General features: G+C 46.6%; 2 protein-coding genes across 5 annotated transcripts; one reads left to right on the top strand and one right to left on the bottom strand.

The window, feature by feature from the left end:
• Positions 1-23,088: 23,088 nt before the first annotated feature.
• On the top strand, positions 23,089-51,073 carry TCEA2 (transcription elongation factor A2). 2 transcript variants are annotated; one of them, XM_073607416.1, is made up of 10 exons: positions 23,089-23,322; positions 28,740-28,802; positions 29,257-29,362; positions 32,734-32,797; positions 32,926-33,059; positions 35,036-35,092; positions 38,662-38,816; positions 40,694-40,840; positions 43,078-43,149; positions 50,758-51,073. In XM_073607416.1, exons 1-10 carry the CDS (start codon positions 23,248-23,250, stop codon positions 50,764-50,766), a joined length of 882 nt encoding a protein of 293 aa, XP_073463517.1. In that variant the 5' UTR covers positions 23,089-23,247; the 3' UTR covers positions 50,767-51,073. The 2 variants fall into 2 exon arrangements, with proteins under 2 accessions (XP_073463517.1, XP_073463518.1); XM_073607417.1 differs by lacking the exon at positions 23,089-23,322 and adding an exon at positions 23,407-23,442.
• A 13,745-nt stretch (positions 51,074-64,818) lies between these two features.
• RGS19 (regulator of G protein signaling 19) lies at positions 64,819-119,653 on the bottom strand. 3 transcript variants are annotated; one of them, XM_073607423.1, is made up of 6 exons: positions 119,244-119,384; positions 103,588-103,774; positions 76,252-76,370; positions 72,438-72,512; positions 69,509-69,743; positions 64,819-66,246 (listed from the first exon to the last, which is right to left on the bottom strand). In XM_073607423.1, the coding sequence occupies exons 3-6, from the start codon at positions 76,338-76,340 to the stop codon at positions 66,058-66,060; spliced, it is 588 nt and encodes a 195-aa protein (XP_073463524.1). In that variant the 5' UTR covers positions 76,341-76,370; positions 103,588-103,774; positions 119,244-119,384; the 3' UTR covers positions 64,819-66,057. The 3 variants fall into 3 exon arrangements, with proteins under 3 accessions (XP_073463524.1, XP_073463523.1, XP_073463525.1); XM_073607422.1 differs by lacking the exon at positions 103,588-103,774 and having other exon boundaries at positions 119,244-119,653; XM_073607424.1 differs by lacking the exons at positions 103,588-103,774; positions 119,244-119,384 and adding an exon at positions 80,381-80,399.
• Between the last annotated feature and the right edge of the window lie 21,780 nt (positions 119,654-141,433).

The following is a 141,433-nucleotide window of genomic DNA, read 5'->3' on the forward strand; positions in this document are numbered from 1 at the left end:
AAAGGAGGAGGTCTAGCAGTGATTTTCAAATCGCACCTGGGGTTCACCAAACCAAACTTACAGAACTCAGTGCCTTTCATGGAAACACTCTCACTGCATCTTCAAACAACACCTCAAGACACCATTCACATACTACTATGCTACAGACCACCAGGACCAAAGACCAATCTCCTCACACCGCTCACTGAATTCTTCTCAATGCACACCTTGAAAACCAAAAACCTTCTGGTACTTGGGGATTTCAATCTGTGGGCAAACTCCGCCCAAGACCCTATTGCAACCGCCTGCGTTAACCAAATGGAAGAACTTGGCCTGCAACAACTGATAAATGCTCCTACGCATGGTTCAGGACACACTTTAGATCTCATCTTCAAACAGAATATGGACATCGACGTATTGAACAACACCCCACTACCATGGACGGACCACCATGCTATCAAATTTAAAATCACCACTAACACCACCCTCCAAAAACAGAAACGGGCAATAGCAACACACTGGAATAGATCTCAGAAGAAACTACACTCTGAACTCTTCAAAACTACATTGTCGAGCAAAATTCTTCTGCTAAACCCAAACCTCTCAACGGAACAAACACTCAACTCCCTAAACAATGTTTTACTACAAACAGCAGACTCCGTGGCGCCAAAACGCAGAACACCCGTCCGCACAAAAAACTCGAGTTGGTTTAATGGCACTCTCACCCTACTCAAGCAAGAACGCAGAAGAGCTGAGAGAACTTGGAGAAGAAATCCCACCAAGGAAAACCATGCTAACTACAAAGCACTCACGGTGAAATACCACAAGGCAATCTTCAAAGCCAAAAAAGAACATTTTGCAGACACCATCTCATCCGCCTTAAACCGCCCACGGGAACTTTTCAAAATAGTTGCTCAATCAATGAACCCGACCTGCCTAGAACCCCCTGAAAACGATACTCAAGAATTCTGCAATGAGTTATCAGATTTCTTCATCGACAAAATCGACAACATTCGGAAAGCAATTCATCAGAAAATAACAACCAACCTCACCCAACCAATGCAAAAAGAGGATATCGACACGAACATCACTCAACCACCGAAGTTCTTTTTGTCCCCAATCACCACGGACACGACTAAAAACATCATCGGAAGCCTTCGCGACAGCACATCACCGAACGACATCATCCCCACCAAATTGTTCAAAGAATGTTCCGACATCCTGGCCCCCACCCTAACACATCTCATAAATCAATCATTCAAAGAAGGGACTGTGCCAACCTCCCTCAAGCAAGGCATCGTCAAACCCCTGCTAAAGAAACCTAATCTCGACCCTAAAGACCCTAACTGCCGCAGACCAATAACAAGCCTCAACACCATCTCCAAGATTATAGAGAAAGCAGTAGTACAGCAGCTACAACACCACCTGGAGACACACCACCTCCTGGACCCTCTGCAATCAGGCTTCCGCCCAGGCCATGGCACAGAAACAGCACTTCTCAAAATATGGGACGACGCCCTCGAAGCAGCAGATGACGGGGAACCGAGTCTCCTGGTACTGTTAGACCTCAGCGCAGCATTCGATACAGTGGACCACAATACTTTACTTGTCCGCCTCTCAGAAGTTGCAGGAGCCACAGATTCTGCCCTAAAATGGTTTACATCCTTCTTAGAGAATCGCTCTCAGACAGTGAAACTGGGAACATTCACCTCGGAATCTCGGGCAGTCTCCTGTGGAGTCCCTCAGGGCTCACCCTTGTCACCAGTGCTATTTAACATCTACATCCGCCCGCTTCTCAATATCATCAGGAAAACGGACCTCTGCTTCCACTCATACGCAGACGACACCCAACTCTACCTTCGCATTAATGGACAAAAAGATCATCATCAGCAACTACAGAAATGCCTCACTTTAATCAATGACTGGATGACCGCTAGCTCCCTCAAACTTAACGAATCAAAAACAGAACTTCTTCTCCTGCAAGCCAACAAAAATTCCAAAATTAAGACTCCGTGGACACCACCCTCCATCCTCGGACAGACCATCTCCCCCAGCACCAAAGTCAAGAGTCTCGGAGTCATCTTTGACTCAGGAATGACAATGGATGCACAAATAGGATCGGTGGTGAGCGGATCCCACCACCTCCTCCGCCTGCTTCGCAGACTCATCCCCTTCATCCCAGAAGAGGACAAAGCGGCAGTTGTGGGAACGATCATCAATTCCCGACTCGACTATGCAAATTCCCTCTACGTAGGTCTACCCCAATATCAGCTTGCGCGCTTGCAACTCATGCAAAATACGGCGGCAAGACTGTTAACAGGAAAAAAGCCCTGGGAATCCATCTCCCCATCCCTAAAAAGCCTACATTGGCTAACTGTGAAGAATCGGATCATATTCAAGACCCTCTGCCTCACCCATAAATGCATACAAGGAAACGCTCCGCAATATCTCCGGGAAAAAATAAAACACTACACACCGAATCGCAGTCTTCGATCAGCTAACCAAAACCTCCTCCTCATTCCCAAATACCGCTACAAAGCAAAGGGAGAACGTAGATTTGCAGTCCAAGGACCTCGACTATGGAATGCTCTCCCAACCAACCTCCGCATGGAAGAAAACCACCAGGCTTTCAGGAAAAAACTAAAGACCTTCCTTTTCTAGAAGCTGGCTACAGAGAACACATCTAGCGCCTTGAGGCGATTCAGTTCGCAATTGCAGCGCTTTACAAATCATTCATTCATTCATTCATTCACCAATGATGGGGAACCATTCATCCCACTGACACCAGTGATGGGGCACTATTCCTCCCACAGATACCAACGATGGAGCACCATTCCTGCTACAGACACTGATGAGGGGGCACCATTCCTTTAATAGACATCAACAATAGGGCACTATTCCTACCTTGAATACTAACAACGGGGCACTATTCCTTCCACTGGTACCAACAATAGGGCACTATTCCTACCAATAAACCTAATGATGGGAGGCTGCTTGCTCTCACCAACACCACAGCGTTTTCTAATCCCACTGGCCACAGTCTGGCCCCATTAAAGCCTCAAGGACAGTAAACCGGCCCTTTGTTCAGAAAGTTTGGAGATCCCTGGTCTTTTAGGTGTTTTACTGTTGAAGAAAAGATGGATGGGGTATAGAGCAGTATCGCTCTATCTATGCAGTCTTTATGCAGAAATAAATACGGATTATAGAGACTTATTCCTTATTTTTTTTTTCCTTAGCAACTATCCCAGGCAGGAACACTACTGGTTTATCCGATCAGGAGGGTACAGCACACAATCACAAGAACTCTGAAGTCAGGTAGGTACTCACAAGATCACAGGATCACTGGGTGCCTCCTTCCAGTATCCACCAGAAACTCATCAGTGAGCCCTCAAGACCAAGTTCTCAGTGAGTGACCATATCCAAAAGGGAGTTGAATAAATAGGCCCTCCAGCTCTGTCTTTATGAATAGCTGTTGGGAGCAGGATAACGGCTGCAGGTTGGGGTAGCCAGGCGGGTGGATTGCCTCCAACAGGGTGAAGAAGAGGAGACCCTGCTGCTCTAAAACTCAGACTATCTATAGGCCTCTCCAGCCACCTTCTGGGCACACCTCCCCAGGGATTGGCTGGAGCACATTAAATATTCAGGCTGGGATTTGGTTTGCCGAAACTCTCTGTGTTCCAGAAGCCTCTCCTAGTTCCTTTGAATATGATGCTGAGATCATAGACGCTCTGGAATCATTAACTGAAGAAGATAGCTCATTGAGCCTCTTCACACAGCACCTTGCCATCTCTCCCCTTATAGTCCATTCATCCTTAAGGCCAAAATCTATTTTTTATTCTGCCCAATCAAAAGGTCCCTATCTTGAGAGCTTTTATAGAGTGGTTTACGCAGATTTTCTTAAGCTTTGCCAGACATCCTCCACGGTGTCATCTAGTAAATTTCATCTCTCTGCCTCTGAGACTAATGCCGCGTACACACGGTCGGACTTTTCGTCTACAAAAGTCCAACGGACACCGACGGACTAAAGCTGGCTGGTAATCCGTTCGTGTGTGGGCTTCTCCGGACTTTCAGCAGACTTTTTCAGCCTCAAATCCGACGGACTTTAGATTTGAAACATGCTTCAAATCTTTACATCGTAACTACGACGGACCCGAAATCCGCTCGTCTGTGTGCTAGTCCGACGGACAAAAACCCATGCTAGGGCAGCTATTGGCTACTGGCTATGAACTTCCTTATTTTAGTCCGGTGTACGTCATCACGTACGAATCCGTCGGACTTTTGTGTGGTCGTGTGTAGGCAAGTCCGTTCCTTAGAAAGTCTGCTGCAAGTCCGCCGAAAGTCCACCGGAAGTCTGTCGGACAGGCTGTCGGACTTTTGTAGACGAAAAGTCCGACCGGAAGTCTGTCGGACAGGCTGTCGGACTTTTGTAGACGAAAAGTCCGACGCGGCATAAAGCATTAGGTTCTCTGATACATACGGCAGACATTATCATAAACAGACAGAACTGACTATATCCTAGAAGCTCACAGACTCCTTTCCAATGGGGCCACTTATAAAAAACTCAAAAAGGACCCGACTTCGGATTTTTCTCATGAAGTTGATGTCTTGGTCAAATCAGTGTTTGACAAAGGTGTCATCCACAAAACAGAAGCCTCTTTCTTCCGCAAAGACTTCTACCAGATCCCATATTTCTACCACCTGCCCAAAATCCATAAAAATTCGACATCTCCTCCTGGCAGACCCATTGTGGCAGCTATAGACAGTGTGACTACTGGTTTCAGCCAATACATTGACCAATATCTGCAACCTCTGGTCCATCAACTACAATCCTACATTCAAGATGGTTCCCATCTCTTGGAACTCCTCTCACCATATAAATGGGAATCTTCCTATGTATGGTTATCTCTAGATGTCAACTCCCTCTACACATTCATTCCTCACCAATTTGGCCTACTAGCTCTTGAATTCGTCCTTGCCCAATACCCACTCATTAATCCCAGACAAGCTGCTTTCATTTTGGAAGCTACGCAATTTTACCTTACCCATAATTATTTTTGTTTCAATGGTGATTTTTACCTGCAGGTACAGGGAACCGCCATAGGAGCCAATTTTGCTCCATCATATGCACACTTAGCCATGGGTTATTGGGAAAATAACCACATTTGGCGACACAATCCTTATAGTTTTTTTCGGACGATATATCAACGATATAATCGTCATCTGGGATGGCCCTCCTGATCTCATTACTTTCTTTTGTAGATCATTGCAATTGAAAGGTTTCAATTGCAATGATCTACAAAAGAAAGTAATGAGATCAGGAGGGCCATCCCAGATGACGATTATCCTTGACAAAGGAGCGCGGCTACCGTACCATTCGTAGCGAGCACGCTCAGAAAAGCGTCGCATACTAGTGACGTCCTCATCCTGTGCCACGCTGTTTTGCTGTCCGAGCCTCGTTCTGGTGCCTACACCGCACGGCCGTTCCCCATCCTCGCGGTCACCGGACCGGATTATCAAGCTGCAGCGCTGCCTCCCACCGGCTCTGACGACCCACCGCCCTTATCCTCCCTAGGACCTGATGTGCTGCCCTTTGCCAGCAAGAAGCGGGCTTTCTGTGACTTGTAGTCGTCCCATCTGCTCAGCCCAGAGATGCACTCAACTTTACTATCTTCCACGTGAGTGCATATTGTTTTTATACTAAAGTGTTTATGATACATACTCAGAGGCGCCCCTCTCCTTGTCTTTCCAGAAGCCTCTGGAAGGCAGGGGAGAGCAATCAAACCTGTAGCCAATGAGAACCAGAACAGCCAAAAGCAATCATCAACTGCTCCACTGACTACAGAGGAGCCAAAAAAGAACTGAATTTTCCTGATATACTAGCAACCTAACTAGGAGGGTGCTACACAGGAAATAGAAGCAGGCTATAGCCGGAGGCTATTGTAACCTGACTCGTTAACGTGGAGTCATCTTTCCGTTTGTGGCTAGCCTCAGGGCCTGTGTCCACAGGCTTTTGTTTGGTTTGAGCAGGTTTGCATTCCCATACAAGCCTAAGGGAATGCAGGACAAATGCAGGTCAGAGGCACCTGTCAATGCATTCTGAATGATCCCAGAAGCTTCCAAAGCCCATCAACATAGGCCTGTATGATCCCAATGGGATGGTGCAAAATATGTCGTTCTGATGGAAGCATTATAGATTTTTTTTAAAAGGAGCACACGAATTGGGTAGCTAGATTATGATTTTTAGATTGCAATTGATCTCTTGAAATGGCATTTAAAGTAGAACTATAGGGAAAAGTTGTTTTTCTTTTTCATTTTGGATAGAGTAAGGGAAGGTTATAACCTCTGTCATTTTTTTTTTTTCGCCATCTTTACCCCATTGGGGAGAGTTCCCTTAACTTCCTGTTCCATAGTAAAAACAGGAAGTGAGAGGAAATCCCTGAAAATTTGAGGAATTCCTTAGGGACCCCCAGGTCACCAGAACTAGTGTCCCCATTGGAAGATTCCCCCTCTATTATTTTTCTTGGGACAACCCAAAATTTGGGATTTTCTTTTACTTTCACTTTCAACGATAATGGTAAACAGGACAAACAGAGAGGGTGAATCTCCTTAACGGGGACACAGACAGAAATAAAACCTGGCAGGTGTTCTAATCCCTCTCCACGTTATCCAAAACACAAAAGAAGTTTTGCCTTTAGTTAAACTTTAAATGTGTAACAAAGCTGCACCCTGCTTTGTGTACTGGTCCAAATCATTTGGTGGAGGGGGGATTATGGTGTGGGGTTGTTTTTCAGGGGTTGGGTTTGGCCCCTTAGTTCCAGTGAAGGGAACTCTTAAGGCGTCAGCATACCAAGACATTTTGGACAATTTCATGCTCCCAACTTTGTGGGAACAGTTTGGGGATGGCCTCTTCCTGTTCCAACATGACTGTTCACCAGTGCACAAAGCAAGGTTTATAAAGATATGAATGAGCGAGTTTGAGGTGGAGGAACTTGACTGGCCTGCACAGAGTCCTGACCTCAACCCAATAGAACACCTTTGGGATGAATTAGAGTGGAGACTGTGGGACAGGGCTTCTCGTCCAACATCAGTGCCTGACCTCACAAATGCGCTTCTGGAAGAATGGTCAAACATTCCCATAGACACACTCCTAAACCTTGTGGACAGCCTTCCCAGAAGAGTTGAAGCTGTTATAGCTGCAAAGGGTGGGCCAACTCCATATTGAAACCTATGAACTAAGACTGGGATGCCAGTAAAGTGCAGGTGCGTGTAAAGGTAGGCGTCCCAATACTTTTGGTAATATAGTGTATCTCGTCAGCAGAGGTGGAGTGACACGCACTTGTGGTTCACTTTTTACTTCCTACAGCCCCATAACAGAATATTTATACCCTGTGCAGATCTGGGGCTGGGGATAAACAATGCAGAATCCTGTGCACTGCACCTGCAAAACATTCATTATGGTTGCAATGCTCTGCGGTTTGCATGGCAACATTAAAGGTTTTTTTAATAATTCATTGTTGGTGCATTTTTTGAAAGGACTACGGGCAGAGGCGGCCAGTCCATATGAGGCACACGGGTGCCGCCCCCCATATCTATGCGCCTGGCCCCCTTAATCTACATGACATGGATTCCAATGGGGTTTTTTTTTTTTTTTTTTTAGAAGCACGTGATTGCGCCCAGTGGCGGCTGGTGCTCAAAATTTTTGGGGGGACGCAAACAAACTGAAAAATTTGTGTCCCATCAAATGCAGCCTCTGTGCTCATCAAATGCAGCCACTGTGCTCCATCAAATGCAGCCACTGTGCCCCATCAAATGCAGCCACTGTGCCCCATCAAATGCAGCCCCTGTGCCCCATCAAATGCAGCCACTGTGCTCCATCAAATGTAGCCACTGTGCTCATCAAATGCAGCCACTGTGCTCCATCAAATGCAGCCACTGTGCTCCATCAAATGCAGCCACTGTGCTCATCAAATGCAGCCACTGTGCTCCATCAAATGCAGCCACTGTGCCCCATCAAATGCAGCCCCTGCGCCCCATCAAATGCAGCCACTGTGCTCCATCAAATGCAGCCACTGTGCTCATCAAATGCAGCCACTGTGCTCCATCAAATGCAGCCACTGTGCTCATCAAATGCAGCCACCGTGCTCCATCAAATGCAGCCCCTGTGCCCCATCAAATGCAGCCCCTGTGCCCCATCAAATGCAGCCACTGTGCTCCATCAAATGCAGCCACTGTGCTCCATCAAATGCAGCCACTGTGCTCATCAAATGCAGCCACTGTGCCCCATCAAATGCAGCCACCGTGCTCCATCAAATGCAGCCACTGTGCTCCATCAAATGCAGTCACTGTGCCCATCAAATGCAACCACTGTGCTCATCAAATGCAGTTACTGTGCTCATCAAATGCGGCCACTGTGCCCCATCAAATGCAGCCACTGTGCCCATGAAATGCAGCCACTGTGCTCCATCAAATGCAGCCACTGTGCTCATCAAAAGCAGCCACTATTCCCCATCAAATGCAGTCATGTGCCATCAAATGCAGCCCCTGTGCCCCATCAAATGCAGCCACTGTGCTCATCAAATGCAGCCACTGTGCCCCATCAAATGCAGCAACTTGTGCCCATCAAATGCAGCCACTCTGCCATAAATTGCAGCCATTGTGCCCATCATATGCAGCCACTTGTGCCCCATCACATGCAGACACTTGTGCCCATCATATGCAGCCACTGTGCCATAAATTGCAGTCATTGTGCCCATCATATGCAGCCATTGTGCCCATCACATGCAGCCACTTGTGCCCATCATATGCAGTCACTTGTGCCCATCATATGTGGCCACTTGTGCCCATCACATGCAGCCACTTGTGCCCATCACATGCAACCACTTGTGCCCATCATATGCAGTCACTTGTGCCCATTATATGCAGCCACTTGTGCCCATCATATGCAGCCACTGTGACCTCCATCCACCCACTGTCTGCCCGGAACTTACCCCATCTTGGTGGCAGGTCTGTCAGCGGTGGCGGCGGCGAGCTGTGGGACGGCTCCTGTGTCCTCCATGCTTCCCTCTTCTTCCATTCTGCTAGGCGTCCAATAGGGGTACCTGTGCCTTCAGTCAATCAGGTGACGGGCATTAGACTAATGCTTCCTGATGGGCAGAGGGGCGGTTCAGTGTTAGAAAAGCAAATATTAATTTGCTCTGCGCTCTGAGTAGAAATTTTTTGAAGCCTATTAGAGCCTATGGCTCTAATCAGGTGCTTAAAATAAACACCCCCGCCGCTGTAATTGGACTGCGCCCTGAGTGGGTCCTGAGACCCGTCACCCGATTGGCTGAGAGGAGAAGCAATGGTGGCCGCCGAGGCGGAGGAGGGAGGAGACGCAGGGGAAGCACCATTCGGGGAAAATTATTATTTTTTACTCACCTCTAAACAGAGGCGGCCCTAGGCTTTGTGAGGCCTTAGGCATAACTTAGACATGAGGCCCCACTCACGTCCATAAGGGAAAAAATAATTCAAGCAATGAAAATGAATTGCATATAGTACTGGTGTCAGTGTCCCCTATTTCAAAGCTGGTGTCAGTGCTGGCATGCTCTCAGTACTGGTGTCAGGGCACTCTATCTCAGTGCAGTGTGCTCTGTCTCGGCCCTGATGTCATTAATCTCTCTCTCTCTCAGTGCTGGCATCAGTGCTCTGTTTCTCTGTGCTGGTGTCAGTGTACACTCTGCTAGTGCTGGTGTCAGTGCTGTCTCTCTCAGTGCTGGTGTCAGTGTTGTCTCTCTCAGTGCTGGTGTCAGTGTTGTTTCTCTCAGTGCTGGTGTCAGTGTGGTCTCTCTCAGTGCTGGTGTCAGTGCGGTCTCTTAGGATAGTAGAGGCAGCTCTTTAGGCAAACTAGGTGGCCGCGAGGCCCCTGAGAGGGTGAGGCCTTAGGCGACCGCCTAATTTGCCTAATTAGAGAGCCGTCTCTGCCTCTAAATGCCTGTTGCTAGGGGGTCCCTCGTAGTCTGCCTCCTTCGGTGCCTGGGCTCCTGACGTCACTTCCCTTGGCGCAGGAAGGGAGATCGCCTCTCCCCCCTCCCTCTTGTCAATCATCTGGGACACGTGACCGGTCCCAGATGATTGTGTGGCGTGGCTCGCGCATGCGCAGTGGGTGCCCGGCTGTGAAGCCACAGTTAAAATGCCGAGCAGAGGGGGGGCGAGCGGGGCTTCAATCCCCCCCGCATCACTGGACCCTGGGACAGGTAAGTGTCCGAATATTAAAAGTCAGCAGCTGCAGTATTTGTAGCCGCTGACTTTTATTTATGTATTTTTTTAAATGGGAACCCCGCTCTAATGAAACAAGCTGAATTTAGAAGCTGATTGGTTACTATGCACAGCTGCATCAGATTTTACACTCTCCAGTTTTAGTAAATCATTCCCAATGCCTTTAGGTGGGTTTCCTCCCACAATCCAGATGCATGCTAGTAGATTATTTCTCCGGTATTGGTCTGTGTGTGTCTGTACATAGGTGGGCGAGGACTGTAGATTGTAAGCTCCTCGGAGGACACATACTGAAAATGTCAGAATAGTAAGAGTGGGTGAGAGAAGATGCTCTGGATTTGCGTTGAACCATTAATCTCTATCTGTAGAGTATTACTAGGGGACAGATGTGGATTCTTGTTAACTAACAAAACTGAACATAGTGATTCCTTGTTTTAATAAGCCCTTTCTGTACATAATTATAGAGACATAAGGGTCCCCCCCCCCTCTAATTCCCCAGGGGCTTCTCCTTGGTGGTGGTGGGGGGGACAGACACTGAAAGAGTCTCTCCGGGATCAGTCTGGGAGCCGCCTGACTCTGCTGGAGGTGCGGTTTCCTTAATGTGAACCCCACCCAAGCCAGAGACTGCAGAAGAGAGGAGGGTGGCGGCTTTTCCCCTCTCTGCGTTTAACTCTTTCTCCGTATCGCTGCAGTCCTTCGTGCTGACAAATGTACTCAATGCACTGATCGTCTTGCTGTCCCTTTCGCCTGCAGATCGTTGGCAGTCCCTATGTTTGCTTTTCACAGAATGGGATGAAAAAAATGTCAGTTGGTTGTGTCTCCGACATGAAAATGGCTGCTTAGCCTTAGGGACCATTTAGACCTTGCCGTCCTGGTGCATATTTTTTTTTTTTTTTGCAAATTAACGTGCGTTGTATTAAAGTGGAACTGTAGTCCTGCTAGATCACTTCAGGCTGGCCCCTTTTGCAGGTATAGCTATGTAAAACATTAACAATAAGTGCCTATACTGTGTAAAATCCAGTAATGCACCGTCTCACCCTGCTCTGCACATGCTCAGTTGCTCTTTACTTTTCAACACTGTGCCAAAAATCAGAGACAATAGAGGCCGATCTGCTGCCTAAAAATTTACTGCTGCTCAGGGGCTCTGGGCTTCAGCAAAATGGCGGCCTCCAGCAAAAAGAAACAGGAGCAACACTGGAGGAAATTTACAGCACACACTAATTTTGGTAGCATAATTACTAATGTGGAATGTATGAAATTTTTTTTCCATCAAGTTGTTATGGGTAAAGTTCTGCTGTGTTTGTAAACCTAATGCCGCGTACACACGAGCGGACTTTCCGGCATACTTGGTCCGGTGGACCGGAGTCCGCCGCACAATCCGATGGTGTGTAGGCTCCAGCGGACTTTTTTTTCTCAAAAGTCCGCCGTACCTAGATTTGAAACATGTTTCAAATCTTAGTCCGCCGGACTCGCCGGACTCCGTTCCTGATGGAAAGTCCGTTCGTCTGTATGCTGGTCCGGCGGACAGGGTATTGCATCTCGCGATCGCTGCAATAGGAAAAACAAATTTTCCTATTGCGGCGAGCGCAGGGCATCCCAGGCCCTTAGGTCTGGTAGGGATTTTAAGGGGAACCCCCTACGCCGAAAAAACGGTTTAGGGTCCCCCCTAAAATCCATACCAGACCCAATCCGAGCACGTAGCCCGGCCGGTCAGGAAAGGGGGTGGGGAAGAGCGAGCGCCCCCCCCCCCTCCTGAACCGTACCAGGCCGCATGCCCTCAACATGGGGGTAGGTGCTTTGGGGGAGGGGGCGCCCTGCGGGGCCCCCCCCACCACAATGCACCTTGTCCCCATGTTGATGAGGACAAGGGCCTCTTCCCGACAACCCTGGCCGTTGGTTGTCGGGGTCTGCGAGTGGGGGGCTTATCGGAATATCGGAATCCGGGAGCCCCCTATAATAAGGCCCCCAGATCCCGGCCCCCCACCCTATGTGAATGAATATGGGGTACCCCTACCCATTCACCTAGGGAAAAAGTGTCAATAATAAAACACACTACACAGGTTTTTAAAATAATTTATTAGACAGCTCCGGGGGGGGGGTCTTCCTCCGGCTTCGGGGGTCTTCTTCCGACTTCAGGGGTCCCTCCGGTTCCTCTTCTCCGCTCTCTCTGGCCTCTTCTCCCGGTGTTCCAGTTCTTCTGCCGGCTCCATGTCTTCATGCCACTCTTTTGCCAGCGGAGGCCCGGACTTCTGGCTTCTGGCCTTCTCCACTCTTCTTTTCTCTTCTCCAGATGTTGACACGACGGTCTGTCCGGCTGGAATGCCCTGTGAGCGCTCCGATGTGACTTATATAGGCGGAGACCGCGTCACAGTCCCTGGGCATGCTGGGACTGTGACGTTTTAGGGGGGTGTGGTCAACATCACCCGCAGGGCGCCCCCTCCCCCAAAGCACCTACCCCCCATGTTGAGGGCATGCGGCCTGGTACGGTTCAGGAGGGGGGGGGGGCGCTCGCTCGTCCCCACCCCCTTTCCTGACTGGCCGGGCTACGTGCTTGGATCGGGGTCTGGTATGGATTTTAGGGGGGACCCTACTCCGTTTTTTCGGCGTAGGGGGTTTCTCTTAAAATCCATACCAGACTTAAGGGCCTGGTATGCCCCGCGACGGGGCTCGCAAGGTGTCAATCTCGCCAATAAAAGTGGTGAGATTGACTTCCTTTTCTAGTCCCGTCGTACCCGAGTCACGTTCAAAATGAACGGACTTGGCCGTGTGTGGGCAAGTCTGTTCATTCTGAAAGTCCGCTGTAACTCCGGCGAAAGTCCGTCGGAAAGACGGGCGGACTTAGCCTGCCGGAAAGTCCGGTCGTGTGTAGGCAAGTCCGTCCGTTCAGAAAGTCCGCCGGACAGTCCGGCGGGAAGAATGTCGGACCAAGTATGCTGTAAAGTCCGATCGTGTGTACGCGGCATAAGACTTGAAATATGAACAAAGCATATCCCTTTATATTGTGTACTTACTAATGAATATTCGCTATTCTCACACTGATTCTCCTCTCGGCCAATCAGCAAACAGGTCTCAGGCCAAAAGGAGAAGCGATCCTATTGGCCTAGAGGGAGGAAGGAGGGAGGAGACGCACGGCTGGACACTGGGCAGCTCCATGTCCCACCTTTCAGACTCTGACTCGGACTCTCCGCTGTCCCTGGCCGGCTTGGAACAGCGAGCATTGCCCAGGGACCAGGGAACTTTAAGAAGGACCCAGGCGGTGGAACCATGATTGAGAGGTTCCCCGTTGGTATCCAGGAGGCCGTGCCCCAGGTGCTGAAGGGCTACGACTTGTCCCTGGTGCCCATGCCGGTCCGGGGCTCCGGCTCCCTCAAAGCCAAGCCCCATGTCAAGAGATGACGGGAACCTGACCCACCAGCCGCCACTGAACTCCATGAAGGGAAGCCTGACCCACCAGCCGCCACTGAACTCCATGAAGGGAAGCCTGACCCACCAGCCGCCACTGAACTCCATGAAGGGAAGCCTGATCCACCAGCCGCCACTGAACTCCATGAAGGGAAGCCTGACCCACCAGCCACCACTGAACTCCATGAAGGGAAGCCTGACCCACCAGCCGCCACTGAACTCCATGAAGGGAAGCCTGACCCACCAGCCGCCACTGCTTCCAGCACTGACAGGGGAGATCGGGGTGTCATCCCGTAAGGTAAAGAGGCCTTCCCGTCCATCTCCCATAGGGGGGTTTAAGGTAATGTTGCTCTGCCCTCCAAATTATTGAGCACCAGCCGCCACTGGTGTTGAATGTCAGTTTTCCGCCCCCCCCCCCCTTTTCTGAACCCTCAGACAAGCCGTATAAATACTGAACTTTGAATGGATGTAAAGAAGAGAAGACCACAGATAAACAGGTACAACTTATGTAGTGGGATTCGTTTCATCTCCGTGTATCACCTGGGGCCAGTCACTTCACTGGGTATATGTAAGGGTTTACAACCCCTTTAAGAAATCCCATTCAAATGAATGAGCTGGCAATGCAGCAAAATGTCCCAAAAAATCAACGATCGCCTTTTTTTTGGCAACGCAGTACACCACAATGCACAGTAATTCATTACTGAGGTGCTGAAATGTACATGTGCTAGAACTGTGTTGCATTGTGGTGCCTTTTAATACAAATGGCACCACAACACAGTAATGCATGTAACATGCATTAATGCGTGTTGCAGTAATGTGCACATGACTGCAATGCACTGGAACGCAAAGGTGGGTTAAACCTTGTGTTTGGGGGAGCGGGCGTTAAAAATGTGCGGTTGAGATGCATTTTTAGCACGCCCCACCCCCCCCAAGCTACAAAAGCAGCGGACAGGGATGTTCACACGCCCAGCATGAGATGCAGCACACCCGCGTCAATGATTGTCTGACATGTCAAGAATGAGGACGCGCTGTTAACGTGTGTTTTACATTAAGGCAAGCCATTTATTTGAATGGGCTGCCTGACGTACCACAACCAACCAAAATCAACATGCACCGTTCTCTTTGCTGTAACACAATTGTGTGTCGCCGGGGATTATGGTGCGCTGCAACATAGGCATGATAGGAAGCTATTTTGGTGTCACGTACATAATACAGCACATTGGTATCAACAGGTCCTTAGGGACTGCTTACTATTTTCAGTACCTTAGAATGTACACTATATTGTCAAAAGTATTGTGACGCCTCCTGTCTTTACACGCACATGAACTTTAATGGCAGCCCAGTCTAATGCCCCGTACACACGGTCGGATTTTCCGATGGAAAATGTCCGATCGGAGCGTGTTGTCGGAAATTCCGACCGTGTGTGGGCTCCATCGGACATTTTCCATCGGATTTTCCGACACACAAAGTTGGAGAGCAGGAGATAAAATTTTCCGACAACAAAATCCGTTGTCGGAAATTCCGATCGTGTGTACACAAATCCGACGGACAAAGTGCCACGCATGCTCAGAATAAATAAAGAGATGAAAGCTATTGGCCACTGCCCCGTTTATAGTCCCGACGTACGTGTTTTACGTCACCGCGTTTAGAACGATCGGATTTTCCGACAACTTTGTGCCACCGTGTGTATGCAAGACAAGTTTGAGCCAACATCCGTCGGAAAAAATCCATGGATTTTGTTGTCGGAATGTCCAAACAAAGTCCGACCGTGTGTACGCCCTATTAGTCCGTAGGGTTCAAAATTGAGTTGGCCCACTCTTTGCAGCTATAACAGCTTCAACTCTTCTGGGAAGGCCGTCCACAAGGTTTAGGAGTGTGTCTATGGCAATGTTTGACCATTCTTACAGAAGCGCATTTGTGAGGTCAGGTGCTGATGTTGGACGAGAAGGCCTGGTTTCCAGTCTCCGCTCTAATTCATCCCAAAGGTGTTCTATCGGGTTGAGGTCAGGACTCTGTGCAGGCCAGTCAAGTTCCTCCACCCCAAATTTGCTCATCCATGTCTTTATGGACCTTGCTTTGTGCACTGGTCCAAACCATTTGGTGTGTGTGTGGGGGGGGGGTGATGATGGTGTGGGGTTGTTTTTCAGTGGTTGGGTTTGGCCCCTTAGTTCCAGTGAAGAGAACTCTTAAGATGTCAGCATACCAAGACATTTTGGACAATTTCATGCTCCCAACTTTGTGGGAACAGTTTGGGGATGGCCCCTTCTTGTTCCAACATGACTGATCACCAGAGCACAAAGCAAGGTATGAATGAATGAATGAGTGACTTGTATAGCACTACCTATGGGAACTGAATCGCCTCAGGGCGCTTTTGCCCCCGGTGTCCATCTGCGGTATAGCGCGGTCCTTTGCCCCATGGGGTCCCGACATGCTTACAAGTACACACACATACAACATACACATATTTGGCCAATTTTTTCGACAGGATCTAATTAACCTACCAGCATGTCTTTGGAGTCCATAAAGGTCCATAAAGACATGGATGAGCGAGTTTGGGGTGGAGGAACTTGACTGGCCTGCATGGAGTCCTGACCTCAACCTGATAGCACACCTTTGGGATGAATTAGAGCGGAGACTGGGACTTCTCGTTCAACATCAGTGCCTGACCTCACAAATGCGCTTCTGGAAGAATGGTCAAACATTCCCATAGACACACTCCTAAACCTTGTGGACGGCCTTCCCAGAAGAATTGAAGCTGTTATATCTACAAAGGGTGGGCCAACTCAATATTGAACCCTACGGACTAAGACTGGGATGCCAGTAAAGTTTATGTGCGTGTAAAAGCAGGCGTCCCAATACTTTTAAAAATATAGTGTATCTAAAGCCACAGCTTACTTTTAGTTGTAGAGAAGACAGAATCTCTGTCAAGATTTTATTGCAATCTGAGATGGACCCTATCTGTCCTGATGACCATTGTCACCGGGAGAGAAAATGATGGGTTATCCACATTTTACCGTGGTAATGATAGAGTTGTCCTTTAAGGGGGTCCATGGAGATTTGTGAGAGATTGGTGGAGTTCTCCTATTTCTATGTGGTGTGTTCAGATATATCCTGTGTCCTCCTCAGGGATTCATGCTACCACCTGCACACTGTACTGTACTAGAGGGGCATTCTGAAGCACGTAGGAACCCAGGAAGGTCACTTTGCCTTGGAAATGTTATACATCATGCATATTGATTCAGAACGCTAATAAAAAAAAAAAAAAATATTGGTACTTTAGCAGCAAGGTTCAAAAGCAAAAATGTAATGTAATAACACAAAGCACCCTACCCTTCTTACCAGAGCTGATCTGTCCCTGGCTTGCTGCCCAGCATTATTCTTTGCAGTGGTTTTGTGAACCGAATATCGCCCTCTGCAGGATATGCAGAGTAATTATGTCCTCAAAACTACAAGCTTCTCTGTAGTGTTCTGGCTCACGGGGGATAAAAAGGGATACAGGGCTTTAGGGCAGCCTTTTTCAACCAGGGTGCCTTGAGGTTTCTTCAGGGGTGCCTTGGCAAAATGGCTAAAAAATTGATCAAAAATTGTATACAAGCCGGCAAGGTGGATGAAGCCTGCCCTTTTAGTTACACAAAGCCACAGGTTTTCATTGTGCACCATTATGATTTTCTGGATACTGACATCCTAACAACCAATGACATCCTCTGTTAATAAGGAGGATGTCTGTTGCCTCCACAGCATCCTTGTTTGACCCTCCTGCGCCCCTCTCTCCTGCGCCCCTCTCCCTCCGCACTGGGGTCACATTAGCTGACTGATGGAGAGAAATTGAGGGAGAAGGGAAACATTGGATAACTAGTCGATGAAACTGAATAAGCTTGCGAGCAAACCACACTAATGACTCAGGACCTTCCCAATTGATACAGCTGCTGGCACTGATCACAATCTCATAAGTCCATAAATGTATAAAAACAAATAAAATGCCTCGCCATATTAAGATTACCAATGTGATATGACACATATAAAATGCATGAATATCTGTGCAGTGCAGTGCAAGCCGTGCATGATATTAAACATAATAACATATATTATATAAAATGGCCATTGTGCTGGCAAATGAAATTAATATCAGATGAAGAGTGCCGCACTGTATTGAAGTAACCAATGTGATGTGACACATATAAATAAAGTGCAAAAACGTGCATAATATCAAACATATTAGATAATAAAATATAAAATATCCATTGTGCTGGCAAAGCAAATTCCTGTGATGGTGCTCCATCGACAAGGTGACAACAAACTTGTGCCCCCCCCCCCCCCCACCCCCGTGTGAATCTGCTCACCCCAGGGCGTTTGACCGCACACCTATGTTTGGTCAAAAAATGCCTGTGAACCACCCCTGAGTTCTATGTGAATGAAGCTCTTTGAGATCCTGAGATGTCCAGCAGTAAGTTCATTCATGCGCTATATTTATATGTGTCATATCACATTGGTTACTTTAATACAGTGCGGCACTCTTCATCTGATATCAATTTAATTTGCCAGCACAATGGACATTTTATATAATATATGTTATTATGTTTAATATCATGCATGGTTTGCACTAAGATATTTATGCATTTTGTACGTGTCATATCACATTGGTAATCTTAATATAGCGCGGCATTTTATTGGAATACTATTCATTACCGGTGTGCAAAAGTGTATTTGCTTTGGAAGAATAAATCACCTCTAACATTGGGTGTCCTACGTGTGAATGTTGTTGCATTATGTAAAGCTATTAGAATACGACCACGACAATTTAGAATGGAGGGTGCCTTGAGATTGTCCATAATTTTGGAGGGTGCCTTGAGACTGTCCATAATTTTAGAGGGTGCCTTGAGACTGTCCATAATTTTGGAGGGTGTCTTGAGACTGTCTATAATTTTGGAGGGTGCCTTGAAACTATCAATAATTTTGGACGGTGCCTTGAGACTGTCTATAATTTTGGAGGGTGCCTTGAGACTGTCCATAATTTTAGAGGGGGCTTTGAGACTGTCCATAATTTTAGAGGGTGCCTTGAAACTATCCATAATTTTGGACGGTGCCTTGAGACTGTCTTTAATTTTGGAGGGTGCCTTGAGACTGTCCATAATTTTAGAGGGGGCTTTGAGACTGTCCATAATTTTAGAGGGTGCCTTGAGACTGTCCATAATTTTGGAGGGTGTCTTGAGACTGTTCATAATTTTAGAGGGTGCCTTGAGACTGTCCATACTTTTAGATGGTGCCTTGAGACTGTCCATAATTTTGGAGGGTGCCTTGAAACTGTCCATAATTTTGGAGGGTGCCTTGAGATTGTCCATAATTTTAGAGGGTGCCTTGAGACTGTCCATAATTTTAGAGGGTGCCTTGAAACTGTCCATAATTTTAGCGGGTGCCTTGAGATTGTCCATAATTTTAGAGGGTGCCTTGAGACTGTCCATAGTTTTCGAGGGTGCCTTGAGACTGTCCATAGTTTTCGAGGGTGCCTTTAGATTGTCTATAATTTTAAAGGGTGCCTTGACTGAAAAAAGGTTTAGAAATACTGCTTTAGGGTACCAAGTAACAGAAGGGATTAATAAGAAATGTAATAAAAAAACATTTGTTTATTTGATAATCTAACAGTAAAAAGCTATTAAAGCTACCTGTATATAACTTGTACAACCATTAGGGATTTTTCATCAAAACATATAAGGATAGTCCACTATACAATGATAGAACCATGTAGGATTTTTGTTCTCACACTAGAGATACACATGAGGATCCCAACGCGTTTGAACTTGTAAGTAACCCGTGCCTTCCTCAGGGTTTATTTGTTCTCTATGATGACCTCTGTAACATATTCACATATCAGTATACATTATAACAATGTTCATAAGCAAACAATAAAATATCTCTCAAAGGGTACATAATAAAACATACAGTATTTTGAAGAGTGCCCCCTGGAGACCCTCAGCCTCTTTGCTTTCTTTTGTTTGTTTGATGTTCAATATTGGATGTGAGTTTATATATGTTTAATTATGTACCCTTTGAGGGATCTTTTTTTGTTTGCTTATGATCATTGTTATGATGTATACTGAAATGTGAATATGTTGCAGAGGTCATCATAGAGAACAAAAAAAAAAACCCCTGAGGAAGACACGCGTTACGTACAAGTTGAAACGCGTTTATGTTCTCTCATGTATCTCTGGTGTGAGAACAAAAATCCTACATGGTTCCATCATTGTATAGTGGACTATCCTTATATGTTTTTATGAATAATCTCTAATGGTTGTACAAGTTATATCGCTTTTTACTGTTAGATTATCAAATAAAATATTGTATTTTTATTATATTTCTTGTTAATCCCTTCTGCTACTTGGTACCCTAAAGCAGCGTTTACCAACCTTTTTTCAGTCGAGGCACCCTTTAAAATCATAGACAATCTAAAGGAACCCTCCACAATGAAGTTCTGTATCCCCTCTTTACCCCCGTGATTCCTATACTACAGTATTGATGGGATGTGGTACATTCTTATGTTGGGCATAGGAACATGTGAAGTGAATACAAGCTTCTCTGCTTCGGTGAGGCTCACTATAGACAGGCGAAGATGTGATAGAAGCACATAGAGACACTGGATGGAAAAGCATGAAAAACATACAGTAGTTTGATTAAAAGAAAAATCGGCTTCTATTAAATACTTTTTTTTTTCTCAAACAAAAAGGTTTTTATTAAACACAAAATAAAAGACATACATTCTCCAGAGCAAAATTGGTCCATAAGGACTGTAGATATTAACATATAAGGAATTAATACATTGTCCACCACATTTGAAATATGAACATAGCCCTTACCTGCACAGTCAAATAAAGCCTTACTGACCACCAGGGGGTACTGTTGAGCCAGCACCATTATGTTCTATTAAATACTTTGCCATGTTTCAAGTGGTTGTAAACCCTCCCTTGTGACTTTTAACTATAGGTAAGCCTAGAATAACGCTTACCTATAGGTAGTGGAAATATCTCCTAAACGTGCGCCGTTTAGGAGATATTTCACTTGTAGTGCGCCGATGATGTAATCGGTGCATGCGCTGTGAAGAAACGGCGCAACGTGTGCCGTTTCTTCCCCCAGCGTGTGCCGTTACTGACGGCTCCTGCACGCACGCGCAAGAGTGACGTCACGCGGCTCCGGGCCAGTCACAGAGCCTGAGTCTGTGGCCCCTGGAAGGAAGAGGGGAGAAGATGGACGCAGCCTGCACAGGGGACAGCGATGGATTCGTTTGCAGGTAAGTGTCAAATAATGGGCTAGTATGCGATGCTAGCCCATTATGCTTTTAATTTGCAGGCTTTGCAGGGAGCAAAAGAGGAAGTAAAACCCATCAGGATTTACTTCCTCTTTAAAGATCAAGTGTGTCATTGTTCTAAGACCCCCAGGTGTCAGTGTGTCATTGTTCTGGGACCCCCGAGTGTCTGTGTGTCATTGTTCTGGACCCCCGAGTGTCAGTGTGTCATTGTTCTGGACCCCCGAGTGTCAGTGTGTCATTGTTCTGGACCCCCAAGTGTTAGTGTGTCATTGTTCTGAGACCCCCAGGTGTCAGTGTGTCATTGTTCTGGGGCCCCCAAGTGTCAGTGTGTCTTTGTTCTGGACCCCAAGTGTCAGTGTGTCATTGTTCTGGACCCCCAAGTGTCAGTGTGTCATTGTTCTGGACCCCCAAGTGTTAGTGTGTCATTGTTCTGAGACCCCCAGGTGTCAGTGTGTCATTGTTCTGGGGCCCCCAAGTGTCAGTGTGTCTTTGTTCTGGACCACAAGTGTCAGTGTGTCATTGTTCTGGACCCCCAAGTGTTAGTATGTCATTGTTCTGGACCCCCAAGTGTCAGTGCGTCATTGTTCTGGACCCCCGAGTGTCAGTGTGTCATTGTTCTGGGGCCCCGAGTGTCAGTGTGTCATTGTTCTGGACCCACGAGTGTCAGTGTGTCATTGTTCTGGACCCCCAAGTGTCAGTGTGTCATTGTTCTGGACCCCCAAGTGTCAGTGTGTCTTTGTTCTGGACCCCAAGTGTCAGTGTGTCATTGTTCTGGACCCCCGAGTGTCAGTGTGTCATTGTTCTGGGGCCCCGAGTGTCAGTGTGTCATTGTTCTGGACCCACGAGTGTCAGTGTGTCATTGTTCTGGACCCCCAAGTGTCAGTGTGTCATTGTTCTGTGACCCCCAAGTGTCAGTGTGTCTTTGTTCTGGACCCCCAAGTGTTAGTGTGCCATTGTTCTGTGACCCCCAGGTGTTAGTGTGTCATTGTTCTGGACCCCCAAGTGTCAGTGTGTCATTGTTCTGGACCCCCAAGTGTCAGTGTGTCATTGTTCTGGACCCCCAAGTGTCAGTGTGTCGTTGTTCTGGGAACCCAAGTGTCAGTGTTCCTCTGTGTAAAGTCCGGGGCCAATGTGCTATTGTCCTATTACTCTAATCCCGGATCCCATAACAAGTTCCGGCTCCGGCTTGCGAATGCCAAACACCTGTCATAACTCTGAGTCATGGAGTGTCGGTCCTCCCCGGAGTCACTGACCAGAACCAGCAGATGAGGGGGGAGGGGACTTTCCTCATCTGTATACCTGTTCCGGGTCAGTAAATCAGAAAGTATTGGAGGCAGAATATCAGCGTGACAGCCAGAAAATGACGGGTGGAATGCTCTGCAGTGTATCATGGGATGGGTGGAATGCTCTGCAGTGTATCATGAGAATGATGGAATGCTCTGCTGTGTATCATGGGTGGAATGCTCTGCAGTGTATCATGAGATGGGTGGAATGCTCTGCAGTGTATTATGGATGGAATGCTCTGCAGTGTATCATGAGATGGATGAAATGCTCTGCAGTGTATCATGGGATTGATGGAATGCTCTGCAGTGTATCATGGGATGGGTGAAATGCTCTGCAGTGTATTATGGGATGGGTGGAATGCTCTGCAGTTTATCATGAGATGGGTGGAATGCTCTGCAGTGTATTATGGGTGGAATGCTCTGCAGTGTATCATGGGATGGGTGAAATGCTCTGCAGTGTATTATGGGTGGAATGCTCTGCAGTTTATCATGAGATGGGTGGAATGCTCTGCAGTGTATTATGGGATGGGTGGAATGCTCTGCAGTGTATCATGGGATGGGTGGAATGCTCTGCAGAATGGTGAAATGCTCTGCAGGGTTTCCTTACACGGATTGATTGCTTGGTGTTGTATTTGTATGTGGAAGATGGAATTCTCTACAATGGGGTGGAATGTTCTGCAGCGGGTGGAATGTTCTGCAGTGTTGCCATGGCAGCAGCGACGCTCCCCCTCCAAATCTCCGCTTTTATAGCGGTGAATAGGGCCGCGATGCACTCTGGGATTTGTAGTTCTTTGTCCGCTGCCCGATGTCCTCTGCCCTCCTGTACAAACTCCACCTCCCGGCATCCCTCGCGCTGGGGAGCAGCCGGCCGCGCCCGATGCATTCTGGGATTTGTAGTTCCGCTCGGCGGCGCTTCCATAAGAAGACAGCGAAGAGCGGATGATGGGGAACTACAAACCCGAGAGGGGCGGGGTCTGGCGGGTCGGTGCAGGGGGTATCAGGGCTCGGTACTGACAGCCCGGCGGGTGAGGAGACATGGCGGCCCCGGAGGTGGAGGAGGTGCTGCGTATCGCCAGAAAACTGGACAAGATGGTGACCAAGAAGAGCACGGCGAGTCCCCGAGATTATACACGGGGGGAGGGGTCTGTCTGGGAGAGCAGGGGCTCATGACGTCATATCAGGGATTGTAAGACTGCAAATACCAGCACCATGTTGTATGGTTTTGTGAAGGTGCGATGTTCTGCAGGACAAAATGGGTTGTAGCCTTATACAGTGCACAGAGAAGGTGCAATGTCCTGCAGGGCACAGGGAGGGTGCGATGTCCTGCAGCGAAGGTGCGATGTCCTACAGCGAAGGTGCGATGTCCTGCAGCGCACAGCGAAGGTGCGATGTCCTGCAGGGCACAGGGAGGGTGCGATGTCCTACAGCGAAGGTGCGATGTCCTGCAATGCACAGGGAGGGTGCGATGTCCTGCAATGCACAGGGAGGGTGCGATGTCCTGCAGCGCACAGCAAAGGCGCGATGTCCTGCAAGGCACAGGGAGGGTGCGATGTCCTGCAGCGCACAGCGAAGGTGTGATGTCCTGCAGCGCACAGAGAAGGTGTGATGTCCTGCAGGGCACAGGGAGGGTGCGATGTCCTGCAGCGCACAGCGTAGGTGCGATGTCCTGCAGCGCACAGCGTAGGTGCGATGTCCTGCAGCGCACAGCGTAGGTGCGATGTCCTGCAGGGCTCAGCGAAGGTGCGATGTCCTGCAGGGCTCAGCGAAGGTGCGATGACCTGCAATGCACAGGGAGGGTGCGATGTCCTGCAGCGCACAGCGAAGGCGCGATGTCCTGCAAGGCACAGGGAGGGTGCGATGTCCTGCAGCGCACAGCGAAGGTGTGATGTCCTGCAGCGCACAGAGAAGGTGCGATGTCCTGCAGGGCACAGGGAGGGTGCGATGTCCTGCAGCGCACAGCGTAGGTGCGATGTCCTGCAGCGCACAGCGAAGGTGTGATGTCCTGCAGCGCACAGAGAAGGTGCGATGTCCTGCAGGGCACAGGGAGGGTGCGATGTCCTGCAGCGCACAGCGTAGGTGCGATGTCCTGCAGCGCACAGGGAAGGTGCGATGTCCTGCAGCGCACAGGGAAGGTGCGATGTCCTGCAGCGCACAGGGAAGGTGCGATGTCCTGCAGCGCACAGGGAAGGTGCGATGTCCTGCAGCGCACAGGGAAGGTGCGATGTCCTGCAGCGCACAGGGAAGGTGCGATGTCCTGCAGCGCACAGGGAAGGTGCGATGTCCTGCAGCGCACAGGGAAGGTGCGATGTCCTGCAGGGCACAGGGAGGGTGTAATGTCCTGCAGGGCACAGGGAGGGTGCGATGTCCTTCAAGGCACAGGGAGGGTGCGATGTCCTGCAGCGCACAGAGAAGTTGCGATGTCCTGCAGCGCACAGGGAAGGTGCGATGTCCTGCAGCGCACAGGGAAGGTGCGATGTCCTGCAGCGCACAGGGAAGGTGCAATGTCCTGCAGCGCACAGGGAAGGTGCGATGTCCTGCAGGGCACAGGGAGGGTGCGATGTCCTGCAGGGCACAGGGAGGGTGCGATGTCCTGCAGCGCACAGTGAAGGTGCGATGTCCTGCAGGGCACAGGGAGGGTGCGATGTCCTGCAGCGCACAGCGAAGGTGCGATGTCCTGCAGCGCACAGCGAAGGTGCGATGTCCTGCAGCGCACAGCGAAGGTGCGATGTCCTGCAGCGCACAGCGAAGGTGCGATGTCCTGCAGGGCTCAGCGAAGGGGCGATGACCTATAAGGCAAAGTATGGGTGGACTGTTCCTCCCGTCCAAAGTTGAGGGTGCAATGTTCTGCAAGGCAGATTAAAGGTACATTAACCTGCAGAGCAAAGCATGGGTGTAGTGTTCCTGCATGGCACAATGAGAGTACAATGCTTCAGCTGGGTGCAAAAATCTACAGGATAGAGTGTGTTATGGTGTATTCCAGGGCACAGAGAGGGTGCAATGATCTGCAGGGCACAGTATGGTTGGTGTGTTCCTGCAAGGTACAGTGATCTGCAGGGCAAAGTCAGGGTGCGATATTCTGCAGGGCACAGTGAGGGCGCAATGTTCTGTAGGGTACAGTATGTGTGGGAGGGTTGTTCTATGGAGCACAGCGAAGGTGCAATGTTCTGCAGGGCATAATGAGGGCGCACTGTTCTGTAGGGTACAGTGTGTGTGTGTGGGAGGGGTGTTCTCTGGGGCACAGCGAAGGTGCAATGTTCTGCAGGGCACGGTGAGGGTGCAATATTCTGCAGGGCACGGTGAGGGTGCAATATTCTGCAGGGCATAGTGAGGGTGCAATGTTCTGAAGAGCACAGTGGTGAAGATTCAATGTTTTGTAGGGTACAGTGTATGTGAGAGGGGTGTTCTCTGGAGCACAGTGAAGGTGTGATGTTCTGTAGGGTACAGTGTGTGTGTGTGTGTGTGTTTGTGTGTAGGAGGGGTGTTCTCTGGGGCATAGGGAAGGTACGATGTTCTGCAGGGCACTGTGAGGGTGCAATGTTCTGCAGGGCACAGTGAAGGTGCAATGCTCTGAAGGGTACAGTGTATGTGGGAGGGGTGTTCTCTGGGGCACAGCGAAGGTGCAATGTTCTGCAGGGCACAGTGAGGGTGCAATATTTTGTAGGCTACAGTGTGTGTGTGTGGGGGAGGGGTGTTCTCTGGGGCACAGGGAAGGTGCAATGTTCTGCAGGGCACAGTGAGGGTGCAATGTTCTGTAGGGTACTGTGTGTGTGTGAGAGGGGTGTTCTGCAGGGCACAGTGAGGGTGCAATGTTCTGTAGAGGTACAGTATGTGTGAAGGGGAGGGGTGTTCTATGGGGCACAGCGAAGGTGCAATGTTCTGCAGGGCATAGTGAGGGCGCACTGTTCTGTAGAGTACAGTGTGTGTGGAAGGGGTGTTCTCTGGGGCACAGTGAGGGTGCAATGTTCTGCAGGGCACAGTGAGGGTGCAATATTCTGCAGGGCACAGTGAGGGTGCGATGTTTTGTAGGGTACAGTGTATGTGAGAGGGGTGTTCTCTGGAGCACAGTGAAGGTGTGATGTTCTGCAGGGCACAGTGAGGGTGCAATATTCTGCAGGGCACAGTGAGGGTGCGATGTTTTGTAGGGTACAGTGTATGTGAGAAGGGTGTTCTCTGGAGCACAGTGAAGGTGTGATGTTCTGTAGGGCACAGTGAGGGTGCGATGTTCTGTAGGGTACAGTGTGTGTGTGTGGGAGGGGTGTTCTCTCTGGGGCATAGGGAAGATGCAATGTCCTGCAGGGCACAGTGAGGGTGCAATATTCTGCAGGGCATACTGAGGGTGCAATGTTCTGCAGGGCACAGTGAAGGTGCAATGTTCTGTAGGGTACAGTGTATGTGGGAGGCGTGTTCTCTGGAGCACAGTGAAGGTGTGATGTTCTGTAGGACACAGTGAAGGTGCAATGTTCTGTAGGGCATAGTGAGGGCGCAATGTTCTGTAGGGTACAGTGTGTGTGTAGGAGGGTGTTCTCTGGGGCATAGGGAAGGTGCGATGTTCTGCAGGGCACAGTGAGGGCGCAATGTTCTGTAGGGTACAGTGTATGTGGGAGGGGTATTCTCTGGAGCACAGTGAAGGCGTGATGTCCTGTAGGGCACAGTGAAGGTGCGATGTTCTGTAGGGCACAGTGTATGTGGGAGGGGTATTCTCTGGAGCACAGTGAAGGCGTGATGTCCTGTAGGGCACAGTGAAGGTGCGATGTTCTGTAGGGCACAGTGAAGGTGCAAAGTTCTGCAGGGCACAGTGAGGGCGCAATGTTCTGTAGGGTACTGTGTGTAGGAGGGGTGTTCTCTGGGGCATAGTGAAGGTGCGATGTTCCAAAATGGAGATTTGGTGTTCTTCAGGGCAGAGTGAGGATGCAATGTTCTTTGAGGTAAAGTGTGTGTGCTTGGGGGGGAGTTCTCACTGGGACACAGCAATGGTGCGACGTTCTGCAGAGCACAGTGGAAGAAAATTAAATAGGGGGAGGGGCAGCGTTCCTTTGAGTGCAGCCCACACCATGGAAACCACAGGTATAATGTAGGGTTTACAATTTTACTGAGTATAATTTGATAGAGAAATGCTCTGCAGATATTCTGTAAGGGGGTAGTGTTCTGCAGGGAATATTGTGAAGGTGCAAGGCTCTGCAGGTGCAGTAAGGGTGAAATCTTCTGCAGAGTATAGTTTCAGGGTGCTGTGCCCAGATACATGATGAGGGTGTAAAGTTTTGCATTCATATTATGGGGAAGCAACATTTAGCATAATATATTATGAAGGAGCAATGTTCTGCGCAGTCTGTTCTGCAAGGAGCCCCTATTGTTTGGGAACCTTGCTTTAAGTACAGCACAATGCTCTGCGAGGGATATTATGATGCTGAAATACTCTGTAGGGAATATTGTGATGTTGTCTTGCTCTGCAGGGAATACCGTGATGCTGCAATACTCTGCAAGTTTTATTGCAATGCTCTGCAGGGGAGCTGCAAGAAGAAGAGTCCGACTAAGCTTATTCTCACACATCTTCGGGATCTGGTTGGCTTTGCTGGATCTTGTGGTTCCCTTGGTCTGCCAGCATTTGATGTTATAGGGTATCAATCTAGAAGAAGGTCATTCCCTTTGGAACTAGAAGAGCCAGCATTTCTTGAAGATCCCGTCTGAGGACACAATACTATATGTAGTGTCTTCCATAATCCTTGGGGAGCATACTGATGGATGGCGCCACGTCTGAGGACACAGGTGGCGTCACGTCTGAGGACACATTACTATTTGTTGTGTCCTCCATACTCCTTGAAGAGTATACAGACAGGTGGCTCCACGTCTGAGGATACAATACTATATGTAGTGTCCTCCCTACTCCTTAGGGAGTATACTGATAGGTGGAGCCACGTCTGAGGACACAGTACTTAATGTAGTGTCCTCCATACTCCTTGGGGATGCGCTGCCCTTCCAGGAGGTAATAAGAATGTCTTGGTTGACATTGGTAGGATGTTTTGGGTCCACAGCCTCAGGGCTGGCCCATGGCCGGAAGTTTTTCGATATGGCTTACTGTTGGCTGGTCAGTCCACACCTCCATCCTCGCCTGTACTGGTTTATTGCAGGTGTCGTACTTTGGGTGGTCCTTCAAGAGGTGCCATGTGAGGGCCTGTGGGCATCTAAAGCTGGTCATACTTGTCAGTCTCCTTTTAGATTTGTCCAAACCATGTGAGCATCTAACCATAACCATTCACTCAGCTTGAGCCCAGTTAGCCAGTCCCCCACTAAAAAAGATTAACGGTGTCAATGGCAACTTATCTGAGAGGCAGAAATTGCTTATTGGCCAAGAAACTTCTGGCACCCCTCTGGGGTCTCTTGGAAACCTGGTTGAGAAACTGTGCTCCAGACATAAGCAGTGGATAAACGCTCCTGTTTGCTCAGGGTAGTATAAACTGTCTGAGATCCTTTGGACGGTGAAGCTAGCTGCAGGCTTCTACAAAAGTGTCAACAGTCTTTCTCTCTTGCAGGATGGGGCGTTGGATCTTCTCAATCAGCTGAAGAATATGTCCATGTCTCTGGACATGCTGCAGGTACGAGATCAGATTGTCAAGTCGCAGTGATTTTTTTTTTTTGGGGGGGGGTGGGCCAGAGTCTGGTGGTGGCGCTCACTCTCAGTGTTGGTTGGAAGACAGAAGAACCTCAGAACTTTAGTCCAATGGCATAGACTGCACAATGCATATTGGGTGGCTGTGTGCTCCTGTGGACATTGTGGAGAAGACAATGGGCTCAATTCACGATTCATAAGGATCCTTATTATGTAAAAAAAAAAAGTATTTTTGATGTGAGATTTGAAATTGACCGAAAATAAAGATCCTTATCCTTGTGTAAAGCTTCGTGAATTGAGCCGGGTCTGTTGATTGGATGTTGATGGGGTTTTTGTTTACTTTGAGTTTATGGTGGAGCCAAGTTTGTCAAATGGTGACCTGTAGGACCCAAGCTCTGCCGTATTACACCTGAGTGACCATAGTGATCGCTCTGTTTCAGTCCACCCGGATCGGCATGTCGGTGAACGCTCTGAGAAAACAAAGCGATGAAGAAGAGGTGATCACTCTGTCCAAAACTCTTATAAAGTCCTGGAAGAAGCTGCTGGGTAAGACAGGTCTTCATTTTTTTTATTTCCTATTTTATTTTGTCCAGTGCACAGGATTTCTGGCAGGATCAATGGATATTTTTATGTAGTTGCAAAAAATGTACTTGGCCTGAAAAAAACAAATGCAACCACCATTTCTGACTGGTAAGCTACAATATTTTGTGTTTTTGTTCTTGGGTTTAGTTCCAGTCACTCTCGCTATGCTAGGTATGGGCTACATGAGGCTTTACCCTTATAAGGATTGGATTTGTGGAGCCCCGCCCATTTATTCCTCAGGGGAGAAGTTATACATGGCTCCTCCCACTCATTACTCACAGCATAGGTTATTTAGAGGTCCGCCTCCACTCATTGCTCATGAGATAGTATATAAATATTAGAATGTAGAATCCACTCCAAATTCAGTAAGATATATTTATTGTTTTGCAAGCTGTATTTATTGGTGTGTTTTTAACCACTTCACGCCCTTAGGACGTACCTGTACATCCTCAGTTTGAAGTGGTTATACCCGGATCATGACTACCAACCTGCAGGTGCAACCATGATCCCCGGTACCAAAATGTTCAACCACTTCACGCCCTTAAGACGTACCTGTACATCCTCAGTTTGAAGTGGTTATACGGGATCATGACTACAGCTGCAACCATGATCCCAGTACCATCATTTTCGGCTGGCAATGGGCTTTAAAGTAGAATTGATCCTGAGCAGCTCTACAGCTGCCCAATCATTTCTGTAGGGCGTGTGATTGGGGAGCCTGGGACTGCTGCCGTTGGATGTCCTGGAGAACGCAGAGGGGAGGAAGGTACATCTGTACCCCCTGCCCCCTTCGCCCGTGAATTAAGAAACCAGAAGCGATGAGGATCTCGGCACCTCTGGTTTCGGTTTGAGGTTTACAAAGCGTCACCAACATGTGAAGCATCTGATCAAACCGATCTGGGTTTGATGGTAGAGGAGAGATCTCTGGTTTAGTAGACCTCAGATTTCTCAGTAAAGAGTACCTGTCACGGCCCATGCTATCACAAGGAATGTGGATCATTCCTTGTGATAGGAATAAAGTTCATCAAAAACAAGCAAACAAAAAATCATGAAAAAAGAAATAAATTAAAAAAAAAAAAAAAAGGTATTTAAGATTATTATTATTATTATTATTATTATTATTATTATTATTATTATTATTATTTTATTTAAAGCACCCCCATCCCCACTGTGCTCACATCCAAATGCGAGAATGCATGCACAAGATCCGCATGCATATGTAAGCAGCGATTGCGCAATACACCGCAAACGGAGTGAGAGCAAATTTTTCTACCGCCAGACCTCCCGTGTAACTCTCACCTGGTAACAGTGGTAATTTTGGCAGCAAATTTCAATTTAGTTTTAGTCTTAGTGTTAGGACTAAAATGGCATTTTAGTTTTAGTCCCATTTTGGTCTTCTGCAATTGTTTTAGTCGTATTTAGTCGACTAAATCTCCAGTACATTTTAGTCGACTAAAACTCATTTTAGTCGTCTAAAATATAATGGGTGTAATTTAAATTGTAATACATTAGTTAACATTTCTCTACAATTTCCAAACTCGTTATATACTGCTGGAGTGAATGTGTTGTTATTTATAGTATTGAGGTATGAACATGCACTACAGACCAGTGTTAATTTTGAAGTCAAATTTCAATTTAGTTTTAGTCTTAGTCCTTTTGACTAAAATGCCGTTTTAGTCCCATTTTAGTCTTTTGACTAAAATGCCATGTTAATTTTAGTCGTATTTTAGTCATCTCAATTGTTTTAGTTTTTATTTTATATTCTTATTTTAGTCGACTAAAATAGTATTCATTTAGTTGACTAAAATGTTTTAGTCGACGAAATTAACACTTCCTGGTAACCTGTAAGAGCTTTTAAAGCGTCACTTATAGAGATTTTTTTTAGGTACCGTATTTTGTCGCCATTCCATGATCTTGCACAATTTTAAAGTGTGACATGTTGGGTATCTATTTACTCGGCATATCATCATCCAAAATAAAAGTGGGCATTATGTTGTGTTTGTGTGCACTAAAATATATTCTAATATATTTTTTCCTGAAAATTTACGTTGTAAAAATGGCTGCGCAAATATCGTGCGGTATAAAAAAAATTGCAACAACTGCCATTTTGTTCTCCGGGGTCTCTGCTTTAAAAAAAATTAATTGTTTGTGGGGTTTGAAGTGAATTTTTTGCTATGAAAAAAATAAATTCAAATTTTAACAAGTATGCGATAAATGTTAGCACTGTCCTGCTTTTCAAGTGGTGAAAGTATGTTTAACCAATGACCGGAATTTATGGTTAATAAGAACCGTCTGTATTGGCCCATAGGCAACAATCGGGTCATAATATCTGCCAGTCAGAGAGTGCAAGTTTGGTTGGCCGAATTGGGGGAAATGCAGACATTTTATATTTAAGGCTAAGCTAAGCAGGGCAATAACTTCTCCGCAGGATGTGGAAACCTTGCAAAAAGACCTGAACAAATTAATGGGGTGGGCGACTACATGGCAAATGAGGTTCAATGTAGAAAAATGTAAAATAATGCATTTGGGTGGCAAAAATATGAATGTAATCTATACACTGGGGGGAGAACCTCTGGGGGAATCTAGGATGGAAAAGGACCTGGGGGTCCTAGTAGATGATAGGCTCAGCAATGGCATGCAATGCCAAGCTGCTGCTAATAAGGCAAACAGAATATTGGCATGTATTAAAAGGGGGATCAACTCCAGAGATAAAACGATAATTCTCCCGCTCTACAAGACTCTGGTCCGGCCGCACCTAGAGTATGCTGTCCAGTTCTGGGCACCAGTCCTCAGGATGGATGTACTGGAAATGGAGCGAGTACAAAGAAGGGCAACAAAGCTAATAAAGGGTCTGGAGGATCTTAGTTATGAGGAAAGGTTGCGAGCGTTGAACTTATTCTCTCTGGAGAAGAGACGCTTGAGAGGGGATATGATTTCAATTTACAAATACCGTACTGGTGACCCCACAATAGGGAGAAAACTTTTTAGCAGAAGAGAGTTTAATAAGACTCGGGGCCACTCATTACAATTACAAGAAAAGAGGTTTAACCTTAAACTACGTAGAGGGTTCTTTACTGTAAGAGCGGTAAGGATGTGGAATTCCCTTCCACAGGCGGTGGTCTCAGCGGGGAGCATTGATAGCTTCAAGAAACTATTAGATAATCACCTGAATGACCGCAACATACAGGGATATGTAAGGTAATACTGACATATAATCACACACATAGGTTGGACTTGATGGACGTGTGTCTTTTTTCAACCTCACCTACTATGTAACTATGTAACTAAGGCTTAATATTAACCGCAACCCACCACAACTTTTTCTGTTTGTCCTGTAGACGGCTCAGACCAGCGGGGGAAGGACAAGAATCAGAGCTCCTCCTCCTCCTCGAAGGATCCCAGGTACCTATGTTGTTCCTCCTCCTCCTCCTGTGATTCTTGGCAGTGCATTGTCATTTGTTTTTAGATGGGGCTGAGAACCTTGCCGTTGGACAGAGAGAGCCTGATGACCCTCTGTGCTCATTTTTCAGTTTGCCTAAGAAGCCTGAATCTCCAAAAACACCGACCACCCCAAAGATGACCCGATTCCCCCCTCTTCCCGTCACCTCTGACTCGGTGCGGACCAAGTGCAGAGAGATGTTAACTGCAGCCCTGCAGACCGATGGTAATGCATGCCCACTATTCATCCTGCTTGTTTGCTTCTGTGTGCGGCCGTGTAATTGAAAGGCGATGCGAAATATTGGACAGAAGAGGGGAATGTTCCTTTTCTGTCTATGTCCTGTTGGGGAGATTTCCCTTTACATCCTATCCTGGAGACACAACAGAGAGTAGAACCGGAACCACCTTAAATGTGTTGTGTTCCTAGCAGATTAAATGTGGATCCAGCTCTACTTCCTCGTCCCCTTTAATGGGGGAATACAGGTCTAATTTTCCCTCCAGGAGGATTACAGAAGAATGGATACACAAACGCTCCCACTCTATACAGTGATCAGTGGTAAGCACAGTTTCCCATACTGGCATTTAGTGGCTACCTTCTCTGATACTACACTGGCTCTGTATTGTCTACCTACTTCTTAGTTTTTGTATTTATAGCGAGCTAGCAGGTGTTGGCGATGGGTTGGATGGGTGTAGAGGCATGCTCGGTATAGACTTTTCTCACACTTAAGGTAGTATTAAAACATTTACAGGTGGTGCGTAAAGCCAACGTGTTTCAGGGGAAAGTGCCTCCCCCTTCGTCAGGGCTGTGATGGTGAGTATAATCAATTATGATAGGTGGAGAACCAGCATGATGATCCTTGCCAGTTCTCCACTATTTAAGAGCACCTAAAAGGCCCTATCGGAGTTGTATATCAGTTCGAAGTCAGTCCCAACCATACTTACCACCACAGTCCTGACGAAGGGGGAGGCATTTCCGCCGAAACACGTTGGCTTTACTCACCACCTGTGAACTTTAATATTAACCTCAAGTGTGACAAAAGTCTATACTGAGCGTGCCTCTACACCAGGGGTAGGCAACCTAGGGCCTTCCAGCTCTTGTGGAACTACATTTTCCCATGAGGCATTGCAAGGTGAGCAGTTACAATTACTCCCAGAGGCATGATGGGACTTGTATTTCTGCAACAGCTGGAGGGCCCCAAGTTGCCTACCCCTGCTCTGCACCCATCTACTTTACAGAGTCTGAATGGGTGTAGAGGCACTCTCTATATAGACGCTCATCGCACTTAAGTTTAGTGTTTAAAAAGTTTATTGAAATTGACAGTTCCCAGGTGGTGAGTAAAGCCAATGCATTACGGGGGAAGAGCCTCCCTCTTCGTCAGGGCTGTGATGGTGAGTATGGTCAGGATGGAGCATGCCAGTTCTCTGCTATCTGACAGCACCTAAAGGACCCTATTGGAGTTGGCTTTTAGTTCCAGTTCAGTCCTGACCATACGCACCATCACAGCCTTGACGAAGTGGGAGGTACCTTCCCGAAACACGTTGCCTTTACTCACCACCTGTGAACTGCCAATTTCAATAAACTTTAATATTAACCTCAAGTGTGACAAGTTTCTATACCAAGTGCTCTTCTCTACCCACTCAAGTCTACATTGCGGACCACCTTTATATTGCCACCATAGAGGCAGCAGCCAAGACCCTAACAGGGTCCCACCTACATCTTCATTGATTACAAACCCCCTTGAAAGAAGGCGCATCCCAGATCACCCTCAGTGTTACCAAACCCCAGTCCAGGATTGTCGCACACACTCTTTTGAACTAGTGTGGAATCATTATTATATATTTAGGTCTTTCTGGACGTTCTTTACAATTCACCGGTGAGAGCAGAGATCTCCTAACTGTTCTATTTTTTTTTTTTTCTACTGCGTGATAATAAGGGGTTTCTGCGTGATAATAAGGGGTATTATGTCCAGAGATTGCTGCATTTGCCATTTTTACAATACATATTCAGACTACAGTGTTCTCCTAGCTTCAGATCTGTCTTTGTTTCTAATAGAGTTCTACCTTAGCAAGCTGGACCTTGGACCTTTCAGACTTCTGTATGGGAGGCCTAATGTTCTCTTGTCTCAGGAAAGTCGACAGTTTATTGTGGGTGAAGTAACTACCCCCCCATTTTCTGACTTTGTCTTTATCTCATCCTTCCAGGAGATCACATTGCGATCGGTTCAGATTGTGAGCTGTTGGCAGCACAGATTGAGGAGGATATCCTTTTTTATTTTAATGCTGTGCTCTTGGCTGGGGCAGAGGTAGGCTGAATACACTTAACCGCTTGCCGACCGCCTCACGTAGGAGTACGGCAGTAGAGCGGCTCTCCTGTGATGGCACTCCTGGGTAGGGGGGGCGCGATTAGACACTGCACAAGCCGATCAGCGGGTGCCGGCCGATGGCATGCGCTAATCGGCGAGAAGAGACACAGAACAGTGCTCTGCCTATGTAAACAACAGAGCACTGTGTCCTGTCAGCAGGGGTGCAGTGGACTTTGTTTCCATGTAAAGCAGGGAATAAAATTCACCAATCCCTTGGCAAAAAACAGCACACTCTGTATACAAAAACACTAGATAGGTACACAGTTAACCTTTTGATCGCCCTCTAGATGTTAACCCCTATTTTTAGCACTGATCACTATATTGGTGTCACTGGTTCCCACAAAGTGTCAAATTGTCCGCCTCAATATCCCAGTCCCACTATAAGTTGCTGATCGCCGCCATTACTAGTATATTAAAAAAAAAAAAAATCCAGTATATAAACCATAGTTTGTAGACACTATAACTTTTCAATCAATATACACTTATTGGGTTTTTTTTGTTTTATTGAAAGAAGCAAAAGAGGCATACAAGTAATGTATAATGAAAAACATAAGAATACATCTCCACAATCCATTCATTGCGATTTTTTTTTTTTTTTTTTTTTACCAAAAATATGTAGCAGAATACATATTGGCCTAAATTTATAAAGACATTTAATTTTTTTTTTTTTTATGTATTGGATATGTTTTTATAGCAGAAAGTAAACACTTTTTTTTTTCAAAAATAAAAGGGGATTAAATACCATAAATAGACAGCTCTATTTGTTGGGAAAAAAAATTATATACATTTTATTTGGGTACAGCGTTGCATGACCGCACAATTGTCAGTTAAAGTAATGCAGTGCCGTATTGCAAAAAATGGCCTGGTCATGAAGGTGGGTAAATCTTCCAGAGGGCAAGTGGTTGCAGCGCATGCAAAAGTATAGAGAAAAAGAATGTTCATGGAGAGTACTTTGGGTTGTTGGATAAGATTTATCATTCCCATTACATTCTCAGTATACAATCCCCTTTAGAGCTACTAACAAACTCTCATACAAGGGCCTGCCTGTTTGGATACCGATTTAGGTAGACCCTCACAATACCTGATTTTGATCAATCTAAAGGAGCCTATACAGAGTTTGGGATGTATATGGCCAGGGAAGTTCCATCAGCCCGGTGTCTAAGTAATGAAATTGAATAGCCGGAGTTGTCAGACAAAAGCCAGAGATTTCCCAGCTATGCCCAAAATGCCTACAAACACATATTTCCTTGTGAAGTGACAGCTGGGTTGGTACAGCTGTGCTGCCCCCCCCTGGTTTACTACAGGGACCAGGGCAGCTGAAAAGGCAGTACAGCCGGCCCACCTGTACTGGGCCCGGGCCCCATCAGTTCAAAAGAACTGGGGCACCTGCTCACCTTACTGCAGACACCTATCCTCTTCTGCCTCCTGCAGCGCTGCCAGCTTCCCCTCTGCTCCCTCCCTCAAGCTGTGCTGCAGGGGGATCAGTTCTAGCATCTGCGCCCCCATTCCTCTGCTTTTAGGGCCCTCCTTGGCTCCTCCTTTCTCTGCCACAATTCCGGCTTCCCTCCTCTCCTCTCCCACTGGCAGCTGCTTCGAGCACACAAGAGGATGTTTCAGGATGGAGGGGGGGAGGGGGCAGCAGTAAATATGTCATATAATAATGATTTTAGTGTATTCTTAGCAAAAATATCATGTAGTATTTTATGGGGGGGGTCGATACCCTGTCATGTAAGTAGTATGGGGCCCCGAGATTTCTAACAGCAGCCCTGGCTGGGACTCGGGGCACTATGAGTGGCTGGATGTAAAGAGACTCTCTCCGTTTACATCAGGCTACCTCTGACCTGTCACATTTCGGTCCGGAATAAGCCTTTTCCATTTATTTTTCTGGATTCGGATGGATTTGGAGGTGGACAGATGTAAACGCAACACAAGTCCATTTGGATCCACCTGTCCATGCGGCTGAATAGGTCAGGCGGACCTGATCGAATGCTCTATTCAGCCATATGGACAGGTCGATTTATATGGACTTGTGTCTGTTTACACCTTTCCATCTCCAAGTCCATCCAAATCCCAGAAAAAAAAATGGAAGAGGCTTATTCCTGACCAAAATGTGACAGGTCAGAGGTAGCCTGATGTAAACGAAGAGAGTCGATTTACATCCAGACACCCATCGTGCTGTCACGGGTCATCTGTGTCCGCTGGCGCAAACTGAACGGGTCAAAACACTGACATCCATCCCATTCTGCTGCTGATCATAGTGGACTCTGCCCCGTGTGAAGGGGCCCTTAAGGGTTGTGAAGGATCCAGCCGTATGGGATGTGATCAGTGCTAGCAGCTGCCCTGATAGGAGGTGTTGCATATTTTACAGATTTTGGGTAGCTTGCAAGATTTCTTGGTTTTAGATACACTGGAGTACACCTTGTTTTCTGTAGATGAGGTCTAAAATGCACAGGTCCTTTCATGGCTAGCTGAGGGTGGGTATTAATGCATGAGCCATGCCTGCCCGAGTGCCATCTGTATGCAGCTTTGTTTTGGCATGCCTTGAGTGCAGCGGTGCATGCTATGTTGGGCGCTCTGAGAGTGCCAGCCAAGCAGATCGACAACACGTGAACCCTGTAAGGCAATGGTTGCCAACTTATGAGCTCAAGGGGGCTTCAAATATGGTCCCTGACACCACCAATGGGCCGCACATAGTGTATAATATATGTAATGCTTGAGAGGACTGCAGACCTAAAAGAGGAGATGAGGGTCAGAGAGTGTGGACAGGATGTATTGTTGGCGGGGGACATGCTGCAGAAGACAATGTGAAACTGGGAGCATGTTACATGAGGCTCAGTCAATGCTTTTACCCTAATCAATGTTCCCACTACAGACTGCTGAGGTCTGAGGGCCACACATCATATACCATGTTGGGCACCAGGGCTGTAAGCAGCATCAGTGCTGCCAAGAAGTACAAATGGCGTTTTGTCTTCACATAACTTGCTCGCCAATTGCAGGGCCATAAGAAGTACAGCCAAAGCTCGTTTGGCTGTACTTCTGTGGATCACAGGAATGCAGTTCATTCTGCACTCCTGTGACCTGTTTTTAGCAGACAGAGGGCTGAAGCCCGCTGTCGGCTGACATCACAGAGCCAGTCCAGGCTGGGGCAAGATCGCGACAATAAAGTCGGTATCCGCCCATAACTCTGGACCGGCACCTGGCTCAGCCTCTGAGAGCCTGAGCCAGCCGCGGGGCACAGCAGAGAGCCGGTGACTGACAGTTACCATCTCTCTGCTCATGGAGCTCTGAGAACTGAGCGATCTGTGGTGTTTGATCGCTCGGTTCTCAGTCTTAGAGAGCCAGCAGGGAGACAGATGCAGCATCCACCTAGGGAAGTATGATTTTTGAAAAAAAAAAAAAAAAAAGCCGAACTTCTTTGTTAGTTACATAAGTTATCAATGTTTTCGGACCCTTGACTATCCTCACTAGTATATGGGGAGGTGCAAAACACCGACATGAAATACAAGAACCGGATCCGAAGCCGAATCGCCAACTTGAAGGACTCAAAGAATCCAGATTTAAGAAAGAACGTGCTGTGTGGCGCTATTACCCCGGAGCAGATTGCCAACATGAGCTGTGAGGTGGGTTTGCCCTGACTTGCCGGTAAACAATGACCCTACTTTGACATTTTATTTTCCACGAGTTTCCTTGAAGGGGAAGTATGGGTTTAAAGGGGTTGGTTTAGTTTTAGGGTTAAGGCTAGGTTTTAGGGTTAGGCTGTAACCAAGGATTAAGATAAAAGTAGAAGGTTTTTCAGAGATACTGATCTCCTTTAGCCTCTTTGCAGGCACTTCCTGTCTACATGCATTCCATCTTTTGGTCGCATGCAATTTCTAAGTACAGGTTTCCCGATGGTGACAACAGTGGACCATGCCTGCGGAACGTATGCTTGAAATGGCCACTTGTAGTCTCCATCACAAGCCCGTGTGACAGGGTGAGAATGCAGGAGCACAGTTGTCAGACTGGGACAGAGCAATGTCACCCAATAACAGGAAGTATCTGAACAAGGACCCTCATGGCAGGTATACCAGATATTACTTTAAAGTGTTACTAAACCCATTACCCTGCATTCACTATATCTGGTCTCCTCAGGACCCTGCATTCACTATATCTGGTCTCCTCAGGACCCTGCATTCACTATATCTGGTCCTCCCAGGACCCTGCACTCACTATATCTGGTCTCCCCAGGACCCTGCACTCACTATATCTGGTCTCCCCAGGACCCTGCATTCACTATATCTGGTCCCCCCAGCACCCTGCACTCACTATATCTGGTCTCCCACAGTACAAAGAACATGGAAATGCAATTATTTTAGTAAATATAAACTGCTAAATATCTTTTCTCATTAGCAGTATATAGCAGTCTCATGACTTCTATCAGTGTCTGGTTAAAGTTTGTAGGAGGAGTTTTCATTCTCCCCTAATTGTCCTATAAAGATGCAGGACCCCTGACCCTCTGTCTGGACAGTGCTGATTGGCCCTGTCCTGATCACATGCACTCTCCCAAGGAAAAAAAAAAGAACTCTCTAGCAGAACACCTCAAACTGAGCATGTGCAGCTTGTCCCCTAGCCTCTGTACTATCAGGAGATGGATTGGGGACAGTGGAGGAAGGGGAGGATCAGAGAAGACAGGATCAATCAGCCTTTTTACACAATGTGGAGGATTAACCCCTTAGGTTCCACAGTGAGTATAACAAGCATGCTTTACTGCATATACAGACTGATTTTACTGTTGTGGTTTTAGTAACACACAGCTGCAGATTTAAATCGGAGTTCCACCAAAAAAAATAAAATAAAAGTCAGCAGCTACAAATACTGCAGCTGCTACTTTTAAAATAAGGACACTTACCTGTCCTCACCTGAAGCCAACCCGTCCCTTGGCTTCGGGTGGAGGCGTGGGCATCTTCAGTAAGGGAATCGGGAAGTGAAACCTTCACAGCCTGGTTCCCTACTGCGCATGCCCGTATTACGCTGCGTGTTCAGAGTTGTCCCTGCTGTCTTCTGGGACCTGTGTGTCTCCCAGAAGACAGCGGGGGGGGGGGGGGGGAGGGGCCGGACACGGCATAGATTGCCACGGATACTGCAGCGATCTTTCGCCAGAAGTGGGAGAAGATTACCTGTATTAGACAGGTATCTGCTCCCCTCTCCCCCCTGAAAGGTGCCAAATGTGACACGGGGGGGGGGGGGGGGGGTTCTATTCGGACAGCGGAAGTTCCATTTTTGGGTGGAGCTCCTCTGTTTAAAAATGATTCACTTTTGAAATTGAAATATTATCATCATAAAGTTTGCATCGGATTTTTAGTCATTGGGTTTACATCTAGGGACTACTGCAGGGTGATGGTGGGGTGTAGAGACATTTTGGGGAACATGATGGGGGGGGGGGGGGTTTAGTTCCCCCAACAACTAGCATCATACCGGTTTTGCCAGTTGCATTGTCTTTGTCTTTTTCTTGTTCCAGGAAATGGCAAGCAATGAGCTAAAGGAGATGAGGAAAGCCATGACTAAGGCAGCCATTCAGGAGCATCAGATGGCCAAGACGGGAGGAACGGCGACCGATCTGTTCTCCTGCGGCAAATGCAAGAAGAAAAACTGCACTTATACCCAGGTAAGTGCCGGGTGCACCTGGCCTGGAGAACCACTAGAGGGCTCTGCTGGATGGAAGCTTGTTGTGTTCATCTGTCATTATTTATTCAATTTATTTTTTTTCACATATGATTTTGTTTTCAGCTTTAAGGAAAGGGGTTTTTATGTAATTTATTTATTTATTTTTTACAAAGTGCTGCAAAAGTGACCGCATCTCAAAAGTAGTTGTAGTGGGTTGTAGAAATATATTTTATATACACATAAAATGCTGCTTCCTGTCACTTCATCCTTTTGCTTTCTTTTGCATAATGAATTTTTTTCCTTTTTCTTTTAATCCTGTACTATTCCTCTATTGGCCAATATAAGGTTCACTTTGCTCTGTGGCGTAAAAGCATTGTGTACTTGATTTTGGTTTACTGATGCTCTTGTCTTCCACCAACCTACCTAGTGGCTCTTTAGGGATGGAGATCCCGCTGCACTAACTCGATCAGTCACTGTTTGTAGGCGGGTGATGGTATGGGTGGGTAGGAAGAATTCTCTTCCAAAGATTCGTGGCCAACTTAAAAGGAGGTAGTAGTGAGCCCTTTTGGGGGGGCCTGGGCTGCTACCTCGGTACGGCCCTGCGGTCGATTCCGCATGTAACCTTGGAAAGTAGATAGAAATCCAGTAAATGTAAGTTTGAAAAGACGTTTTAATGAAGGTAGTAAGGAAGTATAATCAAGCCACCATGTTTCGGAGGAACAGAGACTCCACCCTTCTTCAGGGCATGTTAATAGATGGGGAAGGATCCTAACCAGGTGTGCCTGTAGTGCAAGGATCAGATGAACGGATGTCTGAGTGCCGGCTGTGAATACAGAGGCAGCGCTGAATACAGAGGCAGCTCTCAGACATCCATTCATCTGATCCTTGCGCTACAGGCACACCTGGTTAGGATCCTTCTCCATCTACTAGCATGCAGCAACAGCCCTGAAGCCCCCCCCCCCCCCCAAGCATGTTGGCTTGATTTTACTTGTTGCTATCTTCAATAAAACGAACAGTAGGACGCTGAGGTAGGTATCAAATAAAAAAAAAAAAATTACTTTATCAAAATAAGCAGTACACTTACATTGATGTTTGCATGAACCAGCATGGATAGGGAACACCTGACACCAAGCAGCTGTGATCAGTGTGAGGCTGTAGACATCGCTGAGCAATCGGTGACCAGAGATCACAGGTAGCCAGCCTGCTCAATGTATGGATATTAGCAGCGGCGTTCTCAGCTGCACACAAGGATGGCAGTTGTAAAAAATGCCTGGTGGATGTCAGGAGAGGGGGTGTGCATGACGTGTTTCCAGGGACTTCGCCTTCTTTTTTTCAAAATGCACACCCCCTCTCCCGACATCCACCATTTTGACAACTCTCATCCTTGTGTGCAGCTGAGAACGTCGAGATCTTCTGCGGGAGCTGCAGAGGTTCCATTCTTGGTCTCTTCTCCTGCTCAGCCATCCATTTATTGATTACTCTTTTATCCATCTATCCATCCAGTTGCCTTATCCCTTCCTCTACCCTGTTGATGGTCTACAGCAGGGATATGCAATTAGCAGACCTCCAGCTGTTACAGAACTACAAGTCCCATGAGGCATAGCAAGACTCTGATAGCCACAAGCATGACACCCAGAGGCAGAGGCACGATGGGACTTGTAGTTTTGCAACAGCTGGAGGTCCGCTAATTGCTTATCCCTGGTCTACAGATACAGATGAAGGTTCCAATGGACCAAGTGAATCTGCACTTCTAGGAGCGCCGTATGTACTGTGTACTTGTACAATCTTTGGATTTGATATATACCTTCAATAAAACGTCTGTTCAAACGCACATTTCCTGGATATCGGGCGCTCCTTTCTTTCTACTTACCAACCCACCTAAGATTCCTGCACAGATTTCAACTTTCTGAGCAAGATGAAATTTGCACACTTCCCCTGATGCCAAATGGCCGTGTTCGGAGCTGATCATTGGCCACTGAGACACCAAGTGATGCATTGTGGGAAGGCACAACGCGTCATCACACGCTAGGAGAGGATTGTTGAGGAATCAAGTGTTGTCAATATTGGCTAAGCACAGGTTCTCTTAGAGATAAAGTCACATGTGCCAGGGGCTATTTGGTAAATGTTTGGTATAATGTGTGGGAATATAATGTAATTTAAAAAATCGCCACCTTTTAGTATGTGTACAAAAAAATGTAAAATTTTCGTTATATGTTGAAAAATGTTTGTCTCTTTTAGGTGCAGACACGCAGCGCTGATGAACCGATGACTACATTTGTTCTGTGCAATGAGTGCGGAAACCGCTGGAAAGTAAGCTTCATCGCTAATCTCTACATTGCTTTCAAATGTTTAAATCTGACTCCAGCCCACACTTCATACAGTCCACCAAACAGGATTTGTATTCATAGACCACAGGTTATATTATGGCACCTTCAGGTGATGGGCACTGGCAGGGCTGCCCCCTAGAGCGTACCCATATAACCCCACCCCTGCCCCTAGAGCGTACCCATGTAACCCTGCCCATGCCCCTAGAGCATACTTATAAAACCCCACCTATGCCCCTACAGCATACCCATATAACCCTGCCCCTAGAGCTTACCCACCCATGCCCCTAGAATGTACCCATGTAACCCTGCCCATGCCCCTAGAGCGTACTTGTATAACCCCGCCTATGCCCCTAGAGCGTACCCATATAACCCCACCCATGCCCCTAGAGCGTACCCATATAACACCGCCCATGCCCCTAGAATGTAACCCATATAACCTTGCCCCTACAGCATGCCCCTAGAGCGTACTTATATAACCCCGCCTATGCCCCTACAGCATACCCATATAACCCTGCCCATTTGGGAAAGGGTTTTTTTTTTTTTTTTTTTTTTTTTTTTTTTTTGCTAGTGTCCCTAGATGATGGACCTATTCTTCTCTTTGAGAAATAATTTTTCTTTTCTAAATATTTTGAAATGTCTTTTTCATTTGAAACTTCTGTCAACATCCAACTGCTTATTGCCTTATGCTGCCTAGCAGTTTACAGCTTGGTTGTACGCTGAGGATCGTACCCCCACCCCTCTGTATGGGATCAGCCTGTGTTGTTTGCTTTATGCACTGGATCCTGCAATAGACTTTCCCTTTGGCACAAGATGCGATGTGTGACGTTAGCTGCTGGGTATAGCTGGTCCATTTCTATGGTCCCGAGACCCTGAAGACCCATTCGGGGGATATGCCCATCATTTTGACCTTTTGATATACTTGGGGGCATGGATGAGGGTTTTCCTGTCTGCAGTTTAGTGGGCAGAGAATTTGGGAGTTATTCACTTTATGGTGGTAACCCCGGCTATTTTGTCTTTTTTTTTTTTTTTTACTTCTTGGGGCATGTTTGGTTTGAATTTTGGAGTTTTTTTTTTTTTTCCCTCCTATCTGAATTTTTCTCAGAAGGGTGAGCTAACCATCACTACTCCTAGATGGTGCCCACTCAATCCACCAAGAACGCACATTGCTGCATTCTGGCTGCCTCCTCTACAGCGACACAGCCTCAGGAACTCAGCTCCTAGGTTATAGCAGCCACTTCTCTAGACGCTCAACCCCCCCCCATCCATTCCGCACTCCTGAACCATAAGTACCCCACTGGTGACCCCCTCACTAGCTATGGTAGACCATAGGAGCAAGGGAGCTGGGACTAAAGCAGTGAGGGGTTAGAACCTCTGTAAGGTTTTGTTGTTGTCTGTGTCCCTGCTGGGGGAGATTTCTTTTCACTTCCTGTGTAATCATTGGGACTGGAAGTGAGTGGGAATATTGCTGACTAGGACACAGACAGCAGTTATGATGTGACAAAGGTTTTAACCTATCGCAATCTGACATCTGTTGGTTAGCAGGCAACCAGGTGGAGAGGAACGCCAGGAGGGAACGTATTACTTGGCTGATAGACCATGTCAGTTTAAAGAGGACCTGTCATGATTGTCAAACTAATATAGTATGAATGTTTGCACTAACAATCCATTTGTATGTTTGCTTTTGTGCAATGTGATGGATTGCCATCCATCCCTACTGTCAGCCAAGATTCATAGGCTCACATTGAACAGTTGGCAGTCTTCTCTGTGCTGCTTAAAGAGGAAGAAAACTTCCTCTGCAGACATTTGCCTATAATAAGGCTACCTATAGGTAGTGAAAATATCTCCTAAACGTGTACTGATTAGGGGATATTTACACTGCATGCAGTCAGTGACATCACTGGCGCATGCGCTCTGAAGGAACGGCCACGGGTGGCCTTCCTTCCAAGCCCCGTGCCGCGAACGGAGGCTCCCATGCATATGCGCTGGAGGGACGTCATCGTGGCTCCGGCCAATCACAGCGCCGGAGCTCTCGAACCCGGAAGAAACTCCAGGGAAAATGTCAGCCGTCTAGCGAAACAGCTTTGATCCAAGGTAGGCGTTTCATAACGAGCTAGTATGCAATGCATACTAGCTCATTATGCCTTTTGTCTTACAGGGTTTTTTTTCTTCTGAGGTTTGCAACCTCCTTAATGTCATTCACTTTTAATAAGGTCTAGCCTTACATGATTATTCATCTTTGGATTGGTTTAAAGCAGGGGTGTCAAACTTTCTGAACAAAGGGTCAGTTTACAATCCTTCAGACTTTAGGAGGGCCGGACTCTGGCCAGTGGGAGTAGAAAAGGTCCCGACGTCAATGGGGAAAAAAATGATGCCCCATTGCTTGTTTCAGTGAGAGTAATTGCACCCCATTATTGGTGCAATTGGGAGGAAATTGGCCCTGTTAATTGAGCCCCATTGTTGGTGTCATTGGGAGGAATGGTGCCCCATTGTTGGTGTCAGTGGGAGGAAATGTTCCCCCTTCATTCATGTCAGTGGGGGGGAGTTAAGCCCCATTGTTGGTATCAGTGGATGAAATAGTGCCCCAAGGGTCAGATGAAAGCAAGCAAAGGGCCTGGCCCTCAGGCCACAGTTTGGAGACCATTGGTTTAAAGGATAAGTTTACCTTTTGGACATGTTATATGTTTCACCCATTTTTAGGGTGGAACATGTAACCTGTTCCAGCTCCTGCACCTCTCTCACCCCCCCCCCCGTCACAGCGGATGAGGGTACCTCTCCCTGGACCCGCTGTCACTTCGCCCACACAGCCGTTTCATTCATTCATAGTTTTTTTTTAATAGATAAACTACAAGTACCGTCATCGACGGTGGCAGGCATACTTGTAGTTTGATTGAACTGTGGGCACGCTGATCAGCACACCCGTAGCTCACTCACACTGCCTATAGCTCTGCATTGATGGCCTGTACACGGTTATGGACAAAAGAGCTGTAGGCAGTGTGTGCAGGAGTCTGACTGTGATCACTGCAATTTGCTGATCACGGGTGAAAAGCTTTCCAGGCTCCTGTTTTAAAAACGAATAAATGCAAATTTTTTTTTTTTTTTTTTTACCTGCAAAAAGGTGTGCATTTGTTATATTTTTATGTAAAGGTGAATCCTTTATAACAGTGGTCATCAACGCTGTCCTCAGGGCCCACTAAGAGGCCAGGTTTTATGTATTACCTTGGGGAGATGCAGACTAGAATACTGCAATCACTGAGCAGCAAATGATATCACCTGTGATGTATTTCAGTTATCTTGCAAACCTGGTCTGTTAGTGGGCCCTGAGGACAGGAGTTTATGACCACTGCTTTATAACAACTTTTTCAACCATTTTACCCCAGAGAAACCCTGGAAATAGTATTCTAGTCTCAAGGAGCCATTTCTAAAATCAAATTATTGGGGGTCAGAGCAAAGAATGTTCCTTACATTGGTGGTCAGTGGGAAGAATGTCCCTTACATTGGAGGTCAGTGGGAAGAATATCCGTACATTGGAGGTCAGTGGAAAGAATGCCCCTTACATTGGAGGTCAGTGGAAGAATGCCACTTACAGACAGCTAAAATTATCAGTGTTGTGGGCCCCAGAATTGCAGACATCATCAAATGGGAGGTGAAAGAGCCCCTAGCTACCTCTACAGGAACCTTAGCGTTCCAATGTCCCTTACATTGGAGGTCAGTGGGAAGAATGTCCCTTACATTGGAGGTCAGTGGGAAGAATGTCCCTTACATTGGAGGTCAGTGGGAAGGATGTCCCTTACATTGGAGGTCAGTGGGAAGGATGTCCCTTACATTGGAGGTCAGTGGGAAGAATGTCCCTTACATTGGAGGTCAGTGGGAAGAATGTCCCTTACATTGGAGGTCAGTGGGAAGGATGTCCCTTACATTGGAGGTCAGTGGGAAGGATGTCCCTTACATTGGAGGTCAGTGGGAAGGATGTCCCTTACATTGGAGGTCAGTGGGAAGGATGTCCCTTACATTGGAGGTCAGTGGGAAGGATGTCCCTTACATTGGAGGTCAGTGGGAAGGATGTCCCTTACAATGGAGGTCAGTGGGAAGAATGTCCCTTACATTAAATGTCAGTGGGAAGAATGTCCCTTACATTGGAGGTCAGTGGGAAGAATGTCCCTTACATTGGAGGTCAGTGGGAAGAATGTCCCTTACATTAGTGGTCAGTGGAAGAATGCCACTTACAGACAGTTAAAATTATCAGTGTTGTAGGCCCCAGAATTGCAGACATTATCAAATGGGAGGTGAAAGAGCCCCTAGCAACCTCTACAGGAACCTTAGGGTTCCAATGTCTCCTTGATAATGGTTGGTTTAAAGGCACACCTTTTTTTGACCGTACGGCGGTGGGCAAAAGTTTTGAGAATGATACAAATATTAATTTTCACAAAGTTTGCTGCCTCAGTGTTTTTAGATTTTTTTTTTTTTTTTTTTTTTTTTTTTTGTCAGATGTTACTATGGTATAATTACATGCATTTCATAAGGGTCAAAGGCTTTTTTTTTTTTACAAATACATTAAGCAAAGAGTCAATATTTGCAGTGTTGACCCTTTTTTTTTTTTTTTTTTTTTCCCCCCCCAAGACCCCTGCAATTCTCCCTGGCATGCTGTCCATCAAATTCTGAGCCACATCCTGACTGATGGCAGCCCATTCTTGCATAATCAATGCTTGGAGTTTGTCATAATTTGTGGGGTTTTTTGTTCACCCGCCTCTTAAGGATTGACCACAAGTTCTCAATGGGATTGAGGTCTGGGGAGTTTCCTGGCCATGGACCCAAAATTTTGATTTATTTTTTTGTTCCCCCAAGCCACTTTATCACGTTATCACTTTTGCATTATAGCAAGGTGCTCTATCATGCAGGAAAAGGCATTGTTCATCCCCAAACTGTTTTCGGATGGTTGGGAGAAGTTGCTCTCGGAGGATGTTTTTGTACCATTCTTTATTCATGGCTGTGTTCTTAGACAAACTTGTGAGTGAGCCCCCTCACTCCCTTGGCTGAGAAGCAACCCCACACATGAATGGTCTCTGGATGCTTTTTTATTGGCATGACACAGGACTGATAGTAGCGCCCCCTATTCTTCTCCGACAAGGTTTTTGCCCCAAACAATCGGAAAGGGAATTCATCAGAGAAAATGACTTTACTCCAGTCCTCAGCAGTCCAATCCCTGAACCTTTTGCAGAATATCAGTCTGTCTCTGATGTTTTTCCTGGAGATAAGTGACTTCTTTGCTGCCCTTCTTGACACCAGACCATCCTCCAAAAGTCTTCTTCTCACTGTACATGCAGATGGACTCACACCTGCCTGCTGCCATTCCTGAGCAAGCTCTGCACTGGTGGTGCCACCGATCCCGCAGCTGAATCAACTGTAGGAGATGGTCCTGGCTCTTGCTGGACTTTCCTGGGTGCCCTGGAACCGTCTTCACAACAATTAGATCTCTCTCCTTGAAGTTCTTGAAGATCCCATAAATGGTTGATTTAGGTGCAATCTTAGTAGCAGCAATATCCTTGCCTTTGAATGTGCAAAGCAATGATGACTGCATGTGTTTCCTTGCAGGTAACCATGGTGAACAGAGAAAAAAAAACAATGATTTCAAGCACCACCCCCCTATTAAAGCTTCCAGACTGTTCTAACTCAGTCAGCATTACAGAGTGATTTCCAGCCTTGTCCTCGTCAACACTGACACCTGTGTTAACGAGAGAATCACTGACATGATGTCATCTGGTCCTTTTTGTTGCAGGGCTGATCTGCAGTGGAAATGTTTTTTGGGGGATTAAAGTGACGGCAGAAGGTTTTTTTTTTATCTTAATGCATTCTATGCATTAAGATAAAAAAAACCCTTCTGTGTGCAGCAGCCCCCCCTAATACTTACCTGAGCCCCATCTCGAACCAGCGATGTTGTACAAGTGCCTCGGCCGCCTGGGACTCTCCCTCCTGATTGGCTGAGACACAGCAGCGGTGCCATTGGCTCCCGCTGCTGTCAATCAAAGTTAGCTAATCAGGAGAGGGGGCGGGGACGAACCGCAGCTCATGCTCAGGTGCCCAACATGCTGTGCCCACATAGCAGGCCACTTGCTGTGGGGGCACTCAACAGGAGGGAGGGGGGCCTAGAGAGCCGGCGAGGGACCAGAGAAAAGGAGGATCTGGGCTGCTCTGTGCAAAACCAATACACAGAGCAGGTAAATATGACATGTTATTTTTAAAGAAAATAAAAAAGGGGACTTTAGTATCACTTTAAGTTCATTTTCATGGCAAAGAGGGGCTTTGCAATTCATCCGATCACTCTTCATAACATTGTGCAAATTGCCATCTTAAAAACTGAAGCAGCAGACTTTGTGAAAATTTTTAATATTTGTGTCATTCTCAAAACTTTTGGCGACGGCTGCAGAATGGAAGAACTAAAAGTGGATCATTATCTCAGCAACTGAAGTTTTGTGTGTTGCTAAGAAGTTGGGAAAGATGGCAAGAGAATGGCTCCACAAGAAACAGGATCATAGGCAAGGAGTACAAATTGTAAATATATTTTTTGTTTAAAAAGCAGTTGGCAAGTGCCTCAGAAAGCATTGAGAGCAGAGGATAAGGGTGACAGACAGACCACTAGCATTATAAGAAGAGGTCAGCAGTGGTGCCCAGGTATTTTCAGAACAGGTTTTCTTTAGAGACCTAACTTGGTAAAAAATGGTAGGTAACAAATATTTAAATTGCTTACTTTGCAGCGCTTTTCCTTTCCATAAATTATTTTCTTTGCTTGTAATGTGCCGGTGAACTTGCTAGCAAATATGACTACTTCTCCTGGAAGGAAATGTACATAAAAGCACAGAAAAATGAAAAGTGAAGTATGGCTTTAAAACAAAAACCCCATTATACTCGCCTAGATGGCTGCAGCACCTGCTGCCTTGAATACCGAGAACTGAGCAATCAAACACCGCTTGGTTTCTCAGTCTTCAGCCTGCAGAGAGCCGTGACTTTCAATCCAGGGCTCACTGGAGCGCTGGGCTGTGGAGGGGGCAGGAGCGGCTGGCTAAAGCCGGGTACACTCTCTATTATTATTTTTTTTTTTTTTTGTTTAACCCCATGGGTTGAATTAAAAAAAACCTGTCAGCTCCGGTCGGGGCCGCTGTACCAATCATGCAAGGTTAGTTCAGCAATCTCTCTCACTGAGCTGTGTTCTGACTCTGATCAGCGCTCTCTGCCATTGACTGAGAGCGCTGATCGGGAGTCGGACGGCTGCTGGTTTTCCAGCTCTTCCGCCCCTGCACTCACATTTCCACATAAGCGTCTGTGTAGTTGCTGGGAAAGGAGGGAAGACGGAATACTATAAATTGTGACTTGAGTGACAGCTCGGAGTATGCTAAGATCACATCCAAGATGGCGGTGCCCAGCAGCAGTCTCAGGGCTTTTGGATGTCTACACAAGGGAGGCTTTTACAAAACCTTTTATATACACATATAATCTTATGGAAAGATTGTTGTTGAAATAATTTATCTAGCGCCAGGATCTCTTTAATAGATTTGTTTTGATTTTGCTATTAACGTTTATGCATCTTCTTCCTTTGCAGTTTTGTTAAGAACTCTACAAGTGGCCTGTCTCATCTTCTTCCTCCCTTCACCGCGCCGCATGCAAAGACGCCAATTCCACACCAAGCCTGCCATTATTGTTATATATACTTATGTATAGAACTATATATATATCTTCTTTTTTTTTTTTTCTTCTTTTTCTTACTCGTTTTTCCATTGGTTGAGAAAACACGTGATTATTTTGAAGGGCTTGATTTGCTGTTTGCATTCCATGAAGAGGACCTGTGGCAAACTGGGGTTTGTCACTTTGTAAAATTACTACCTGATTGTATAAAGTAAAGTTGACATTTGTCTCGACCTTGTCTTAATCTGTACATACAAATCCTCTTCTTCCTGCTCCACACAATGGTTGTGCTTTACTACCATTCTTGTAGGTCACAGGACACACTGGGCCCACTTCTTCTTCACCTCTTCTATGGTGCTTGGGCAGTCCTCAATGGTGAGCGGCTCTATGCATGATTGTATGCGAGTATGGGGTGCAATGGTAATGCCCCCTGGGGAAGGGGGGGGGGGGGTCCATGATGCCCCATACTCATCTGGATTTAGTTATACTGGGTGTGAAAGACTGAGGACATCTAGTGGTGAAAAAGAATATTAAAAATGAAAAACGCTAGCCTGAAGTTGTAGCAAACCTTTTGTGAGAGGCATATGGGGGACTGTCATTACCAACCCCCTTTTTCTTTTTTGAGTTAGGCTGGGTTCACACATGTGCGGTTTGGAGTACGAAGTCCGGGGCGGTTTTGTTCACTGGTTCAGGTGCAAATTTTTACTTGAGTTTTCACCTAAACCGAACCCAAAATCACACAGGACCCTTTTCAGAAATGGACCACAGCTGCCCCAGGCATGGATGAATATGCTACATTGAAAGCCTGTCCGATTCACATGTTATGCAAAATGGATGTGGTTATTATTATACAGGATTTATATAGTGCCAACAGTTTATGCAGCGCTTTACAGTATAAAAAGGAGACAATACAGTTATAATACAATAAAATACAAGAGAATTAAGAGCGCCCTGCTCAGAAGAGCTTACAATCTAATAGGGTGGGGCAGGTGGTACAAAAGGTTGTAACTGTGGGGAATGAGCTGATGGAAGTGGTAAAAGATTAGTTGGAGATGTGATAGGCTTTCCTGAAGAGATGAGTTATCAGGGTTCGCTTCAAGGTAGGTAGAGTAGGGGATAGCCAGACCGGTGGAGGTAGAGAGTTCCAGAGGATGGGAGAGGCTCTGGAGAAATCCTGGAGACGAGCATGGTAGGAGGAGACTATAGAGTATAGAGCTTGAGAAGAGCGGAGAGGACGATTTGGGTGATATTTTCAGACAAGATTGGTGATGTGGTTAAAGCGGAGTTCCACCCACAAGTGGAACTTGCGCTCATTTGTCTCCTCCCCCCTCCAGTGCCACATTTGGCACCTTTCGGGGGTGAGGGGGAGGAGGAGTGGATATCTGTCTTTGACAGGTACCTTGTCCCCACTTCCTGGAGTCTGGGTCGCGGCGCATTACGTCAGCAGCTCGGCTCCCTCCTCCTTCCCCTGCCATGGGACCAGTAGTAGAGCGCAGCGGTGCCTCGCGCATGCGCAGTAGGGACCCGGCGTGCAGCCGTAATGCTGCACTGCTGGTTTCCCTCACCTGCAATGGCGGCGGCATCCCCTGACAGCTGATGGAAACATCATCTGTGGCGCCGACATCGCTGGACTCCAGGACAGGTAAGTGTCCGATTATTAAAATTTAGATGCCCCAGTATGTGTAGCTGCTGGCTTTTAATTTTTGCAGCGGTGGGTGGACCTCCACTTTAAAAAAAACTTATCCGATTTGCATATATGTGAACTGTGCCTCAGGAGAGTCAGAAGATTTTAATTGTTAAAATATAAAAATAGAATTCTATGAAAAGATCTGCCACGCTGCCAGTCATTTTATGCCCTGCATTAAAGGGTTACTCCACCCTAACTAAAAAAGAGATGGCAGACTTTGTGAATGGTGAACATTTATATGTTTTCATCTGTTCCAACTGTACAGGTTCTTGAGTTAGCCAATGTACTCAGTGTTAAAGGTAAACGGATTGGTGGGCACACTTTTCCAGAGCAGTCTATCAAATATTTGCATGTACATGACATTCCAGGAGGCGAGGGGGATAATAGTAATTGGGCAAGGTGTTCTGATGGCTCTCTTTACTTTTGTTCCTACTTACCACTGCTAGATCATTGCTTGGTCCAGCTGCGTTGAAAGGCTGTGGTGTGATGTCCATAGGTACCTGTACTATTTACAGATTTGATTGCTCTGATGGCCTGACTTACAGTACCACGTGGAGGTGTAGTCCATAGCAACTAAATGACTTTCATGTAAAGTGCTTTTGTTGCCCCTAACAACCCATCAGATTCTTTTTTCATCGTTGTGTCAGAACCTTCAAGAGTCTTGTTGCCAAGAAAACAAGAACTTTAAAGCAGTAAAGTCCCATTGGTTGGCTCCCTTCCCCTAGTCTCTGAGTTACAGTTTTTTCTGTGTGGTGGGGGGCTAGTACCCATTATTTATTTTTAATTGGTACCCGTTCCCACTTCCGCCCCCTCACCTCTTGCTGCCTCCTGGGGCATGTCACATGTCCCAGGAGGCTGCAATACCATTCACGAAGAGCCATGCCAGCTTGTGCATGTGCAGTGGGGGTTTCGGCTGTGGTTCCTCAGGAAGCCACAGCTGGTTCCCGTGTCCCAAGATGTGGACAGCAGTAATAGGAATTGACATCGCTGATGCCCCAAGCACTGGTTGATATCTGATTTTTAAAAGTCAGCAGCTAAAATATTATTTAAAAAAAAACAGCTGAAGTTTCTCTTTAAGTGATGCCTAATGCATATACTGGGGATCGACCGATATCGTTTTTTCGTTGCCAATACAATACGGACATTTTGGCCACCTCTCTTACCAATGGCTGATATTATGTCCTGATATTTTGTACATTTTAAACTTTTCAAAAATAACAGCAATTTTATGCACAAATTTGTTATAAACTGAACATGTTAATGTTTATTAAAATTAAACATTAAGGGCTCGTTCTTCACACCATACTTGCATGAACTTGCTGTGGGTGGGTGGCTGCTGGCTGGCTGGCCTCAGTGGCCTGGCACCTTGCTGTGGGTGGGTGGCTGCTGGCCTCAGTGGCCTGGCCCCTTGCTGTGGGTGGCTGCTGGCTGGCCTGGCACCTTCCTGTGGGTGGGTTGCTGGCTGGCGTGTCAGTCCGAGTGTCGAGAGAGGCCTGTCAGGGTCAGAACATTAAGCCCAGCGCACGGAGGCGTAATGACTGCGCAATGGGTCTGCCGTCTTCTGGGCCCCAAAAAGATAGCCGTGGCCCACGGAGACCATTGTCGGTAATATCGGTCTAGTTTGTGACCGATACCGATTTTTCAGAAAATGCTGATATCAGCCCGCAATAATCATCCGTCACGATAATCGGTTGATCCCTAACATATACAATCCCAGCTTTGTGCTGGCTAATCTCAGTCACTGGGTTCAGGGATGTCAGGATCCCCCAGGAGTCGTGTTGGCGACGCTGACAGAAAGGAATCTTGGGTTGTGTGATCTGTCCTTTACCCAGCTACAGCATGGAGGAAAGTTGTCTTTATTTCATTACTTGTAAGTAGTATGGTGGAAATAGCTGTGTTCTGGTGGTCATATTTCTGGAGGCTAATGGTACATCGTCAGTCTTTTTCCCGTATGAGCAGGCTCATTAGACAACTGCGTGGAGAAGCCTTCAGTCCACTTTGCCTTGTGTTGTGTTAAAACTAAAGAGTACCTAAAGGCAAGACTTTTTTTTTTCCTCTTTGGATAGAGTAAAGGAGGGTTATGACCCCTGTCAGGTACCCCCCCCCCCCCATCTTTTTCCCCTCATTGGAGAAATTTCACTTTATTTCCTGCCCCATAGCCAAAACAGAAAGTGAGAGGAAATCCCTCTGAAGTGGGGGAATCCTAGTGTGTCACCAGTGTCCCCGTTGGAAGGTTTCCCCTTTATAAGTGTTCTGATGTCAGCCCAAAATGTGTGAATTTCTTTCACTTTTAATGATAAAGGTAAACAGAGCAAATCGAGAGGGTGAGTCTCCCTAACAGCAATAAAAACTGACAGGTATTCTAATCCCTCTCCATATATATATATATATATATATATTAAAAGAAAGAAAGAAGAAGCTTTGCCTTTAGGATATATTTTTATTGGGAATGAATGCTGCAGAGTTGGTTTGATTCAAGGTCTCTGTTTGTATTGCGCCACCTTGTGGGCAATAGACAAAGTTGCACATCAATCTGACCTTACCTTTTTTTTTTTGTGAGTTCCTCATGATTGTTAATGTGTAAGTCCTGCCCGCGTTCTAATATGTCTCTGAGGGAGAGTCTTGTGTGACCCCAGTGCTGAGCAGCGCCGGATCCCCTTGTTGGTTGAATAGGACAGTTGGAAATATTTCAAGCCCCGCTTCCTTTTCCCAGGAGCGGAGGGTGCAGCTACTATACGGCGCCTGGAACACTTTGGGAATTCAAACTGGAGAATGCAAAATCTGGTGCAGCCATGCATAGTAGCCAATCAGCTTCCAGTTTTTTGTTTTTTTGTCCAAGCTTAATTGAACAAGCAGATGTTAGAACCTGATTGGCTCCCGTGCACAGCTGCACCAGATTCTGAGTCCTCCAGTCTTAGTAAATCTCCCCTTGTGTGTGGGTAGGATGGTTAATCATTTCCACCATGTTGGATATATTGACATATTTTAGAGTACAACAACACCACATCTACTACCAGTCCTGGTTAGTAACCGTTTGGGCCGGCTCTAAGAATAAATAAGTCTCCCTCTCATTATGAAGACCCCTTTCACACTGAGGCAGTTTTCAAGCGTTTTAGCGCTAAAAATAGTGTCAGAAAAGTGCCTGAAAACTGTCTCCCATTCATTTGCTTTCACACTGGGGCGGTGTGCTTGCGGGACGACAGAAAAAGGCCTGCAAGCAGCATCTTTGGGGCGTGTTTGAAACGCTGTAAATAGCACTCCAAAAACGCCCCTGCCCATTAAAAAGAATGGCCAGCGCTTCCAAAGCACCTTAAAAATACTTCGAAAGTGCCGCAAAGCAGGTCTTTTTTTTTTAATAAATATCCCGTTGTCAGGTGACCTTAAAAAAAAAAAGCGAACCGCTAGCGCCCAGAAAATCACTGCTAAAAGGACCGGCGCTTTAGCGGATGTTTTATCAGCGCTTCAGTGTGAAAGGGGTCTAACTCTACCCAACCTGCCTATCCAAAAATAGAGTTCAACAATCCATCTGCTAAACGTTTTCACAGCAGATCCATAAATAAAAAATATCCTAGATCTCACGTTTATCCTAGATCGATCGTTACAAATATTGTGCTGGGAAAGATTGCAGGATCACACACTGCTAACCCTCCTTAAGTCTGCCAATGAGGTGATATAGAGCACATCATTCATTGATCAGTAATCATTATATTTACTAAATTGTGATTCTGGCTGCTAAATCACTGACCAGAGTTCATAGGCCGTCCCATAAATATAGGGAAAAAATATTCTAAGTCCCACTTTTCACCTACCTGGGTAAAATATGTCATTAGGAATATTGTTAAATGTAGAATTGTAGATCACAGACAGCAGACAAAATGAACTGATAAGATATTATGATGTCAATTAGCTGACTGCTAACACTTTAAAGGCCTTGCTGCTAAAACCATCAGCCAGAGCTGTGCTGTAGCTCAGGGGTTTAGCAGCCAACTCCTGGCCTGGTGGTGTTTTCAGAGTCACAGGTTCGAATCTTGGTGTTTTTTTTTTGAATTTGTGATGACTTTACACTCCTGAAATAGAAGAACGAACATGCTGGTTACGAAGCGGAGGCAAGTAGCTCAGAGAATAAGAGCGTTGACCCAGAGCGCCGTAGACCCGAGTTCAAATCTCTGAGTGAAAGTCTGGAGGCCATGGACAACCCACCAGTCTGCTCCAGTCCCAGGCCCCCACAGGCCTGTAACATGTGTGGGCATCACATTAGGTTGTGGACACCCCTCCTCTTCGGTCCACGGTCTGTGACATCACTGCAACATATATAATTAGAATAGGCTGTCTTACTGGGGCAGCCCATGCCAAAAGCAGGGACTTAGGTTTTTATTGCCTCACCCCCGGGTACTACACAATGCCTGAAACCTCTGATGATGGGGCAGTGGGCCTGAAATATTTCCACTGCCCCATCCAACCATCAGAGGGCTCAGGCACTGCACAGTACCTGGGACACACAAGGCTTTCCTTCACAGGGATTTGAACTCAGGTCTCCAGCAGACCAGTCAGAGCTCTTACCCTCCAAGCTACCACCTTTGCTCACACAGTGAGGTGCTGGTTCATCTACTTCAGAAATACAAGGCATGAACCAGTTAGAAAAAGACCCCCCAACTAGTTCAGAGTTCAATTCTCCAATACAACCACCAGAATGTGCTATAGTTCTCTGAGCCATTTCAGCCTAAGAACATCCAGAGTCTTGGTCTTACCATGAAAACATGAACCAGTGGGAGACAGGAGACCCTTATCAGGATTTAAAGAACATCCCTCAAAACTAGGAAGAAGGAAGGGCCAACACTCCCAACTACTTAACGTTAGTGTTTTACTTTATCATGTTAGGTCTCCTTTAAGGGGCTGCTAGTCTTCACACCATCTTCTTTCTAAGATACCCTAAATTGTGTTCCTATGAAACAACTACAAAGTGTTCACCAATAATAATCAAAGGATTAGGTCCCCCGGTACATCAGTCAGAGCTTTCATCTCTACCTAAAGGCCTTATCTCAATTAAACTATGATTATTGTTCTATCAAAGACATACAAGGGAACCGCAATTCAAAAGAGAGGTCACTGAAGGGAATAAGCCCCCCGGTGTCACATGATTTTGCACTATCCTTTCAAAGCACATTGAAAATCATTCTTTTATTTAAAAAAAATAGAACCAATTAGGAAGGCTAATACCCCAAGTGATCGAACACAGGTCCCCAGCAAGTTCTCTGAGGTCCCCCTGCGTCATAACTCTGGATCTTCTGATGGTCTCAAGGTGCAAAAAACAAGCTGACATCATTTTAAAGTCTAATAAATAGGTTTGAATTTTAACACAAATCACCGGAAATACCTTGAAGCACCAACAAAGGATAAGTCTGTTTTTTTTTTTTTTTTGGGGGGGGGGGGGGGGGGGGAGGGGTGTGGGTTGAGCCACATCCCCCCTTATAATGCTATAGGAAAAAAAAAAATGTGAAAAAAAAGTTTTCCTTAACCCCCCCCCCCCAAAACCCTGTTTATAGTGCCTAGGCACCGGTGATGCTGCCATCTTTTTCCAGTGAGATCCCAGAGAATGGCCAGTACCCCAAATCTCACAAGAAGATGCTATTGGACTTTTCTGGAGAGTCTTTACATGAGATTTCAGTAGTTAGTGATTCCCAGGATCTCACCGAAAAGGATAGTAATGGCACCCCCTGCAGTGTAGGGTCAGGGAAATGTACACTCATCGGACACTTTATTAGGTCCACCTTGCTAGTACCAGGTCGGACTCCTTTTGCCTTCTTTTTTGGTGGCATATACTCAACAAGGTGTTGGAAACATTCCTCAGAGATTTTGGTCCATATTGACCTGATAGCGTCACACAGTTGCTGCAGATTTGTCGGCTGCACATCCATGGTTTCAAATCTTCCACCACATCCCAAAGGTACTCTATTGGATGAGATGTGGTGAGTGTGGAGGACATTGGAGTACAGAGACCTCATTGTCCAGTGGTGAGATGATCGGAGCTTTGTGACATTATCCTGCTGGAAGGAGCCATCAGAAGATGAGGACACTGTAGTCATAAAGGGATGGACATGGTCAGCAACAATACTCAGGTAGGTCGTGGTGTATAAACGATGCTCTATTGGTACTAAGAGGACAAAGTGTGCCAAGAAAATATCCCCCCCACCATTACACCACCACCTCCAGCCTGAACCGGTGATGGATCCATACTTTCATGTTGTACTCTGTATATATCCATATATCCCTCCACCGGACATTCGCGTCACTAATTAGAGGATGGATCCATACTTTCATGTTGTTTATGCCAAATTCTGACCCCACCATCTGAATGTCGCAGCTGAAATCGAGACTCATCAGATCAGGCGACGCTTTTCCAATCCCCTATTGTCTAATTTTGGTGATCCTGTGCGAATTGAAGCCTCAGTTTAATGTTCTTAGCTGACAGGAGTGGCACCTGGTGTAGTCTTCCGCTGCTGTAGCCCATCTGCTTTAAGGTTCGATGTGTTGTGTGTTCAGAGATGGTATTCTGCATACCTTGGGTGTAACGAGTGGTTATCTAAGTTACTGTTCTTCTGGCCTTTCTATCATCTATAACCAGTTCACCCATTCTCCTCTGACATCAGCAAGGCATTTTCCCCCACACAACTGCCGCTCACTGGATATTTTCTCTTTTTCTGACCATTTTTTGTAAACCGGAGAGATGGTTGTGTGTGAAAATCCCAATAGATCAGTGGTTTTTGAAGTACTCAGACCAGCCCATCTGGCACCAACAACCATGCCACGTTCAGTGTTACCTAAATCCCATTCCGATGCTCTGTTTGAACTTCAGCAAGTCGTCTTCACCACGTCTAGATGCCTAAATGCATTGAGTTGCTGCCACGTGAGTGGCTGATTAGCAATTTGTGTTACCAACCAATTGAACAGGTGTACCTAATAAAGTGGCCAGTGAGTGTATATACAGTGGGGTTGATTTACTAGATCTGGAGAGTGCATAATCGGGAGCAGCTCTGCATAGAAACCGATCCACTTCCAGGTTTTATTGTCAAGACTTAATTGAAGAAGCCGATTGGCTCAGCTGCACCAGATTTTGCACCCACCAGTTTTAGTAAATCAACCTCTATAATCCCCTCCCCCCTCTTTTTCTACATCTGTTTATTGGAGAAGATGGACAGTGAAGTGCAAAGTCCAAAGTCCATGCCAATGTCACATGCATGTCCATGTTTCCATGCCAAAGAAGCCCGTCATGATGCCACCTGTCTTTGATGTTCTTGTTGGGGGGAGGGTACATATTGTTGGGTCACACCAATTCAAACTGTTAGGTGACCAGCATTGCTTTAGGTAACAGAAGGTAGGCTTTGAGATTGGAGACACAGCGAATGGAGGTGCAATAAAGGCAATTGGCACAGGCCATTGCATCATGTGACCAGTATTCGGCTGGCATTTGGCAAGTGTCCCCGAGTCCAAAAAAAAATGCCCCACAAAGAATAAGTAGCCTTGAAAAGTAAGTAATGAGCTCAGCAGTTCTGTCATTTCTTTTCAGATCAAGCACCACGGTTGGGACGAATGTCATCTTCCTGTAGCAGCCATTAGTCTTGGGAGAGCATGGGAACGAAGTGGGCGTGGCTAAGGGCGCAAACTGACAGCACAGCAACCAACTGGACAGCTTTGTCCCCTGCTGGACTACAGAGCAGCTCCCACTCTCCATCACATAAGTGGTAGGTGTTCTGTAGTCTGCATTACTTCTAAAACATGTGACTGTTCGGTATGTAGAAAGACCCCATAAAGCCAGGAAGCTTTTTATACAATGCCAATGGAGATTTATTTTGTGACCAGTTTTGTTTTAAAATAGATCTAAACCTAACCCCTGAACTCTCATAGAAGTGGTAACAAGTTATTGTCATTTTTAAAAAAAAAGTGGTTTCCAAACTTTCTAAATCTGCAAATTCAATTGGAAGAATACCCGATGATCCTGCCATCAGGTACTTCCTGTTGTAGGGCAAACAACCGTCTCCCAGTTGTACTCCTGTGTTGTCACCCAATCAATTCAATCAGCCATGCGGACACACATTGCACAGGCCTGGTCCACTGCAGTCACTATCGGGGGGGGGGGGGGGGGGAGCCAGTCCAGGGTCCACTGCGATCACTATCGGGGTGGGGGAGCCAGTCCAGGGTCCACTGCAGCCACTATCGGGGGAGCCAGTCCAGGGTCCACTGCAGCCACTATCGGGGGAGCCAGTCCAGGGTCCACTGCAGCCACTATCGGGGGAGCCAGTCCAGGGTCCACTGCGGTCACTATCGGGGGAGCCAGTCCAGGGTCCACTGCGGTCACTATCGGGGGGGGGAGCCAGTCCAGGGTCCACTGCGGTCACTATCGGGGGGGGGAGCCAGTCCAGGGTCCACTGCGGTCACTATCGGGGGGGGGAGCCAGTCCAGGGTCCACTGCGGTCACTATCGGGGGAGCCAGTCCAGGGTCCACTGCAGCCACTATCGGGGGAGCCAGTCCAGGGTCCACTGCAGCCACTATCGGGGGAGCCAGTCCAGGGTCCACTGCGGTCACTATCGGGGGAGCCAGTCCAGGGTCCACTGCGGTCACTATCGGGGGGGGGAGCCAGTCCAGGGTCCACTGCGGTCACTATCGGGGGGGGGAGCCAGTCCAGGGTCCACTGCGGTCACTATCGGGGGGGGGAGCCAGTCCAGGGTCCACTGCGGTCACTATCGGGGGAGCCAGTCCAGGGTCCACTGTGGTCACTATCGGGGGGGGAGCCAGTCCAGGGTCCACTGCGGTCACTATCGGGGGAGTCAGTCCAGAGCAATGAAGTACCGCCAACGCTGCAGTGAGTGTGTGTGGCTGAGAAGTGGCTGAAGGAGAGCAGCAGCACTGAGATAGGAAAACAAAATTAACCACTTGACCTCTGGAAGGTTTTACCCCCCTTCATGACCAAGCATTTTATTTTTATTTTGCTATTCAGCACTGCGCTACTTTAACTGGCAATTGCTTGGTCATGCAACACTATACCCAAATAACATTTCGATCATTACTTTTTTCACATAAATAGAGCTTTCTTTTGGTGGTATTTGATCACCACTGGGTTTTTTTATTTTTTTATTATATAAAAGAAAAAAAAAAGACCACAAATTTTGAAAAAAACCTCCGAAGTCTGTTTTAAAACATATCAAATTTCTTCCTAAATTTAGGCCAAAATGTATTCTGCTACATGTGCAAGTGCTGGGGGGGGCTGATTCTGCTAACACTGTGTTTTTGGGGACACTAATATAGTTCTGACCGTGACCAGGATACTGATCCGGACAGACACTATGCTAGTAATGATGGTGATCAGCGACTTATAGTGTGACTGTGATAGTGTGATAGGCAATCAGTGACTGGCGCTAACTGACACGATTTGATGCCGCTAGTGACACTAATACGGTGATCAGTGATAACACTGTCACTGTACTAATGACACTGACTGGGTGACAAGTGATCCGGAGGGCAATCAAAGGGTAAAAGTGGTTCCAAAGGCTTTTGACCTTTATGCATTAGAGCCCTTGCACACTGGGGCGGGGGCGGCGTCGGTGGTAAAACGCCGCCGTCGGTATGCGGCCGCTAGCGGGGCGGTTTTACCCCCCGCTAGCGGCCGAGAAAGGGTTAAATACCACCGCAAAGCGCCTCTACAGAGGCGCTTTTCCGGCGGTATAGCCGCGCCGTCCCATTGATTTCAATGGGCAGGAGCGGTAAGGGAGCGGTATACACACCGCTCCTTCACCGCTCCGAAGATGCTGCTGGCAGGACTTTTTTTACCGTCCTGCCAGCGCATTGCTCCAGTGTGCAAGCCCTCGGGGCTTGCACACTGGATACACAGCAGCGGCACTTTCGGGGCGGTTTGCAGGCGCTATTATTAGCGCAATAGCGCCTGCAAACCGCCCCAGTGTGCAAGGGCTCAAAATGTAAAAAAAAAAACCTTCTCTGTAACAGAATCCCCCCACCATACTTACCCTCAGCCCATTCCTGATCCAGCAATGTGCATGAGAACAGCGGCTCTCCCCCTCCTCACTGGGAAGATCAATAGCAGCAGGAGCCATTGGCTCCCACTGCTATCAATCCAATCCAGTGACGAGGGAGTGGCCGAGCTGTCCTGGGAGCGAGCCTGTGCAAGTGCCCCCATAGGAAGCAGCTTCCTATGAGGGCACTCGCTGGAGAGGGGGAGCCAAGAGCGCCAGTGGGGGGGGGGGGACTCCAGAAGAAATGGATCGGGGCTGGTAAGTATGAGGTATATTTATTTAAAAAAATTAAAAAATAGCTTTAATATCACTTTAAAGCGGGGTTCCACCCAAATTTTGAACATTATCTCTATGCATTCTCTTCCTTGCCTAGATGCTGACATGCTGTGTAAAAAAATTTAAATCGCCGTAATTACCTTTTATTTTTCTATTCTTCTTAGCACTTCCTGTTTTTCCTCCCATGGGAGTAGGCGTGTTTCTAGCCTCTCCCAGACCTCCACAGTCCCCTGGGAGCTAGTCTCAGGCTTCCCAGCATGCATTGTGCAACAGCGTCATCACAACATCTCGGTGAATGCTGGGAGCACAGCATTCACCGCATCCAGGAAATACATGCTTGTGGGCTTCAAATGCCCACAATGAAGATGGAAACCGCCTTCAGTGAATTTTATAAGTTATTCTTTACAACGAAATCGGACACAGGCGGACTTATTACACAGAACATGTGAGTAGATAATCATGAGAAGAAAAGTTTGTGAATGAACTCCAAAAAAAAAAAAAACGATAGATAGGTGGACCCCCGCTTTAAAGTGTTACTAAACCCAGGACCCTGCATTCACCATATCTGGTCTCTCACAGTACACAGAACATGGAAATGTAATAGTTTTAGTAAATATAAACTGCTAAATACCTTTTCTCATCAGCAGTATATAGCAGTCTTGTGACTTCCATCAGTGTCTGGTTAAAGCTTGTAGGAGGAGTTTTAATTCTCCTCTGACTGTCCTATGAGACTGCATGACCCCTGACTATCTGTCTGGACAGCGCCGATTGGCCCTGTGCTGATCACATGCACTCTCTATAAAACAAGAAAAAAAAACCAAAAAAAACCCTCTAGCAATACACACAAATCTGAGCATGTGCACTCCACTAACTCGTATCCGGAGATGTTTTGGGGACAATGCAAGAAGGGGAGGATCAGAGAAGATAGGATAAAACAGCCTATTCACACAATGCAGAGGATTAACCACTGAGTATAACAAGCATGCTTTACTGCATACACAGGCTGATTTTACTGTTGTGGGTGTAGTAACACTTTAAAGTGTTACTACACCCACAACAGTAAAATCTGTCTATATATGCAGCAAAGCATGCTTATTATACTCACTGTGGAATTTAAGGGGTTAATCCTCCACATTGTGTGAAAAGGCTCTTTGACACTATATGGACAGATCCTTCTTCCTCTGCACTGACTATCTTGGCAAGGCCATATAATACAGTGAGGGTAGCCGCCCTGCACATGCTCAGTTTGGTTTCTATTGCTGGAGAGAACATTTCCTGTTTCAGTTGAACTGTTCAGGTCACATGATACTGACATCACACATGTGGGCGTGCATACAGGCTGTAGTGGAAATCTCCTCCAACCTGGAATTCACCACTGGACAAACTGTGCAGTTTATCATGTGACTGTGGTATACAGATCAGCAAAAAAGGTATATAGTGGCAGTATTTTAATGTAAAAAGAAGATTTATAAGCTGTGGGGAGGCAGAGGAACTATTTTAATATTACTGGTTTTAGTAACACTTTAACTGTGTGCCTAACAAGTGTATGTGTGCTGCTTTTACTCACTTACAGACTGGCCTTTCTTCCGGATTTCAGCTCTAAACAGTAAGTGAAATCACGGAGTAAAAAAAAAAAAAAAAAAAAGCCAGATCTGGGTGGTGATAAGCCACGGCAATCAGCAGGTTCACAGCCAAAGGCATTGGCTGCGAGCCTGCTGACAAACCGCAACTTGAGAGGCCGGGAGCACGCGCCTGTAAACCCAGAAGTTCGGCGCGACGTGCCCAGGGGAGCCGCCGGCCAGCAGTAAAATTTACTGCAGGCCGATCGGCAAGTGGTAAAAACCATATTTAATGTAAATGATTGTTTACGATACACAGTGCTTTAGCATAGCAGAAGTCACCCTGCCAGGGTTTAGATCTATTTGAAGTAAACAGGGGGGCGGCAGTGTGAATAGAACCACATACGGGCATTTCTGGACAAAGACGAAGATGAAACATCCACAACGTCACTTTATATATATATAGAGATATATATATTTTTACATATATATATATATTTTTTTATAAAAAGTCTTAAAATTTCATGGAGGTGTTGAAACAAAAGTAACACTGTCAGGTCATGACATCCGCTTGAGGAGTGCTGGAGTATTTGGTAGCTACAGGAAGTTTTGGCCAGCAGGGGGGGGGGGGGGGGAAGACAACACACCTCCTCCTCCCCGATCAACCTGCTGTTTATTCTTCGTTCCTCTAGGGAGGGGGCAGGATGTGCAGAGCAAAGTCTTCAAAACTCCTCCCTTCCAGGTGGATCCTGGCCAAAATTGAATCGACAATTTTTTTTTTTTTTCGACAAGAGGGTTCAGAAAAGTCATCACTGTAAACAGAGCCCCAGGCTGTAAGCGACTGGGGTATTATGAGTAAGTGGATTATGGTATGTACTAAGGCAGCGGAACTTCTGCCCCTCCCCCCCCACCCCCCAGGTCACCTAATAATCTTCCACACCAGCGAGGAGACCGCTTGTACCCCACAACATTCAGAAAGTGAAAAAAAAAAATATATATAAAAAAAAAAAAAAATTAAAATTCCTAAATTGAGTAAAATCGTACCTCCCCCCATCTCCCCTTTAAATACCCCCAAATGCGCGAGGAGGGGGAGATCAATTGTTAATAACAGCTGACGGGGGGGGGGGTAACAAAGTCCATGTAAAGTTTCCCTCCTCAACCGCCATTTAGTTAACCCTTCTGATGCTAGACTGCCAAGTACGGAGCGCAGTTTAACATATGTGCCCCCCCACCCCACCCCCAAATCTAGCCCTTTCCAAGAAGAAAGGCAGTAAATTGCCAGATTGCTGTATTCCGCTCTCAGAAGCCCCCAACCCCCACCCCACCCCGGGGAATTCAGTAGTATTCATGTCCTGAGGTTAAATCCCCCAATACAGTACCTATCGCCCTCTCTTCTTCAAGGGGGGGGGAGGGAGACTGGGCAGGGTGTGAGGTCAAAACACTCCTCCCCCCCTCCACGTTCTTCTTAATGCCACAAGAGCAAATGGACCACCCGTTTGAAAGTTTGTTACACCGCGTGGGACGGGCCCTTGAAGCTGATTGGAGGGAGAGAGAGAGAGTGGGCGGGATTCGTGCTCCAGTTGTCCTCTGCATCCCCCCCTCTTTCTCTTGTACATAAAAATGTGCGTTTTCAGTTATCTGTCTCCGAAGCCCCGCAGCCCGGGCCCCACACCTACGACTCTGAGCTGGAGCGAGAAATGTTCTGCAGGAGCGATTTGTAAATGGCCGAGTTGAGGAATCGAGGGTAGGAGTCTCTGTGCATCAAGGTGTATATCTGCAACTGGGCGTCGTCGAAGGTCTGGGGGTTGGGCTCCTGCATCCGCCGGTTGATCACCTCTCTGACTCGAGAATCCAGGCTGACCTGCAGGGGGCAGCAGAGGACAAGAGTGAATAAACAAAGCCGCAGGACAATCACGGAACAGCACTGCAAACAGAAACATGAAGATTCAATAAAAATGCTGCAAACTGCCGAAATCACCGGCGCTGGCCGGCGACACCACATGAAAGAGATTTTAATTATTTTCATGGTAAATTGTGTTAGCAAAATCTTTAAAAGTCTTTGGTAACAAAATGTTTCCATGTCCATAGGCAGCTGCAAACCAGCAAATCAAGGATTTCTCCGAAGTGTGGACGGCGGGTTTTATTGAATCCTCCAAGAAAGATCTGAATTCAGAAACATGCAGAAAATCACACATCAAGTCTTCAGCGTTACAGAGGACTCACCCGCGTCCGCCGCGTGGATTGTACACCCCCTGCCACAACACAGGCATAGCATCAATGTTTACAATCACTTTAGAAACTCCTCCTTCCCAATCACAAACTATATATAGTTGTTAAAAAAAGTGAGACCTGTTCAGTGCTGGCAGAGGAGGAATTTTTATCTCCATGTACCCGTCCCATTACGAAGATCACTGGCTACTGTCATGGTGTAAGTCAGGGGTCTCCAAACATTGGAAACAAAGGGCCAGTTTACTGCCCTTCAAAATTTAGGGGGGCTGGACTGTGGCCAGTGGGAGTAAAAAAATTAAACCATTGGTATCAGTGGGAGGAATAATGCCCCATCATTGGTGTCAGTGGGAGGAATAGTGCCCCATCATTGGTGTCAGTTGGAGGAATAGTGCCCCATCATTGGTGACAGTGGAAGGAATAGTGCCCCAGCATTGGTGTCAGTGGAAGGAATAGAGCCCCATTATTGGTGTCAGTGGATTGAATAGTGGCCCATCATTAGTGTCAGTGGATAGAATAGTGCCCCATCATTGGTGTCAGTGGGGGGAATAGTGCCCCATCATTGGTGTCAGTGGGAGGAATAATGCCCCATCATTGGTGTCAGTGGGAGAAATAGTGCCCCATCATTGGTGTCAGTGGGATGAATAATGCCCCATCATTGGTGTCAGTGGGAGGAATAATGCCCCATCATTGGTGACAGTGAAAGGAATAGTGCCCCATTATTGGTGTCAGTGGGAGGAATAGTGCCCCATCATTGGTGTCAGTGGGAGGAATAGTGCCCCATCATTGGTGACAGTGGAAGGAATAGAGCCCCATTATTGGTGTCAGTGGATTGAATAGTGGCCCATCATTGGTGTCATTTGGAGGAATAGTTTCCCATCTAAGATGTCAGTGGGGGAATAGTTCCCGATTGTTAGTGTCAGTGAGAGGAATAGTGCCCCATCATTGGTGTCAGTGGATAGAATAGTGCCCCATCACTGGTGTCAGTGGATAGAATAGTGTCCCATCAATAGTGTCAGTGGATAGAATAGTGCCCCATCATTGGTGTCAGTTGATAGAATAGTGCCCCATCAATAGTGTCAGTGGATAGAATAGTGCCCCATCAATAGTGTCAGTGGATAGAATAGTGCCCCATCAATAGTGTCAGTGGATAGAATAGTGCCCCATCAATAGTGTCAGTGGATAGAATAGTGCCCCATCAATAGTGTCAGTGGATAGAATAGTGCCCCATCAATAGTGTCAGTGGATAGAATAGTGCCCCATCAATAGTGTCAGTGGATAGAATAGTGCCCCATCAATAGTGTCAGTGGATAGAATAGTGCCCCATCAATAGTGTCAGTGGATAGAATAGTGCCCCATCATTGGTGTCATTTGGAGGAATAGTTTCCTATCTAAGATGTCAGTGGGGGGAATAGTTCCTGATTGTTAGTGTCAGTGGGAGGAATAATGCCCCGTCATTGGTGTCAGTGGGAGGAATAGTTCCGCATCTCTGGTGTCAGTGGGAGGAAAATTCCCCCATTGTTGGTGTCAGTGAGAAGAATAGTGTCCTGTCTTTTGGTGTCAATAGAGGGAATAGTGCCCCAAGGGCCAGATAAAGGCAAGCAAGGGGTCACATCCTGCCTGCGGGCTGCAGTTTGAAGACCCCTGCTGTAGGTAAAGCATTAACTTAAAAATGCCTGCAGTTAGCCTAATGACCATAAGAGGGCAGTACAATCACACACATCACCCAAAGTAAAAAAATGGACCACATTTGAGATTTACGGTTTTTCGGCACATTGCAATCACAAGCTATATATTTCCTTCTGCTACTATAACATTTTAAATCATTACAGCCTAATTTTATTCCCCTATTATCGCTAAAAATGCATTTTCAAGCATTTAAAAAAATCACAGCTGAAACCCAATCTAAACATCCGATTCCCAGCTGTGCCAACAAAAACCCCAACTAGATGCAGATTCCAAGAGTCTCCCCTGAAATATTAGAGATTTTGTGGCAAAGGTCATAGGTCAATGCGGCTGACTACACACGTCTCTGGAACCTGCAGAACCCCCCCATTGTTAGCAGGCATCAGCGAGCATTGTGGCAGCATGAAAGTGATGATTTTTAGCTACCTGGCTGGTAGTTTAGTCTGAAGGGGCAGAACAACAAAGCTCTTAATTCACTCCCTGGTCATCTCTCGCCTCGATTACTGCCTCCTCATTGGTCTACCTCTGTATACTCTATCCCCCCTTCAGTCCATCATGAATGCTGCTGCCAGACTCATCCACCTGACCAGCCGCTCTGTGTCTGCTACTCCTCTCTGCCAATCCCTCCACTGGCTTCCGCTCACCCAACAAATTCAATTCAAAGTACTAACAACTACCTACAAAGCCATCCACAACTCTGCCCCCAGCTACATCACTGACCTAGTCTCAAAATACCAACCTACTCGTTCCCTTCGTTCTTTTCAAGACCTCCTGCTCTCTAATCACCTCCTCCCATGCTTGTCTCCAGGACTTTTCCAGAGCCTCTCCAAGCCTATGGAACTCCTTACCCCAATCTCTCCGTCTATCTCCTACTCTATTAGCTTTTAGACTATCCCTGAAAACCCTCCTCTTCAGAGAAGCCTACCCTACCCACACACCTAACTGTATTTTCATTTTGTCCATATGATCATCCCCCACAGCTACTACCCTTTTGTTCCACTTGACCCTCCCTTCTAGATTGTAAGCTCTAACGAGCAGGGCCCTCTGATCCTTCCTGTATGGAATTGTATTGTAATGTAAATGTACTGTCTTCCCCGATGTAGTAAAGCGCTGCGCAAACTGTTGGTGCTATATAAATCCTATATAATAATAATAATAATAATCAGTTTTGGGTTGGGGAGGGTTGAATTCTGGGTTGCGGCCACGTTTACCTCCTTGGGAGACAAGATGGAGATGTAATCCTCATAGATCATGCGTGCCTTCTCTTCCACAAAATGCTTGCTGTTGTCCTTCTTCAGCTCCTCGCAGGCCAGCCAGAAGAGCATGTTCTCCTCGCTGTACTCGGTGCGCAAAAACTCGCGGAACACATTGCGCCCGGCTGGGTTCTTCATCAGCTTCTCGAAGGAGTGGCCCCAGCTGTGTATCTCTTCTGAGGACGGCTTTGTGCTGCGTGGTGAACAAAAAGAAAAAAAAAAAAAAAAAGATCAGCTTGTAAATACAAGAGCCCAGGTCTGACCATTTTAAGAAACACTTCACTCGATACAGATTACCGCTTCGAAAAAAGTATTGGATTCTCTCTGTGATTTTTTAAATCTACTATATCCTGAAGTCCCTTATCTATGGCTGCAAATACTTCCCTGCAGGGGTCTCAACTCTTCCTGAACCCGACTTGGCTATTCCCATGCTCTCCAAACTGCCCATTTAATATCAACAGATGATCTGCGTTTGGCATGATGACATTTCTCCTGAGATCTGTGCAGGGTCTTGGCATGTTCAAGCATCAGGCCGAGGTTTACAGTTAAATGTTAGCCTAAAGGGTTGGAGTGTATGAAAAGCTGAAACCTTTCTTTTGTGTTTCAAAGTAAAGAGGGGTTACAACCCAACAGTTTATTTTTTTTTAGCTGTTCGTGTCCTGTTGGGAAGATTTCCCTTCACTTCCTGTCCCCAAGATGCAACAGGAAGCCAAAGGAGATTTCTACCAGGTGAGGGGAATCCCCCTCTTAGGCAGTTGTCACCAGAACTGGTGTTCCTATTGGAAAAATGAACTATAAAGTTAAAGTGGTTATAAAGCCTAAATATTATTTACCTATACATTTTTTTTTTCCAAATAAACATGTCATAATTACCTGCTCTGTGTAATGGTTTTGCACAGAGCAGCCCCGATCCTCCTCTTCTCAGGTCCCCCCCCGCTGGCGCTTCTGCCCAATCCCCCGCCGAGTCCCCCCAGAGCAAATACAGAATACTTTATTAATCCCAAAGGGAAATTGTTAACAAACAGCTTATTGTGGGGGCACCTGATCAGGCTCCCTCCCGAGCCGCTGCTCTGCGTGTCCATTCAGGCATGGAGCCACAGCTCGACCCCGCCCCCTCTCTCTTTGACTCACTGGCTGTGACTGACAGCAGCATTGGCTCCCGCTGCTGTCTCAGCCAATGAGGAGGGAGGGTATGAGGCTCTTGTGCACATCGCTGGATCAAGATGGGGCTCAGGTAAGTATTAGGGGAGGCTGGAGGGGCTGCTGCACACAGGTGGTTTTCACAGAAGAATGCATGAAGGTAAAAAAATCCTTGAGTATTCCTTGCATTAAGGTAAAAAATGTTTAGGCATCAGCATCCCCCCCCTTTTACTTACCTGAGCCCTTCATTTGTGTCAGTGCACATCTGCAGCTCTTCTCTCCCTTCACTTCCTGGTCTCACTCCCTTTGCTGAGGCATTGGCTCCCACTGCTGTCAATCAAAGCCGGTAACGATGGCGCTGGGCCAAGTCCCTCTGCCTGTGTCAATAGACGCAGAGAGTGCAGCTTGGGAGTGAGCCCGCATGAGTGCTCCCATCCCAGATAGAAAGTAATTGTGCTGCAAGTTTGAAAATGACTTGCTAAGCTATTGCTAGACTTGCCAGGCTTCACAAGGTTGTTGCACAATTGCAGCAAGTCCGCATTGCATGACTCCAGATCAACTTTCTTTGCAAACATTCTGGAAGTCTGCTGCAAGTTCTAGTTCACTTATGTTGTGCAATAGTCATCCCACCACAGGGGGTCACTGTGGCTGAATTTTCATACTGTAGACTTGTAGAGCTCTTTCTGTAGACTCACCACTGCAACTTTGCTCTTGCTAGAGACTTGCCACACAAATTTGCTACAAATTGGAAAAGTGTCAACTAGAACTTGTGCTTCAAGTGCTCTGCAAGTGTACAACTCGCCAGTGAAAATGTGCAACAAGTTAACAAGACTTACAATTCAACACTGCCACACATTTGTGCCAAGTTATCCTTGCTGTCTGGGATAGAAAGTGACTTTATATGGGGGGCATTCGGTGAAGGGGAGTAGCCAGGAGTGTCGGTGGGGGACCTGAAAATGGGAGGTACGGGTCCACTCTGTGCAACTTCATTGCACACAGCAGGCAAGTATAAAATATGTTTGTTTTTTTTTTTCCTGTCTCAGGGATAATGGTCACCAGGATTCAAAGGCAGAATCTCTGTGAGCTGTGACCTCATTACGATCAGAACCCTACAGGGACTCTAACCCTTCTACACTCCATACACTTTAAATGTTTAAGTGACTGGTGATACAGTATACGCTAAAAGAAGAAGTTACAATGCACAGGCAATGTAGCTTCCTATGTCACCTATCTGTGTGAGGTGCTCTCTGGAATAGGGCTACAGGGGATTACACAGAACTCAGACTAAAGTAGTAATATTGTGACGCCCCGAAGCGTCCACAAAGGAGCCGTGTCATTTTCACTCATAGGGCAGCCCATTGAAATACATGGGGGGCTGCCCTGAATGTGATGTGCAAAAACACAAGCAGGAATTTTCCTTTGTAAGATTTCAAATCCCTTCCTGTTATATTCCGCAGGACAGGAAGTGAAGTTAAATCTCCTCTACCCCCCTCCTCAATTGGGACACAGATTGTAAAAAACAAGCCTTATCTGGTTTTCTAAACCATTCCCCGCTCCGACCAAAATGTTTTGTCTTTCAAATGTATGTAAACCCTAACGAATGAACTTGGTTTGTTGGAATATCTCAAAAAAAAATAAGTAGTAATATTGTGGATCACATTATCATGTCATTGCTTGATTGAACGTGCTGCCTGGAACGACATCCTGTACATTCTGTGTCACCTCCACAGAAGGGGGTCACACTTACCAGACCTCACAGTGAGCGACGATCTCCAACTTGGTGTCTCGAGACAACCTCCGAAGTCTATTGCGGTCCTCATTCCTGGACAGAAAGAAAAAAACAGAATCTTAATTATTTGACATTTTAAAAACAGCAGCATTGCTTTCACATTGCTAGTATGGGCAACATAAAGATCGATGGAGATGTGCAATGACCCAGAGCAACCAGAGTACAGAAGATGAGTTCTGATTGGACTCTGGGTGACTGCACAGTGATCTACACCCTTTATTAAACACAAATACATGAGAACCACTCTTTTCCAAGTTTAGCACTGAGCAACCAGCAGAGCCTGAGGTGTAAAGTCTTCAGAATCCTCTGCCAGCATCACAGTTACCATCTGTCCCCAAGAAGAGAGCTTGCAGCAGTTGGTCTGATAAAGTATATTAAAAGTATTTTCTCTAATTGAGTAAAGAATGGTCAGGTTTTCGATCTGTGTCACGTTGGGGAGATTTCCCTTTACTTCCTGTCCTGTAGACACAATGGTAAGTGAAAGGAAATATTTTTGCCCAAAACTGGCATCAAATGAGACCACCTGGTAGAACTTAGAGAACATGTGAACAGAAGACCAGATGGAATTGGTTTAGTCTTTTCAGCCTGATGCTGAAAAGACTAAAAACCACTCAGAGCTCTAGTAGGGTGCATCTTAGCAGGAAAGGGTGAACTCAATCCTCGAAAACCATAAACTTAAATAATGTGCCTGAGCCACCTAGAGATGGTGAAACGAGAAGCCAGTGCAGCCTATCAGGTCCATCCAGGAGGACTACAAGGAACCAGTCTCTATAAAGGAAGCAGTGGCTTTGCCATAGACATATCACAGCCTCAATCACATCCAAACAATGCAGGGAAACTTCCTTTTGATGAACAAGAGCCAGACAGAGGGATGAAATAGGCATGTCCTGGTTGGGGTGAAGAGCTGGCTGGATAGTTTGGAAGATCTGGGTTTGATCCTGGAGATAGCTCTTCCTCAGGAGAAGGCACACACTGGCCTGAGTTGTTTCCAATACTAGAATTATACTGATGACAAGGATTTGAAGGATGATTTCTGAAGGGTCAGGATCTATCTGTACCATTGTAATGTCTGGAAAGACGTTGTCCAATGTCCAGCACCAACTGCTCCCTCAACAGGTGGTTAACTAATGTAGTTCTAAAGCCTAAACATTTTTTACCTTAATGCATTCCTTGCATTAAGGTAAAAAATGTTTAGGCATCAGTATCCCTCTCACCTCCCCTTGTATTTTCCTTGAGCCCTCATTTGATCCAGCACTGTGCATGTCTCCAGCTTTTCTCTCCCCTCACTTCTGTGTCTCACTGGCTTTGGTGGGGCACCAGGAGCCATTGGCTCCCAGTGCTCTCAATCAAAGCTGGTGACAAGGGGGCAGGGCTCGGGAGCGAGCATGTACAAGTGCCCTCCCATGGGAACTGGTTTACCCTGGGGTCACTGGAAATAAAGGAGGAGCCAGAAGGGCCGGCGGGGGACCTGAGAAGGGGAGGTCCGGGGCCGCTCTGTGCATTCTTCTGGGAATGCTGCTGCACACCCTCAGAATCCCAGAAGACTGTGACCATCACTTTGCTGATGGAACATTCCGAGCCACCTTCTTCTTCCACTTTCTTTATTTGTAACTTGACTACAGGGGGTGCCAACTGTTTGCAAGGAGCACATGAAAACCGTATGCCATGCACCATTTTCAGCATCGAACATCTGGAAGAGTGGCTTGTTGCAGTGATAACATTTGATGTCTGTGTGGTCACTTCTTCAATGTCGGGCCATGAACGTTTGGGACACCCTAGTTTATCATTATATATGTACATTCACTTATTACGCATGCAGGCTGCTTCCTGCTTAGCAGTACTGCTGATCCTCTTATCTCACAGCAAGTCTACTAGACAGGAGCCGTCTCAATAAAAACAAACTCACTGCTGTATTTAAATAAATGACACCTCCACAGTGCTCTTGGTAGCCATAAACCATGTAGTCTAGGCTGCCAAAGGCCTTGGTCATGTGACAGAGGTAGGGATCAGCCGTTTTTGATCATTGCAAGAAAGAGGTCTTTTTTTGTTACTTGCAAGCACAAAACTGGAGCACTCAGAATCTGGTGCAGCTGTGCATAGTAACCAGCTTCTAACTTCAGCTTCTTCAATAAGGCTCATTTCACACAGGGAACGTCTGTTTTGACGGACTCCACTTGCTCAGCGGGGGAATCGATCCGTTGATCCCCCTGAACAGGCGGATGATAGGTCTGTCTCCGCTTACCGTGCAGAAATGGACCTGTCAGAGCCCTGCTGTCCTCTATAGGGAGATTGAATGAAAATGGACCGCCTATCCGTTTTCATCCGATCCGCCAGACAGATGGAAAATAGGACTTTCCATCCGTCTGGATTTGGCAGACAGGATCGGATCGGACATCGGCGGATATCAGTGGACATGTTACTGCTTACATCCATTGCTCCATAGGGGTGAACAGAGCGTTCCGATTAGGTCCGCCAGAAAAACGGACAGGCAGACATGATCAGACAGCATGTGTGAAAGGGGCCTTAAAGCGGAGTTCCACCTAGAAATGGAACTTCGGCTGTCCGGATTCCTCCCCCCCTCTGGTGTCACATTTGGCACCTTTCAGGGGGGAGGGGGGAGCAGATACCTGTCTAATACATGTATACATGTCCGACCCCTCCTTTGTCTCCCCCCCCCCCCCCCCCCCGCTGTCTTCTGGGAGAAACACAGGTCTCAGAAGACAGCAGGGACCACTCAGAATGCGCAGCGCGACTCGCGCGGTAGGAAACCAGGCTGTGATGCTGGCGCCTCCAACCGGAGTCAAGGGACGGGTTGGCTTCAGGTGAGGACATCGCAGGCGCCCTGGACAGGTAAGTGTCCTTATTTTAAAAGTCAGCAGCTGCAGTATTTGTAGCTGCTGATTTTTTTTTTTTTTTTTTTTTAGGCGTAACCCCGCTTTAAGCTTTGGCAATAAAACCTGGAAGCCGATTGGCTGCCATGCACACCTGCACCAGATTTTGCCCTCTCCAGTTTTAGTAAAGCCTTCCATAATGTGATTTGGTAATGTTGACATGTGCCCTGAATTGTAATAAGTCTTCTTTATAGGAGTTGTAAACCCTCAGGGTTCTTCACCTTAATGCACTCTATGCATTTAGGTGACAAACCTTCTGTGCTGCAGCCCCCTTTTTTCTTACCTGAACCTTATCGTTCTAGCGATGAGGAGGAGCAGAGCAGCTCCAGCTGCTGTCCTGGGTCTTCATTGGATAGATTGATAGCAGTTGGAGCCATTGGCCATTGTCAGTCAAATCAGGACTCAAGAGCACGCCCGCACGAGTACCCCAATGCAATGCGGCTCTTTGTGGGGGCACTCGAGGAGGATTGGGGGCCACTCTGTGCAAAACCCTTGCACAGATCAGGTAACTATGACATGTTTGCTATTTACAAAAAAAAACAAACGAGCCTTTACAATCACTTTCAGGCCAGGTTCATGCATGCTGCGGCCACAGCAGGGGGGTCCAGGGCGTCCCTGTTCACCGATTCAGGTGCAAATCAGGTTCAAATTTCTGCCTGAATTTGCACCTGATTTGGAGCCAAAGACGCACAGGATTCTTTCTAAATGCAGACCGCGGCTGCCCCGGAGGTATGTAAACCGGCTCCATCGAGAGGCGGTCACAATCTCCTGTCATGGGAATTCGCATAAGTGTGAACTCAGCACAAGGCATCTCTTTCTTCACCCGTTCAGTCTAAGGTAACTGCGTGTATAACGCTAGCCATTCCGGCTCGGGAACTTACCAGGAACAGCTGCAGCAGCAACACCAGCAGAGGCAGCAAGGGTTGGTCCGGTGGTTCCGGGTTGGCTGGGTCCTGTCATACCGTGACATGGGAGACTCACTGGGGTCAGGCCCTGTGTACTGAGAGAGCAGAAGAGAGACATCAGAAGCACAGAACACGCAGAGCTACAGGTGGGAGCTTATGACATCACTGTGGCAGGTGACATAATTATTACCTAATACACCCACAGGCTAAAAAAAAAAACAAAAAAAAACATGAGTACAATTTTAATTTAATATTTGTCAGGAAATATCTAGATATCACATCCACACAACAGCTTTCACAGCCACCATTTACAACGGAAGGGAACTTTCAATCATCATGGGATACGGCACAAGAACATCTCCTGAAGAGAGAAGAGGAAGGCTGGCCATGGATTTCAGAGGGTGCTCAGATTATCATTTATGATGCCATTGCCCTCAAGCACACAAATGTATTACATAATTTAATATCAGTGTGTAGTCAACAGGGAAAGTGGCTGACCTCCACCGTCCTGCCTACTGACACCTCTTACCACACCGACAACTACCTAGAAACCTTTGAGGTCACAACAGCCATCACTGCCCTCCATCTTGTCTAGTTGCAGTTTTTTTTCCCCTAGCCAGTAATGTATTAAGCACTGTTCTCTGTTCAAACCCTACAAAAAGCAGAAGTTGTCACAGAGCCATCGGGTTCACATTGCACACCACGTTCCAGGCACTCAGCTAAAAATGTACACGAGATACTGATAATATGTGCTGGATACCATATTGCATTGCTGTAATGGTAGACCGCGACAACTCTGCAGTCCATATTGGGTGACTAAAGCCCCATAAACACGATCAGAAAAGTGTGTGAAAAATACTGCTTTCGAATCGATCGTATGATATTCTGATCGTTGGTGTGCGGCTTCCGTCCGAAATGGTCCGAAATGATCCGAAGGGACAAACACGAAAAGGTTTCTCATATGATACCAGATCGTGCGATTTTCGTATAACCAGTACAGTTGTCATCTTAAAATACAATACATTACTTCCAAATTATTATTTTGTCCTATGAGAATTTTCGTAACTTTATTAAACTCTTCATTTTCAATATGGAGATTATCATGCAAAACAAAAATGGGTGATCATTCGTCCAATATTCTCATTGTACGTACCAAGCTTAACTCCCTTTATCACTCAGATAGCAAGATTACATGGGGGTCCCCCCTTCTTTGTCACATTGTATGTATGTAACATTGCCTCAAAAGCATCTGCTGAAGTGAGACAATCCCAGCTACAACAGGAGGAGTGAGACACCAGGGCAGTATAAATTGGAAACACCTTACTCATTGGTGCCCTCACAAAATACATGAAGTCAACAGAGGGTTCAGCTTACTGATATCTGTCTTTTTATTTTTTTTAAGGTGTGGTTTGGTGGAGTGGTGGTGGTGTGGTAGTATGGTTTGGTTTGGTGGAGTGATGTGGGGTGAGGTGGTACATGTGGTGGTGGTGTGGTTTGGTGGAGTGGTGGTGGTAGTAGTGATGGTGTGGTTTGGTTTGGTGGAGTGATGTGGGATGGCGTGGTAGATGTGGCGGTGGTGTGGTAGATGTGTTTTTGTTTGGTGTGGGGTGGTGGTGTGGTAGAGGTTTGGTACAGGGTGGTGGTGTGATGTGGTGGTGGTTTGGTGTGGGATGGTGGTGTGGTGTGGTGGTGGTGGTGTGGTGTGGTGGTTTGGTGGAGTGATAGATATGGTGGTGGTGTGGTAGATATGGTGGTGGGGTGGTAGATGTGGTGGTGTGGTGTGGTAGATGTGGTGGTGTTGTGTGCTGGCCACAATAGTCTCCATTGAAAATATGAAACAATATCAGCCCCACTCCACTTAGTTCCGCTTAGGGTATATTAAAGCGGGGGTTCACCCACACCGCCAAAAAAATAAAATATTAAAAGCCAGCAACTACAAATACTGCAGCTGCTGACTTTTAATACATGGCCACTTACCTGTCCCAGGGTCCAGCGATGTCGGCAGGGGACGCCGAGAACCCGCTCGGTTCTCGGCAGCTGCCGCCGCCATCCTAGGTGAGGGAATCAGGAAGTGAAGCGTTGCGGCTTCACTTCCCGGTTCCCTACTGCGCATGCGTGAGTCGCGCTGTGCGTCCCTAGCGGTCCCCGCTCTCTCCTGGGAGCTGTGTGTTCCCAGCAGACAGCGCGGTCGGGACGGGAAGAGGCATAGACTCCTATGGGAGTCTATGCCGGAAGTGGGTGCAAATACCTGTCTTAGACAGGTATCTGCACCCCCCTGAAAGGTGCCAAATGTGACACCGGAGGGGGGGAGGGTTCCGAAAAGCGGAAGTTCCATTTTTGTGTGGAACTCCGCTTTAAATAGCTATTGAATTGACTGCATATAGCAACCATCCTTGGCGTGTTTCTCCACTCCTGAATCATGAGCAAGGAAAGGGGAAGTCTCCTATCTTTGTGAGCAAATCAGGAGAGGTGAAACATCAAGGATGGTTGGTTCTCGGGTGGAGACATTGCTATATGCAGTCAATTCCTTGGCTATTTAATATATGCTAAGAGGAGCCAAACGGAGTGGGGCTGATATTGTTGACAATGCTGCTGTGCCTCCTGTTCTCATTCCTCCAGAGCTGTGTCTCACTAATACAGGAGGTATGTTACTGGCCAGATGACCAGGTGAAAACAGAAGGAGGGAAAAAAGCCAAAGAAAAGAAATGCAGCCAGCACATCTAATGATTGGTAAGCTGCAATATATTACATTTTTGGTTTAAAACAGATTCACTGCAATTACAAAACACATTTGATGACTACTGTGGAAGGTTTTAAAGTCTAATTCCCATTTCCATAGGTCCTCTCCACCTGTGGGAGGGTCACATTACTAGTATCGGTATCAGTGCCGATACTGAGTATTTGCACAAGCATCAGTACTCGTGCAAATGCCCCGATACTTTCTGGCTCGGTTCTTTGAGCAGTCAGTGGGGTCTCCCCCAGTGTTAAAGAAGTCCGGTAATTGGAGCCGTAAAAAAAAAAAAAGCAGCCGGCAATGTTTATTAGCAACATTGCTCAGCCCATTGTTTCTTTTTGTATATTTCTGTTTCTTCATCTACAGACAAAGGGATTAACAAACGTTCCTCTGTTTTAACCCCTTATTAACCCTTAATTTACTCTAATCAGCCTTAATTAACTCCCTAATGTCCTCCATTTAATTATTATTTTCCTGCTTTTTTTCTTTTGTTCACGTCCATTTTATAAACGATAAACAATTAAAACTTTTTTTTTTGTTTGCTTTGTTAGTGAATATTTTTACACATATATATTAACATATATTTACACATTTCACATTGAAAAAGCGCTAAATTTAAAAAAAAAAAATCTATTTATTTCATTTGTAAATAATGCTTTGTACCATAGCTGAAAGCTGAAGTTAAAACAAAACAGTTGCGGTAGGTATCGGTAATTGGTATCGGCGAGTACTAAAAAAAAAAAAGCATCGGTACTTGTACTCATTGTATAAAAAAATGGTATCAGTGCATCCCTAATTATAACGAAGGTGAATTTCAGGGGCAGATGCCAGCAAACAGACAGCGACTGCGGCCGGACTCCGTCAGGTGGAATCTGGGAGGAATTAACGTTTTTTGTGGCCCTATGTGACTTCCTCCAGCAAGGCACTTGACCTGAGCATCACCAGAGATTATCTCCAGCGTTGGGTTAAGCAAAGGCAAGATAAACATTACTGGGTGATAGAAGACAGTACAGAAATAGCCAAGCTGATCTCTTTATATAAAAAAGCAATTGGCTTTGCACTGTGCAAAAGTCAAACGATCACAAAAACACCAGTCAGGGTGAAAACAGCGTACGTTTGTTTACGTAGTTCTACGATGAACTAGAAGTTTAGGTGGACCATCCATATTAGATAACAGCTACAAGAAAATAAATTTCCTCCTTTGACGACTTTCTGACGCCCTGGACAGCTGCCCTTGTGGCAGACCACCCTTGTGTTAAAACCTGGTGGGTCCTTTGAAGTGGGTGTCTGTATATATTTTTAAAATTCAAGGCAAACCAACCAGAACACAAGCAACCCCCACACATGAAATATTGAACAGAGAGTACTCACGCTGTCCCACAACAAGGAACTGATGTCCCACGCACACACCGCCGTTATTTTATCTCTCAGACATGCTGACCTCACCCAGTTTGTGATCTATGCAAACTTCTCTACTGATCCTTCACCAATCAGAGAGGAGAACCATTGTACCAAATAATACCCCGCACTGCTGATTTCCATGCTATATTTTGATAACATGTACAGAAATAAATATTTAAGGGAAACTCCATTTCAATAATCAGATATGGCCGGCCTTACTGGTTTTTCCAAAGGTCCCAACTACGCTTGAGGATCAGAGGTTTTTTTCAGTGGCTGAACTATAGTTGCTTGTGGGGGATCTATTGTTGTAGGGAGGTGTCTTATGTTACTGGAGGGTCAATCATTTCTGGGAGGGGTATATTGTTGCTGGCTGCTGGAGGGGTGCATTGCTGCTGGCTGTTGGGAGTCTATAGTGCTGGAATGGATCTATTGTTGCTGGCTGTTCAGAGTCTATTGTTGCTGGGGGATCTATCGTTTCTGGAGTGGGGTATATTGTTGCTGGGTGATCTATTGTTGCTGGGATGAGGTATATTGTTATTGGGGGATCTATTATTTCTGGGGTGGGGTATATTGTTGTTGGGTGATTTGTTGTTTCTGGGGTGGGGTCTATTGTTGCTGGGGGTATCTATTGTTGCTGGGGTGGGGTCTACTGTTGCTGGCTACAGGGGATCTATTTTACTGATTATCTTTATCATTAACAAATTCCATAAAAGTTACTTAGTGCTGCAAAATAATACTTTGCTCTGAATTCTCTAAAAGGGGCGGTACTGGAAGATGGGTAGGGGGTGGAACCCAAGGGACAGTGCTCGGAAGTGGGTAGGGGGTTTCCGGAACCATGGGACAGTGCTCGGAGGTGGGTAGGGGGTGGAACCAAGGGACGGTGCTCGGAGGTGGGTAGGGGGTGGAACCAAGGGACGGTGCTCGGAGGTGGGTAGGGGGTGGAACCAAGGGACGGTGCTCGGAGGTGGGTAGGGGGTGGAACCAAGGGACGGTGCTCGGAGGTGGGTAGGGGGTGGAACCAAGGGACGGTGCTCGGAGGTGGGTAGGGGTGGAATCAAGGGACAGTGCTTGGAGATGGGTGGAACCAAGGGACAGTGCTCGGAGGTGGGTAGGGGGTGGAACCAAGGGGACAGTGCTCGGAGGTGGGTAGGGGGTGGAACCAAGGGACAGTGCTTGGAGGTGGGTAGGGGATTTCCGGAAACCAAGGGACAGTGCTCGGAGGTGGGTAGGGGGTGGAACCAAGGGACATGCTCGGAGATTGGTAGGGGGTGGAACCAAGGGACAGTGCTCGGAGGTGGGTGGGGGGGACCAAGGGACGGTGCTTGGAGGTAGGTAGGGGGTGGAACCAAGGGATGGTGCGTGGAGGTGGGTAGGGGGTGGAATCAAGGGACAGTGCTTGGAGATGGGTGGAACCAAGGGACAGTGCTCGGAGGTGGGTAGGGGGTGGAACCAAAGGACGGTGCTTGGAGGTGGGTAGAGGGTGGGACCAAGGGACAGTGCTTGGTGGTGGGTAGGGGATTTCCGGAACCAAGGGACAGTGCTTAGAGGTGGGTAGGGGATTTCCAGAACCAAGGGACGGTGTTCGGAGGTGGGTAGGGGGTTGAACCAAGGGACGGTGCTCGGAGATGGGTGGAACCAAGGGAAAGTGCTCGGAGGTGGGTAGGGGGTGGAACCAAGGGACGGTGCTCAGAGGTGGGTAGGGGGTGGAACCAAGGGACGGTGCTCAGAGGTGGGTAGGGGGTGGAACCAAGGGACGGTGCTCAGAGGTGGGTAGGGGGTGGAACCAAGGGACGGTGCTCAGAGGTGGGTAGGGGGTGGAACCAAGGGACGGTGCTCAGAGGTGGGTAGGGGGTGGAACCAAGGGACGGTGCTCAGAGGTGGGTAGGGGGTGGAACCAAGGGACGGTGCTCAGAGGTGGGTAGGGGGTGGAACCAAGGGACGGTGCTCAGAGGTGGGTAGGGGGTGGAACCAAGGGACGGTGCTCAGAGGTGGGTAGGGGGTGGAACCAAGGGACGGTGCTCAGAGGTGGGTAGGGGGTGGAACCAAGGGACGGTGCTCAGAGGTGGGTAGGGGGTGGAACCAAGGGACGGTGCTCAGAGGTGGGTAGGGGGTGGAACCAAGGGACGGTGCTCAGAGGTGGGTAGGGGGTGGAACCAAGGGACGGTGCTCGGAGGTGGGTAGGGGGTGGAACCAAGGAACGGTGCTCGGAGGTGGGTAGGGGGTGGAACCAAGGAACGGTGCTCGGAGGTGGGTAGGGGGTGGAACCAAGGGATGGTGCTCGGAGGTGGGTAGGGGGTGGAACCAAGGGACAGTGCTTGGAGGTGGGTAGGGGATTTCCGGAAACCAAGGGACAGTGCTCGGAGGTGGGTAGGGGGTGGAACCAAGGGATGGTGCTCGGAGGTGGGTAGGGGGTGGAACCAAGGGACATGCTCGGAGATTGGTAGGGGGTGGAACCAAGGGACATTGCTCGGAGGTGGGTGGGGGGAACCAAGGGACGTGCTCGGAGGTAGGTAGGGGGTGGAACCAAGGGACGGTGCTCGGAGGTGGGTAGGGGGTGGAATCAAGGGACGGTGCTTGGCGGTGGGTAGGGGGTGGAACCAAGGGACGGTGCTTGGAGGTGGGTAGGGGATTTCCGGAACCAAGGGACAGTGCTCGGAGGTGGGTAGGGGGTGGAACCAAGGGACGGTGCTCGGATGTGGGGGGTGGAACCAAGGGACGGTGCTCGGAGGTGGGTTGGGGGGACCAAGGGACGGTGCTCGGAGGTAGGTAGGGGGGGGGACCAAGGGACGGTGCTCGGAGGTAGGTAGGGGGGGGGACCAAGGGACGGTGCTCGGAGGTAGGTAGGGGGTGGAACCAAGGGATGGTGCACGGAGGTGGGTAGGGGGTGGAATCAAGGGACAGTGCTTGGAGATGGGTAGGGGGTGGAACCAAAGGACGGTGCTTGGAGGTGGGTAGAGGGTGGGACCAAGGGACAGTGCTTGGTGGTGGGTAGGGGATTTCCGGAACCAAGGGACAGTGCTCGGAGGTGGGTAGGGAGTGGAACCAAGGGACGGTACTCAGGGGTGGGTAGAACCAAGGGACAGTGCTTGGAGGTGGGTAGGGGATTTCCAGAACCAAGGGACGGTGCTCGGAGGTGGGTGGGGGGAAACCAAGGGACGGTGTTCGGAGGTGGGTAGGGGGTTGAACCAAGGGACGGTGCTCGGAGATGGGTGGAACCAAGGGAAAGTGCTCGGAGGTGGGTAGGGGGTGGAACCAAGGGACGGTGCTCAGAGGTGGGTAGGGGGTGGAACCAAGGAACGGTGATCGGAGGTGGGTAGGGGGTGGAACCAAGGAACGGTGCTCGGAGGTGGGTAGGGGGCGGAGACAAGGGGTGATTCAGAAGGGGGGAGTTCCTGCACCTATTCTCTGAGAAAAAAAAGCCCCGCTGAGGATTATTTACTAAAGGGGTTGAGAATGTTCACACAAACATTTGTAGAAATAGTCACTTCAAATAGCCAATCACATGAAAAGCAAAGTCATGTTTACTTATTTTATCTGATTGGATATTTGGGGTGACTATTCACACATTTTATTAGTGAATAAGCCCCAAAATCTCTGACATCCCCAGTCTGTACACAAGCTGCTCTCTCCTTGTCCTCTCTGCTGGTCTATAGCTGTACATCTACAGGGATGCCTGGATGCAGGTCTTCTACTTCTCCAGGCGATCACATGATTTTCTTCTGACTCAGCTAGAGGAAGTTATAACAACGGCTTCTCTCAGTATCTACAGAACAAAAACAAGTTAAAGCGGAGCTCCAGACCCCCACAAAAAAAAATTTAAGTCAGCAGCTACAAATACTGTAGCTGCTGACTTTTGATATATAGACACTTTCCTGTCCAGGGAGCCCGCAATGTCAGCGCCCCAAGCGGATTTTCGGATTGTCTCTCAGGTGCTGCAGCCACCAACCGGTTCCCTACTGTGCATGCGCAAAGTGCGCTGCACTTTCTAACTGGCGGTGGTGGAAGGAGGAGGTGGGCTGAACTTCCGAGGGACATCGCCATGGCACAGTCTCCCAGAAGTGGGGAAGGGTACCAATCCCCCCTCACCCCTGAAAGGTGCCAAATTCGGCACCCGAAGGGGGGAGGAAGCAGATAAACGGAAGTTCCACTTTTGGGTGGAACGCCGCTTTAAGATTGGTGAAATTTGTTTTATTTATTTTTTCCCTACAAAATTGACGTTTTAAGTTAAAGGATTTGTGAACATGAATTCTAAGCTGGCCCATGTAAAAAAAAAAAATCATAATAAAGAAATAAACTTAAAACCTTCAACTCCTGTATATATTAAAAAGGGAACTTCACAAAGTTATTTTCAATTTGATAAATTTTTTCTGTTTTCTAAGTCTGGCTATAAACAAATTCCTATACTTCAAATTTTAAAACCCCCTATAAGCACCCACTTATTGAGAAATTCACTCAACCCGCTTCAAAATCTTTCCAGATTTTTTTTTATATTTTATGTTTTACGGTTAATTTTCTGGCATTGCTATTTAGGCTCCATTCACTCTTGTGCAACTTGTCATGCATTTTTGGACATCAAGGTTGCATGACAAGTTGTTCCCCATGTTTTACAAATGATAAACATTCATATATGTGCTACTTAAAGTTGCAGCCACTTCAAAGTAGTTCATGCACTACATTGGTCTAACTTTCATGCAACTTGATGGCCATAGACTTCAATGTTAACCCTCAGAAGGTGCATGGAAGTGGTACCTGAATGTTATACAAAGAAACTTGTGTGCAACAGTTGTCCATTATCACTGGTCAAAGCCAAAGTTGTAACCAAGTTGCACCCATCCAAAGTTGCATCAAAGTTGCATTCTAAAGTTGGCGCAGTTTTGGAGTCGTACAAGTGTAAAAAGAGCTTTACACCTTCAGCTTACTTCACTCTTGCCACTCTTCAACTCCCCACCACTATCCAAATGCCTATTTAGTCAGTAGCTCCTTTCTTTCCACACCCTACTCACCCAATGCCAAAAGAGATAGGGTGTTGGGGTCTGAGGCCCCCCCCCTGAGGATGCAACATGTCATAGGTGCTATTGGCCCCACCCCTGAGGATGCAACATGTCATCAGTGCTAGTGGTCTAAAGCAGTGATCTCCAAGCTGCGGCCCTTTGCTTGCTTTTATCTGGCCCTTGGGGCACTATTCCTGCAGCTGATCCGAGACACTATTCTGCCAAGTGACATCAACAATAAGGCACCATTTCTGCCACTGACATCAACAATGGGGCACCATTTCTCCCACTGACAACAATGGGGCACTATTCCTCCCATTGATACAAGACACTATTCTGCCAAGTGACATCAACAATGGGTCACCATTTCTCCCGCTGACTCCAACAATGCGGCACTATTCCTCCCCCTAATACCAACGTGGTGTTGCTTACTCCCACTGATGACAGGAAAATTTCCACTTCCACTGGCCACAGTCTACCCCCCCCCCCCCTAAAGTCTGAGGGACATTAAACCGTCCCTTTGTTTAGAAAGTTTGGTGACCCATGGTCCAAAGCATCATTCCTAATAATGTACATTAGGCAACTGACAAACCAACGGCATTCTCATGTATGGTGCACAAAGCAGCACCATCTTTACTGCTGGGGTTACCTGGAGATATCATAACGGCAGCAATCTTATCCAACCACCCACCGATATCAAAGCTTGACTGAATCCGTCTGATGACTGTGGACCACCCAGAACAAGCATGTGGCCAACTGGAGGTCAGAATAACCACTTTGAAGTAAATGTATCATGTGACAAATATAGGAAATGCTATTGCTGACCTTCTTTTAAAAGATCCGTATCTGCAAATGTGTTCCGAATCTTTAAGAAGCAAAAGGAGATAACGGACAGCCGCCATGATTTTTTTCAAGAAGGCGCGCCTTTAAGCCATTCTTTGACATTCCATGCCAATCGTTCACAAAGTGATCAGGAAAAACTGGTGAATTTTCATGACCAAATATAGTCAAGAGTAGCTAAACCATATATTCTTCTTTCATCCTTTGATACAAAAGACCTAAATGAGCCAAACATGACCGCCTCTATATCTTATCTCAGATCAACAAGATGGCCGCTCAGAGATAAGCACTGGAATCCTGTCACAGCTCCAAATCCAAAAGACAGCAGTTGCAAGAGGAACTTATATCTGGGTGTCGTTTCCTCTTCTGAAAAGAAAGTCTAACGCGTTTTTTTTTTTTTTTTCCTCTTTTCATCTGCAGTAACATGGCAGATATCTAAAGAGTCATAGAGCTCTGAAATAATGTCTTCAGCCCTCAAATAATAATTACAATCTCCCAAAAGGAAACTGGCACTATTTTAAAGGGATTTGGACCCAGACAGGATGCTTGGGTAGTAAATTTTGTCGGTTGGAAATGCTGAACTGTTTTCCTGCCCGCCAGGTTGGCAGGGGACAGGGTGGAATAGTAAAAGGACCATTTTGAACCCAAAGGAAGGAGCTCTATTATGGGTTAAAAAAAAAAAAAAAGGAGAGATGGTGACTGATCTGTATTTAGGCCAAAGAAGGCGATTTGTTGAAGGTTGGGGTTGGATAGATTCCATTGTTTACCAACCCCCCAGCTGGCTTTTAGGCCAGCGAGTGAGGTTTTTGGATTGGTAAACAAATTTGGAGTAAACGCTGAGATGTTCCTAAACCTATTCAAGACTAGTCAGGAATTCGTGATGAATGATAGGCGTGTCCCCCCCCACTGATCCTTTTGTGATATTTTATCTCAATTCTGACCTCATGGGCTGCATGCAAATAATGCAGCTTCCACTATGATGGGTTTAGTACAAGTTAACAAGAACCTGTGGTGATAGGAAACCAGCTTTAGATGTATGCTATCAGTAGAGCAGTTGGCTCCAGGTGCTTCCATCCATTTATCTCCCGAGTGTTCAGAGAGAACAAAACCTGAGCTATCATTTATCACAAATCTCGACCAAAGTTTGCATGATGGTGCCTGACCCCCCACCATCCAGCCAGGTAAATCAGCCATGGAATGGTCAAGTGGGATATGTGGGGGGAGGACAGGCCAGAATGTGACCCTGCCCAGCTATGGTTGGAATTTACATAACAGGATGACACCATCTGGCTTCTAGCACTGAACGGCTGAAGGGGGGAGTCTCGGCTGACTATGATAACAGAGGCCCTGACGAGGTCTTCCTAACGATCTAAGCCATCTACAGATCTGTGCCAAGCACACCGAAACACAAAACTGTGACACACACATCAGGATTATCTTTCTGTAGGAGAACTTTATAGTTAGCAGCTAAGGATTTTCAAATTGAGTATTCAATAAAAAAAATACATTAAAAAAAATCTGAAAGTTTTTGTTGCTCAGGGCAGAAAGTCAGCTTCCAAAAGGTAGGATGAAAGGCTACAGTGAGGGGCTGCTTTTAGATACCGCGGGGGGCCCCCATACAGACAACCTGACACAGGGGCCCCCATACAGCCAATGCTTAAGTTATGAATGAACACAGTGAGTGATCAGTAAGAATCACTCATTGTGTGCATTCAGGAAAGTTTAAGGGGCTGGTAAATGACATATTTAATGGACCCTGCCCCTCCCCCACTCTCCATCTTAAAGGGTCCTTTTTGTGCTTGCAGCTGCGGAGGGAATCCAGCAGAACTGTGGGGGTAGGGTTGCCACATCATCCCTTTAATCCAGGGACACACATTAATTACACAGGTTCTGTGGCTGATTAAGGTGGTAATTAAACTCACTTGGTGCCTTATCTGCATTGAATCAGCCTCAGAAACCCGTTTAAATCCATATATGTACTGATTAAAGGGATGATGTGGCAACCCCATGCGGGGGTATGGGGCCACACAGGGGGGCCTGGCCAACAGGGGCAAAACGTATGGTGCACAGGGATGGTGATTGGGACCGCTGAGGGGAGGGGGGGGCAATTACAGGAAAAGATCCCCTGTATGGCTCTCTCTGCAGCAACTGAAAGCCAACAGGATGGAGAGAAGAAGCCAGCTTTCAGCTGCTGCAGAGAGCCATACGGAGGATTTGGTACAATATATGCCCCCACTGCTCCGATCACCCTGCCTGTGCATCATTACATCCCCCCCCCCCCCCAGTGCTGCCAGCTTCCCTCCACTCCTTCCCGCTGGCAGCTGCAAGCACCCAATAGGCTCTATCTAGATGCCTGCTGCCTGGGCCCCCCTACTGGCCCGGGTCCCATACAGCAGGACCAGTGGTACCCCCTTTATCTACGGCCCTGGCTACAGGATACAACTCCTCTTAAACGTGGGACTTCATTCTCCCAATCAACATTGATTATTTTTTATTCCTTATGCAGGTAGCATTAGTAAATACTGTAGATAGGAATGTATATCAATATTTACTTGTTTTAAACTTTTTTTTTTTTTTACAGTTCTTCAGTTACATCCTGGTTTCTTGCCTAGGCGAATGACGTCATACATCCCAGGAGTCTTCAGGAGGGGGTTTTCCCAGCTAAACACACTCTCCTGCATGCATGCCTGACCTAAGGGCAGATAGATTCTTAGGAAGTAAATGTTACATGAATCACCTGCCCTTACTAAAGATGGCCTCGGCCAGAAATGCTAGTGGGGTTGTTTTGCAAAGTGATTTCTCAACACAATAAAACATGGAGACATGGATAGATGGGGGGAGTTTGCTTTGAATATTATAAGATTAATTAAAGAGTGTTTTTGGTTCGTAGTGCTTAGATGCAGTGAGGATCAGCTTTAAAGAGGAGTTCCACCCAGGGGGGCCGTCAAAAAAAAAAAAAATTAAAAGTCAGCAGCTACAAATACTGCAGCTGCTGACTTTTAATTGGGCACTCACCTGTCCCTGGGTCCAACGATGCGGGGGATCGAGGCCCCGCTCGTCCCCCCCCCTCCGCTCGTCGGCGCCGGCATTTCAACTGTGGGCACCGGGCTGTGGCTTCACAGCCTGGCACCCACTGCGCATGCGCGAGCGGCACCGCGCGCCGTGATTGGCCGCTCAATCACCTGGGACCTGTAATGGGTCCCAGATGATTGACAGGAGGGAGGGTGCAGAGCGGAGCCCTTCCTGTGCCTGGGGGGGAAGTGATGTCACCAGCCCAGGCAAAGGAACAGGCAGACTACGAGGGACCACCTAGCAACAGGCATTTAGAGGTAAGTGAAAAAAAAAAAAATATCCAAATGTTTGTTTTTTTTTTTAGAATTTTTCCAGGTATTTTTGTTTTTTGGGTGGAACCCCACTTTAAGTTGACCATAGAGGAACTGAAATTGGGTCAGTTGAGAAGGGACCAGCCAAAATTTGATCCATGTGTGACCATCCGTGTTCAATAGAAGTTGATCGATAGGGCGACAAAAAAATCGACCTGACAAGCTGGAAAACTTTTGTTGATAATCAGCTGCAGCTGCTGATCAGTGTATTCTGGAGTCGCCGGATGCCGGAGGGGGAGATTCCTCCATCCACCTTGTTTGCGTGGATGGAGGAAACCGAGTTCAGCCCACTGAATAAAAAAAACAAACAGAAAACAAAACTCATCTATAGCCAGCTTTAATGTGTGATCCCAGCGAGATGACTTTGGGAATTTAAAGTTCCAAATCTGGAAAATATAGGCTTTATGGCCAAAAAAGTTGGGGACTTCTGGCCATCAAACCTACATGAGCTTGCTGGACATCCCACACCAACACCACGGGCAATTTTATGGTGTTGGCTGTCCTTTGTGGCTAGAACATCCCCCACTCTCCTTGGAAGGATGTCCACATGATTTTGGATGCCTGTAGAAATTTGTCCCCATTTGGCCAGAAGGTCATTTGAAGTCAGGTACGGGGGTTGGATGAGAAGACCTGGCTCACAATCCCCATTACCATGCATCCCAAAGGTGCTCATTATAGTTGAGGCCAGGCCATTGTGTAGGCCACGCAAGGGGTGTCATACTCAATTTCATCATGGGCCGCATCAGCATTATGGTTGCCAGTTGTATTTAGAAGACTAGATGTTCAGAGCATCCCACCCTCCTTACGTTAGATATCAAGAGCCCCCCACCACCAGAAGTCAAGAGTCCTCCAACCTCACTTACATCACAGTGCACCCCCCCTTATCATGTGCTGCTGCCGGGAAGAATATGGGTGCGGAGCTGGAAAGCAGCAAGTGCAGGGTATGGAGGAGGACCAGAGGAGGGTTGGAGTCAGCTTCTGGAGTCTGTTGAATGCTGAGACCAGGGAAGGCGAAGAGTGGGGGGGTGCTTCGGTTGCACAGAGAGGTGCAGGATCTATAGAAGGAGTTCTGTCCTCTCTGCTGCCGAGACAAGGTGGAAGCCACAGCTGCAGGAGAGGTGCAGCGGCCACACAAAACAACCTTGTGGGCCGTATTCAGCCCATGGGGCTTGTGTTTGCTGTACAACAAACCATATCTTTTTGGAGCTGGCTTTGTACACAGGGGCACTGTCACGCTAGAACAAGGTGCACAAATGTCAGTGGGAGTTGTCCCATGTAACTCCACTTTTGTGGGGGGGGGGGGGGGGAATAGCAAATAAAAAAAAAATAATATAGCTTGTTCAATTGGGACACAATTCATATTGTAATTGAATGTTATTAAAAATTACCTTTCCTTTTTCAATCTGCAGCTCTGTAATTTTCTATAAATGCAATATGGCTACCTGGAGTTGTTCTGTACACAGAATGTGTACTGACCACTCCCCAGAAACATTTTCTGCTTGTGCGATTGGCTCACCAATTTTCCCAGATGTCTGCCTAAGATCCAAGTCAGATTTTAGGCATCCCCTGCAACAAAAATGTCATTTTTGGTATGATACTTCCAATAGGAACACGTCTAAAGGGATGCAGGCCTAGCAGATTTCCTCATTAGTGCCCTGCTGCTGCACAGCTGACAGATAATTATGAAACCACTCCCATTAGACCCACTCTGCACAGAGGCACAGACAAACACACATAGATTTCTTAAGAATAATAAAAAGGTAAGAATCTGCAACAAAGGTTGTTATAATCCCTGTAATGTACATAGATCACTGTGGAATGGTTTTTTTGTCAACAAAAGTGTAGTTACGCTTTAAGTAAAACACTGACCTGGATCACATACAATGGTCAGAAAAAAGGCTTGGGGCATGACAGCCGATTTGCCAGTTCCCTTTAGGTATAAGGCTGAGGTTTATAACAAGTTACTGTGTAAAGTTCTGGCACAATCACTTTTGCTACACAAGTTTGGTATCAGGTCTGACCTACTACTGTTAGCGAAGCACGTTTTCCAGGCTTAAAGGAGATCTAATCCCAATCGCTAAAAGCAACTTCTGAAATTACATTAACAAGTTAAAGCGTATAAAAGCTTTAAATCTTCCTAAACCTGCAGCTTTTTAAATAGTACCTCCCATGAAAGTTCTTATTTAGGCACTTTATGGTATACAGCGCTCCTAAACTGCCCCCGCCCATTGGAATGCATGGGCAGCGCTTCCGAAGCACCTAAAAAGTACAGAAACTACTGTTGGGAATCAGTGCGGCGTCGCACCGATTCGGACGCTGCCATTTCCGGCAATAGCCGTCAATTTGGCATGCGATTTGACATGCCAAATCGCTGCAATGTGAACCAGGGCTAAAACCCGGAAGCTGATTTTTAGGGTTTTTAGCTTGCGTATATAAAAACGTACAATGATGGCGCACACGTAGATAAGACCCTATGACAGGCCAGCACAAACAAGCCTTAGAGGAAACTGTGAACACAAAGCGACCACAACTTCCCCAAATCTCCATCGTGCCCCGCCAACGCACAAACCACACCAGCAAAACCCCGTCCGAAAATGTCTCAGACACACAAAGCTTGGCTACATACACTCTGTACAATACCTACTGACACAAGCAGAAGAAGGTGCCCGCATTGCCTGTGGTAACCTTTCCTCCCTTCATACAGATACAAATTCCTTAGCTATTTGTATATTTTATGGTGGATATTAGGGTTCATTGCTACTCTAAGGTGTGTTGCTGCTTGCACTGACATGGTCTGCACTGTGGATTTCAACACTGACATTCAGTAGGCTTAAAGTCTGAGTTCACTTTTCTGAACATATTACATCCGTATTTAGGTAACATGTTCAGTATGCATCCCGCTGATATCAAAGGGAGGCGGGATCTTCTCCCTGCACCCGCTGTCACAATTTGTGTGGTGCTCCACCCCTACGGGGCTGTGTCATTCATTCACAGTGTCCTGTAAATGAATAGACTACATGCCCCGGAAGAAGTCCACTTGTGACGAAACCGGTCGGGCGGAGATACGCAGACCTGTCATCGTGCTGTCCGAACTTTCACCGATCGATGTTTATTATGCTATCTGCTTGTATTACTTTGGAAACATATTCTGTTTTAATAAACCATTTGTAAGAGGTTTTACACTATTGGAGCCCCTTCTCTTTTATTGGGTGTACCGCTGCAAAAACTTGGATGACCGGAGATCTGATCACCAGGAGCTGTGTATGTGATCTATACCATTGCCTTTTGTCTTCCTGGGCCAACTAATAGTGGTGAATTACCAAGGCTTATGTGACCTTCCATAATCAGAGTGTCTATACCAGTGATGGCGAACCTTGGCACCCCAGATGTTTTGAAACTACAATTTGCGATGATGCTCAACTACACTGCAGGGTGCATGAGCATCATGGGAAACGTAGTTTCCAAAACATCTGGGGTGCCAAGGTTCACCATCACTGGTCTATACTCTATGGTAAGAGTACATCTTGACCTTTATGTCGGTGGCTTCTCACATGGTGGAGGTTTTCTACGAGCATTCCCGAGTTGGTTGTCCTTTGGCTACACATTTATTTAAATGTCTTACAATAAAGTTGCAGCTTTATTTGATTTATTTATGTTGTTGGTTTTTCTTACACAAGCCCAATATTGCTTGCATATTTTGGTATCTAATAGACTACATGTACCTTCAGTCATTGCAGCTGATGGCTTGTAGTCCTCAATGAACTGCGAGGGAGCTGGTGAGTGCTCTCATAGTTCATTAACCTTCCTTTCATTCAGTAACTGCCTGCCCGATATCGGAGATATCCTGAGATTCTTCCACAATCTGCTGATCCCTGGTACAATGCTCTGCAGGCTCCTTAGAAAAAAAAAAATCACTTTTTTTTTTTCCCTGCAAAAAAAAATTGCATTTATAATTGTTTTTGAAACGGTGAAATTATCTATTAAATCGGCCCGGGCAGGGAAGAGTAACAAAGATGAATCACAGAGGAATTCTTCCCTTGCAGCAATGTACAAAATGAACAAAACCAGTCCAACAGAAAACTTTTCATGTTAATTTGCTGCAATACACTGTAGAATTCATGGGAATGAGCCTGGGGGTGAATGAGACCTAAGATGCAATGAAGTGCCTTTCTTTTTTTTAATATATACAGGGACTACACATACTAAAACTGCAGAGTACAAAATCTGGTGCAGCTGCATGATATCCAATCAGCTTCTAACTTCAGCTTGTTCCATTAAACTTTAACAAAAAAAAAAAAAAAAAACTAAAAGCCGATTGGCTACCATGCAGAGCTGCACCAGATTTTGCACTCTCCAGTTTTAGTAAATCTCCCCCATGGCGTGGAACAGATGCCTGGGGACACACGTGTATATACGTACATACTGATGAATATAGATTCTTACGAAACATAGATATGGTGACGTAAACAACACAATTGTTTTTTTTATTTCTTCATTACAGTAGAGTTCCTTTAAAGATCTAGCCCCATAGTGTAGTAATACAGCTTTAACTGCTTCCCGCCCGTTTCATTGTAAAATGATGGATGGGCAGGAACCCTATTGTTCTGGGAGGACATCATATGACGTCTTCCTGAGAACGGGCCGCACACAGCGGATAACTGATCAGTGTACTGGCCTGCTGCCGGTAACACGTCCAATCACAGCAGATCACATGACAGTTGTAAACAATGAATGGCTTCCTTTAATGTCATTCATTGTATACAATTGTGTTTCTAGCTGTGATTGGTCACAGTGACCACATGGTACAGACAGGGCCAATCACAGCCTATTTGTAACATGTGATTAGCTGCGGTCAATCACAGCTAATCACAACACACAGGGTTTGACCTACTAAGGCCCCTTTCACACTGGGGCGGGAGGTGCGTCGGCGGTAAAGCGCCACTATTATTAGCAATGCTTTACCGTCGTTTTAGCGGTGGTATTTGGTCGCTAGCGGGGCGGGTTTTACCGCCCGCTAGTGGCCGAGAAAGGGTTAAAAAACACCGCAAAGCGCAGAGGCAGAGGCGCTTTGCCGGCGGTATAGCCACGCTGCCCCATTGATTTCATGGGTGATTTACGGGTATCGGGGTACACTACCCATTGGAGAGTATTGATGTTCTTTTGTATACCATGATATATTGTTGATTTTTTGTGTTTTGTTTTTGTGTATCATGTATGTATTGTATAGATGCCATTTGTCTTTTTATCTATTTGTATTAAACATGCAATATTATTAAAGTTATTCATTTTTACATCAGAGTTGGTGGTCTTTCAAAGTCCCACTTAGGGGGTATTTCCTTTTGTTCATTGATTTCAATGGGCAGGAGCGGTGAAGGAGCGGTGTATACACCGCTCCTTCACCGCTCCGAAGATGCTGCTAGCAGGACTTTTTTTCCCGTTCTGCTAGCGCACCGCTCCAGTGTGAAGACATAGCAGTGGCTGTTTCGGGTCGGTTTGCAGGCGCTATTTTTAGCGCAATAGCGCCTGCAAACCGCCCCAGTGTGAAAGCGGTCTAAAAGCTGGAGAGTGCAAAATATGGTGCAGCTCTGCATAGGAACCAATCAGCTTCCAGGTTTTTTTTTTTTTTTTTTGTCAAAGCTTAAAGCAGAGATCCGCCCACCGCTGCAAAAATTAAAAGCCAGCAGCTACACATACTGCAGCTGTTGGCTTTTAATAATAGGACACTTACCTGTCCTGGAGTCCAGCGATGTCGACATCGCAGATGATGTTTCCATCACATGTCGGGTGCTGCCACTGACATTGCGGGTAAGGAAACCCGGCAGTGTAGCCTTACGGCTTCGCGTTGGGAACCCTACTGTGCATGCGTGAGGGCTCTGCTCCTCTCTCCTACTTGCCTGGCGGCGGGGAAAGGAGGAGGGAACTGAGCCGTGACATCAACAGCCACGGCTCCCAGAAGTGGGAACAGGATACCTGTCAAAGACAGATATCCTTCCCCCCTCCCCCCGAAAGTTGCCAAATGTGGCACCGAAGGGGGGGGGGGGGGGAGAGACAAATGAGCGGAAGTTCCACTTTTGGGTGGAACTCCGCTTTAATTGAACAAGCTGAAATTATAAGCTGATTGGCTACCATGCATAGTTGCACCAGATTTTGTACTTTCCAGTTTTAGTAAATCAACCCTAAAGTGTCTACACACTGTCATTCAGTAAAAATGTTTGCTTATAGCAGTGAAATTCACTGCTATAAGCAATCATAGCAAGTAGAAGGAAAAAAAAAATCCTGATCAACTCCGCCGAGTGGTACAGTGTTACTACTGTAACACTGCATTTCTCTGTTCACAGTACGTAAACAAAAAGATATTTAAAAAAAAAAAAAAAAAAAAAAAAAGAAAATAAAAAAATTTTTTTATAAAAAATAAAAAATTGAAAAAAAAAAAATTATTTCAGATATATCCCATAGTTTGTGGACTCTTTCCTAACTTTCCTAGAGATGAAATAATATACACTGATTTGGGTTATTTTCATCAAAGAAATGTAGCAGAATACATTCTGGCCTAAATTTATGAAGGCGGAAAATTTATTTGCAAATTTTTTTTTTTTTAACATAAACGAAGAAAAACTTTTTTGCTTCAAAACTTTGGGCCTTTTTCTCATGTATTTAGCAACAAATAAATAAAACCCAGCATTTATTAAATACCACAGAAAAAAAAGTCTATTTCTGTGAAAAAAAATCATTAAAAAAAATGTCATATGGGTAAAGTGTAGCATGACCGCGCAATTGTCATTCAAATTGTGACAGCGCTGAAAGCTGAAAATTGGCCTGGGCAGGAAGGGGGTGAAAGTGCCAGAAATTGAAGTGGTCAATATTTATAGAAAAACGTCCACCATACTAAATATTGATATCACCTCTGCACTGAAAATAAGGTAACATATGATAAATGCAATTTTATTTTTTTTTGAGGGACAGTGAAATTGGAAACTAAAATGCTCCTAGATGCTCATGAAGAACAAGAACATTCTAACTTTGAAAAACTCACCTAAAACCATCTCTGGAACGTTCCTTCTGATTAACAGAACAGAGGGGACCCAAATCTACCAGTACAGTATGCCTTTGACTTATGGAAGAAAACCAGAGCAGCACCTTAAGGAACCGGCAATGTACTGGGGCATGGGTGCTCAACCTGTGGCCCTCCAGCTGTTGAGGAACTTCAAGTCCCATGAGGCATTGCATGGCTGACAGTTACAAGCATGTACAAGAGTAAACACTGGTGGTACCTGAGCCCAGGGCTGCCGGAATACAGCGGGTGTTCTACCTACTCACTAAAGCCAACTCTCTGATGCAGGCTGAAGAAAGGACCCAGTTCTGAAATTGGCGAATCGCTTTTCAGCTGCGTTCAGTTTTTTTCAGCCCTTCCACAACACTCATCACACCTAAAAATCACAACAGAAAGGGCGACAGTCACTGGGTAAGCCCTAGCCGGAAATTTCTGCCACCAAGGTGAAATAACCACTAGAAAGCAAATGCGCCTGTCTACAGCTTAGAGGAAATGCAATGTTATCGACTATTTGTTTTTTGTTTTTCTTCTTCCCATTGCATTCCACAATTCTGTAAATTGAGCAAAACCCCATCAAAGAGAGTGGGACTCCCTCATAAGCTGTACTAAGTGGGTGGGGTCGGGAACACTGCTGCGGAAGTGGCACCACTGCAGTCCACATAAAGTGTTATCTGATGGATGATCGACAATGACGGCCAGGGGCGAGACAAGGGGTGGGCAGGAGGGACAGCTGCCCGGGGCACAGCAGAACAAGTGGGCAGAGAATGAACACAGAACAGTAAACATGTTCTACGGCATGAATTAGCAGTGGAGGAGTGGGTGCAGTTCTGCATCCATGCCCTGGGCGCTAGATGAACTTGTCTCGGTACTGAGACAGCTATAGCTGGACCAGCAGAACTCCAAACAAAAATATATCAGGATACAAATGACTAGCCCATGAACAAATAAAATAACAAACGCAGATTCTGCTTCAATTTTAACTTTCAACCCAGATATTTCCCCCGCTATACCTTTTTTCTGCCACTAGATGTCCTCAGTCTGATGGCCAGCATATTTCAAACTTAGTTCCTCTGAGCCCCAGGTATTCCTGCATCTGCTCCAGCCTGTGACTGAACAGTGAAAGGAGAAGCAGCACTCATGTCGCATTCACTCTACTTTCTCTTCCTATCAGCAACTGCAAGAGGCTGATATCAGATTACATTTATTGCTGTGTTCATGAATACAGAGCTTCATCCATTTGTGTCTTTTTTATGTGCCTTGAGCGGACACAGACAGCTCTTCTCCGCTCGTGCAGAGCGGACACAGACAGCTCTCCTCCGCTCGTGCAGAGCGGACACAGACAGCTCTCCTCCGCTCGTGCAGAGCGGACACAGACAGCTCTCCTCCGCTCGTGCAGAGCGGACACAGACAGCTCTCCTCCGCTCGTGCAGAGCGGACACAGACAGCTCTCCTCCGCTCGTGCATAGTGGACACAGACAGCTCTCCTCCGCTCGTGCATAGTGGACACAGACAGCTCTCCTCCGCTCATGCAGAGCAGACACAGACAGCTTTTTTTTTCCATAAAGGTGAACTTACATTGTAAAAGAAAATAAAGATGGTGTCACAAACATTTCCAAACAAGCACTTTCCAATATGCTTGAAAAGCTCTGTGTGACTGGATCCCTAAAAATCCCTGAAATTGTTGCACTTGAGAGATGTGCCCCCACCCCACCCCCCACCACTGTTCTTGTAGGTGACATCAGATACATGCAAATGATACAGAGTTCAGGAAGGAAACTGCACCTCATTATAGATCTTTATTCATTCACCCGATTTTCATAGAACCATTCAGCTTTCTCTGTGCTTACGACTGCAACATGTTGCAGATTTAATCCAGCTGCTTTTTTACGGGTAATTTTTTTAATAGTTATAGTATTTTTATAGTTAGTTATAGTTTTTTTTTTAGCCATTTTTAAAAAATGTTTTATAGTTATAGTTTGCTTTTAGTTAGTGCAAAGCAGATGAAAAATTCAGTTTGTTTTTATTTCATAATTAACCCATTTCCAAACCACTTTTTCTAGTTCCTGTGCAACGACAGGTGAAAAGTCAGCTGCAAAAAAGAGCGATTGGGATGGAGATCTTTCCAGAGTTGCTTGAAAAGAGAAAAGCAAGGATAAAAACACACAGGGGTTGATTTACTAAAATTGGCAAAATCTGGTGCAGCTATGCATGGTAGCCAATCAGCTTCTGACTTCAGCTTAGGGTGGGGTGGGGTGCTCTGTGCAAAACCCTTGCACAGAGCAGGTAAGTATCGGCATGTAATTTATCTAAAAACAATAAATAAATAAAATAATACAAACCTTTACAATCACTTTAAGCTTTGACAATAAAACCTGGAAGCTGATTGGCTACCATGCACAGCTGCACCAGATTTTGCACTTTCCAGTTTTAGTAAATGAGCCCCAACAGTACCAAAGGCAGTATTCATTAAGCTTCATCCCTGTTTTTTTTTTAATGCCAAAAATAAAACAAAATGCCCCTGTGTACACTCCCTAACAGCGGGGCTTGTCTGCAGTCAATTCTGGACAGAGGACCATTATTATTTGTGCAGCACTACAATCATATGTGCGATACTGTAACCCTTGACTTGTCACATTTACATTTTAATGTGCCTTTTTTTTTTAAATTATAGGAAAAATACATTGGGGGGGATTTACTAAAACTGGAGAGTGCAAAATCTGATGCAGCTGTGCATAGAAACCAATCAGCGTCCAAGTTTTAGCTAAATGAACAATCTGAAGTTAGAAGCCGATTGGCTGCCGTGCACAGCTTCACCAGATCTTGCACTCTACAGTTTTAGTAAATCTCCCCCATTGTGTATATGTGTATTACATCATGATTTGTATATTTTATATATATATATATATATATATATATATATATATATATATATATATACACACACACACACACACACATACACACACACACGCTGTATATATTATATATATACACATATACACACACATGCAAACAATTACACAAACATATGTTTCCAAAGACCTTCTGCTAAATCTTCAGATATTTTTAAACAGAAAATTGCAGCAAATGTAGAATTGCAAATTGCAGAATTTCCTCATCTCTGCATGGTTTAATTTGCCCAAAAAGTGTTTCATTAAATGAAGTCCAACTTGTGCAAAAAAAAGTGCAAAAAAAAATAAAAATAAAGGCAGGCCCCAGATCACACCCACCTTACATCCTTTAGTCTGCTCTCCCAGTGGGTGCATCTTTTGGCGTCGCTCTCCGATGCCCATTGAGAAGAACTGAGAAGCATTCGAAGTGCTGTAGGATTCGGAATCAGAAGTGACTATGAGCGGTGAGGGTGTGGGAGAGGAGCGATTATGACATCCTGTGGTGACAATGTAACTTCCTGACAAGAAGACTTCCGTTCCTGTGTAACCCAGCTTGGGTGGGAGGGTGGGGTGGGGGGTGTTACCTGCCCAATGCCCATATGTGACACATACAGTATGTCATGTACTGTTTGTTGCTGGCTGGGCAATGTGGGAGGTGGCACAAAGGATCCTAAAGAGCCATTCTCTGCATGACAATATTTTTCATGCAAAACAATGAACCTATTATTAGATTGTAAGCTCACAGGAGCAGGGCCCTCCTAAACCTCTTGTATTGAATTGTAATGTTGCTGTATTGTCTCCCTTTATGTTGTAAAGTGCTGCGCAAACTGTTGGTGCTAAATATATTTTAATATATTAAATATTTAATATTTTTTTAATATATTAAATATATTATAAATATATTTAATATTAAATATATTAATTATATATTATAATATATGATAAATATATTATATTTATCATATTTTATAAATATATGATAAATATATTTATAATATATATTTAATATTAAAGCAGAGTTCCGCAAAAAATTTTTTTTTTTAAAGTCAGCAGCTACAAATACTTCAGCTGCTGACTTTTAAAATAAGGACACTTGCCTGTCCAGGGCGCCCGCGATGTCCTCACCCGAAGCCGACCTGTCCGTCGGGTTCCGGGTGGAGGCGCCGCCATCTTCGGTAAGGGAATCAGGAAGTGAAGCCTTGCGGCTTCACAGCCTGGTTCCCTACTGCGCATGCGCGAGTCGCGCTATGCGTCCTGACTGGTCCCTGCTGTCTTCTGGGACCTGTGCATCTCCCAGAAGATAGCGGGGGGGAACAGAGGAGGGGTCGGACATGGCGTAGATCGCTGCGGAGCCTGCGGCGATCTATGCCCAAAAGTGGGGTTAGACGAGCATCTGCTCCCCCCTGAAAGGTGCCAAATGTGACACCGGAGGGGGGAGGAATCCGATCAGCGGAAGTTCCATTTTAATATATTTAAAATAATTCATAATAAATTAATAATATATTATAATATATTTAGAATAATTTATAATATATTTATAATACATTTTAATTATATATATATATATATATATATATATATATATATATATATATATATATATATATATATATATTCACTTGTAGAGGTGCAGCAATCTCTTGGACTTTTTTTATATATATATTTAGAATCATACTTACCTAGGTGGATGCAGCATTTGTCCCCCGCCGGCTGTAAGACTGAGAACCGAGCGATCAAACACCATTGATCGCTCAGTTCTCAGGGCTCCCTCAGCAGAGAGCTGTCTGTTCTGACCCCTCCCCCCCCCCCCCTCACTGGATCGCTGGGCTGTGGAGGGGCCGGGAGTGGCCAGCTCAGGCTGTCAGCGGCTCGCCGAGAGGCTGAGCCGGGTGCCGGTCCAGGCATGTGGACGGACCCCGACTTCCTTATCGCAATCTTTCCGGAGCCTGGACCGGCTCTGTGACATCATCTGACAGCGGGCTTCAGCCTACTGTCTGCTGAAAATGGGTGACAGGAGTGCAGAACGGACTGCACTCCTGTGATCCACAGGAGAAGTACAGCCAAACGAGCTTTGAGGATTTGTTTAATCTCTGGGTATCACCTGAGGCCAGTCACTTCACTGGGTATATGGAAGGGTTTACAACCACTTTAATAACAGACGCAGGAGGTAATCAGAGATGGGGATTGAAGGTGATATGGTACGGGAGAACATATTTTCAAATGCACAACTAACTTCCCGTCGGGTAGCCCCATGCAAGGAAACCACCAACTGTCGTCTTGGTGCCCTCTTATGCCCATTGTGGCAGCACTGCAGAGTTTTATATATATAATTATCTCAGTTGCCTTGGGTTTAATCATCCTTTGGGGCACCCATTTATGAACAATCACTATGGACTCAAATGTACATGTTAAGAGGCGTTGCAGCAGGAAGTAAGAGAAGGATCTCTGGTTGAGATCTTTTTATAACAGTACCATGAATAAAGGTCGATTGTTCAGAATATCTGGCTCAGAGGCAATTGTGTGTCTCTCTCTAGAATAGGACAAAAAATAATTGTATAAAATCAGCTAAGCCAACACATGCAGTACACTGGTACATATCAGATCCAACACACTGATGGATCAGGTTAGGGATACCCATACATGGTTGGAAGCCATGAGACAGATACAAGCATTGCTTTCAACATTTGGGTACGCACATACAGCAGGAAAATGAACTTTGCATTGACTCCAAGGACTAAACATTGCAGCAAAACTCATACTGGACACAGACGGACACTCCCAGTAATCATATAACATACATTTAAAGGATTTGTCCACCTATAATTTATATTTAAATTACAAGTTCACATTAGTGGGTTGAGTAACCCCCCCCCCCCAACTTCCTATATCTCTCAAGCACTCTCCACTGAGATTCTGACACACCCGTGCAGTGGAGACTCTTTCCTCATGCTGCAGGATTAGCAGTCTAATTACTGGATGACCCCTGTAAATTAAAACAAATGAAAAATCCAAGAGTAGTTAGTAGTTACCCCATCAGGCTGGCAGGTATAGAGGTCTCACTACCACTGAAGGGGTTGGGCATGGCTGGGACCACAGGAGCAGAGAACTCTGTACCATTACATGGTAGCCCCAAGTTGTGACCACGGGTGCAGAGATCTCTGTACCATCACATGGTAGCCCCAAGTTGTGACCACGGGTGCAGCGATCTCTGTATCATCACATGGTAGCCCCAAGCTGGGATCACAGGAGCAGAGATCTCAGTACCATTACATGGTAGCCCCAAGTTGTGACCACGGGTGCAGAGATCTCTGTACCATCACATGGTAGCCCCAAGTTGTGACCACGGGTGCAGAGATCTCTGCACCATCACATGGTAGCCCCAAGCTGGGATCACAGGAGCAGAGATCTCAGTACCATTACATGGTAGCCCCAAGTTGGGACCACGGGTGCAGAGATCTCAGTATCATCAAACGGTAGCCCCAAGTTGGGAGCACGGGTTCAGAGATCTGAGTACCATCAGATGGTAGCCAAAAGTTGGGCGCATGGTGACCCCTAGCTGGGACCAAGGGCGCAGAGACCTCAGTACCATTGCATGCTGGGCGAGGCTGGGGATACAAAGTCAGAGATCTAACTACCCCACCACCAAGTGGTACAAGAAGCTGTTTTGTGATTAAAATGAGCAGGCTAAGACCACCCAGCTGTTGTGGAACTATGAGTCCTGGTAAGCTTGCCCCCTAATACCCCCCCCAGCCCCCAACCCCCCCCCCCAGAGAGCACACTGGCTGTTCAATAGTATAACATCTCTTTTACACAGAGCTAAATCTGCTGAGGACCACAAAATTAACAAACACGGCATACTCGCCTCCATGCCAAGGCAAACCACACAAGTTTGCCGTTCCATCCCCTGTGCCCTCCGATCCCGGACACCCACCTGAACAATACACAGACCTCACCGCTTCCTCCCTCACAAATACACAGAAAACACAATATGTAAACCCACCATCTCATGAGCAATACATACAATGCCGTTTCCTCCCTTTTACATAGGCACAATGCATATTCTGCTGGCGCTCCTCGTCAATTGCAAGCTCTTGAGAAAGTTCCTCTGCTCCTTCCTCTAATAAGCAACACGCGCCTGTCACTTCCTGTTCTTTTGGGAACTTTATGGCTCATTCTGCCCCTTTGTCTCCATTTCTTCCTCCTGCGGACTTTATACAAGTGTATATATTATATATATGTATATATTTTTTTGTCTTCAATCATGTGTCTTCCTATCTTTCCATCCTTCCAGCTATCTCTCAACCAGACACCTTACAATCAGATTGTAGTCTACTAATGTTAGATTTAGCAGTATTAAAATGAAAATATCTTAAGCCGACGACAGATGTGCAGATGTCTCCCTAAAAAAAAAAAAAAAAAAAAAGATGGTTGTGGGGACATCTGCAAGTCCTACATTCCACCAGGATCTGTCACTGTATCTCCTGCAATCACCTGATGGACTGAAGCATCTTATGCCCAGTCTAGACCTACCATCACTTCTTATTGAGAAAAGGGACCCTCCAAAAATGGGTCTTATTGGGTGTCTCTAAATCAGTGTTTCTCAACTCCAGTCCTCAAGGCAGGTAATGTTTTCAGGATTTTCCTAAGATGAAACGGCTGTGGTAATTAACTAACTAAGGCAGTGAAACTGATCAAATCACCTGTGCAAAATAATGGAAAGCCTGAAAACATGACCTGTTGGGGCGCCTTGAGGACTGGAGTTGAGAAACACTAATTTTGAGGACCTTTCTCTCACCTAACCGCTGTACCATAACTGGCAAGGGGGGGGGGGGGGGGGGAATATTTATAGGTACCCATATGATCAAAACCTAAGTAAACTGGCCTCACAAAATGATGAAACCTTATACATTCACTAATTCATACAACCTCATCCAATCTGCGTGACTATGTGGCATCACACCTGGGCTCACACACACACACACACCAGGATCCTGATACAATTCCATGTCATCGCCTTTCTTTTACCCAAGGAGCTCACCGAACCCAAACCAGCAGGAAGACGCTTCCCGCTATCAGATCTGGGCACAAAGCGCCTCTTATTGACTGTAGCACATGTTGACAAATTAGGCCAATTAATTTTACACAATCCTTCCTCAATATTTACAGACACCGAGTCTCGTCGAAAAACATTTCATGTTCCGTAGACAGACACACTGTATCACAGCCTATAGAAACGCTCCATCCCAAAATATATGACCTGGGTGGTTCTCTCTTTTTTTTTTTCCTCTCTCTCTAAACACAGTGTAACAAATTAACTCAGATGCTACATAGTGTTGGGGTACAGTGTAGCAAATTAACTTCCTCTGGATCAGCTGTGGGTATAGGATTTTACGATTTAAAAAAAAAAAATTATTTCTATTATTTGAACTAGATGGACTTGTGTCTTTTTTCAACCTGACTATGTAACGTGGACACAACAAGGTGTTGGGGTACAGTGTAGAAAACTAACTCAGACTCTGCAAAGTATTGGGGTACAGTGTATCTACTAACCCAGACACCACAAGGTGTTGAGGTACAGTGTAACAAATTTACACACTACAAGGTGTTGGGGTACAGTGTGGCAAAATAACCCAGCAATACAAAGTGTTGGGGTAAAGTGAAGAAAATTAACTCAGACACTACAAGGTGTTGGGTACAGTGTAGAAAAGTACCTCAGACACTTCAAGGCGCTGGGGTACCGTGTAGAAAGGTAACTCAGACACAAAATGTTGGGGTACAGTGTAGAAATGTAACTCAGACACTACAAGGTGTTGGGGTACAGTGTAGAAAGGTAACAGACACTATAAAATGTTGGGGTACAGTGTAGAAGGGTAACTCAGGCACTACAAGGTGTTGGGGTACAGTGTAGAAAGGTAACTGAGACACTATAAGATCTTGGGGTACAGTGTAGAAGGGTAACTCAGGCAGTAAAAGATGTTGGGGTACAGTGTAGAAAGGTAACTCAGACACTATAAGATGTTGGGGTACAGTGTAGAAAGGTAACTCAGACACTATAAGATGTTGGGGTACAGTGTGGAAGGGTAACTCAGACACTATAAGATGTTGGGGTACAGTGTAGCGCTGACAGTCAGGGTGTCAGGTGTTTATGATAAAAGCAGCATTTAGGGTTTTGTGAGCCGATTACAGCCAGAGGACTCCGATAACCTACTGGGCTAACACGGTCCTGTTTCGGCCCAAACTATGAAGAGATCATCATGGGGGTACTGAGGGGGTTAAAATTCTGCCAGAAACAAGCAAATACATGAAACAGGAAGCCCAGACAGAGAACCGACCGCAGAAAGTGCAACTCCCTCAGCCACAGTCTCTCAAGTGGCACTGTGCAAGCTCTCCGGTGACGTCAGATGCCACTTGACTGCCACAAGGACGGAAGTTACAGACCCTGCGTACATCCTGAGCGAGGGGAACTACAAGTCTCAGCCTGCACCGATCTAAATGGGCGGTGTTACCCTGCGAGGCAGACGCTGTGTCTGAAAAAATCTTACATCAGTTGTCAACTCAGCAATGTGGATTGTGGCATCCAAACCACCAGCCAAGTCCTCCCCTTTATACCTCACCCCCCCCCCCCCCCCCCCGCATTGGAGGATGTCAATTGTAAAGCAAATGACCTGTGTGATTAGGCTCTGACGGAAGCAGCCAGTCACCATCTTAACTGGTGGGGGTCCTTCCACCTGGGGGAAAAAAAAGTTGAAATGTCAATCAACTTTTTGAAGAAGACCTGTATAGAGAGGTCTATCTCTATCTGCCCCTGGCCTCAATACTTTCAAAGGCAAGCTATTGATTATGCGATTTTCTTTGGGTTGCAGGAAAGAAAATCACTTGATTCCCATTGATGGGGGAATCCCCATAAAGCTATTATGTTTTTTTTGGTGGGGAGGCGGCACAGGGAGCTGTCCTTGCCAGGAGAACACAGTGATTACCGCTAGGGGCTATAGCAGCTGGCAATAATGGCATGCTAAAAATCCGACATTGTGGTTGTACCCAAGTCAATCAATGGATTGACTTGGGTAGAATGAGCCTGCCCATGGATGGATCGAATCTCGTTCGGTCCCTGCTGAACCATCCAACATTCGATTCAACTATGGCAGGCATTAGTCTCTGATAAAGGACAAGCATACAGCTAGCCAAATCAGAGCAAAATTGAGGTCCCCTATGAAAAGCCAAAACAGCCCTGAGTGGTGGTAAATTCATTTAAATTTGCCTATTACAGCCCAGCATCTGGGAGTCCCCCATTCACTCACTGCCCCCTGAATGTGGGCTTAGGGGACACACTGGTGTGCTTAAAGAAGATCAAAAGTTTCCCACACAGCCAACCTTTCTCCAGTATCAATAGGCACCCTATGGAATGCTTATGGGGCCAGAAAAACAAGTCTATTGGTTTGACCGGCCTAGGGGAATGAAACCCAGAGAAGATGGCCTGTCAAAGATAAGACAGATATCCTGCCCTGTGGCAGAGGTGATTCATGTGAAGGTGATGAGAATGTAGGTAGTATGACGAGACAAAATGGGTGAAAGGAACACCTTCTACAGGATGCCTGGACTATGTCTCCATCAGGAGGTACTGAACATGCCTCAACTGGGTTGTTCATAGCAGCCAGGAAATGTCTTCCATTCTCCCATTCAACGGTGGGAGGAAGTTGGAAAAGGTTGCTAAAAGTAATGGAGAGAGACAGAGACAACTAAGCCACAGGTAGATGTATAAAAGCAAACAATGCTCCGGATTTGCAGCATGCCGTACGCTCATCAGGTATCCTCTGAACAACAAGTGGAAACTAACAAGCAATTTAGGGAGTAGGTGGGCTTCTCAACACAGACCCCCCAAAAACCAGTGGATGCTCATACAGTTGCAATGGTGCTAAGCACAAGTTGAGCTGTCTGAGGTAGACAGCTCAGACCTTCACTCCATAGAATTATTACAGGTGTCTATAGAGTTCCTTAAGGAGCTTACAATCTAAGGTCCATACTTCATACACATATTAGTGCCATTTTAGAGAGGAGTCCATGAACCTGCCAGTATGCCTTGGATCATGATAGGAAGCCAGTGCATCTGGAAGAAACCCACGCGAGCACAGGGGGAACATGCAAACTTCATGCAGATAGTATCTTGGTCAGGTTTTGAACAGAAGACTTCAGTGCTGCATCAAAAAGGAGCTCTTTCTTTCTTTCTTTCTTTCCATCTTGGTGAGATAAGTTATCTGTTCTAAAAAACAGGTGACCAAGCCTGACCGTGCCAGAGAAACAATACAGGTGCTGGTCTAGACCCCAGATATAAAAAGGACGTCCCTGACATTAGTCTGCTCAGTGGGCAGAGAACCAAATTGCCAACTTCCTTCTGAAGGTGGCAACTGACCATGATATAAATCCCTCGACTTCAGCACTCTTGAATTCACAAGCCCTAAACAAGCAAGCAACTAGTGAAGTCCACACGTCTTATCTGCACATTTGTTCTAGGTCTGTGACTCAGGAAGTATCACAGACATCGGATCAGCATTAAAGCCAAGCAAGTAGCATTTTCGGAAAGAAAGCAATAGCAGACCCCATATATTTCTCAGGTACAGGTCTCCGTTCAGCTGCTGACAAGGCCTGTGCTTGTAATCACAGTGAAAAAATAACATAACAGTGTTACTAAACCCACAATAGTAAAATCAGTCTGTATATGCAGTAAAGCATGCTTGTTATACTCACTGGGGAACCTAAGGGGTTAATCCTCCACATTGTGTAAAAGGGCTGTTTGATCCTGTCTTCTCTGATCCTCCCCTTCTCCCACTGTCCCCTATCCATCTCCTGATAGAACATAGAAGGCTAGGGGATAAGCTGCACATGCTCAGTTTGTTGTGTATTGTTAGAGGTTTTTTTTTTTTCTTGGGAGAGTGCATGCGATCAGCAAAGGGCCTATCAGCACTGTCCAGACAGAGGGTCAGGGGTCCTGCATCATTATAGGACATTCAGGGGAGAATGAAAACTCCCCCTAAACCTTTAACCAGACACTGATAGAAGTCACAAGACTGCTATATACTGCTGATAAGAAAAGGTATTTAGCAGTTTATATTTACTAAAACTATTGCATTTCCATGCTCCGTGTACCCGGGAGGAAGTGGGAACTGGAACCCTCTAAAAAGAGGCCCCCCCCCCCCCCCAAGAAAAAATGACATGCCAAATGTGGCATGTCAGGGGGTCACCTTCCCTTAAAGTGGAAGTTCCGTTTTTGGGTGGAACTCTGCTTTTAGTCTGGTCCTTTTCCTATCATCTCTACAACATGGCTTAAACAATCCCTCTTTTTATTCCGAAGCCGCGTACACACGATCGGACTTCTCGTTGGAAAAATATACTTTTCGCAACGGGATCCTGCTCAAGTTTGCCTTGCATACACACGGTCACGCAAAAGTTCACTGAACTTACGACCATCAAGAGCGCGGTGACGTACAACACTACGACGAGCCGAGAAAATGAAGTTCAATGCTTCCTAGCATGCGTCGAATTGTTTGAGCATGCGTAGGAATTTTGCGCGTCGGAATTGCCACAGACGATCACATTTTCGGATAGGAACTTTTTCCGACCAAAAAATTGAGAACATGCTCTCAATCTTTTGGCTGGAATTCGGCATAAGTCCCATGGAGCATACACGCATTTTCTGCCGAAAAACTCTCATTGGTCTTTTGCGGGCCGAAATTCCGATCATGTGTACGCGGCATTAGACTATCTGGCATTATACTCAGCAGCGTTTACCTTTCTGGGGGGAGTCTGCGATCAATTACCTTGTGTAAATTCATGGCAATGTTTACTATGAGGGGGGTTTGTGCCAACACTCATTTCTTCACCTTTCTCTGTCACTTCACTGCATCTACCTTCTCCCATTTGTGAACATTGGTTGTGTTTACAACGGGTGAGTTTGCTATGTTTTTGCTGTGGCACATCTAGTTGTGATTATTTTGCCATCTTTTGGCCTACTCGGTATTGTCTGTCATAGATCTCTACCCTCTGATGGGATTTTCTGACCCCTCAGCAGCCGCTCTCTAATTTGTCTGCATCGCTTTTAGCTGTGAGCCTGTTTTATAGTTCATTGTAAGTACTGGGTGTATACCCAATTTATTTACTTTATGCACTAAAGAATATCTATACACTATATATTATATATACACATTACTTTTACGCTTATTATATACATGTTATGCATGCCCCCATAGTTCCCTGGTTTGCCTTTATTGTCTATGTGGCCGCCTTGTGGGCTACCCACCTCATGGGGGGATGGGTGAAATGGAAGACCGTATTAATTTTTAAATGTTTGTATTTATTATATGTTGCTTATGCATTTTCTTTCTTTATATTTAAATAGTTACTCAAATTCTCCTGAAGAAGCGCAAGACGCGTAACATGTAGAGAAAGGTATTACTTCACTGCAATATAACCGTACTCTTGGATTCACTGTTACTATACAGCAAATTTACTTGTTGTCAGATTCCATGTAGCGATAAGTTGATTATATTATTTAGCTATATATTCTTCTTATTGGTTCATTTTTTCAGTGTGATTTTATATATGTTTTGTCATTTTTTGTAAATAAATTTCTATTTTTGTAATCTTTGTGTTGTTGTGCCTAAAAAGTCCAAGCTCTCTTTATCAAATTTCTCCTAATCTCCTGTATCATGTCTGCAGTCTCTGACCATCTCCTGCATCATGTCTGCAGTCTCTGACCATCTCCTGCATCATGTCTGCAGTCTCTGACCATCTCCTGCATCATGTCTGCAGTCTCTGACCATCTCCTGCATCATGTCTGCAGTCTCTGACCATCTCCTGCATCATGTCTGCAGTCTCTCACCTTCTCTTGTATCATGTTGCAGTTTCTGACCATCTCTTGTATCATTCTGCAGTCTCTCACCGTCTCTTGTATCATTCTGCAGTCTCTCACCGCCTCTTGCATCATGCTGCAGTCTCTCACCATCTCTTGTATCATGCTGCAGTCTCTCACCATCTCTTGTATCATGCTGCAGTCTCTCACCATCTCTTGTATCATTCTGCAGTCTCTCACCGTCTCTTGCATTATGCTGCAGTCTCTCACCATCTCTTGTATCATGCTGCAGTCTCTCACCCTCTCCTGTAGTATGTCTGAAGTCTCTGGTCCAGAGGCATAACTAGAACCTTTAGGGGCAAGAAACCATGAAGCCCCCCCCATCCATCTGAGCCCTGGGCTTCCAGTTCTGGAAGGGTGTTTATGGACATCCTCCCAGTACCCTGCCTCTCGCGTGCCCCTTTGGGCATGCATTCAGTGCGCTCTGTGACTGCTGATCACAGATCCCAGTAAAGGGCCAATCACAGCCTCCCTTTACCATGTGATCAACTGATCACATGTAAACAGACTTGCAGGTCATCAGCAGTCCTTTCCTCCCAACGCTGTATCTGTTTGAGGAAAGGAGAGCCATTAACCAGTGTTCTATCAGGAAGTGCCCGAGACAAACGGCGCATGCGCCCTACGGAACAGCACAGCTGAGTTTATGATCAGCTTTTGTGTCGTGAGACGGCTCCTGCGCACAATAGGCAGCGGAAGAAATTTTTCTGTGCCTCGCGCTGGTGAAAAATATGCGTTTTGCAGCACTGGCCTTCATTTAAAAGTCCACCCCCATCTTGTACTAATCCGCCCCTCACCAACATGAACATGTCTTGCCAGCGCGAGGCACAACCTGACAGAAAAATTTCTTCCGTCGACTATTGTGTGCAGACGCGGTCTCGGCGTCACAACAGCTGATCCTAAAATCAGCCGTTGTGCTGTTCCGTACGGCGCATGCGCAGTACATCCCAGGCACTTCTTGATAGTGGGCACTATCCGACAGATCACCGGCAAGACTGTCGGCACATTGTTTACACTGATAATCAGTGCAGCCTCATCAGTGCCGCCCATCAGTGCACATCAATGCCGCCTATCAGTGCCCAACAGTGCCTCCTCAGCAGAACTCTGAGCTAAGGGCGTCTCTCATACAGCCCAGAGCCTGTACTGACAGTTCCCCCTCCCTCGCACGGATGGGAGAAGAGAGAGACAATCTGTTCCTTCTCCTCCTGCTCCTCTCCTGTGTGTGCACCACTGAAAGTGTGAAGCCCAGCAGCGGAATGATCAAACTCAGCTACTTAGCTGCAAACTTCCTGCGGTGCATACACAGGAGGAGAGGGGCAGAAGGAGGAGCAGATCCACTCTCTCCTCTCCCATCCGTGCTTTCAGCTCAGAGACCTGTAGCAAACAACCCGCTGGGGCCCCCAACAGTGGGAGGAAGGCAGGGCCCGGTCGCAAGTGCGACCCTGGTAGTTTCCACTGCTCTGACCATTTCCTAGATTGTAAGCTCTAACGAGCAGGGCCCTCTGATTCTTCCTGTACTGAATTGTATTGTAACGTCTGCCCAAATGTTGTAAAGCGCTGCACAAACTGTCTTTGACCATCTCTTGTATCATGCTGCAATTTCTTACCATCTCTTGTATTATTTCTAGTGTCTCTGATCATCTTTTGTATCATGTCTGCAATCTCTGATGATCTCTTGTATCACGTCCACAGTCTTTGACCATCTCCTATATTACATCCACAGTCTCTGATCATCTCTTGTATCATGTCCATAGTCTCTGGCTATATTCTGTTGTGTGTCTGCTGTCTGATAATTAATATTCACTGAATCTTATGTGCAGCCCTTTGGTGATGTCAGGGGTCACACTTGAGGCCCCCCATATCAAGGCAGTTGACCACCACTGGAGTAGACAAACTCCATTTAAAATCTAAAGGCCCTCAGCAGGGTGAATGTGTGCTTTCTGCAACGGGGTCCTGGGTTCAGTTCCCATTATATTTCTATGATCATACTGGTTTGCTCTGGATTATATCCCATAAACCATATATAGACAACAATACAAGGGCAGATCCAATATTTTCCCAGACAGTCCAATTATCATAGACCTATCTAAGTCTTACAAACACCTTACACAGTCAGATTGCTGCACTTTAACCGTCCATGCAAAACTACCTTTTGTGCGCATGCAAGGGTGCAAAAAGGCACATTAGATTGCAAGCTCCTTTGAGAAGCAGAGTCTGGTGCTGGTGATCTACATAGCCACTCTCCTTTAGGGAGCAGCGACCTGATGCTGGTGGTCTGTATAGCCATTTTCCTTTGGGGAGCAGAGCCTGATGCTGGTGGCCTATATAGTCATTCTCCTTTGGGGAGCAGAGCCTGATATGGGTGGCCTGTATAGCCATTTTTCATTTGGGGAGCAGAGCCTGATGCTTGTGGCCTATGTAGTCATTTTTCTTTGGGGAGCAGAGCCTGACACCGGTGGCCTATGTAGCCATTCTCCTTTAGGGAGCAGAGCCTGACGCTGGTGGCCTATATAGTCATTCTCCTTTGGGGAGCAGAGCCTGATATGGGTGGCCTGTATAGCCATTTTTCATTTGGGGAGCAGAGCCTGATGCTTGTGGCCTATGTAGTCATTTTTCTTTGGGGAGCAGAGCCTGACACCGGTGGCCTATGTAGCCATTCTCCTTTAGGGAGCAGAGCCTGACGCTGGTGGCCTATATAGTCATTCTCCTTTGGGGAGCAGAGCCTGATATGGGTGGCCTGTATAGCCATTTTTCATTTGGGGAGCAGAGCCTGATGCTTGTGGCCTATGTAGTCATTTTTCTTTGGGGAGCAGAGCCTGACACTGGTGGCCTATGTAGCCATTCTCCTTTGGGGAGCAGAGCCTGATGCTGGTGGCCTACATAGCCATTCTCCTTTGGGGAGCAGTGACCCGACGCTGGTGGCCTAAATAGCCATTCTCCTTTGGGGAGCAGAGCCTGATGCTGGTGGCCTACATAGCCATTCTCCTTTGGGGAGCAGTGACCCGACGTGGTGGCCTAAATAGCCATTCTTCTTTGGGGAGCAGAGCCTAACACTGGTGGCCTACATAGCTATTCTTCTTTGGGGAGCAGAGCCTGATGCTAGTGGCCTATGTAGCCATTCTTCTTTGGGAAGCAGAGCCTAAAGCTGGTAGCCTAACCTATGTAGCCTTTCTCCTTTGGGGAGCAGTGACCTGACGCTGATGGCCTAAATAGCCATTCTTCTTTGGGGAGCAGAGCCTAACGCTGGTGGCCTACGTAGCTATACTTCTTTGGGGAGCAGAGCCTGATGCTAGTGGCCTATGTAGCCATTCTCCTTTGGGATGCAAATCCTAAAGCTGGTGGTCTACGTAGCCATGCTCCTTTGGGTAGCAGAGCCTAAAGCTGGTGGCCTAAGTAGCCATTCTCCTTTGGGAAGCAGAGCCTAAAGCTGTTGGCCTACATAGGCATTCTCCTTTGGGGAGCAGAGCCTAAAGCTGGTAGCCTAAATAGCCATTCTTCTTTGGGGAGCAGCGACCTGACGCTGGTGGCCTACGTAACCAAAGTGCCGTGGAAGTCTGTCAGTGATCTAAACGAGTAACATAAATCTGAGCACAGATCAAACATAAATCTTTCACCGAGGCTCCATTGGCAGGTCTGCCACATCACACAGCACATTGACAAAAGCATTTTACTGTATACACAACAAGGCAGGGGACAAAGAAAAGCTTCATCTAATATTGCCGTATGGGCATCTCCCTTTCTGTCTCCTGAAATCCCGATGGACAGTCATAACACACGAAGCTTACAGAGAGCTTCCCCCCTCGGTGAAGGGAAGATTGCTACACACATACAATTACATACACAGGGGAAAAACACACACCACATGAGGATTGCTAAACTAAAGACATATGTAAAGAGGAAAAAAATCCTGTGTACAGATCTAAATTTATACATTTGTATCCTTTTACAGCATTTCGAAGAGTCAACCTCAGTCTCCCATTCAATCACATATCACTACAAATACACTCATTGGATACAATTAGTAACTATGTTACAGACACATCACTCCAGGCCTGGAAAAGTGTAGTTTTTCTTTTTTTAGGTCCCCTGATTAACCCTTCACACACAGAAGTCATGTACAATAAATGTTCCCTCACCATATTAAATATAAAAAATAAGGAGAACAGTCCTGCTCAAGTTGCCCTGTTGGCACTGGAGCAAATGAAAAGTAAAATGTGGCTCTTCCGTACCCATTAGGCCTTTTGATCTGTAGGGGATAAAGGAATGACAGGGGAAGGCTCTGTTATTTCACAGTTCCCTTTGCCCCAGAAGCCTGGTAAGGGGTACGGGGCCACCTATATAGGGGGGGGATTCGGCTGTGGTGGGGTATGCTATAAGTGTATGGGTGGTACAGGATTCAGGTGCAGATGGGACTCTAATACCTACAGAGAAGATAGGGGGGTATTATTAAACTGGGTTCTGGAAGACTATATGGAAGAGGGTGCTTGCTACAAGGGGGTACAGCTCACAGGGGTATCACATGGAGAAGCGGATAGTTTTGTGGAGTTCAAACACATGGATCCCCTAATACAAGGAGGAGAAGTTTTGGGATAAGGGTATGTTATGGTGCCTACAACTGAAAGGGGCTATAGGGAATAGGGGCTCCGGTATGTATAGAGAAGATAGGGGTACTATTAAACAGGGTTATGGAATAATACATGGAAGGGGGTGCTTGCTACAAAGGGGGTGCAACGCTTTTCACACTGGAGTACCACACCTGGAGAAAAGTATAGATGTATGGATTTCAAACATATGGATCCCCTAACACCAGGGGGAGAGGATTTCGGGAAAGGGGTGTCATGTTGCCTGCAACTGAATGGGGATGAAGTGCTATAGGGAATAAGTGGAATTGGTAACTGTATTGTAGAAAGTGGATGATTATTGAGAAGAGGCCCAGGACTCAAGGTGAGTGTTGAGTTGTGGCAGAGAATAGTATATGGTATATAAAGTGTTACCCTAGTACTAGGAGGAGAAAAGGGGGCAGTATTAGAGAAGGGGAGGTATAGAAATATTATATAGTGCAGTATTTTGAAAAGCTGGGCCACCATACCTGGAGTGGATGAGGAAGTCGTATTGTGGTAAGGGAGGGGTATATTGAGGGGGTTGCAGTAATCTAGAGGCTTGGCTCCCCAGTACTGAGAGAAGTTATATGGAGTTGGGGTAGGGTAAGTAGATAGGTATGCAATGTTCTAGAGAGTGGGATTTCTTAGTCCTACTACTACTAGTGCAGAATGGGATGGGGCAGAGCACAATGTAAGTGGGTTCAGTTGAGTAGGGCCCCCCAGTACTAAAAGGGGGCTTGTATATGAAGGAAGGGGTGCAGTTTTCTACAAAGCAAAGGCTTCCCATATGTTAGTAGAGTTGGTATGGTGATGTGGCTGGGTACAGAATGGGGCTCACTAGTACTATGATGGGGCACCTCTTTACAGAGTGGGGTCCCCAGTAAAAGAAGGGAGTAGGGTACATCCGAAAGCAGTGCAATTTTATACAAAGTGGGCCTTTACAGTACTAGGAAGGAACTGCATAGGGTGGGGGCAGGTTGCATAGTAATGGGTGCAGCGTTATACATGGGGATGGTGGGGGCTCCCTAGTATAATCAGGGTGCAGTGTTAAATAGAGTGAACTAGTATGGGGTTGGAGCAGAGTAAATAGTCAGGGTTCTGTGTTACTTAAAGTGGAAGTAAACTCCCATCTTTGAATTTTACCTATAGGTAAGCCTATAATAACGCTTACCTATAGGTAGTGTAAATATCTCCTAATCGTGCACCGTTTAGAAGATATTTACTGTACATGCAGCCAGTGACACCACTAGCGCATGCGCTCTGAAGGAACGGCTACCAGGGTCCTTCCTTCAGAACCCTGTGCTGCAAACTGTGGCACCCGCGCGCAGGCGTGGAAGTGACATCATTGCGGCTGCGGCCAGTCATGCAGTCAGAGTTTGTGAACCCGGAAGGAAGACTACCACAGATGGAAGCGGCTGCAACGGTGACAGCTCAGCGCTGTAAGGGCTTTGCTTTAAGGTAAGTTTAACATACTAGCACATTATAACTTTACCATGCAGGGTACAAAAAAAAAGCCAGCGGTTTACTACCGTTTTAATGTGGAGCAGTATGGGGTGGGGGCACGGTAAATAGTGAGGGGTGAAGAGGTATATAGAGTGGAGCAATATGGGGTGGGGGCAGGGTGAATAGTGAGGGGTGGGGGTGGAGCAGTATATGGTGGAGACATTGTACATAGTCAGAGGTGCGGTTATATGGAGTGGGGCAGGCTGAATAGTGAGGGATGCAGTATTCTGTAGAGTGGGGCAGGAGGAAGTGAGGGCTGCAATATTCTGCAGAGTGAGGCTGGGTGAAGTGTGAGGGGTTCAGTATTCTGTAGAGTGAGGCTGGGTGAAGAGTGAGGGGTTCAGTATTCTGTAGAGTGAGGCTGGGTGAATAGTGAGGGTTTCAGTATTCTGTAGCGTGGGGCAGGGTGTATAGTGAGGGGTTCAGTACTCTGTAGCGTGGGGCGGGGTGAATAATGAGGGGTGCAGTATTCTGTAGAGGGGGGCAGAGTGTATAGTGAGGGGTGCAGTATTCTGTAGTGTGGGGCAGGGTGTAAAGTGAGGGGTTCAGTATTCTGTAGAGTGGGGCAGGGTGTACAGTAGATCAGTGGGGCGCAGAGTTGTATGGGGTGGGGGGTTGTGTAGAGTAGATTAGTGGGGTGCAGAGTTGTATGGGGTTGGGGGGGGTCTGTACAGTAGATCAGTGGGGCGTAGAGCTGTGTGGGGGAGGGGTTGTGTAGTGTAGCTGAGTATAGGGTGAGGGGTGTAGTGGAGGGGGGGGTGTAGTGGAGGGGGGGTGCAGTGGAGGGGGGGTGCAGAGTGAGGGGTGCAGTGGAGGGGGGGTGCAGAGTGAGGGGTGCAGAGTGAGGGGTGCAGTGGAGGGGGGGTGCAGAGTGAGGGGTGCAGTGGAGGGGGGGTGCAGAGTGAGGGGTGCAGTGGAGGGGGGGTGCAGAGTGAGGGGTGCAGTGGAGGAGGGGGGGTGCAGTGGAGGGGAGGGGCAGAGCGAGGGGTGCAGTGGAGGGGGGGTGCAGAGCGAGGAGTGCAGTGGAGGGGGGTGTAGAGCGAAGAGTGCAGTGGAGGGGGGTGTAGAGCGAAGAGTGCAGTGGAGGGGGGTGTAGAGCGAAGAGTGCAGTGGAGGGGGGTGTGTAGCGAAGAGTGCAGTGGAGGGGGGTGTAGAGCGAAGAGTGCAGTGGAGGGGGGTGTAGAGCGAAGAGTGCAGTGGAGGGGGGTGTAGAGCGAAGAGTGCAGTGGAGGGGGGTGTAGAGCGAAGAGTGCAGTGGAAGGGAGGTGTAGAGCGAGGAGTGCAGTGGAGGGGAGGTGTAGAGCGAGGAGTGCAGTGGAGGGGAGGTGTAGAGCGAGGAGTGCAGTGGAGGGGAGGTGTAGAGCGAGGAGTGCAGTGGAGGGGAGGTGTAGAGCGAGGAGTGCAGTGGAGGGGAGGTGTAGAGCGAGGAGTGCAGTGGAGGGGAGGTGTAGAGCGAGGAGTGCAGTGGAGGGGGGGTGTAGAGCGAGGAGTACAGTGGAGGGGAGGGGGTGTAGAGCGAGGGGTGCAGTGGAGGGGGGTGTAGAGTGAGGGGTGCAGTGGAGGGGGGGTGTAGAGCGAGGGGTGCAGTGGAGGGGGGTGTAGAGTGAGGGGTGCAGTGGAGTGGGGGGTGTAGAGTGAGGGGTGTAGAGTGAGGGGTGTAGAGCGAGGAGTGCAGTTCAGGGGAGGTGTAGAGCGAGGGGTGGAGTGGGGGGGGGTGTAGAGCGAGGGGTGGAGTGGGGGGGGGTGTAGAGTGAGGGGTGCAGTGGAGTGGGGGATGTAGAGCGAGGGGTGGAGTGGGGGGGGTGTAGAGTGAGGGGTGCAGTGGAGTGGGGGATGTAGAGCGAGGAGTGAAGTGGAGGGGAGGTGTAGAGCGAGGAGTGCAGTGGAGGGGAGGTGTAGAGCGAGGAGTGCAGTGGAGGGGAGCGGGTGTAGAGTGAGGGGTGCAGTGGAGGGGGGGGTGTAGAGTGAGGGGTAGGGGGGGTGTAGAGTGAGGGGTGCAGTGGAGGGGGGGTGTAGAGTGAGGGGTGCAGTGGAGGGGGGGTGTAGAGTGAGGGGTGCAGTGGAGGGGGTGTAGAGTGAGGGGTGCAGTGGAGGGGGGGTGTAGAGTGAGGGGTGCAGTGGAGGGGGGGTGTAGAGTGAGGGGTGCAGTGGAGGGGGGGTGTAGAGTGAGGGGTGCAGTGGAGGGGGGTGTAGAGTGAGGGGTGCAGTGGAGGGGGGGTGTAGAGTGAGGGGTGCAGTGGAGGGGGGTGTAGAGTTAGGGGTGCAGTGGAGTGGGGGTTGTACAGTGAGGGGTGGAGTGGGGTGTACAGTGAGGGGTGCAGTGGAGGGGGGTGTAGAGTGAGGCGTGCAGTGGAGTGGGGGGTGTAGAGTGAGGGGTGGAGTGGGGGTGTAGAGTGAGGGGTGCAGTGGAGTGGGGGTGTAGAGTGAGGGGTGCAGTGGAGTGGGGGGTGTAGAGTGAGGGGTGCAGTGGAGTGGGGGGTGCAGTGCTGTGTGTGGAGTAGCTGTATGGAGGGGGGTGCAGTGCTGTGTGTGGAGTAGCTGTATGGGGGGGGTGTAGGGTAGATGGGAGGTGCAGGAAGAGGAGCGGGCTTCGGCTCGGTGGGGGGACCCCGGATCGGAGCCCTATGTAGTGATTGAGCCGGACAAGGAGGGAGGGGGGCAGCTGGTACTCACGATTTGGGCAGCAGTGGAGCCCGGTCTCTTCCTGAAGCACATCCGCTTGGCTGGGGGGAGAGCCGGCACCGGGAGGGAGGGACCCGGGAACCGGGACACACGGGAGGGACCCGGGGACACAGACACAGCCAGCGCCGCACTGCGCATGCGCCCCGCCCCCCATTCACTTCCGATCTGCTGCTGCTACTCCACGTCAGTCACCGAGAGCCGGGCACAGCACCGATCACCGGGATCCGCCACCGACCTACACCTCCGATCACCCTCCACACCACTGCACTACTCCACCACTATACACGGCACCCCATATACAGTACTGTACGGTCCTATTCCAATCCTTCATACACCGCACCATCAGGAGTATTCACAATCCGTGCTACTAAACTATACACTGCACTCCTCTCACTGCACTAGGATATCGCTCTATACACTTCCCTTCTGAACTCTATACCGCCATACTGCTCCATACACTGCACCACCACTTCATATTCAGTACTACTAAACTGCCTTATACACTGTGCTACTACAACTCCGCATGCAATATACAGCTATACACTGCACTACACACAGTACTACTGAACTGCCCCAAACAACACACTGGTGTGCACTGTACTACTAAATGTCTCAATGCAATGCTACCATACAGTGTATTAATACACTACTCCACACACTGCACTCCTTTACACTGTACTGCTTCACACACCACACTCAAGTACAATGTACTGCTCCATACACTGCACTCCTCTACACTGTACTGCTCTATACACTCATTTACACTATACTGCCCTTCTTTACACTGTACTGCTTCACAAACTGCACTCCATTACACTGTGCTGCTCTACACTGTACTGCTCTATTCAAAGCAATTCTTTACACTGTAATGTGCCACACACTGTACTGCTCTGCTCCATACACTGCACTCCTTTACACTGTACTGCTCTATACACTGCACTCCTTTACACTGTACTGCTCTTTTTTACACTATGCTGCTCCACATGCTGCACTCAATTACACTTCACTCCTTTATGCTGCTCCACACACGGCACTCCTTTACTTTACTGCTCTATACACTGCACTCATTTACACTATACTGCCCTTTACACTGTACTGCTCCACACACTGCACTTATTTACAATGTACTGTCCCACACACTGCACTCCATTACACTGTACTGCTCCACACACTGCACTCATTTACAATGTACTGTCCCACACACTGCACTCCATTACACTGTACTGCTCCACACACTGCACTCCTTTGCACTGTATTGCTCTAAACACTGCACTCCTTTACACTATACTGCTCTGCACACTGCAATTCTTTACACTGTAATCTGCCACACACTGCACTCCATTACACTGTACTGCTCCACACACCGCACTCAAGTACACTATACTGCTACATACACTGCACTCCTCTACACTGGACTGCTTTACACACTGCACTCCTTTACACTTTACTGCTCTATACACTGCCCTTTTTTACTGTGCTCCTCCACATGCTGCACTCAAGTACACTTCACTCCTTTACGCTGCTCCACACACGGCACTCCTTTACTTTCCTTTATTCCTTTAGTTTACTGCTCTATACACTGCACTCATTTACACTATACTGCCCTTCTTTACAATGTACTGTCCCACACACTGCACTCCATTACACTGTGCTGCTCAACATGCTGCACTCAATTACACTGTACTGCTCTATACACTGCACTGCTCCACACACTGCACTCCTTTACACTGCACTGCCCCACACACTGCACTCCTTTACACTGTACTGCTCTACACACTGCACTCCTTTACACTGTACTGCTCTATACACTGCACTCCTTTACACTGTACTGCTCTATACACTGCACTCCTTTACACTGTACTGCTCTATACACTGCACTCCTTTACACTGTACTGCCCCACACACTGCACTCCTTTACACTGTACTGCTCTACACACTGCACTCCTTTACACTGTACTGCTCTATACACTGCACTCCTTTACACTGTACTGCTCTATACACTGCACTCCTTTACACTGTACTGCCCCACACACTGCACTCCTTTACACTATACTGCTCTATACACTGCACTCCTTTACACTGTACTGCTCTATACACTGCACTCCTTTACACTGTACTGCTCTTTACACTGCACTGCTTTACACTGTACTGCTCCACACGCTGCACTCAATTACACTTCAGTCCTTTATGCTGCTCCACACACTGCCCTTCTTTACACTGTACTGCTCCACACACTGCACTCATTTACAATGTACTGTCCCACACACTGCACTCCATTACACTGTACTGCTCCAAACACTGCACTCCATTACAGTGTGCTGCTCAACACGTTGCGCTCCATTACACTGCACTCCTTTACACTGTACTGTCCCACACACTGCACTCCGTTACTGTACTGCTCTATACACGTTGCACTCCTTTACACTGTACTGCTCCACACACTGCACTCCTTTACACTGTACTGCTCTATACACTGCACTCCTTTACACTGTACTGCTCTATATACTGCACTCCTTTACACTGTACTGCTCTATACACTGCACTCCTTTACACTGTACTATCCCACACACTGTATTGCTCTATACACTGCACTCCTTTACACTGTATTGCTCTATACACTGCACTCCTTTACACTGTATTGCTCTATACACTGCACTCCTTTACACTATACTGCTCCGCACACTGCAATTTTTTAACTGTAATGTGCCACACACTGCACTTCGCCACACTGCTCTCCTTTACACTGCGCTGCTCTATACACTGCACTTCTTTACACTGTGCTGCTCCACACTGTACTGCTCTATACAATGCAATTCTTTACACTGTAATGTGCCACACACTGTGCTCCATTACACTGTACTGCTCCATACACTGCACTCCTTTACACTGTATTGCTCTATACACTGCACTCCTTTACACTGTATTGCTCTATACACTGTACTCCTTTACACTATACTGCTCTGCACACTGCAATTTTTTCACTGTAATGTGCCACACACTGAACTTCTTTACACTGTACTGCTCTATACACTGCCCTCCTTTACACTGTACTGCTCCACACACTGCCCTCCTTTACACTGTACTGTTCTATACACTGCACTCATTTACACTGTACTGCCCCACACACTGCACTCCATTACACTGTGCTGCTCTAAACACTGCACTCCTTTACATTGTACTGCGCCACACACTGCACTGTCCCACACACTGCACTCTATACACTGTACTGCTGCACACACTGCACTCTTTTACACTGTGCTGCTATACACACTGCACTCCTTTGACACTGTACTGCTCCACACACTGCACTCATTTACACAGTACTGCTCCATTCACTGCACTGCTCTGCACACTGCAATCCTTTACACTGTACTGCTCTGCGCACTGCAATCCTTTACATTGTAATGCTCTATACACCGTACTTATCTGCACACTGCACTCCTTTACACTGTGGTGCTCCACACACTGAACTCCTCTATACTGTACTCTATTACAGTGTACTACTCTACATACTGCCCCCCCCCCCCCCCCCCTTGCTTCCTATTGCTCCATACACTGCACTCTTCTACAATACACTACTCCACTGCTGTTAAGCCAGCCATAGATGAATCAAAATTTGTCCGGTTCAGCAGGAATAGGCCAAATTTCGATCCATCTATGGGCAGACTGGATGTACTGATGTTGAGCCAATCGATCAACTTCAGTACAACCATCCTGTGTTTTTTTTCTCTCCGTGCAATCACCGCCAGAGTCTATAGCTGCCACAGTGTTCCACTGTCAGAACACAACTGCACTACTGTAGGGATTCCCCCATCAATACTGACTGTCTTGATGGGGGAAACCAGCAATTTTCTTTCAACCTGTGGTTGAAGGAAATGTAATTGCATAATGTATGGCCTGCCTTGGTCCACTGTACTATCATATACTGTCCTTCTCCATACACTGCAATCTCATATACTGTATTACTTAACAGGCGTCACTTCTGTACACTGTGCTGCTATGGTAGTCTGTAGGTCACATTGGTGACCAGTGTTACTGTACACACTACACTGGGTGGTATATTGTACCAATGCTGTACACTGGCCACTATAATGTATGCTGTTTTTTTATACCTTCTCCTGTCCAGTACATTTCTATTGCATTGTACACAGCACTACTATACAACTCAGGAAAAATGGGAAATACTGCGCTCTACACAGAAAAAAAAAATCAAACTAAAAACTAAGCAGCAGCTAAAATGTGAGATACACATATAAAGACAAATGAAAAACAAACCATAAGCTGCGCTAGGAAGTGCTCATAAATATAAAATACACCAATAAAAGACAAAGTGATGATGCGTAATCAAACTACATCTCTAATTCCATGGTAAGTGTAAAAAAAAAATAATAGTGAAAAAAGTCCAAAACTGAAAATGGATCCAATAAAGTGAAAACAGTCCATGAGCTAAAAATGGATCAGATAAATTGAAAACAGTCCATGATTCTTAGAATAATGCTACCATAGGTAAAAAAAAAAAAGGAAACAGGACCATCCACCACCAATAAGTGCCAAACGCCAAATGAAATGCACGCTTACCAAAAGGCAAGCTAATTGAGCTTGTGGCTATGTACCCAGCCAGGGCCTTTATCCAGGGGATCGGGACAGTAGCTCCAATGGCATCAGCACAATAGAGGAAAGATGGGCAGCCAATAGCCAGGTAGCTCGATCAAGCAAGTATACGAATGGATACCGAATGTCACCCAAAAAATGAGAAAATGAAGCTCTCCTTAGTGTAAATCTGATAGTACAATATAATAAAATAAAGGAAAACACACTTACAAGAAGTACAATTAAAATCAGCAAGGATAGCCAGCCGGCATGACATGCTGACGTCATCGCGTTTGGTGCTTCTGAGCGAACGGGCGTTCGCAAGCCGGCCGGCTATCCTTACTGATTTTAATTGTATTTCTTGTAAGTGTTTCCCTTTATTTTATTCAATTGTACTATCAGATTTACACTATGGAGAGCTTCCTTTTCTCATTTTTTGGGTGACATTCGGTATCCATCCGTGCACTTGCTCGATCGAGCTACCTGGCTATTGGCTGCCCATCTCTTCTGTATTGTGCTGACGCTATTGGAGCTGCTGTCTTGATCCCCTGGATAACGGCCCTGGCTGAGTACATAGCCGCAAGCTCAATTAGCTTGCCTTTTGGTAAGCGTGCATTTCACTCTGTGTTTCACACTTATTGGTGGTGGATGGTCCGGTTTCCTTTTTTTTTTCACCTATTGTAGCATTAGTCTAAAGCCCCATACACACTATCAGATTTTCTGCTGAGTTTTTCTTTCAGCTTTACCAAAACCATGTAGTACAAGGGCCTGCCTGATTGCATACAAATTGAAACTAAGGTTTGACCTCCTATTATATGGTTTTGGTAAATCTGAAGGAAAAACTCAGCAGAAAATCTGATAGTGTGTATGGGGCTTAAGAATCACGGACTGTTTTCAATTTATCTGATTCATTTTTAGCTCATGGACTATTTTCACTTTATTAAATCCATTTTCAATCCATAACTATTTTTTTTTTTTTTTTTGTACATTTACCATGGAATTAGAGATGTAGTTTGATTACGCATCATCACTTTGTCATTTATTGGTGTATTTTATAATTATTAGCACTTCCTAGCGCAGCTTATTTTTTGTTTTTCACTACTATACAACTACATATCCTACACTATTCCGCTGCTCCCCAGGCCAAAAAATCCTCCATTGGTTATACTGTACATCACACTGTGTAATGTGACGGATGCCTGAAGTTCTACTATATTGATATCATTCCATCCAGATCACTTATGAGTATTATGTGGACTCCAGCGCTGTGAATTACTGGTTTATTATGATCTAGTAGTAAGATCCACTTGGCGTTTGGAGCTTTGCATCCCCAAGGAGTACTACTGCATTCTACAGTCTTGGTGCCCAACTGTGGCCCTTTGGTCTCCAAGTGTAGGAAGTGTAGCCGCACGCTGTCAAGGTTAACCTCTTTAGCAAAGATCTAAAGGCTGGCTTTAGCTAAATCTCCTCACATAAATACATACTCCTACTGTGGTGAAACGCGTTAGGGATGTGTCTTTATGGAAGGAGATTGAGCTGAAGCCAGCATAGAACGTGGTTACTGATGACAGTGTGCAGTTCCTCCTTATACACTTGGATACCAGTTATCGAGCTAGATGTGCTCTGTTGGAGGACCGGCACCCGGTAGCAATAACTCGAGCCTGCAGGTTGAGTACACAGGGGCTTATGAACAGTGCTTTCTCTGACATGCTTTGAAGTGGCCCTTTAGTGTTTGCAATGCAGCCTCAGGGCCCCAGCAGTCTGTAGTGGAAGCGCTGATTTGTGCAGGGGTCTTTTTAATAACCTTGATCTCATGCAACATGTCTCTAGTCTCTGAATGTCTCCTACACCATTATTATACAGGTTTTATATAGCGCCAACAGTTTGCGCAGCGATTAACAAAATGAAGGCCGACATTACAGTTACATTACAATTTGGTACAAGTGGAATCAGAGGGTCCTGCTCATTAGAGCTTACGCCATGATTAAAGTCTCCAACGACTCCTGCAGCACAGCCTCTGAAAATTTCATCTATTATGTCTTCAGTCAATGACAGTCTTCTGTAGCACTGCATATAATTAAGAAGCACTAGTCTGCAAATTTTCATGCAAAAGTAACCCTGCATTTGGAGTCTTGAGTCTTTTTATTGACTTTTGTAGATTAAACATGGAGCTGCAAGTTACAATTGGAGTAGTCACACCAACTCCCCTTTCCACATAAGAGCATTGGGTGCCTGAGCAACCAATTGTCAGGCCCAAGCAGTGTCATGTGAATGGAGGGGATCATGATCAAACCTGGCGGCATTTGCCTATTAGTCCCCAGGTCTATGAACACTAACAATATATCCTTCCGCGTCAACCGTTTCTGCAGATGGTGGCTTTCCCGGAGTCCATTTTCCTTCTTGACCAGCTCAAAAGGGCTGTTTCACCAAGCTGTGGTGGCACTAAAGGCATGCTAAAGTGACCCCCCCCTTAAGGGATATGGTTATATTGGCTAATGTTACTCAAGAAGCTGCTTTAGCACACCCTAAGGTCCTTTGTACTTCTAACTTTATCTTTCCTATCTACCGTTCCAGTTACCTTATATAGCCCTACAATGGAACCGCAAAACTTCCTGTTCTGCAGAACAGGAAGTCCTGAGGGCACAAGCTTATGCCCCTCCCTCCACAGAACAGATGCCTGTTTTTGAAGACCTTTGCTTAACATTTGGAAGTGTTTTCAGAGACGTTGTCTGGAGTTCAGCATTTCAGAAGATGATTTCTCGGCGCACTAAGCTACTAGTTCAATGCAGCAACTTATTAACAAAACATGTGCAGATCGTTATCTTGAAAAAACGTGGCCCGAGGTCATATTGCATCTTTGTGTTTCCTCTTTTTCCTTCCTGGATACATTCTTTTATGTAACAAACACACAAATTTGGGTTTATTAAACCTTTTTTGTATATAGAACACACTGGGAAGGAGGTGTAGCCTTTGCTGCAGTTAGCAAGGCCTCTGACTTTATCTGTAGGGAGATCATAACTTTCTATGATGAGATATAAACATCTTACAACACTATTTTGCAGTCCTGCACCGAGTCTATGCCACATGCCAATAAAACAATGTAACATTGCTTTAACCGCTCCAATACCGGACATTTTTACCCTCTTCCTGCCCAGGCCAATTTTACAGCTTTCAGCGTTCTCACACTTTGAATGACAGTTGAGCGGTCAAGTAACACTGTACCCAGATGGAATTTTTTTTTTAATTTATTTTGATGGTATTTAATCACTGCTGTTTTGTTTTTGTTTGTTTTTTTTGTAAAACGTACGAAAAAAGCCAAAACATTTTGAAAAAAGAAAACGTTTTCTTCATTTCTGTTATAAAATTTTGAAAATAAATAATCTTTCTTCATAAACTTAGGCTAAAATATGTTCTGCTACATTTCTTTGGTGAAAATAGCCCAAATCAGTATAGATATATTATTTAGTCTGTAGGAAAGTTATAGAGTCCACAAACTTTGGTATATATCTGAAAATTGATCACTCCTGATGTACTGACCGCCAATTTTATTTCTTGAGGGCCAAAAATGCCAGGAAATCCCACCAAAATTACCCCTTTTTGGAAAGTATACAGTCCAAGGTGTTTATAAAAGGCGTAGTGAGTTTTTTTGAAGTTGTTGTTCTTTTTGTCATAAATTTTTGGAAAATAAAGAAATAAGAAAAAAAGATTTTTTAACATTTTCTACACCAGTACAGTACAGCGTCATCATAGAACTAGTGTGCCAGTGATCAGGGACACTGACTGGTGACTGTATGTAAAAAAATATGTAATTGTCAATTTTTAATCATTTGTTTATTTTTTTTTTAATTTTTTTTTATTTATTAAAAAACATTTTTATGATTTTTTTTTTTAATTTGCTTTACATACAGTGACCAGAGTAATATAGTGTTACCACAGTACACTGTACTACTCAGGGGAAGTGATCAGGATTGTTTTTTTTTTCTTTTTTACATACTATGATTGGTCCAAACCATTTGGTGGAGGGGGGATTATGGCGTGGGGTTGATTTTCAGGGGTTGGGCTTGGTCCCTTAGTTCCAGTGAAGGGAACTTTTAAGGCGTCAGCATACCAAGATAGTTTGGACAATTTCAAGCTCCCAACTTTGTGGGAACAGTTTGGGGATGGCTCCTTCCTGTTCCAACATGACTGATCACCAGTGCACAAAGCAAGGTCCATAAAGACATGGATGAGCGAGTGCGCATGAGCGGGACTCCCGGGAAGACGCTCTGAACGGGAGCTCCGTCTCAGCCGAGCCTTCCGCGGTCCCCAGACGCCGGATTGTTGAGCGGAACCGTCCCTGCTTTACACCCGCTGATAGAGGAGGCTAGTGGGCACAAATCTACATGCCCAACCGATCACAGCGTCCAGCGGCTAGCAGGAAACTCTCCTTTGGCCTACCCGACCCCTCTACATCCAAGATGGCGGCCGCGACCTCCTCACAGGCAGACACAGGAGACGGAGTCATCATGGCTGACATCCCTGGGGAAGATCAGCTTCCCAACATCACACCAGGATCCTCTGTGAGTAACATCTCCCCCAAGAATGCCTATCTTACAAGCAAAGACTCAGTTTTTAACAGGACCCTAACTGACATGCTCCATATCCCCTCACTGCATGATTCCGCCCCATCCCCTGCTATACTTCAGGCAGCACCGCTGAACTCTCCCCACCAGTCAGACATGGCACAACTTCTGAATTGCTTTTCAGACATGCTAGCCGCAGGCCTGGCCCAAAATGCGGCACAAATCACCACATCTATTAAGGCAGACCTACAGAGCTTGGGGGCCCGCATTGACCTGATTGAACAAGCAGTCGATCAAACGGTTGCGCGCACCAATCAGAATACTGACTGCATTCACCTGATGCAAGATCAACTTGAAACAGCTTTAGGGAAGATTGACGATTTGGAAAATCGTAATCGGAGAGGAAACTTCCGTATTCGTGGTATACCAGAGTCTGTAACCAATATTCATGACACAGTGCAGCTTTTCATGAAAGAACTGATCCCGGATATCTCTGATCGCAAATTGGAGATTGACAGGGCTCACAGAGCGCTGCAACCACCCAGACAGGACGGGCTCCCGAGGGATATAGTGGTTAAGCCCCACTATTACGAGACCAAAGAGGAGGTCATGAAAAGATCTCGGAATCTGGACGCCCTATCCTTCCAAGGCAACAAGATCCAAATCTTCGCAGACATCTCCAAAACTACAATCCTAAAGAGAAGAGCTTTAAAACCTCTGCTTGAAATCCTCTCTCAGAAATCGATTAAATATCGCTGGACTTTCCCTTTCCGTCTTCAGTTCCAACATAAGGATAGATCGTATGGATTCTCCTCATTCCAAGAAGGCGAACACTTACTCCTGCGACTTGGATTCATCTCTCAAGAAGCTCCCCCCCAGGATCCTCCGCCCAAGTCAAGTTCATCTAAGAGACCCCCTCCAGGCAGCCCCATCACCCCCCTCTGGAACAAACAGCAAACGAAGCGTCACCGCGACTCCTTTCCTCCAAGATGAAGTCATCCCTTTTCGGCTTTATAAGGACTTTGTGACTCCCTCTTCTCCCTAGGGCTGTACCCGCTGAAGGAGAAGCTATGGTGTACATGGCATACACCCTTTCAGACCCCACTTATCTAATAGTGAGAATGGTTGCACTCACCTGATTTTCCCCCACTCTCTTCAATGCAATGAAGATGGACGAAGATGACTCCGGGTTGTTTCCCTCACCTCCCCCACCCCCCCTCCCCCCTTAATAAGTTTTTACCTCACTTCACTTCTCCCCCCTCCCTCCCACTTCCCTGTTCCTGCCCTCCACCCCCCCTCCCGGTTATTAATGGACCTTCCCCTATGGAGAGTATTGTTTTGTCATTTTCATTTAAAACAGTAATTTGCCCTCGTACCTCTTAGAGTCTGGGCTCAACTCCTCATGTTTAAATCCGTGTTTTTTTATATGGGTATATTATTCAAATTTTTTGTGCTCACACTTACTAGGTTCCATTGTTCCATTTTAGATGGGGCCTCGGCGGCTCGGCTGGGCCAGCATCGCCACTTCCTCTGTTGTGATCAGGGGAGACCCTCCCACTGATTACACCAGACTAACAACCTCGGCTGAGGTTGTTCTTGTTTTTCTGAGACCCTTTTGTTTTTGGGTCTCAGACTCGAACTGAACTTTTTAGTCCAGTTCCTGGATTTTCTGGGCTTTTACGCCTAGTTTTTTTTGAAGTTATTAGAATGTATTATTTAATGATTCTTCTTCTCTTCTTTCATTCTCTTATCTCTCCCTTCTTCCCCTTCTTCTCCTCCTTCCCCCCCCTTTTTTTTTTTTTTTTTTTTTTTTATTTCAGGAAAGTGCACAGGAGACCAACCTTGTCCAGAGCCCTCCGCTGCGACAGCAAGATCTCTCTCCCAGACTCCATGCTGCATCATCAAGGAACCGGGTAGGAACACACCTAATGCACCAGAGTTACTCCCTTAGTGAAAATGACTGACCCACCTACCTTACAGAGGACACTTAAAGTTGCCTCCCATAACACTCAAGGGCTCAACTCACCTGTCAAGAGACGCAAAGCTTTCCAAAGCTATCACTCAAGAGGGGTAGATGTAGTGCTCCTCCAAGAAACACATTTCCCCTCAAACTACTCGCCCTCTTTTTTACACAACAAATACCCCACTTTTTTTCTCGCAAACGCTAGCGAGAAAAAGAGAGGAGTAGCCATCCTAATCTCCAAACAAACCCCTTTCTCTCACACCCTAACTGTGCGAGATGATGAAGGAAGATACATTCTAATCAAAGGTCTAATTGAAGGTAATCTATACACTTTTATTTCCTATTATGCACCCAACAAAGGCCAAGCTAAATTCTTCTCCTCCTTACTAGCAACTCTCTCACCCCACTTTGAGGGTAGGGTGATTATGGGAGGGGACTCCAATATTACCTTTGATCAGATCTTAGATAAAGCAGCCCAGGGGATCCCTCGCCTTAAACGACCCCCCAAACAAAGCCTACAGATTGCCAAACTAATTCACTCGGTGGGACTCATTGATTCATGGAGGGAATTAAACCCCGCAACAAGGGACTACACACACTACTCAGCACCCCACAAGACATATGCTAGAATCGACCACATTTTCTTACTGAACTCTGACATACAAATTGCTAATCAAGCCTCCATCCACGATGTTCCGTGGTCTGACCACTCCCTAGTAATCTTAGGAATATCCAATTCGTTATCCCCATCTGGCCCACGCACCTGGCGCCTAAATGAGAAAATCCTAGCTAACCCCGTCCACTGTACTATACTAGAAAAAGATATCAAAGAGTATTTTCTATTGAATGACACGGCAGACATCTCCCCTAGCACGCTCTGGAATGCTCACAAAGCAGTAATCAGAGGGAAATTGATCCAATTTGCAGCCAAATTAAAGAGAGAACGGCAAATTGATATCAAGAAACTAGAGAAAGAATACAAAAATCTTAGCAAGTCCCATAAACTGAACCCCAATCCTACATCTCTATCTAAGCTAGATTCTATTAGGCTATCTCTTAACTCAGCTTTGACTTCTAACGCAGAAAAGCACCTCCATTGGATCAGCGGCAGTTTCTATCTACGAGCGAACAAATTTGGCCCCCAGTTAGCGGCCAAACTTACCCCGAAACACAGGTCTTTTGCCCTACCTAAAATAAAAACCCAATCCGGATCGCTATCCCAAAACCCAAGTAAAATTCTTAAATCATTCCAATCCTTTTATGCCAATCTGTATTCCGACGATTGCCCAATTTCCCAACAAAAGTTGGATGCATTTCTAGACAAAATCCCATTGCCAAAAATCTCCGAATCTCACCGCTCCATACTGGAATCACCATTCCAAGAATCTGAGATCCGAGCAGTTATAAAAGGGCTCAGAAAGGACTCAACCCCAGGCCCAGACGGTTTCTCAAACCACTATTACAAAACTTTTATAGATTCCCTCTCTCCGTACCTGGCCCGCTTTTTTAACTCCTTAGCTAAAGCATCACCGTTAGACCCAAATGCCAATTTGGCTTTTGTTTCAGTTATACCTAAGCCAGGTAAAGACCCCAGCGATGTCAGTAACTATAGACCTATTTCGTTAATTAATAACGACCTAAAACTTATGACAAAAATATTATCCAATAGACTCGCTTCTTTTATAGATACCTACATACATAAGGACCAGGTGGGGTTCATATCAGGGAGACAGGGACCGGACCAGATACGGAGAGCGATAAATGCAGTCTCCCTAATGAGATCGGGGTGGGATGGGGGATCTCCCCAGGGGGGCCTCCTCCTCTCCATAGATCTCCAAAAAGCGTTTGATACGGTGGCTTGGCCCTATCTCTTCACAATTTTAGGTAAATGGGGTTTCGGCCCTAACTTTATCAATATATTAAGAGCCCTCTATCATCAACCTAAAGCACAGGTGAGACTATTAGGACACTTATCAGATAAATTCTCCATACAGAAAGGAACAAGGCAGGGATGCCCTCTCTCTCCCCTTCTCTTCGCGATGGCTATAGAATCCTTGGCCATCGCGATTAGACAACACCCAGACATTCATGGAGTTCGCTGTGGGCAAAATTACCACAAATGCGCTCTATTCGCGGATGATGTCCTCCTGTTCGTTACGTCTCCCATGACCTCCATCCCCAACATTTTGCAACTTCTACAAAACTTTGAATTAGCTTCCGGACTCAAGGTTAATGTACCCAAATCAGTCGCTCTCAATGTTTCCACCCCTCCTGACATAGTAAATAACCTAAAGAGTATATTTCCATTCTCATGGAATTCCACATCAATCCCTTATCTTGGTATTAACCTTACCTCTGGCATAGATACTCTCTATAAATATAATTTCCCCCCCATGATCAAAAAGCTCACGGACGACCTGACCCAATGGTCACTATATAAGCTCTCTTGGTTGGGTAAAGTGAACGCAGTAAAAATGACTCTCCTACCTAGGCTACTTTATCTCTTTCGTTCCTTACCCATTCCAGTCCCCAAACCGCACATTCAACGCCTACAATCTGCCATAATCCGTTTTATTTGGGATAAAAAAGGCCACAGATTTTCTAAAGAGGTGCTTTTTAGGCCTAGAAAAAAGGGAGGACTGGGGGTCCCCAATCTGTGGTGGTATTATCAAGCAGCACAATTGAGCCAATTCTCAACTATATACATGAAAGGACCCAAACCAGACTGGGTGAGCATGGAGCGTGAGGCGGTTCCTGGTTTCACCTTAGACTTCCTGCTCTGGAATATCCCCAAAAAACGTCCCCCTATTTTAGCACCAACTTTATCTCACTCAATGAAACTCTGTGACGCCCTTCATAAGTTCAAACCCCTCATCTCCACATGGCACCCCCTGGCACATATCTTCAGAAATCATAATTTTCCCCCTGGCCTGGAGATTCGGGCCTTTAAATGGTGGCTTGACAAGGGCCTTTATAGAATCGGGCAATTCTTCAACTCCAATGGTCCCCTCACTCTAGCATACTGTACCTCTAAACTCGAAATGCCCCCAACCGAAAAATTTAGATTCCTTCAACTCCTTCATTTTTTAAATCGGGTATGGAAGGACAATGAAAACCATCTCTTTGTAACGCCTTATGAACAATGGTGTGCTTCAGCCTCGGACACCAAAGGGGGTATCTCCCTCATCTACTCATCCCTGGCGGAACCCACGGAAAAAGCAGCATACATGACAAGCTGGGAACGAGATCTTGACTTCAGCTGGGACCTGGATAAGTGGCATATTAATTTCGCCCGCTCCTTTAAAGGTATGGTTAATACTTCAATTAGCGAAGCAGGGCTGAAAGTTCTCACACGCTGGTATTTGGTACCGTCACGTCTTGCCAAAATCTATCCGCTAACGTCACCTCTTTGCTTTAGAGGATGCGGTCATATGGGGTCTCTTTTACACATACTATGGGAATGCCCTAAAATCAGAATGTATTGGAACAAGATATTCTCCCTTATCCGCAGAACTTGCGGTTGTACTCTGCAACAAGACCCAACTGTTGCATTGCTAAATGGTCCCATACCAAAAATTTCTAAACATACACAGAAGCTGATCCAGTTTATTCTAGTGGGGGCCAAAATGACCATCACCAGGGCCTGGAAATCACCGAAAGTATCCATTCGGTTAGCCAAGCAAAAAATCACGTGGATCATGCTGCAAGAAAAAATTTCCAACATTATCCTAGATACTACTGATAAATTTAACGCTATTTGGGAACCCTGGGCAAATCTAGTAGGGCATCCTTTGTATGTGTGATAGATGGTACACTGGAGTGGTCCTCAGCTGAGGGGCTATCGGTCCCCCCCCCTTTGAGGTCTCCTGTGCACTTCTTTCCCATAACTCCTGAAGATCAACTAACCCCTCATCCTCTCTATCCCCTCTACTCCTCCTGTTTTCCTCCTTTACCCCTTTCAATCTCCTGTTCTCTATACACATCTATATTGGTCCCTCAAGCTCTCAGTACTTTTAATTATCTGGGCTATTTGCCTCAGGGCAGATTATCAAAGGTAACACCCTTCTAACCTTTGAACATAACATGTTTTGGACTAGATCATCAAACCAAAATTTGACCCTTCATGAGAGATAGACAGACCAATTGGTTATCTTCCTTTCTTATTTTTATTTTTTATTTTATTTCTTTCCCAGTAACGAATGTATAAATGCGTTTTTGATATGATCTTCCATGGTTACAGTGAAACAAACCCCTTTTGGTTGTCTCCCTTTTATCATTTTCCAGTTTCTGTAGGCGTGTACCTGCACTCTAGGCAATTATTCACTAGCCTGTGGAGAGATGGGCTGGGGGAGACCCGGCTAGTCGGAGCAGTTGGTTCCCAGAAGGGGCTCCGACGCCGGGACTCTCGTTGCCCATAACTAGATATCCAGTTGTGTTACAAGCCTCTATCTGCCTAAAATTTTTGGTTGTCATCTTTTACAAATGACGTATTATTGTTTCATTTTGTACTCGATGAGCGATGTGCTCCTTTTTCATTTTGATGATTGATGTATTCTATTATCTTCTTAATAAAAATTTTAAATGGGAAAAAAAAAAAAAAAAAAAAAAAAAAAAAGACATGGATGAGCGAGTTTGGGGTGGAGGAATTTGACTGTCCTGACCTCAACTCTATAGAACACCTTTGGGATGAATTGAGGATGAGTGGAGACTGCGAGTCAGGCCTTCTCCTCAAACATCAGTACCTGACCTCACAAATGCACTTCTGGAAGAATGGTCAAGCATTTCCATAGACACACTCCTAAACCTTGCGGACAGCCTTCCCAGAGGAGTTGAAGCTGTTATAGCTGCAAAGGGTGGGCCAACTCAATATTGAATATCCATGCAATCCGGCGCAGGTAGATGCACTGCGTTTGGGGTGTCGGTAAGATTGCACTGACACCCGCTGCAGACTGTAAGGGCATATGAATGCGGTGTGGGAAATGGAACAGATCGTGGGTTTCCCGCACTGCATTCTAATGTGAACCTAGGCTGAATGATTTAAAGTGCTACCCGTCCCTCAACCACTCAGAGCTGCCATATAGGAAACTACAGGAGGCTGATACCAAGATGAATGCAGGTACTTACAGTATATTAGCTCTATGTCCGGAGTACTGTTTAACCACTTGCTGACTGCCGTATAGCAGTTACCCCGCTCTGCGCAGGATCACTTATATATACACGTGATCCTGTACTTCCGCCTGCAGGGGGCGAGCTGCTTCTGCTGTGATTATTTACAGCAGAAGCTGATCTGTGGGTGCCAGGCACTTGATGTCGGGCAGAGACTCAGAACCGAGCTCTACCTATGTAAACAAGGCAGATCTCCATTCTGACAGGGTGAAAAGAGATAGATTTTGTGTTTCTGCAAAGCAGGGACTCAAATCCATCTCTTCTCTTGGTAAAAAACTAAAGGCTGAGATTCTTGAGAAAGTTGAGGTAAATAATAGAGGACCCATTATATCCAGTGGCTCCTATGGGGGTAGTACTACTGAGGTATTTTGTTAGGATGACAAAACCGATTTGTATGGTCTCCTTTCAGTATCTTATTTAGTAATGCCCCTGTCTTCTTTTCCAATATCTCTCTGCAACCCCCCCCCCCCATTGTCTCCCCAGTAAAGAACCTCTAACTCTACCTCCACTGTCCTCCTTGTAAAGAACCTCTCCTTCCCCTCCACAGTCCCCCCTTTAATGCACCTCTCCTAACCCTCCATTGCCCCCCCCTTTAATGCACCTCTCCTAACCCTCCACTCCCCCCCCCCCCCCTGTAATGCACCTCTCCTAACCCTCCACTGCCCCCCCCCCCCCGTAATGCACCTCTCCTAACCCTCCACTGCCTCCCCCCCTTTAATGCACCTCTCCTAACCCTCCACTGCCCCCCCTGTAATGCACCTCTCCTAACCCTCCACTGTCCTCCCTGTAATGCACCTCTTCTTCCCCTCCACTGTCCCCTGTAATGTACCTCTCCTAACCCTCCGCTGTCCCCCCTGTAATGCACTTCTCCTAACCCTCCGCTGTCCCCCCTGTAATGCACCTCTCCTAACCCTCCACTGCCCCCTCCCCTGTAAAGTACCTCTCCTAACCCTCCACTGTCCCCCCTGTAATGCACCTCTTCTTCCCCTCCACTGTCCCCCCTGTAATGCACCTCTCCTAACCCTCCACTGTCCCCCCTGTAATGCACCTCTTCTTCCCCTCCACTGTCCCCCCTGTAATGCAACTCTCCTAACCCTCCGCTGCCCCCCCGTAATGCACCTCTCCTAACCCTCCACTGTCCCCCCTGTAATGCACCTCTCCTAACCCTCCACTGTCCCCCCTGTAATGCACCTCTCCTAACCCTCCGCTGCCCCCCGCTGTAATGCACCTCTCCCAACCCTCCACTGTCCCCCCTGTAATGCACCTCTCCTAACCCTCCGCTGCCCCCCGCTGTAATGCACCTCTCCTAACCCTCCACTGTCCCCCCTGTAATGCACCTCTCCTAACCCTTCACTGCCCCCCCTGTAATGCACTTCTCCTAACCCTCCGCTGTCCACCCTGTATTGCACCTTTCCTAACCCTCCACTGTCCCCCCTGTAATGCACTTCTCCTAACCCTCCACTGTCCCCCCTGTAATGCACGTCTCCTAACTCTCCACTCCCCCCCCTGTAATGCACCTACACTTCCCCTCCAGAGTCCCCCCTCTGATGCATTTCTCCTAACCCTCCACTGTCCCCCCTGTAATGCACTTCTAACTCTCCACTGTCCCCCCTGTAATGCACTCATCCTTCCCCTCCACTGTCCCCCCTCTAATGCACTTCTCCTTCCCCTCCACTGCCCCCCCTGTAATGCACTTCTCCTAACCCTCCACTGTCCCCCCTGTAATGCACCTCTCCTAACCCTCCACTGTCCCCCCCTGTAATGCATTTCTCCTTCCCCTCCACTGTCCCCCCTCTAATGCACTTCTCCTTCCCCTCCACTGCCCCCCCTGTAATGCACCTCTCCTAACCCTCCACTGTCCCCCCTGTAATGCATCCCCCCCCACCCATAATGAACTTCCTTTCCCTCCACTGATTCCCTGTAATGCACCTCCGGTAACCCCTTTAATGCGCCTCTACAGCATTCTGCCAGGGAGTATGTGGCATTGCCAACAGTTGAGAGATTTCAATACTTGTCAGTGGGGCACAAAGAGAAACTTTTACACAACATCTCCACACCAAGACTGACAGGACAGAAAAAAATGACCATCATTATCATAAATTGTGAGATCTTGTCTGTTTTCTGGTACATTATGCTACAATCAATCACGATTTATAGGTATTTGTGTCATATTAGTAATGTCCAACTGCTTATTGGAGGTCTCTAAATGTAACTATAGTTTTTCGGCACACCATTAGCCTGCTTCAGTTAGAAGAATCAAGCCGCCCCCCCCCTCTTTCCACATTTCCTTCAACTACTACTGCTCCCCGTTTTTGTCTTTTGTAAGTCATAGAATAGTAAAATTCAATAGTTTGTTGAATATTTGAATTGTATTGGAAATAATGTCTTGTCTCTTATGCCGTGTACACACAGGCAGACTTTTCGACTGGACTGGTCCGACGGAACGAATCCGTCGGACAATCCGACCGTGTGTGGGCTTCATCGGACTTTCAGCTGACTTTTTCTGTCTAAAATCAGACGGACTTTAGATTTGGAACATGTTTCAAATCTTTCCGACAGACTCGAGTCCGGTCGAAACATCCGTTCATCTGTATGCTAGTCCGACGGACAAAAAAAGGACGCAAGGGCAGCTATTGGCTACTGGCTATAAACTTCCTTATTCTAGTCCCTTCATACATCATCACGTTCAAACCAACGGACTTTCGAACAGACTTTAGTCCGATCGTGTGTGGGCAAGTCCAGTCGTCCGAAAGTCCGTCGGACGTTTGATGCTGAAAAGTCCGTCAGTGTGTACACGGCTTTAGGCTCCGTTCACATTGCTGCAATGGCTGTGCGACTTCCTTCTGACTTGGATGCTATTTAGGAGTCTGTACAAGGGCTGAAATTGCACCCAAGTCGGACCAAAGTAGTGCAGGAACCTTTTCTAAAGTCCCAGCGAATTGTGTAGCATCGGTTAGGACGGCTCTCATAGGGAAACATTGAATTTGACATGTACTGCGACTTGGGGTCTCACAAGTCGGATCCCATGTCGCAGTAGTGTGAACCCGACCTTACACTGTGGTCAGTTTACAGGGGGGGGGGGGGTGTATAGCCAGGCAGGATCAGCCAGGTATTACATGTGTTACAACGTGCCAAATGACACAGCACAAGCACTGTGCTGTATAACATGCTTTAAAAGGAACAGAATCTGTTTTTTTTTGGGTTAACAAACGCTTTAACCACTTGCCAACCTGATATACTGCGCAAACTGACCGCAATCGTTGCGAGGAGAGGCAGAACGGGGAAATGACAAGGCATTTCCCTGAGATCTACTGCTCCCTGTCATCTGGAACAGCGATCTCTATCATGTTTCAGTAAGCCTATCCCCCCCTTACAGTTAGAACACACCCAGGGAACACACTTAACCCCCTTGATCGCCCCCTAGTGTGAACCCCTTCCCTGCCAGTGTCATTTTTACATTGATCAGTGCATTTTTTTTTAGCACTGATCAATGTAATAATGTCACTGGTCCCCAAAAAGTGTCATCACCGCCATTACCAGTAAAAATAATAAAAAAAAATAAAAGTCTCTAAATTTATCCCATAGTTTGTAGTGGCGATAACTTTTGCAAGATCCAACCAATGTACGCCTATTTTTTTTTAAGGAAAAATATGTAAAAGAAAATATATTGCCCTAACTTATGAAGAAATTTGTTTTTTTTTTAAATATTTTTTTTGGATATGTATTATACCAAAAAGTTAAAAAAAATTTTTTTTTCAAAATTGTCGCTCTTTTTTTGTTTATAGCGCAAAAAATAAAAACCACAGAGGTGATCAAATACCACCAAAAGAAAGCTCTATTTGTGGGGAAAAAAAAAGGACATCAGCTTTGTTTGGGTACAACGTCGCACGAACGTGCAATTGTCAGTTATAGTGACGCAGTGCTGTATCGCAAAAAAGGCTCTGGTAAAAGCTTCCGGGGCTGAAGTGGTTAAATAGGGTTATTATTATTATACAGGATTTATATAGTGCCAACAGTTTGCGCAGCACTTTACAATGTGAGGGAAGACAGTAAAGACAGTACAGTTACAATACAATACAGGAGAAATTAGAGGGCCCTGCTCGTTAGAGATTTACAATCTGCAATCCCTCCAAATGCCAAGAAGACTTCAAAGAAGTTTTGATGGCTGAAGGTTTTTTTTAACCTTCATGCATTCTTCTTCCGTGTGCTACTCCCCCTACAGCACCCCCCCCCCCAATACTCACCTGAGCCCCCTTCTGATCCAGCGATGTGCACGAGAGCCTCAGCTGTCCCGGGACTCCCTCTCCTCATTGGCCGAGACAGCAGCGGGAGCCATTGGCTCACACTGTTGTCAATCATAGCCAGTGAGCAAATGAGTATAAAGTGGGAAGGTGGGGCTGCGCCACCGCTCTATGTGTTTTATGGATGGATATAGCAGGGCTCGGGAGCGAGCATGTACCAGTGCCCCCATAGAAAGTGGCTTGCTATTGGCGGCACTGGTCAAGGGGGAGGGTCCAGGAGCGCTCACGGCGAATCTGAGAAGAGGAGGATCGGAGCTTCTTTGTGCAAAACCATTACACAGAGCAGGTAATTGTAACATGTTTGTTATTTTAAAAAAAAAGAAGAAAAAAAAGCAAAACCTTTAATATCACGGTAAAGAAGAACTGCAGTCTGCTCACATAATTTGTAAAAAAAAAAAAAAAAAAAAAAAACAACATCTGTGCCATTCTAAAGCTTCCCTTCAACCACTTTGCATATTATTTTATATATACTGTGATTCTGTACTCACCAAATATGCTGCAGAAATTTCCCTCCACTGGCTGCATCCATATTAACTGTGGGCAGCTGAAGCTGCTGCCTGTTCACTTCCTGGAGTTTTACACAGAGGCACACCTCCAGCTCTGCAGCTTTCATTGGCCCTCATGACTCATCCCCCCCCCCCCCCCCCCCTTCCTGGAAACTCTCACAAGAGTGAGAAAGAGAGAGCTGTGCATGATAACAAACAAGAAACAGGAAGTGGGCTGTATAAGGTAATTTACTGGCAGAAAAAAAAAGTTTTACTATCCAAAGTTAAAACAACAAGGGCAGATTTCTGCAGCATATTTGGCAAGTACAGAATCACAGTATATATAAAATAATATGCAAAGTGGTTGGAGGGAAGCTTCAGAATGCCAAAGATGTTTTTATTACAAATTATGTGAGCAGACTGCAGTTCCTCTTGAAAGCTCATTAGACTGTACTTCTCCTATGGATCACAGGAGTGCAGTTCGTTCTAAATTCGCTGTCTGCTGCCGTCACAGAGCCGGTCCAGGCTCGGGAAGTGATCCGCCCACATGCCTAGACCAGCACCCGGCTCAGGCTCTCAGCGAGCCATTGAGAGCCTGAGCTGGCCGCTCGTGCCCCCTCCACAGCCCAGTGAGTGGAGGGGGGGGGGCAGAGCAAGGAGTGGTGACAGTCACCGACTCTCTGCTCAGGGAGCTGTGAGAACCGATCGATCGGCGGTGTTTGATCACTCGGTTCTCAGTGCAGAGGCGCCATCGGACAGATGCAGCATCTACCTAGGTAAGTATGATTAAAAGAAAATTCAACCCCCCCCCCCCCCAATACTTTTCTTTTACACCTAAACTCCAGCCTCCCCTTCAGTCTTGCACAGGTTCCTCTCCTGGACTGAAATTGCTTCCACTGGTTTCTTACAGCGTTCATTAGATGTTGCAGCAAGTCAGATCCTGCCTCTTTACCTGGCTGGAGGGCATCGAGCATCATATAGTGCTTTCCTCCCCAGCCTGACTGTCCTTGACCCACCCTTTTAATGAATTGCCTTTCAGTTCTTTCAATCATGTGATCATTACCTTGGGAAAGTCTGCATGCAAATAAGGTCTGTCTAGCAATGCCCACTCCTC

This window comes from Aquarana catesbeiana, linkage group LG12, assembly GCF_042186555.1.
Source record: "Aquarana catesbeiana isolate 2022-GZ linkage group LG12, ASM4218655v1, whole genome shotgun sequence".
NCBI lineage: Eukaryota > Metazoa > Chordata > Amphibia > Anura > Ranidae > Aquarana > Aquarana catesbeiana.

Coding starts and splice junctions, on each gene's coding strand:
- TCEA2 (XM_073607416.1), top strand. CDS start 23,248: ATGGCGGCCCCGGAGGTGGAGGAGGTGCTGCGTATCGCCAGAAAACTG. Junction 33,060..35,035: donor TGCAGCCCTGCAGACCGATG/GTAATGCATGCC, acceptor TCATCCTTCCAG/GAGATCACATTGCGATCGGT. Junction 35,093..38,661: donor GGCAGCACAGATTGAGGAGG/ATATCCTTTTTT, acceptor GACTATCCTCAC/TAGTATATGGGGAGGTGCAA.
- RGS19 (XM_073607422.1), bottom strand. CDS start 119,390: ATGCGCAGTGCGGCGCTGGCTGTGTCTGTGTCCCCGGGTCCCTCCCGT. Junction 69,744..72,437: donor GTCGCTCACTGTGAGGTCTG/GTAAGTGTGACC, acceptor TTCACCACGCAG/CACAAAGCCGTCCTCAGAAG. Junction 66,247..69,508: donor CCATCTTGTCTCCCAAGGAG/GTAAACGTGGCC, acceptor TGCCCCCTGCAG/GTCAGCCTGGATTCTCGAGT.